Source organism: Heterodontus francisci, unplaced genomic scaffold (genome assembly GCF_036365525.1).
Source record: "Heterodontus francisci isolate sHetFra1 unplaced genomic scaffold, sHetFra1.hap1 HAP1_SCAFFOLD_349, whole genome shotgun sequence".
NCBI lineage: Eukaryota > Metazoa > Chordata > Chondrichthyes > Heterodontiformes > Heterodontidae > Heterodontus > Heterodontus francisci.
Window position 1 is genome coordinate 1,270,001 of NW_027140807.1, and position 120,000 is coordinate 1,390,000.

At 44.6% G+C, this 120,000-nt stretch overlaps 1 protein-coding gene and 1 gene segment (V, D, J or C); both read left to right on the forward strand.

The window, feature by feature from the left end:
- The first annotated feature begins 34,662 nt into the window (after positions 1-34,662).
- Positions 34,663-110,171, forward strand: LOC137361203 (uncharacterized). Its single transcript, XM_068026122.1, has 6 exons — positions 34,663-34,724; positions 34,995-35,395; positions 106,225-106,575; positions 106,896-106,916; positions 108,291-108,397; positions 109,343-110,171. The coding sequence occupies exons 1-6, from the start codon at positions 34,663-34,665 to the stop codon at positions 109,367-109,369; spliced, it is 969 nt and encodes a 322-aa protein (XP_067882223.1). The 3' UTR covers positions 109,370-110,171.
- LOC137361211 (T cell receptor alpha variable 13-1-like) lies at positions 40,725-41,523 on the forward strand. The segment is given in 2 exon segments: positions 40,725-40,773; positions 41,153-41,523. Coding segments are annotated over 2 exon segments (417 nt in total).
- Positions 110,172-120,000: the final 9,829 nt, after the last annotated feature.

Sequence of the window (120,000 nt, forward strand, 5' to 3'; positions counted from 1 at the left end):
ACAAAGTCAGGGAGAGGGAGAATGGGAGGAATGCAGGAGAGATTTAATAACAAAACGGAGTCTGGTGCAAGACAAAAGGGATGTTAATGGGTCAAGTAAAGAACAAAAGATGGGTCTAGAAGAGGCAGAACTGGCAGAAACACTATCATTACCAACAAGCCTCTGTCCAAATAAACCGGAGCAGTGGTTATGATCAGAAATTGTTAAACTCGCTGTTGAGTCCAGAAAGCAGTAAAGTGTCCAATTGAAAGATGAGGTGCTGTTCTTCGAGTTTCTGTTGAGCTTCATTGGAGCAGACTAGGAGGTCGAGGACAGAGAGGTCAGGGTGGGAGTGGGAATGAGAATTAAAAGTGTCCACTAACCGGAATCTCAGGGTCACTCTTGCTGCCTGAATGCAGGATGTTCCACAATGCTGTCACCCTGTTGCTGTATTTGGTCTCTGCAGCTAGTCCCACTCCTCCTGCCCTTTCTAAATAACACTGCACATTTTCCCTTCAGATAATTATCCAAATTTCCTTTTGAAAGCCACGATTGAACCTGCCTCCCCCGCACTCTCAGATAGTGCATTCCAGATCCTAACCATTCACTGTGTCAAAAAGTTTCCTCAGTTCACCTTTGGATCTTTTGCCAATTACCTTCAATAAGTGCCCTCTATTTCTCAATACATCAGCCCATGAAACACAGAGACAGAGAGGGTGAATCAGGGAGACATAGAGAGGAAAAACGCAACGTAAATGAACGGGACAGAGGGAGACAGAGAGAGAAAAATACACACACTCACACACAGTTATAGAGAGAAAGAGATTGAAAGAGTGGGAGACATAAAGCTCGATACATGCAGAGAGAGAGAGAGTGAGGAACAAAGAGTAAGAAAGAGAGAGGAAGGCGGATTGAGATAGATAGAGAGAGAGACATTGGCAACCAACTCCACTCTGACTTGTTTAACTGGGCGTCACCATCTCTGCGTCACTTCCTAATGCTCTCCCTGTTCCTCCCAATGATTTGTAAAGAGTGGGTTGGTTATTGACAACACTCATCACTCCTGCTCTCTCCCCTTTGCTGATTCAGAGGGCAGCTTAAAGTAAAAGATGTATCTGTTACTGACTCTGATCACCCTGTTTCACCGTAAGGCATTTTATTGAAACAACAATTATACTTAACATTTCTTTCGTTTTATTTTTCTTTGATTTTCTCTCTCTCTCTCCTCTTTCTCCCCACTGGACTGAATGTCCCTGTTTATTGATCTCCTCCTCTCCCTGTCTCTTTCCCAGATGTGAACTCACAGACTATCCACCAGACTACCGCCGCTCTCTACAAATTTCCTGGGGAGCAGGTGAAGCTGAAATGCACCGTGCAGGGCAGAAGTAACCCTAACATGTACTGGTACAGACAATACCCGGGAAAGGAGCTGCAGTTTATGTTTTACTCCACGGGTGCCAATCTCGTATCTCCAGAAGAGGTGGATGGTTTTACCGCCGAGAGACCAAGTAACTCGGAGTTCAACCTGGAGTCCTCCAGCGTGCGGGAGAATCACTCGGCCGTGTATTTCTGTGCCTGGAGCCTTCACAGTGACTCAGAGAGATGGAGCAGTTCAACAAAAACCCCAAAGGCAGCAGGAAACACCTGTGGAGGATAAAGGTGCTCGGTGCTGCCGCTTGGTTTGTGTGCAGGGCGATTGTTTTTGTGATGATAAGAAGACAAGTGAGAATAAAAGTGTGATAATAGATGTACAGGCACTGACGAAGAGACAACGAACGGACTTCATCTGTGCGGTGAAACTTTCTATCTCTCTCTGAATGATGAACAAGGATAACACCAGATCTGAGGTTGTAACAATTTAGAAAGATTAACAATAAAACGACTTGAGTTCTTCTGCACTGACACTGAGTTTTCTTCCTCTATAGGGTTAACAGAGGGCGCTCCAGGACCATTAATACACAATGGACGAGAAAACATTTAATCGGAAAACAGAAAGAGGCAGAGGTCATGCAGCCCTCGAGCTTCATACACAGTGACAGGAGAAGGACATTCATCACCTTAAAGAGGGATACGCACACACACACACAACGAGAGAGACAAAGAGAGGGAGACCGAGTGTGTGAGAGAGGGTGAGAACAAGATTGAGAGGAAAACTGACAGAGACAGAGAGACTGAGAGAGAAAGGTTGAGAGAGAGACTGAGACAAAGAGACTGAGACAGAGAGACGGAGACAGAGCGATTGAGACTGAGAGGAGGAGAGAGAGGAGAGGGAGGAGGACAGAGAGGGGGGCCAGGAAAGAACCAGAGAGAAAACAAAAAAAAAAGACAGAGGAAGAGACTGAAACAGATTGGGAAACAGACACACACATACACACACACACACAAAGACTGAGACAGGGACAGAAAGACAGAGAGCAGTAAAACAGAGGGGGACAGTGATCTAAAGACAGAGCGAGTGAAACATACACGCACACACATGCACTGCTATGTATCCGTGTCTATTCATCTTCCAGCTCATTGAATAAGAATATCCCTTGATCTCAGGATAGTAACTGTCAGGAAAGAATAACAATAAAAGGAGTGGGGCTGTTATAGACTGACACTGTGTATATTTTCACCACAGGGATAGCTGAGGACGCTCTAGGACCATGTGATGAACAATGGCTTTGAGAAGGAGTTCATAGGATAACTCAAACAGTGGGAGATCATACAGTCCTCCAGGTTGATATACATGACCAGGAGAAGGACAATCACCTCCTCAGAGAGAGAGAGAAAGAAAGAGAGAGAGACTGAGAGAGAAATTGGGACATTGACAACTCGATTCTCATTTGTTGATGTGGGAAATGAACGTCACCATCTCTGCATCACTTCCTAATGCTCTCCCTGTTCCTCCCAATGATTTGTAAAGAGAGGGTTGGTTATTGACAGCACTCATCACTCCTGCTCTCTCCCCTTTGCTGATTAAGAGGGCAGCTTAAAGTAAAAGATGTATCTGTTACTGACTCTGATCACCCTGTTTCACCGTAAGGGATTTTATTGAAACAATAATTCTACTTAACATTTCTTTAGGTTATGTTTGTACTTCTTTCTCTCTTTCTCTCTCCCACTGTACTGAAATTCCCTGTTTACTGATCTCCTCCTCTCCCTGTCTCTTTCCCAGATGTGAACTCACAGACTATCCACCAACTCCCGCCGTTGTCTCCAAATTTCCTGGGGAGCAGATGAAGCTGAAATGCACCGTGGATGGCACCAGTAACCCTTACATGTACTGGTACAGACAATACCCGGGGAAGGAGCCGCAGCTGATGATTTACTCCCTAACTGCACAAAGGGTGAACTCAGAGGGGACACTGGATGGTTTCACCGTCGAGAGACCGACTGACTCCGAGTTCAAACTGGAGTCCTCCAGCCTGTAGGAGAATCACTCGGCCGTGTATTTCTGTGCCTGGAGTCTTCACAGTAACTCAGAAAGGTGGAGCAGTTCAACAAAAACCCCAAAGGCAGCAGGAAACACCTGTGGAGGGTAAAACCGTTCGGTGCCTCGACCTCCTGTTCCCTTATGCAGAGTGAAAGTATTACAATAAAAAGTGTTGAGACATGATTGTAGTGACACTCTAGATTTACAGGTACTGCGATTAATAAAGATGTCACGAGATCTCAGAATGTAATTATCAGGAATCAATGACAATAATCTGGGTTTTTATGCACTGACACAGTGTTTACCTTCTCCACAGGGACAGCAGAGGGGGATCCAGGACCATGGAACGGACAATGGCTTTGAGAAGGATTTAGTGAGAAAACTGAAAGAGCAGGAGATCTTGCAGATCCAGCTTGATCCACATCAACAGGACAAGGACACCACTTTGTTAGAGAGAGTAAGAGTTTGTGTGTGTGTGACAGAGAGATCTAGTGAGAGAGAGGAAAAACGACAGATAGAATTAAAGAGACTGAGACAGATAGGGAGACAGAGATAGAGACAAAGACAGCGAGGCAGCAAGAGAGACATAATGAGAGTGAGAGAGAGAGGGACAGAGAGAGAAGGAGAGAAAGAGAGACTGAGATAAAGAGCCTGAGACAGATAGGGAGGCAGAGCTAGAGAGAGACAGAGAAAGAACTAATGAGACAGTACGAGTAAGAGAGAGGGAGAGTCAGAGAGAAGGAGAGAGTGGGAGACATAACCCCAGACACATGAGGAGAGAGCGAGACAGACAGAGTGAGAGCAAGAGAACGGAAGGTGAACTGAGATAGAGAGAGAGAGAGAGAGAGAGAGAGAGAGAGAGAGAGAGAGAGAGAGAGAGAGAGAGAGAGAGAGAGAGAGAGAGAGAGAGAGAGAGAGAGAGAGAGAGAGAGAGAGAGAGAGAGAGAGAGAGAGAGAGAGGAGATTGGCAACCAATTTGATTGTGATTTGTTGACCTGGGGGAATGGGCGTCTCCAACATTGTATCACTTCCTAATGCTCTTCATGTTCCTCCCCATGATTTGTAAAGAGTGTATTTGGACCCTCACAAGACTCTAGGCTCCGGCTTTCACTCCTGTGTCCATTAAGAGAACATGTTGTAGTGAAAGATGTATCAGTTACTGGGTCTGATAATCCTGTTTCATTGTAAGTGAGTGTGAAATACAAAGATTATCGTTAATAACTTTCCTCTCCTCTCCCTGTCTTCCTTTCATTCCCAGAAATTCCCTGTTTACTGATCTCCTCCTCTCTCCATCTCTCTCCCAGATGTGAACTCACAGACTATCCACCAGATTCCCGCCACTGTCTCCAGATTTCCCGTGAAAGGAGTGGGACTGATGTGCACTGTGAAGTAGCATCTCCATGTACTGGTAGCATCTCCATGTACTGGTACAGACAATACCCGGGGAAGGAGCCGCTGTTGATGTTTTACTCCAGTATTGCTAACTATGTGGATCCAGAGGGAACGGTGGACGGTTTTACCGCAGAGAAACTGAATAAGTACGAGTTCAAACTGGAGTCCTCCAGCCTGCGGGAGAATCACTCGGCCGTGTATTTCTGTGCCTGGAGTCTTCACAGTGAGAGATGGAGCAGTTCAACAAAAGCGCCAAAGGCAGCAGGAAACACCTGTTTCAGATAAAACCAGGCGGTGCTGCGTCCTGTTTGGTGTTTTTGGCATTGGAAAAGTGTTTTTCACAAGAAGACAGGGCGGATTTAAACAGAAGGTGAGAGGTTAGATACAGAAGCACAGGGGAATTGTGAAATGGACTTTCCAGGAATGATATCAGAACAAAGATAGTTTGAACATCTTTGCTCCAGAGAGGAGAAGACTGAAGGGTGAAAATTCAGAGTTCTTAGAAAGATTATGAAAGGGTTTAATGTGTGAAGTGAAGATCAGATAGGTAGGTAGATAGGTCGATAGATAGCTGGTAGGCAGACAGACACTGTTGTGTTTTATTCACTGACAGTGTTGTCTTTCTCCAAAGGGACAGCAGAGGGCGGTGTCGGACCGTGAAAAGGATCAGATTATTGATGATGTTTCAACAGGGACTTTGAAACTTCTCTATGAACCTCTCCTGATAATTATAGAAATACATCCCGGTTACAGTCTGGTGAACTGAACACAAGGAACTGCAGATGCTGGATGGTTTAGGCTCTGGGTGCTCTGTCACTATATTGGTGCTCATTGCGTTTCTGGTTTACAAATAAATAAGGATGGAAATACTAATCAGGTCAGACAGCCTCTGTGGAGGAGGAAAAATTAACATATCAGGTCCTAGATCATTCAGCAGAACTGGAAGGATTTAGAGGTCTATCAACTTTTAAGCAGCACAAAGCCAAGGAGAGGGAGAATGGGAGGAATGCAGGAGAGATTTAATAACAAAACTGAGGCTGGTGCAAGACAAAGGGGATGTTAATCGGTCAAGTAAAGAACAAAAGATGGGTCTAGAGGAGGTGGAAATGGCAGAAACACAATTATTACCAACAAACCTCTGTCCAAATAAACCGGAGCAGTGGTTATGATCAGAAATTGTTAAACTCACTGTTGAGTTCAGAAAGCTGTAAAATGTCCAATTGAAAGATTAGGTGCTGTTCTTCGAGTTTCTGTTGAGCTTCATTGGAGCAGAGTAGGAGGTCGAGGACAGAGAGGTCAGGGTGGGAGTGGGAATGAGAATTAAAAGTGTCCACTAACCGGGACCTCAGGGTCACACTTGCAGCCTGAATGCAGGGTGTTCCACAATGCTGTCACCCTGTCGCTGTATTTGGTCTCTGCAGCTAGTCCCACTCCTCCTGCCCTTTCAACGTAACACTGCACATTTTCCCTTCAGATAATTATCAAATTTCCTTTTGAAAGCCACGATTGAATCTGCGTCCCCCGCACTCTCACGTAGTGCATTCCAGATCCTCACCACTAACTGCGTCAAAACGTTTCCTCAGTTCACCTTTGGATCTTTTGCCAATTACCTTCAATAAGTGCCCTCTATTTCTCAATACATCAGCCCATGAAACACAGAGGCAGAGAGGGTGAATCAGGGAGTCATAGAGAGGAAAAACTCAACGTAAATGAACGGGACAGAGGGAGACAGAGAGAGAAAAATACACACACACACACAGATATAGAGAGAAAGAGATTGAAAGAGTGGGAGACATAAAGCTCGATACATGCAGAGAGAGAGAGAGTGAGGAACAAAGAGTAAGAAAGAGAGAGGAAGGCGGATTGAGATAGAGAGAGAGACATTGACAACCTACTCCACTCTGACATGTTTACCTGGGCGTCACCATCTGTGCATCACTTCCTACTGCTCTTCCTGTTCCTCCCAATGATTTGTAAAGAGTGGGTTGGCTATTGACAACACTCATCACTCCATCTCTCTCCCCTTTGCTGATTCAGAGGGCAGCTTAAAGTAAAAGATGTATCTGTTACTGACTCTGATCACCCTGTTTCACCGTAAGGCATTTTATTGAAACAATAATTCTCCTTAACATTTCTTTCGTTTTATTTTTCTTTAATTTTCTCTCTCTCTCCTCTTTCTCCCCACTGGACTGAATGTCGCTATTTCTTGATCTCCTCCTCTCCCTGTCTCTTTCCTAGATGTGAACTCACAGACTATCCACCAGACTCCCGCCGCTGTCTCCAAATTTTCTGGTGAGCAGGTGAAGCTGAAATGCACCGTGCAGGGCACAAGTAACCCTGACATGTTTTGGTACAGACAATACCCGGGGAAGAAGCCGCAGCTGATGTTTTACTCCCGAAGTGTACAAAGCGTGAACTCAGAGGGGACGGTGGAGGGTTTCACCGCCGAGAGACCGAGTAACTCCGAGTTCCACCTCGAGTCCTCCAGCCTGCGGGAGAATCACTCGGCAGTGTATTTCTGTGCCTGGAGTCTTCACAGTGACTCAGAGAGATGGAGCAGTTCAACAAAAAGCCCAAAGGCAGCAGGAAACACCTGTTTCAGATAAAACCAGGCGGTTCTGCGTCCTGTTGGGTGATTTCATCATTGGGAACATGTTCTTCACAGAAGACAGTGCAGATTTAAAGAGAAAGTGAGAGGTTAGATTTCGAAGCACCGGGGAATTGCGAATTCGACTTTACAGGAACACAGAGTTTAAAGCGAACATGATAGTTTGAATATCGGGTTATCTTTGCTCCAGAAAAGAGAAGACTGAAGGGTAAACCTTCAGCGGTCTCAGAGAGCTTCTTAAAGATTCTAATATGTGAAGTGAAGTTCAGAAACAACAGCGAGAGAGACAGAGATTGATAGAGCGATCGAGAGAGAGAGATACAGAGAGAGATAAAGAGAGAGACAAAGATATATATATATATCGAGAGAGAAAGAGAGAGATAGATAAATAGATGGATAGATAGATAGATAGATAGATAGATAGATAGATAGATAGATAGAGAGAGAGAGATAGAGAGAGAGAGAGAGAGAGAAATAGATTGATGGATAAATAGATACATAGATAGATAGAGAGGCATTGAGAGATAGATAGAGAGAGAGAGATAAAGAGAGAGAAAGAGAGACGGATAGAGAGAAAGAGAGAAATAAATAGAGATGGATAGATAGATAGATAGAGAGAGACATAGAGAGATTGATAGATAGAGAGATAGATAGAGAGAGAGGGAGAAAGAGAGACACGGATAGAGAGAGGGAGAGAGAGAGACAGAGACAGAGAGAGAGAGATAAAGAGAGTTAGAGAGAGAGATAGAGAGAGGGAGAAAGATAGAGAGAGATGGATGGATTGATGAATGGATATTGAAGGTGTGGTTTTATGTCACTGTGTTTTCTTTCTCCAAAGGGACAGTAGAGTGCGCTGTTGGACCATTATAAACATCAGAGTCTGGAAGACACTTCAACAGTGACCTGGGAACACAAGGAGTTCATTCATCACCTCGAAAACATTCCGACCTTCACTGAGATCATGAAATAAAGACAAGAAATCCTGGAACCACTCAGCGGGTCTGGCAGCATCTGTGGAAAGAGAAGCAGAGTTAACGTTTCGGGTCAGTGACCCTTCTTTCGGGTCAGTAATCCTTTATTTCACTGAGATCATGACTGATCGATAACTTCCCATCGCTCTCTCTCTCCAACCCTCTCTCTCCCTCTCTCCAAGCCTCTCTTTCTCCATCCCTCTCTCTCCCTCTCTCTCTATCCCTCTCGCTCCCACTCTCCATCCTCTCTCTTCCTGTCTCCATCTCTCTCTCTCCCTCTCCCTCTCCATCCTTCTCTCACCCTCACTCCATCCCTCTCTCTCCATCCCTCTCCATCCCTCTCTCTCCTGCACTCTCCATCCCTCTCTTTGCTCCTCTCCATCCCTTTCTCTTCCTATCTCCATTCCTTTCTCTCCCTCTCTCCCCATCCATCTCTGCCTCTCTCTCCATCACTCTCTCTCCCTCTCTCTCCAACCCTCTCTTTCACTCTCGCTACCAAGCTGGTGTAAAATGAGAGAATGCCAATTAACATCCCTGTCTTTCACAGGGCAGTGACTGTCTCTCTATCTCGCTCGTTATTTTTCTACCTACATGACTTTCCCTCGATCTCCCTATATCTCTACCTCTCTCTATAGCTGTCTGTCAACCTGACTGACTCACTATCTATCTATCTCTCTACCTGATTATCTAGCTCTCTGTCTCTGTATGTATCAAACTCTATCTTTAGGTGATTACAGTTTGTATGAACTTATTAAACATGTTGCAGTAATGTAATAAATGACCGTCTTTTCATAGATTTTCTATATATTGACCAGTAGAAGATGTGGTTTGTCATCAATTATCTATCAAAATCCTCTATGATCTTCAATATCTGTATCACAACTACCATTAACCTTCGCTGCTCTAAGGAGAGAAACCCCCAGCTTCTCCAGTCTCTCCACAGTAACTGAAGTCCCTCATCCCTGGTAACAGATGGTTAATCTCTTTCTAACCTTCACTACACAGAGGTGAACAACTCCCCAATTCACAGGAACTAACTCAGCTCAGAACCATTAACCATCTGAGCGCTGTTTCAAACTGTTCAAAGGTGAGACCCCTCTCCAGATACCTTCATCTCTGGGACACCTGCCTCCTGACAGCGAGTTCATAAGCTGCTGAAACCTGTTTAGCCACTTTCATCTCAGATTCCAGTCACATTTGATGTGTTTTTCAAAGAAATTAGCAGTTCAGACCAGTGAACAATTTAACCCTTTAACTCCCATTCACCACGGAGGTTCGGCAGCAGAGCAGTTATGTTACTGGACTCGTAATCCAGAGGCATGGACTAATGATCTCCAGACTTGAGTTCAATTCCCACTGGGGCAGAAATGCAATTTAAATTCAATTAATTAAATAAATAAAAATCTATCAGAGACACTATGAGTAATCATGAACATGGAGTGTCGTAAAAACCCAACGTCTTCATTGATTACCGTCAGGGAAGGAAATCTGCCATTCTTACCCGGTCTGGCCTATATCTGATTGCAGACCCACAGCAATGTAGTTGACTACTAACTGCCCTCTGATATGGCCTAGCAGGTATTCCCGAAGATGGTTCACTACCACCTTCTCAGAGGCAATAAGGGATGGGCACACTCTCTGGGTATAGAGGGTTGTTTCCCTGAATTCTACTCTATCAAAGCGCTTTCTGACATGTGAACATCTCCATTCAATCTCCCCCTATCCTCCTGTGTTGTATCATTCTACAACATTGCTAACCAATGTAATGGGGTGGAGCAGAGTGTCGCAGTAAGTGACTGCCAATAACAATGACAACCGGATGCTGGGTATTTATTTGGATACAATATAGAAGCCGCCTGCAAGTGTGTTGTTGAAAACTCCACACGTTCACACTTCGAGTTAGTATCGAATGAAGAAATCATGTTGCATGAAGTTCTCAGTCTAATCTTGATGGCTGCATTCTTCCCACGTAAGTCAAAGTCAGAAACTGTGTCGAATAATGTATTGTAAAGTCAGCGGTGATTCTGTTCCATAACACTGCTGTGTCAGAGTCTCACTCCAGAACACTTGAGCTCAAAGTCAAAACTAACACCCCAGGTGTCAGGGCTGAGGGAGTGCTGGACTATCGCAGAGGCAGTACTGCGGGTGTGCTGCACTGTCGCAGAGGCAGTACTGAGGGAGTGCTGCACTGTCGCAGAGGCAGTACTGAGGGAGTGCAGCACTGTCACAGAGGCAGTACTGAGGGAGTGCTGCACTGTTGCAGAGGCAGTACTGAGGGAGTGCCGCACTGTCGCAGAGGCAGTACTGAGGGAGTAACTACATTGGTTGCAAGGCCGTTTCTGATGCCCTGAGGTCCTGAACAGCGATATATTAATGTAAGCCCTCTCTTTCTTGTAATGCAGCCCCTGCTCCAATCCATTATTGACTGAAATAATAATCTAATCGATGTTCCGTCCCACAGGAATACTCTCCTCCTATGTGGAACAGACACCCTCTATCCTATCGCTTTCCGCAGGAGAGTCGACAACACTCAGATGCACGCTGAAGAATACTGCCTATCTTACAATGTACTGGTACAGACAACAACCAGACAGGGCACTGGAAGCTCTGTTCTATTCTGCTGGAACAGGGTCTGTCACCAATTACACGTCCGAGTCATTTAAGGCAGACAGAGCCAGCAATACACTGTTTACTTTGGCACTGAGAGACGCCGCTCCATCTCACACCGCTGTCTATTTCTGCGCTTGTAGTATCACACAGTGTCTGAGAAAGCGGATCAGCAGCTGCAAAAACCTGCAGCGGATGAACGGGAGTTCAGTGCTCATCTTCAACTGGCAGGGGGCAGCAGTAGATTGAAGCTGATTGTTCATATCTATCTGTCCACCTGATTGTTTATCTCTCTGTCTCTCTATCTATCTATCTCTTTACCTGGTTATCTATCTCTCTGTCTCTCTATCTATCTAACTCTATCTTTAGGTAATTACAGTTTGTATGAACTAATTAAACATACTGCAGTAATGTAATGAATGACCATCTTTTCATCGATTTTCTATATAAAGACCAGTAGAAGATGTGATTTGTCATCAATTATCTATCAAAATCCTCTATGATCTTCAATATCTGTATCACATCTACCATTACCCTTCTCTGCTCTAAGGGCAGAAACCCCCAGCTTCTCCAGTCTCTCCACAGTAACTGAAGTCCCTCATCCCTGATACCAGTCTGGTTAATCTCCCTCTAACCTTCACAAAACAGAGGCGAACAACCCCCTCATACACAGGAACTAACTCAGCGCAGAACCATTAACCATCTGAGCGCTGTTTCACACTGTTCAAAGTGAGACCCCTCTCCAGATAACTTCATCTCTGGGACACCTGCCTCCTGACAGCGAGTTCAGAAGCTGCTGAAAACTCTTTACCCACTTTCACCTCAGACTCGAGTCACATTTAATGTGTTCTTCAAAGAAACTAGCAGTTCAGACCAGTGAACAATTTAACCATTTAACTCCCATTCACCACGGAGGTTCGGCAGCAGGGCAGTAATGTTACTGGGCTAGTAATCCAGAGGCCTGGACTAATGATCCCCAGACTTGAGTTCAATTCCCACCGGGGCAGAAATGCAATTTAAATTCAATTAATTAAATAAATAAAAATTTGTCATGGAAAGTATGAGTAATCCTGAACATGGAGTGTCTTAAAAACCCAACGCATTCATTGATGACCTTCAGGGAAGGAAATCTGCCATTCTTACCCGGTCTGGCCTATATGTGACTGCAGACCCACAGCAATGTGGTTGACTACTAACTGCCCTCTGATATGGCCCAGCAGGTATTCCCGAAGATGATTCACCATCACCTTCTCAGGGGCAATAAGGGATGGGCACACTCTCTGGGTAGAGAGGGTTGCTTCCCTGAATTCTACTCTATCAAATCCCTTTCTGAAATGTGAACACCTCTATTCAATCTCCCCCTATCCTCCTGTGTTGTATCATTCAACAACATTGCTATACAATGTAATGGGGTGGAGCAGAATGTGCAGTAAGTGACTGCCAATCACAATGACAACCGGATGCTGGGTATTTAATTGGATACAATATAGAAACCGCCTGCAAGTGTGTTGTTGAAAACTCCACACGTTCACACATCGAGTTAGTATCGAATGAAGAAATCATGTTGCATGAAGTTCTCAGTCTAATCTTGATGGCTGCACTCTTCCCACGTAAGTCAAAGTCCGAAACTGTGTCGAATAATGTATTGTAATGTCAGTGGTGATCCTGTTCCATCACACTGCTGTGTCAGAGTCTCACTCCAGAACACTTGAGCTCAAAGTCAAAAGTAATACCCCAGGTGTCAGGGCTGTGGGAGTGCTGGACTGTCACAGAGGCAGTACTGAGGGTGTGCTGCACTGTCGCAGAGGCAGTACTGAGGGAGTGCTGCACGTCGCAGAGGCAGTACTGAGGGAGTGCTGCACTGTTGCAGAGGCAGTACTGAGGGAGTGCCGCACTTTCGCAGAGGCAGTAATGAGGGAGTAACTACATTGGTTGCAAAGCCGTTTCTGATGCCCTGAGGTCCTGAACGGCGATATATTAATGTAAGCCCTCTCTTTCTTGTAATGCAGCCCCTGCTCCAATCCATTATTGACTGAAATAATAATCTAATCGATGTTCCGTCCCACAGGAATACTCTCCTCCTATGTGGAACAGTCGCCCTCGATCCTATCGATTTCCGCAGGAGAGTCGACAACACTCAGATGCACGCTGAAGAATACTGGCTATCCTGCAATGTACTGGTACAGACAACAACCAGACAGGGCACTGGAAGCTCTGTTCTATTCTGCTGGAACAGGGTCTGTCACCAATTACACGTCCGAGTCATTTAAGGCAGACAGAGCCAGCAATACACTGTTTACTTTGGCACTGAGAGACGCCGCTCCATCTCACACCGCTGTCTATTTCTGCGCTTGTAGTATCGCACAGTGTTTGAGAAAGCGGATCAGCAGCTGCAAAAACCTGCAGCGGATGAACGGGAGTTCAGTGCTCAACTTCAACTGGCAGGGGGCAGCAGTAGATTGAAGCTTATTGTTCAAATCTATCTGTCCACCTGATTGTTTATCTCTCTGTCTCTCTATCTATCTATCTCTCTACCTGGTTATCTATCTCTCTGTCTCTCCAGCTATCTAACTATCTTTAGGTAATTACAGTTTGTTTGAACTAATTAAACAGACTGCAGTAATGTAATGAATGACCATCTTTTCATAGATTTTCTATATCTTGACCAGTAGAAGATGTGGTTTATCATCAATTATCTATCAAAATCCTCTATGATCTTCAATATCTGTATCACATCTAATTAACCTTCTCTGCTCTAAGGGCAGAAACCCCCAGCTTCTCCAGTCTCTCCACAGTAACTGAAGTCCCTCATCCCTGATACCAGTCTGGTTAATCTCCCTCTAAACTTCACTACACAGAGGCGAACAACCCCCTCATGCACAGAAACTAACTCAGCGCAGAACCATTAACCATCTGAGCGCTGTTTCACAGTGTTCAAAGTGAGACCCCTCTCCAGTTCAGAAGCTGCTGAAAACTCTTTACCCACTTTCATCTTAGACTCGAGTCACATTTGATGTGTTCTTCAAAGAAACTAGCAGTTCAGACCAGTGAACAATTTAACCCTTTAACCGCCATTCAGCAAGGAGGCACGGTAGCAGAACAGTTATGTTACTGGACTAGTAATCCAGAGGCCTGGACTAATGATCCCCAGACATGAGTTCAATTCTCACCAGGGCAGAAATTGAATTTAAATTTAATTAAGTAAATAAATAAAATCTGTAATGGAAAGTAAGAGCAATTCTGAACATGGAGTATCGTAAAAACCTAACGTATTCATTGATGACCTTCAGGGAAGGAAATCTGCCATTCTTACCCGGTCTGGCCTATATGTGACTGCAGACCCACAGCAATGTGGTTTACTACTAACTGCCCTCTGATATGGCCCAGCAGGTAATTCCGAAGATGGTTCACCACCACCTTCTCGGGGCAATAAGGGATGGGCACACTCTCTGGGTATAGAGGGTTGCTTCCCTGAATTCTACTCGATCAAAGCGCTTTCTGAAATGTGAACACCTCTATTCAATCTCCCCCTATCCTCCTGTGTTGCATCATTCTACAACATTGCTACACAATGTAATGGGGTGGAGCAGAGTGTCGCAGTAAGTGACTGCCAATCACAATGACAACCGGATGCTGGGTATTTAATTGGATACAATATAGAAACCGCCTGCAAGTGTGTTGTTGAAAACTCCACACGTTCACACATCGAGTTAGTATCGAATGAAGAAATCATGTTGCATGAAGTTCTCTGTCTAATCTTGATGGCTGCATTCTTCCCACGTAAGTCAAAGTCAGAAACTGTGTCGAATAATGTATTGTAATGTTAGCGGTGATTCTGTCCAGAACACTCCTGTGTCAGAGTCTCACTCCAGAACACTTCAGCTCAAAATCAAGGCTGAAAGCCCCGGGTGTCTCGACTGAGGGAGTGCTGCACTGTCGCAGAGGCAGTACTGAGGGAGTGCTGCAATGTAGCACCGGCAGTACTGAGGGAGTGCTGAACTGTCGCAGAGGCTGTACTGAGGGCGTGCTGCACTGTCGCAGAGGCAGTACTGATTGAGTAACTACATTGGTTGCAAAGCACTTTCTGAGGTCCTGAACGGCGCTATGTTAATGTAAGCCCTTTCTTTCTTGCAATGCAGTCCCTCCTCTAATCCGCTATTGGCTGAAATAATAATTTAATCGATGTTCCATTCCACAGGAATACTCGCCTCTTATGTGGAACAGTTTCCCTCGATCCTATCGATTGCAGCAGGAGAGTCGACAACACTCAGATGCACGCTGACCAATACTGGCTGGACCTTAATGTACTGGTACAGACAACAACCAGACAGGGCACTGGAATCTCTGTTCTATTCTGCTACAGAAGTGACTGTTATCAATTACAGGTCCGAGTCATTTCAGGCAGTCAGATTCAGCGATACACTGTTTACTTTGGCACTGAGAAACGCTGCTACATCTCACACCGCTGTCTATTTCTGCGCTTGTCGTATCGCAGTGTTTGAGAAAGCGGATCTGCAGCTGCATCAACCTGCAGCAGATGAACAGGATTTCAGTGCTCATCATCCACCGGCAGGTGGCATCAGTGGTTTGAGTCTCACTGCTCATTTTCCACCAGCAGGGGGCAGCAGTAGATTGAATGCCAGTGCTCATCTTCCACCAGCAGGGGGCAGCAGTAGATTGAATGTCAGAGATCATAACTATCTGTCTCCCTGCCTGTCTGCCTCTCTTTCTATCTATCTCTCTACCTGGTTATCTATCTCTCTGTCTCTCTATCTATCTATCTCTCTACCTGGTTACCTATCTGTCTGTCTCTGTAACTATCTAACTATATCTTAAGGTGATTACAGATTGTATGAACTAATTAAACATACTGCAGTGATGTAATGACTGACCATCTTTACATAGATTTTCTATATATTGGCCAGTAGATGATGTGATGTGTTATCAATTATCTATCAAAATCCTCTATGATCTTCAATATCTGTATCATATCTACCATTAACCTTCTCTGCTCCAAGGAGAAAAACCCCCAGCTTCTCCAGTCTCTCCACAGTAACTGAAGTCCTTCATCCCTGATACCAGTCTTGTTAATCTCCCTCTAACCTTCACTGCACAGAGGTGAACAACTCCCCAATGCACAGAAACTAACTCAGCTCAGAACCCTGAACCATGTGAGCACTGTATTACACTGTTCAAAGGCGAAACCCCTCTGCAGGTAACTTCATCTCTGGGACACCTGCCTCCTGACAGCGAGTTCAGAAGCTGCTGAAAACTCTTTACCCACTTTCACCTCAGACTCGAGTCACATTTAATGTGTTCTTCAAAGAAACTAGCAGTTCAGACCAGTGAGCAATTTAACCATTTAACTCCCATTCACCACGGAGGTTTGGCAGCAGGGCAGTTATGTGACTGGGCTAGTAATCCAGAGGCCTGGACTAATGATCCCCAGACTTGAGTTCAATTCCCACCGGGGCAGAAAAGCAATTTAAATTCAATTAATTAAATAAATAAAAATTTGTCATGGAAAGTATGAGTAATCCTGAACATGGAGTGTCTTAAAAACCCAACGTCTTCATTGATTACCTTCAGGGAAGGAAATCCGCCATTCCTACCTGGTCTGGCCTATATGTGACTGCAGACCCACAGCAATGTGGTTGACTGTTAACTGCCCTCTGATATGGCCCAGCAGGTATTCCCGAAGATGGTTCACCATCACCTTCTCAGGGGCAATAAGGGATGGGCACACTCTCTGGGTATAGAGGGTAGTTTCCCTGAATTCTACTCTATCAAATCCCTTTCTGAAATGTGAACACCTCTATTCAATCTCCCCCTATCCTCCTGTGTTGTATCATTCTACAACATTGCTACACAATGTAATGGGGTGGAGCAGAGTGTCGCAGTAAGTGACTGCCAATAACAATGACAACCGGATGCTGGGTATTTAATTGGATACAATATAGAAACCGCCTGCAAGTGTGTTGTTGAAAACGCCACACGTTCACACATCGAGTTAGTATCGAATGAAGAAATCATGTTGCATGAAGTTCTCAGTCTAATCTTGATGGCTGCACTCTTCCCACGTAAGTCAAAGTCAGAAACAGTGTCGAATAATGTATTGTAATGTCAGCGGTGATCCTGTTCCATCACACTGCTGTGTCAGAGTCTCACTCCAGAACACTTGAGCTCAAAGTCAAAACTAATACCCCAGGTGTCAGGGCTGTGGGAGTGCTGGACTGTCACAGAGGCAGTACTGAGGGTGTGCTGCACTGTCGCAGAGGCAGTACTGAGGGAGTGCTGCACTGTCGCAGAGGCAGTACTGAGGGAGTGCTGCACTGTTGCAGAGGCAGTACTGAGGGAGTGCCGCACTTTCGCAGAGGCAGTACTGAGGGAGTAACTACATTGGTTGCAAAGCCGTTTCTGATGCCCTGAGGTCCTGAACGGCGATATATTAATGTAAGCCCTCTCTTTCTTGTAATGCAGCCCCTGCTCCAATCCATTATTGACTGAAATAATAATCTAATCGATGTTCCGTCCCACAGGAACACTCTCCTCCTATGTGGAACAGTCGCCCTCTATCCTATCGATTTCCGCAGGAGAGTCGACAACACTCATATGCACGCTGAAGAATACTGGCTATCCTGCAATGTACTGGTACAGACAACAACCAGACAGGGCACTGGAAGCTCTGTTCTATTCTGTTGGAACAGGGACTGTCACCAATTACACGTCCGAGTCATTTAAGGCAGACAGAGCCAGCGATACACTGTTTACTTTGGCACTGAGAGACGCCGCTCCATCTCACACCGCTGTCTATTTCTGCGCTTGTAGTATCGCACAGTGTTTGAGAAAGCGGATCAGCAGCTGCAAAAACCTGCAGCGGATGAACGGGAGTTCAGTGCTCAACTTCAACTGGCAGGGGGCAGCAGTAGATTGAAGCTTATTGTTCATATCTATCTGTCCACCTGATTGTTTATCTCTCTGTCTCTCTATCTATCTATCTCTTTACCTGGTTATCTATCTCTCTGTCTCTCTATCTATCTAACTCTATCTTTAGGTAATTACAGTTTGTATGAACTAATTAAACAGACTGCAGTAATGTAATGAATGACCATCTTTTCATAGATTTTCTATATCTTGACCAGTAGAAGATGTGGTTAGTCATCAATTATCTATCAAAATCCTCTATGATCTTCAATATCTGTATCACATCTACCATTAACCTTCTCTGCTCCAAGGGCAGAAACCCCCAGCTTCTCCAGTCTCTCCACAGTAACTGAAGTCCCTCATCCCTGATACCAGTCTGGTTAATCTCCCTCTAAACTTCACTACACAGAGGCGAACAACCCCCTCATGCACAGGAACTAACTCAGCGCAGAACCATTAACCATCTGAGCGCTGTTTCACACTGTTCAAAGTGAGACCCCTCTCCAGATACCTTCATCTCTGGGACACCTGCCTCCTGACAGCGAGTTCAGAAGCTGCTGAAAACTCTTTACCCACTTTCATCTTAGACTCGAGTCACATTTGATGTGTTCTTCAAAGAAACTAGCAGTTCAGACCAGTGAACACTTTAACCCTTTAACTCCCATTCACCACGGAGGTTCGGCAGCAGGGCAGTTATGTTACTGGGCTAGTAATCCAGAGGCCTGGACTAATGATCCCCAGACTTGAGTTCAATTCCCACCGGGGCAGAAATGCAATTTAAATTCAATTAATTAAATAAATAAAAATCTAGAATGGAAAGTATGAGTAATCCTGAACATGGAGTGTCTTAAAAACCCAACGTCTTCATTGATTACCTTCAGGGAAGGAAATCCGCCATTCCTACCAGGTCTGGCCTATATGTGACTGCAGACCCACAGCAATGTGGTTGACTGTTAACTACCCTCTGATATGGCCCAGCAGGTATTCCCGAAGATGGTTCACCATCACCTTCTCAGGGGCAATAAGGGATGGGCACACTCTCTGGGTATAGAGGGTAGTTTCCCTGAATTCTACTCTATCAAATCCCTTTCTGAAATGTGAACACCTCTATTCAATCTCCCCCTATCCTCCTGTGTTGTATCATTCTACAACATTGCTATACAATGTAATGGGGTGGAGCAGAGTGTGCAGTAAATGACTGCCAATCACAATGACAACCGGATGCTGGGTATTTAATTGGATACAATATAGAAACCGCCTGCAAGTGTGTTGTTGAAAACGCCACACGTTCACACATCGAGTTAGTATCGAATGAAGAAATCATGTTGCATGAAGTTCTCAGTCTAATCTTGATGGCTGCACTCTTCCCACGTAAGTCAAAGTCAGAAACTGTGTCGAATAATGTATTGTAATGTCAGCGGTGATCCTGTTCCATCACACTGCTGTGTCAGAGTCTCACTCCAGAACACTTGAGCTCAAAGTCAAAACTAATACCCCAGGTGTCAGGGCTGTGGGAGTGCTGGACTGACGCAGAGGCAGTACTGAGGGTGTGCTGCACTGTCGCAGAGGCTGTACTGAGGGAGTGCTGCACTGTCGCAGAGGCAGTACTGAGGGAGTGCTGCACTGTTGCAGAGGCAGTACTGAGGGAGTGCCGCACTTTCGCAGAGGCAGTAATGAGGGAGTAACTACATTGGTTGCAAAGCCGTTTCTGATGCCCTGAGGTCCTGAACGGCGATATATTAATGTAAGCCCTCTCTTTCTTGTAATGCAGCCCCTGCTCCAATCCATTATTGACTGAAATAATAATCTAATCGATGTTCCGTCCCACAGGAATACTCTCCTCCTATGTGGAACAGTCGCCCTCTATCCTATCGATTTCTGCAGGAGAGTCGACAACACTCAGATGCACGCTGAAGAATACTGGCTATCCTGCAATGTACTGGTACAGACAACAGCCAGACAGGGCACTGGAAGCTCTGTTCTATTCTGTTGGAACAGGGTCTGTCACCAATTACACGTCCGAGTCATTTAAGGCAGACAGAGCCAGCGATACACTGTTTACTTTGGCACTGAGAGACGCCGCTCCATCTCACACCGCTGTCTATTTCTGCGCTTGTAGTATCGCACAGTGTTTGAGAAAGCGGATCAGCAGCTGCAAAAACCTGCAGCAGATGAACGGGAGTTCAGTGCTCAACTTCAACTGGCAGGGGGCAGCAGTAGATTGAAGCTTTCTGTTCATATCTATCTGTCCACCTGATTGTTTATCTCTCTGTCTCTCTATCTATCTATCTCTCTACCTGGTTATCTATCTCTCTGTCTCTCTATCTATCTATCTCTTTACCTGGTTATCTATCTCTCTGTCTCTCTATCTATTTAACTCTATCTTTAGGTAATTACAGTTTGTATGAACTAATTAAACAGACTGCAGTAATGTAATGAATGACTATCTTTTCATAGATTTTCTATATATTGGCCAGTAGATGATGTGATGTGTTATCAATTATCTATCAAAATCCTCTATGATCTTCAATATCTGTATCATATCTACCATTAACCTTCTCTGCTCCAAGGAGAAAAACCCCCAGCTTCTCCAGTCTCTCCACAGTAACTGAAGTCCTTCATTGATTACCCAACGTCTTCATTGATTACCTTCAGGGAAGGAAATCTGCCATTCTTACCCTGTCTGGCCTATATCTGATTGCAGACCCACAGCAATGTAGTTGACTACTAACTGCCCTCTGATATGGCCTAGCAGGTATTCCCGAAGATGGTTCACGACCACCTTCTCAGAGGCAATAAGGGATGGGCACACTCTCTGGGTATAGAGTGTTGCTTCCCTGAATTCTACTCCATCAAAGCCCTTTCTGAAATGTATTCAATCTCCCCCTATCCTCCTAAGTTGTATCATTCTGCAACATTGCTATACAATGTAATGGGGTGGAGCAGAGTGTCGCAGTAAGTGACTGCCAATAACAATGACAACCGGATGCTGGGTATTTAATTGGATACAATATAGAAACCGCCTGCAAGTGTGTTGTTGAAAACTCCACACGTTCACACATCGAGTTGGTATCGAATGAAGAAATCATGTTGCATGAAGTTCTCTGTCTAACCTTGATGGCTGCATTCTTCCCACGTAAGTCAAAGTCAGAAACTGTGTGGAATAATGTACTGTAATGTTAGCGGTGATTCTGTCTGGAACACGCCTGTGTTAGAGTCTCACTCCAGAACACTTCAGCTCAAAATCAAGGCTGAACACCCCGGGTGTCATGACTGAGGGAGTGTTGCACTGTCACAGAGGCAGTACTGAGGTAGTGCTGCACTGTCGCACAGGCAGTACTGAGGGAGTGCTGCACTGTCGCAGAGGCAGTACTGATTGAGTAACTACATTGATTGCAAAGCCCTTTCTGAGGTCCTGAACGGCGCTATGTTAATGTAAGTCCTTTTTTCTTGCAATGCAGTCCCTCCTCTAATCCGCTATTGACTGAAATAATAATTTAATCGATGTTCCATTCCACAGGAATACTCGCCTCTTGTGTGGAACAGTCTCCCTCGATCCTATCGATTGCAGCAGGAGAGTCGACAACACTCAGATTCACGCTGACCAATACTGGCTGGACCTTAATGTACTGGTACAGTCAACAACCAGACAGGGAACTGGAATCTCTGTTCTATTCTGCTACAGAAGTGACTGTTACCAATTACACGTCCGAGTCATTTATGGCAGTCAGATTCAGCGATACACTGTTTACTTTGGCACTGAGAAACGCTGCTACATCTCACACCGCTGTCTATTTTTGCACTTGCAGTATCGCACAGTATTTGAGAAAGCGGATCCGCAGCTGCATCAACCTGCAGCAGATGAACGGGATTTCAGTGCTCATCATCCACCGGCAGGTGGCAGCAGTGGTTTGAGTCTCACTACTCATTTTCCACCAGCAGGGGGCAGCAGTAGATTGAGTGTCAGTGCTCATCTTCCACCAGCAGGGGGCAGCAGTAGATTGAATGTCAGAGTTCAAAACTGTCTGTCAACCTGCCTGTCTGTCTCTCTATCTATCTATCTCTCTACCTGGTTATCTATCTCTCTGTCTCTCTATCTAGCTACCTCTCTACCTGGTTACCTATCTCTCTGTCTCTGTAACTATCTAACTATATCTTTAGGTGATTACAGTTTGTATGAACTAATTAAACATACTGCAGTAATGTAATGAATGACCATCTTTGCATAGATTTTCTATATATTGACCAGTAGATGATGTGATGTGTTATCAATTATCTATCAAAATCCTCTATGATCTTCAATAACTGTATCATATCTACCATTAACCTTCTCTGCTCCAAGGAGAGAAACCCCCAGCTTCTCCAGTCTCTCCACAGTAACTGAAGTCCCTCATCCCTGGTACCAGTCTTGTTAATCTCCCTCTAACCTTCACTAAACAGAGGTGAACAACTCCCCAATGCACAGAAACTAACTCAGCTCAGAACCCTGAACCATCTGAGCGCTGTTTCACACTGTTCAAAGGCGAAACCCCTCTCCAGATAACTTCATCTCTGGGGCACCTGCCTCCTGACAGCGAGTTCAGAAGCTGCTGAAAACTCTTTACCCACTTTCACCTCAGACTCGAGTCACATTTAATGTGTTCTTCAAAGAAACTAGCAGTTCAGACCAGTGAACAATTTAACCATTGAACTCCCATTCACCACGGAGGTTTGGCAGCAGGGCAGTTATGTGACTGGGCTAGTAATCCAGAGGCCTGGACTAATGATCCCCAGACTTGAGTTCAATTTCCACCGGGGCAGAAATGCAATTTAAATTCAATTAATTAAATAAATAAAAATTTGTCATGGAAAGTATGAGTAATCCTGAACATGGAGTGACTTAAAAACCCAACGTCTTCATTGATTACCTTCAGGGAAGGAAATCCGCCATTCCTACCCGGTCTGGCCCATATGTGACTGCAGACCCACAGCAATGTGGTTGACTATTAACTGCCCAGCAGGTATTCCCGAAGATGGTTCACCATCACCTTCTCAGAGGCAATAAGGGATGGGCACATTCTCTGGGTGTAGAGGGTTGCTTCCCTGAATTCTACTCGATCAAATCCCTTTCTGAAATGTGAACACCTCTATTCAATCTCCCCCTATCCTCCTGTGTAGTATCATTCAACAACATTGCTATGCAAAGTAATGGGGTGGAGCAGAGTGTGCAGTAAGTGACTGTCAATCACAATAACAACCGGATGCTGGGTATTTAATTGAACACAGTATAGAAACAACCTGCAAGTGTGTTGTTGAAAACTCCACACGTTCACACATCGAGTTAGTATCGAATGAAGAAATCATGTTGCTTGAAGTTCTGTCTCTAATCTTGATGGCTGCACCTTTCCCACGTAAGTCAAAGTCTCAAACTGTAGAATAATGTATTGTCATGTCAGCGGTGATTCTGTTCCGTAACACTCCTGTGTCTGAGTCTCACTACAGAACATTGAGCTCAAAGTCAAGGCTAACACCCCAGGTGTCAGGACTGAGGGAGTGTTGCGCTGTCACAGAGGCAGTACTGAGGGAGTGCTGCACTGTCGCAGCGGCAGTACTGAGGGTGTGCTGCACTGTCGCAGCGGCAGTCCTGAGGGAGTGCTGCACTGTCGCAGAGACAGTACTGAGGGAGTAACTACATTGGTTGCAAAGCCCTTTATGATGTCCTGAGGTCCTGAACGGCGCTATATTAATGTAAGCCCTTTCTTTATTGCAATGCAGCTCCTGCTCCAATCCATTATTGACAGAAATAATAATCTAATCGATGTTCCATTCCACAGGAATACTCTCCTCCTATGTGGAACAGTCGCCCTCGATCCTATCTATTGCTGCAGGAGAGTCGACAACACTCAGATGCACGCTGATTAATACTGGCTACACAAGAATGTACTGGTACAGACAACAACCAGACAGGGCACTGGAAGCTCTGTTCTTTTCTGCTGCAGAAGGGTCTGTTACCAATTACACGTCCGAGTCATTTAAGGCAGACAGAGCCAGCAATACACTGTTTACTTTGGCACTGAGAGACGCCACTCCATCTCACACTGCTGTCTATTTCTGCGCTTGCAGTATCGCACAGTGTTTGAGAAAGCGGATTCGCAGCTGCAAAAACCTGCAGTGGATGAACGGGAGTTCAGTGCTCATCTTCCACCGACAGGGGGCAGCAGTAGATTGAATCTCTGTGCTCATCCTCCCCCGGCAGGGGGCAGCAGAGAATGAATCTCAGTGCTCATTTGTCGCCAGCAGGTGGCAGCAGTAGATTGAATATCAGTGCTCATTTGTCGCCAGCAGGTGGAAGCAGTAGATTGAATCTCAGTGCTCATTTTCCGCCAGCAGGTGGCAGCAGTAGATTTGAGCCACCCTGATGGTTATGGGCCCAGTAATGAGCACAGACCAAGCTGTCGAATAGATCAGCAGCCCAGTGTGACCCATATATTGTTGAACCTACTTCCCTTGGGCCAGTGTTGCAGGAAATGATTGCCAGGACTCCCAGCTGACTATTTGTGCATCAACATCGGCCTGTTTTTCTTAATTCGTTCATGAGATGTGGGCCTCGCCGGCTAGGCCAGCATTTATTGCCCATTCCTAATAGCCCTTGAACTGGATGACTTGCTAGGTCATTGCAGAGGGCTTTTAAGAGTCAACCACAATGTGTGGATCTGGAGTCACAAGTAGGCCAGACCAGGTGAAGGAGGCAGATTTCCATCCCTAATGGACATCAGTGAACTAAATGGATTGCTGCAATTTCATGATCTGTATTGGTGGGATTCACACTCACGTTACAAAAACACTAGCTGAGGCTGTGGATGAGGAGTCTAGTTAAATTAGCAACACACGAATACATCCTCCACAGGAGCAGATCATTTGGAATCCAGATGTCTATCATTGGGAATCTACATGTGGCTAATTTGGGAATGCCGATGAGGTTCATTTGGAATCTGGATATGAACAGTTGGAGATTTCTAATCAATAAGTTAGGAACTGAACAACAGACACCCTTGTTGAGGATGTTAACAATACTTAATCCAGTCACTCAGCCATCATAAGCAACCACGTCCATTCTGATTGGTTGGGTGGTGGAAGGGGGCGTGTCCAACACTGCATCACTTCTTCATGCCCTTCATGTCTTACTCAATGATTTGTCAGGAGCGGATTGGTTAGTCACAGAACTGATCTCCTCTGTTCCACTGCCTTTGCTGTTTGACAGGGCAGTGTCAAGTGGGAGATGTATCTGTTCCTGGCTCTGATAATCCTGGCACACCGTAAGTGCCAAATACAAAGATTATCATTCAGAACCTTCCTCTCCTCTCCCTGTCTTTCTTTCATTCCCAGAAATTCCCTGTTTACTGATCTCCTCCTCTCTCCATCTCTCTCCCAGATGTGAACTCACAGACTATCCACCAGATTCCCGCCGCTGTCTCCAGATTTCCCGGGAAAGGAGTGGAACTGATGCGCACTGTGGAGGGGAGCAGCAGTAACCTCAACATGTACTGGTACAGACAATACCCGGGGAACGAGCCGCTGTTGATGTTTTACTCCAATACTGCTAACTATGTGGATCCAGAGGGGACGGTGGATGGTTTCACCGCCGAGTGACAGACTGATTCCCAGTTCAACCTGGAGTCCTCCAGCCTTCGGGAGAATCACTCGGCCGTGTATTTCTGTGCCTGGAGTCTTCAGACTGACTCAGAGAGATGGTGCAGTTCAACAAAAACCCCAAAGGCAGCAGGAAATACCTGTTTCGGATAAAATCAGGCGGTGCTGCATCCTGTTGGGTGTTTTTATCATTGGGAACATGTTTTTCACAAGAAGACAGGCGGATTTCAATAGAAAGTAACAGGTTAGATATGGAAACACAGGAGAATTGTGAAATCGACTTCACAGGAATGATATCAGAACACAGAGGTTAAAGTTATCAAGATAGTTTGAACATCGGGGGATCTTTGCTCCAGAAAGGAGAAACTGAAGGGTAAACATTCAGCGTTCTTAGAGAGATTATTAAAGATTTTAATATGTGAAATGAAGATCAGATAAATACAGATAGATAGAGAGATCGATAGATAGAGAGATAGATACATACGTTGTCGTTTTATGTCACTGTGTTTTTTTTCTCCAAAGGGACAGCGGAGTGCGCTGTAGGACCATGATAAACATCAGAGTCTGGAACACACTTTAACAGTGACCTGGGAACACAAGGAGAACATTCATCACCTCGGAAACACACCGCCCTTCAAGGAGATCATGACTGATCAATAACTTCCTGTCGCTCCCTCTCTCCATCCCTCTCTCTCACTCTCTCCATCTCTCTCTCTCCCTCTCTCCAACAGTCTCCCTCCATTCCTCTCTCTCCCTCCCTCTCTTTCCCTCTCCCTCCATCCCTCTACCTCATTCAAGTTACCAAGCTGGTGTAAAATGAGAGAATGCCAATTAACATCCCTGTCTTTTACAGGGGCAGTGACTGTCTCTCTGTCTGGCTCGTTATTTCTCTACCTCTCTGAATTTCCCTCTATCTCTCTATTTCTCAATCTCTCTCTATATCTATCTGTCTACCTGACTGTCTCTCTATCCAGCTTGCTATTTCTCTACCTATCTGACTTTCCCTCGATCTACCTCTCTATCTCTGTATCTACCTGTCTACCTGACTGTCTCTCTATCTATCCATCTCTCTAACTGGTTATCTATCTCTCTGTCTCTCTATCTATATATCTCTCTAACTGGTTATCTATCACTCTGTCTCTCGATCTATCTATCTCTTACCTGGTTATCTATTTCTCTGTCTCTCTATCTATATATCTCTCTACCTGGTTACCTATCTCTCTGTCTCTCTATCTATATATCTCTCTAACTGGTTATCTATCTCTCTGTCTCTCTATCTATATATCTCGCTAACTGGTTATCTATCTCTCTGTCTCTCTATCTGTATATCTTTCTAACTGGTTATCTATCACTCTGTCTCTCTATCTATCTATCTCTATACCTGGTTATCTATCTCTCTGTCTCTCTATCTGTCTAACTCTATATTTAGGTGCTTACAGTTTGTATGACCTAATTAAACATGTTGCAGTAAGGTAATGAATTACCACCTTTTCATAGATTTTCGATATATTGACCAGTTGATGATGTGGTTTGTCATCAATTATCTATCAAAATCCTCTATGATCTTCAATATCTGTATCTCATCTACCATTAACCTTCTCTGCTCGAAGGAGAGAAACCCTCAGCTTCTCCAGTCTCTCCACAGTAACTGAAGTCCCTCATCCCTGATACCAGTCTGGTTAATCTCTCTCTAACCTTCACTACACAGAGGCGAACAACTCCCCAATGTACAGGAACTGACTCAGCTCAGAACCCTTAACCATCTGAGCACTGTTTCACATTGTTCACAGACGAGACCCCTCTCCAGATACATTCATCTCTGGGACACCTGCCTCCTAACAGCGAATTCAGAAGCTGCTGAAAACTGTTTACCCACTTTCATCTCAGACTCGAGTCACATTTAATGTGTTCTTCAAAGAAACGAGCAGTTCAGACCAGTGAACAATTTAACCCTTTAACTCCCATTCAGCATGGTGGTACGGTCGCAGAGCACTTATGTTACTGGACCCGTAATCCGGAGGCCTGGAATAATGATCCCCAGACATGAGTTCAATTCCCACCAGGGCAAAATGGAAATTAAATTCAATTAATTAAATAAATAAATAATTTGTCATGGAAAGTATGAGCAATCCTGAACATGGAGTGTTGTAAAAACCCAATGATGACCTTCATGGAACGAAATAGAGTCTTCGAGTTATACAGCACAGAAACAGGCCCTTCGGCCCATCGTGTCTCTGCTGGCCATCAAGCACCTAACTATTTTAATCCCATTTTCCAGCTCTTGGCCCGTAGTCTTGTATGCTATGGTGTTTCACGTGCTGATCTGAATACTTCTTAAATGTTGTGAGGGTTCCTGCCTCTATCACCTCTTCATGCAGTCCGTTTCAGAGTTCAGCCACCCTCTGGGTGAAAACGTTTTTCCTCAAATCCCCTCTAAACCTCCTGCCCCTTACGTTAAATCTATGTCGCCTGGTTATTGACCCCTCCACTAAAGGAAAACGTTTCTTCCTTTCTAACCTATCAATGCCCTTCATAATTTGTTCACTTCACTCAGGTCACCCCTCAGCCTTCTCTGCTCTGAGGAAAACAACCACAGACTTTTCAGTCTCTCTTCATAGCTGAAATGCTCCATCCCAGGCAACATCCTGGTGAATCTCCTCTGCACCCAAAGATAGTGAACATTTACTCTTGTAACATCTCAGCTTTTCTGAAATGACCCTCCCGGCAATGCACACATCCCATCACTGAATACATTCAGATACAATTGGAAGTGAATAAGCTTGATAATGATGATAGAGTGAGCATCTCTTTATGGTGATGAGGCTGCTGAGGGTGAGGCTGACACAGATACTGGCGGTCGGGACGAGGGTGATAATGTGGCCTCAGATGGTAATGATGAGTGTGAGGATGGTGTCAGGATGAATGTGGCTATGATCAGGGGAGTATTGAACGTATTGATGATCCCAACACACCCACCCATTTAATCACCTCTCCACCACAGAAGATAGTTTACATCACATTTACTCCCTTCCTTTCTGCAACTTTCAAAGACATGAAACAGAACTGCAGGCCCAGAAACCGATGAGCTGGGGCTCAAACATTGGTCCCTCCCCAGAAATGACGAGTCCTCGGTGAGCCCATGAGCAAAGATAGAAAGCTTGGCTCCGCCTAGGAAAATGTTGAAGATGATGGAGAGAGAAGCTGCAAATTCCAGTCAGTGCCCAGAACTTTGAGATACTCTACAATAAAAGTTCTCAGTCATTTCATATAAAACCACACGGATCCTTCACCCTCCAGAGATGGCTGTGTCTCAGCTCTGGGTTGTGTTGTTGGTGTTAACGGGTAAGGAGGTGTCTGAAATTTGAGGTTACAATGAAGTACATGTGTCTGCTTCTCAGTCTCTGTCTGTCTTTGTCTCTCTCCTTCTCACTCTGTAGTTCTTTCTCTGTCTCTCATTCACTCTCGCTCTGCCTCTCTGCCTCCATCTGGTCCCCACCGCTCTCTCTCTCTCTCTCTCTCTCTGTCTGTCTGCCCACTTCTACCTCTTCTTGTTGATAACGATGTAGACAGTTTCCCTGTGCTAATCTCTCTCTTTCTCTCTCTCTCCCTCCCTCTCTGTTTTACAGATGTGGGGGCCATGTTGATCCAACAGACTCCCTCTTCCATATCCCATTCCCCAGGCTCTCCAGTCAGGATCCAGTGTATTTATAGTGAAGCAACAGCTAGCTCTGTTTTCTACTGGTACCGATGGCATCTGGACCGTGAGCCCGAGAACCTTTTCTATTCCTACGCTGCTGGAACGGTCAACCCTTCCGGTGAGGTGGACGGTTTCACCGCCAGGAGACCTGACAACACCCATTTTTACCTGGAGTCCTCCAGCCTGTGGGTGAATCAATCAGCCGTGTATTACTGTACCTGGAGTCTGCACAGTGACTCAGAAAGACGCCGGAGTTCAGCAAAAACTCCAAACACTGACAGAGCTCACTTGTGGGAGATAGGCCTGTCTATCTGGGCTGTCATTCTATCACTCTGTCTATCTGTCAGTTTCTATGTCTACTGTTGAATGAACTGGCTCTTTGACAGAGTTGTCTAACTGGTTCCCATTCACTGACTAGTTCTCCATTGCACTAATAAATCTCCCCTTCATCTACTTCTCCAATTGACATCTGGAAGTTACTATTGGATGGTCTTCCACCGCCCTTTCAGTCAGTGTCCTCCACATGATAACAATTCACTGAGGAGAAAGATTCCACTCATCTCCCAATCTGGTTCCTTTCCCAATTACCTTCAATTCTTGGTCCCTGGTTTATCGACCCTCCTGACAGTAGATACTACCCTCTGGATACAGTTTCTCTGTCAAGATACTTCTGACCACGTCTTTCAAATCTCCCCTTACCCTCATTACTCTAATGGACACAAGTCCATACAAATAGGAAATGGTTGAACGTGGAAGCTTTAATCATGTCTCTGATGATTCATACAGTGCAAAGGCGAGAAACCTCTCCAGATCCGTCTCTGACTGGAACGCTTGTCTCCAGACGGCGGCTTCAGCATCTGTTCAAAACTGTTAACCCACTTGTCTCTCAGTCTCTCGGTGTCTTTTGAAGAATTTTCACAATGACTGGAGTTCAGTGCGGTGAAGAACTTAACCCTTTAGCTCCCGTTTAGCACAAGTGGGCAGGGGTGGGTGGGGAATGAAACTGTCTTGGATCTGAAACAAGGCAGCAGTTTTCTTGGTCTTCTTGGATCGCAGAATCATGCAGGACAAATCCAGGCCATTCAGCCCATCGATCCAGGCCTGGCTGTTCGAAAGAGCGACCTCCTCCCATCTCTCTTCATCTTACCCTATCAACAGATTCTTCTATTCCTTTCTCACTCATGTATTTATTGAGCTCCTCCCTTAACAGCATCGTCTCTATTCGACCTCAACCCATTCCAGTTGGTCGCTATTTCCACTTTCTCACCACTCCCTGGGTTAAAGAACCTCCTGCTGAATTCCCAATTGGATTTATTATGGACTACCTTACATTTATGATCCCTCGTTTTCATCCTCCCTGTCCAATTGTTCCCACTCCCTGTTCTTTCTGAATAACCCTGCACTTGATCTTGCAGCTTGTCTGTCTCCTTCCCTACATTACAACAGTGACTGCACTTCAAAATGTATTTGACTGGTTGAGGCTTGAGTGAAGCAGAGAGCTGTCGGGCCGAATGGCGCGGAAGAGTGCATTAACTTCCATCTGGTTCTATGCCACAAGCGCCAATGCGAGTCGTGTACGAGAATATAACCAATGACTGATACAATTTTAGAGCCTGAGACTGAAACGCCTGCAGAATCGGTGCTTGCAGTTGCACCTGGAGCCACTAGGTGCCAGTGTTACTCCATTGTCGCCGCTGCCCAGAACATGCTCAGACAGAGTGAGCTTCACCCACAGCAGCTCAACAGGTCAACTTGGAAGCTTCTGAAATGTTTCACTTCTCAACTATTTCACACAAAATATTCTGGCAATGTCAAACAAATCAATGATTTGATATCAGGTAGATGAGCTTTAAATCTGATCCTTTTGGGGGCATTAAGTGACATTAATATCAGTCCAACCTTGAAATAGTTGCACCCAGATGCCAGTTTGCAGATTTCCAGTTTCTATTTTACAATTACATAGTCCCAGGAGTTTATAGGAAACTAGGAGAGAGCCTGAATGTCCATCCTGACTTTCGCACAACTCCCACATCTATCGTGCCAAGTGTAAAGTAGCATTTTGCCCCCCATGCTCCCTGTCTCCAGGTGGAATAACGGGAGATCTGGTGCTCACTTCATGTGATCAAGTGAGAGACAGTTTTCAGAACAGAAGGCTTCACACTGACATGTTGTGATATCCTCACCCCGCCGGTCGAGGGGCTGTATTAATCAGGTCTGTTCATTGAGGTGGTGAAACTCAGTATGTTGAGGTTTTCAGAGCGGGTTTGCTTTTGCAGAATGGTGCAAAACAATAAATTAACCAGGAAGCCGGAAAGAGTTCCCCTTCTTAGGCAGTTCCCCCGGGATTGAGGATGACTTGCTTCCACTCCGGTTCAATGGGTTCTGAGATGGCTGATGAGTCCAGTGTATGATCTGCAGACTCTGTCACATGAGGTGCAGGTGGTGCTTGTAGGATCAGGTAGGTGAGTAGTTTGCAGGTTTGTGCGCTCCCTCCGATGCCTCGGCCTTACCTCTGCATGTTCCTTAAGTTCCTCGAGGTGTCCAATGCCTTCCCGTTTGTCCTTTCTCCATCTGGGATGTTCAGGAGCCAGGGTCTCCAAGGAGTCGACGCGGATGTTGCATCTCTCCAGGGATCCTGTGAGGACATCTCTAAAGCGTTTCCGCTGTCCTCCTGGGAGTCTCCTGACACGGCTAAGTTCTGAGTAGAACTGCTGCTTTGGGGAGTCTGGTGGCAGGAACGTGAATGGCATGACCCAGCCAGTGGAGCTGGTGTTGGGTGATTCGCGCCCTGACACTAGACAGATTGGTTTGGGAGAGCACGATGCTGTTGGACTACCTGTCTTGCCACTGGATTTGGAGGTTAATGCGGAGGCACCTCTGGTGTTACTTCTCCTGTGCCTTGAGGTGTCTACTGCAGGATCTCCAAGGTAAGGTCAATGTGGAGGAATATTTATGTAAAGTGACTGATGGGACAAAGCAGTTCAGAGTTATCCACTGTCTAGACAAAGAACCACACACAGACTGACCTCAAACTCACGGAATTTTTCCAAGAACTCAAAGAGCAGGGCCTCATCCACAGTTTTATCTTCATGTACCTGGGTTCCAAAATTGGAATTTGCACATGTTTGGCCTCCAACCTCCTTGGTTAAAACACACTGGGTGCACTGTGAAAATTTCAGGTCTCCTCATACCTTGGTTCGACTTCATTTGGAGAACTGTGCACTGTACCGTTCTCATTATACATTGGTTAGATCACAACTGGAGCACTATGCACAGTTCTGGCATCTATATACATTGGTTAGACCACATTTAGATCACGGTATAAATATACATAGCAGTAAAGATCGAACAGGCTGGAGTTCTTCTCTAGAAATGAGGGGTGCCCAGATAAGAAGTCTTTAATATTATTAATAGGTTTGATAGGATAGACGTAGAGAAGATATTTTCACTTGAGGCTAAAGACCAGAATTATAAGGCATAAGATACTCACTAAAAATCCAAACGTGAATTCAGGACAAACTTCATTCCCCAGAGATTAGTGAGAATGGGGAACTCACCACCACAGGCAGTGGTGGAGGTAAATAGTATTCAGTGGGATACTAGTAGACATACGAGGCAGAAAGGATTGACAGGAGATGCTGAGAAGATGAGATAAAGAGGGATGAAAGGATGTATCTGTGGAACATCAACACCTGTATAGATCCGTTCACCTGATGCTGTGTTCTATATTGTCTGCAGTTCTATATAGTCAACGTCAGTATCTGAAAGAGGGGAGAAAGTTGGAAAGCCGATCTGGAACTTCCCAAGGAGTTCTACAGCCAATGAAGTGCTTCTGTTGAATTACAGGCATGTTGGTCTTAGTTTCATGGGGGATGGGAGTACAAGAATAAGGAAGTCGTATTACACTTGTATTGGGTCTTGGAGAGAACACACCTGGAGTACTGTGTGCACATATTTGGACAGGGATCCGAATGATCGGGCTGCAGATGTCAATGAAACAGAACTGCAGTTCCAGAAAGCGATTACCAGGAGTCTACCCCGGAAATGAAAGAAAACTGGGTCCCGCCTATCTGAATGATAAAGTGATGGAGAGGAAAGCTGTGAATTTCAGTCAGTGCCCAGAACTTTGAGATACTCTACAATAAAAGTGCTCAGTCACTTCATATAAAACCACACGGATCCTTTACCCTCCAGAGATGGCTGTCTCTCAGCTCTGGGTTGTGTTGTTGGTGTTAACGGGTAAGGAGGTGTCTGAACTGTGAGGTTACAATGATGTACATGTGTCTCTGCTTCTCAGTCTCTGTCTGTCTTTGTCTCTCTCCTTCTCCCTCTATATTTCTTTCTCTGTCTCTCATTCTCTCTCTCTCTCTCTCTGCCTTTATCTCTGCCTCTCTGCCTCTAACTTGTCCCCAGCGCGCTCTCTCTCTCTCTGCCCACTTCTACCTCTTCTTGTTTGTAACGATATAGACAATGTCCCTGGGTAAATCTCTTTCTCTCTCTCTCTGTATTACAGATGTGGGGGCCGTGTTGATCCAACAGACTCCTGCTTCCATATCCCATTCCCCAGGCTCTCCAGTCAGTATCCAGTGCGTTTACACAAAGGCAGATGCTGGCTCCTATTTCTACTGGTACCGGTGGCATCCGGACCGTGATCCAGAGAACCTTTTCTATTCCAACCTCGCTGGAACGGTCATTCCCTCCGGTGAGGTGGACGGTTTCACTGCCAGAAAGCCCGACAACACCCATTTTTACCTGGAGTCCTCCAGCCTGTGGGCGAATCAATCAGCCGTGTATTACTGTGCCTGGAGTCTGCACAGTGACTCAGAAAGGCGCCGGAGTTCAGCAAAAACTCTAAAGGAGGAGGAAAGCACTTGTGGGAGATAAACCTGTCTGTCTATCTCTGTGTCTTTCTGTCTCTCTGACTATCTGCGATTTTCTGTGTCTCTTTGTGCGTCTCTGCATCTATCCATCTATCTATCTATCTATCTATCTATCTATCTATCTATCTATCTATCTATCTATCTATCTATCTATCGAACTATCTATCTATCTATCCATCTATCTATCTATCTATCTATCTATCTATCTATCTATCTATCTATCTATCTATCTATCTATCTATCTATCGATCTATCTATCTATCTGTCGATCTGTCTGTCTCTCTGTCCAGTTTTGGTTATATTGCACCATTTATCTATCTATTTACCTTGATCATATATATATATTTGCCATCGATTTATCTACCTGTCTCTCACCTCTCTAAATATGCATCCACCATATATCTGACGTTTACCATTTATCTAACACCATTATTCACACCATACCAGTTTAATTATTGATATATCATGAATTGTATTTTGCTGATAGTTTCATCTTCTTGCTCTCCTTCGACTCAGAGTACATCAATACATTATGAATTATTAACAATGCTGCAGCAATGTGCTCAGATCCTTCTCGTTCAGGCAGCCTCTACCTGTCAAGAACAGATTCCGAGGTGGGGTAAATGGGTTCATGGTCCTGTTGAATGAGCTGTCGGTGGTTTATGACAAGAGTTACACATAGCTCCCTCTTGTACATGTCCCCAGTGATTCATACAATGCAAAAGTGAGACACCTCCCCAGATAGGTCTCTTACTGGAACACCTGCCTCTTGACGGTGGTTTGAGCATCTGTTCAAAACAGTTAACCCACTTCTTCATGACACTGTCGCTTTTCAAAGTATCTAAGATTTCACCCCAATGTAAAACATAACCCTTGAATTGTTGTTTAGCACAGGGAAAATAAATTTTGATCTGCCTAATACAAACAAGCAACTTGATGCGTCTTATATATTTATAGAATCATACAGCACAGGCAAAGGCCATTCAGCCTATCGAGCCTGGCCCGTCTGTTCGAAAGAGCTACCCTATGCAACACCAATCAGACACAAGCAACGAGAGCCAGATACAGACGGGAAGCAGTTCCTTATTCAAGCTCCTTCCGACCAGGGGGTGTTATTATTCTGTCATACCAGAAGTGAGGGGTCAGAAGGAAACCCTGATTCCAGTGCTGTCATTTCCGCTCTCTGCTTTATCTTCAGCCGCCTGATATTGATTCATGAACAGATTCAGCCCCCAGTCTGCAGGATGCAGTTAGTCAAACTCTTCCTAATCGTCTGTTCTCTTCTTCCATGTAGGTATTCATTGTTCATAAAGATACCTCTGCTAAAATACATGCTGTGTTTTCATTCACTACTAACTTCTATCAAACTAGATTGATAAAACATCATTGCAGTCGATTTTCTGTCATTTCTTAAAATACATACTTTACTTTCACTGTAAATAATATTTACTTAATGAAATTGTTGACTGAATGAAAGTTACTTATATATTCGTGACGCTACTACAGCTATCTTTAACCGATAAGTTTGCCCTCATTCTGGGTTAATTTGTCTCTCTCATATCACTTGCTCCATTATTTTTCAGTCACGATATCTATCTGTTTATTATCTATATATCTACAAATATATCATTTAACTATTTATTGTCTGCCTATATAGTTATCTAGTATTATCTACTTATCTGTTTGGATAGTTATAGTTGGTTATCATATGTCACAATATGTTCCAAACTTTTTTAACTATTCTCCTTATTTCTCAAGGCAAAACTTTAGCAGAGGTGATACACCAGTGGCCAACTCTGGTGGCAGTGAAGGGAGGCGAACCAGCAGAATTAAACTGTTACCAGAATGACAGTAGTAAGAGCATTATGATGTGGTATCGGCAGTATGCCGGGCAGGGGCTTACCCTAATGGGCTATTCTTACACTGGAAGCTCACCCACGTACGAAGGAAAATTTGAAGAGGAGGTGAAGATTTTAAGGCCCGAGGACAAACGATGCAGCCTGAGGGTCCTCAAGGTTAAGGCTGCGGATGCGGCGGTGTATTACTGTGCAGCCAGTGAGCACAGCGCTGCAGACTGCCTTAGTGCCAGTACAAAAACCAACAGGGTGAACAAAACAACTGACTGACATACAGGAGCAGTGACAATGGTTAATGTCTCTCCCTGCCTCACCGGCCGTTTTCCAAGCTGGTGATTCCCGGATTCCAGAACCTTCATCAAGGGCTGAATGACAGGGAATGACAGAAGGTATGAGGAAGAGAGAGAAGGAAAGAAAGAGATGTGCCTCAGATCCCCTGCAAAATTTCAAAGTCCTCGTCTACACTGTTTAATTTCTGGCACTGAGTATGTTAAAACTGAGTCACAGTCACTTCCTATACTTGATTAATTAGAAGTTTAATTAATGATCTAAATAAGACAGATAGTTTACATCGCCATTGTGAAGTGATGGATAGAGTAGCAATCATCTACAAGGCACAAGGTAGGAGTGTGATGGAATACTGTCCACCTGCCTGGATGGATGCAGCTCCAACAACACTCAGGAAGCTCAACACCATCCAGGACAAAGCAGCCCGGTTGTTCAGTACCCCATCTACCACCTTCAACACTCACTCCCTTCACCACAGTGGCAGCAGTGTGTTCCATCTACAAGATGCACTACAGCAACGCATCGAGTGTCCTTAGACAGCACCTTCCAAGCCCACCAACTCTACCACCAGATGGACAAGGGCAGTAGACTCATGGGAACACCACCACCTGCAAGTTCCCCTCCAAGCAACACACCATCCTGACTTGGAACTATATCGCCGTTTCTTCACTGTCACTGGGTAAAAATCATGGAACTCCCTTCCTAACAGCACTGTGGGTGTACCTACCCTACATGGACTGCAGTGTTTCAAGAAAGCAGCTCATCACCACCTTCTCAAGGGCAAACAATTGCTGGTCTTGCGAAAGAAATTCACGTCCCATGAACGAATAAGAAAAAACAATTATATCAGGTCTTCCAGGACTTCAAGACGCCCCAAAACAGTTAACAGCCAATTAAGAACTGGAAAATGATAGTCAGATCCTCTGCAACTTCTTCTCTTGCTTTGATTTTTTAAAATTCATTCTGGGGAGCTGGGTCCCTCTGAGAAGGCCAGTAGTTATTCAACATCACTCATTGCCCTGGAGAAGGTGTGTGTTGCCTTGTAGATAACTGAAGGGTTTGCTAGGTAATTTCAGATAGCAGTGTACTTAAAACACGGAAGCCAACTGGTGTACAGTACCATGCCATAGGCAGCATAGACAGGCAGATAGATAGCTAGGAAGGCAGACAGGCAGACATTAGATAGATAGATAGATAGATAGATAGATAGATAGATAGATAGATAGATAGATAGATAGATAGATAGATAGACAGACAGACAGTCAGGCAGATAGATAGATAGAAATACAGATGTGTAGACAGATTGATAGATAGACAGACAGATAGGTAGACAGATAGATGGACAAATAGTCAAATAGATTGTTAGACAGACAGATATGCAGATAGGTCGATATGAAGACAGACAGACAAAAGATAGGTAGATATGAAGACAGACAGATGGATTCATACAGATAGAAAGACAAATTGACACAGATAGACAGACAGACACACAGCCATGCAGCTGGATAGATAGAGATAAAGATAGACAGATAGCTACAGAGATAGATAGATAGCTATATAGATAAACAGACAGAGATCTTTTTCTCCCTTTCTCCATCTATCTCTATCACTGCCTCTCTTTTACTCTATCTGTTTTTCACCATATCATCCTCTCTGATTCTGTCTCGCACTATGTCTCTCGCTCATTCCTTGGCACTTTCACACACACTCTATCACTCCAATAGAATCATAGAAAGTTTAAGGAACAGCAAGAGGCCACTTGGCCCATCGTGTCGGTGGCGGCCGAAAAACAATCCACCTATTCATATCACACCTTCCAGCATTTGGTCCATAGCCCTGCAGATTACGGCACTTGAGGTGCATATCCAGACTCCTTTGAATGAGTTGAGAGTGTCTGCCTCAACTACCCTTTCAGGCTTTGAGTACCTGACACCCACTACCCTCTAAGGCTTTCCTTATCTCCCCTCTAATTCTTCTACCAATCACATTATATCTCTTCCCCCTCGTCACTGATCTCTCTGCCAAGATGAATAGACCCTTCACCTCCACTCTATCCAGGCCCCTTCAATATTTTGCACATTTCAAACAGACCTCCCCTCAGCTTTCTCTGTTCCAAGGAGAACAACCCCAGCCTATCCAATCTTTCCGCATAGCTCCATTTTCCAGTTCTGGCAACATCCTCGTAAATCCCCTCTGTACCCTCTCTAGTGCAATTACATTCTTTCTGCAATGAGGTGACCAGAACTGCACACAGTACTCAAGTTGTGGCCCAACCAATGAGTGATACAGTTCCAGCATAACCTCCCTGCTCTTGTATTCTGTACCTCAGCTAATAAAGGAACGGATTCCATATGCCTTCTTAACCACCTTATCGACCTGTCCTGCTACCTTCAGTGATCTGTAGACATTCACTCCAAGGTCCCTCACTTCCTCTGCACTTCTCAGTATTTTCCCATTAATCGTGTATTCCTTTGCCTTGTTTGACCACCCCAAATGCATCACCTCACACCTCTCCAAGTTGGATTCCATTTGCCACTCTTCTGCCCATCTGACAAGACCATCAATATCTTCCTGCAGCCTACACCAATCCTCCATGCGATCTACCACACGGCTAATCCTTGTGTTGTCCACATACATTTGGATTATGCCCCCCTACATTTACATCCAAATCGTTAATAAATACCACAAAAAGCAGGGAACCCAATACTGAGCCCTGTGCAACGCCACTGCAAACAGCCCTCCAGTCGCTAAAACAACCATCAACAATTACCCTTTGTTTCCTGCCACTGAGCCAATTTTGTATCCACCTTGCTGCATTTCCCTGGATCCCATGGGATTTTGTTTTTTTTAACCAGTCTGCCATGTGCAGCCTTTTCAAAAGCCTTGCTAAAATCCAGGTAGACCACGTCAACTGCACTACCCTCATCTATCTTCCTTGTTACTTCTTCAAAAAATTCGATCGAATTGATCAAACAAGTTCATCCCTTAACAAATCTATGCTGACTATCCTGGATTAATCTGTGCCTTTCTAAGTGACAGTTTATCCTGTTTCCCAGAATAGATTGCAATAATTTGCTCACTACTGAGGTCAGACTGACTGGCCTGTAATTAGTCAGTCTATCCTTCTCTCCCTTTTTAGACGGAGACACAACGTTAACAATTCTCCAATCCTCCGGCACCACACCTGTAATCAGTGAGGACTGCAAAAAGATGGTCAGACCCTCTGCTATTTCTTCTCTTGCTTCTTTTTGCAGCCGAGGATTCATTTCATCCTGCCCTGGTGATTTATCAACTTTCAAGGATGCTAATCCCATTAATGTTTCCTCCCTCAGCTTCGCTCCCTTAAATCCAGAGCAACCAGCAGAAAGTGTCTTAGATCCGCCGCAAACATGCCATTCAATTTCATCGACGTTTGCTATTTTCCTTCTGTCGCTGAGTATGTTTAAATTCTGTCACAATCACTGTTTTACAATTGATCAACTGATTAATGATCTCAACAAGACTGTGCGGTGGTGACTTGTGAAATCAGCAATCAATTATTGAATATAAGACAGTGAACTCATTAATCTGCTCCCTTTTTTGGCAACAAAAGTGTTAAGAATATACTGTTAACCATATAACATCTACACCCACTTTTACTCATGTAGATTTCACTATTCTGCTTTACATCTGTACAGATACTGGGAGGAAATTAGGACAAAGACTGAATTTGTATCGTTAATTCCGTGGGTAATAATCCTCTGCAGGAGAGGATGAAACACTGAGAAGGAGGATGAATTTCAGGAAGTGACTTGAAGAAGCCCACAGCATGGGTTTCACTGGGAAAGGAACAAACACAGCTTGTTGCAGTTGCGCCATGCTGCCACTGGTCGGCGCAGTGGCTCCACTATATTTCGCGCCACCACAGGCTTTGGCGCCGCTGATCAATGAGTCAATTCCTCTGCTTCGGCAATCTTTTCACTTTAAAGGCTAAACGCAGTTAGATTTCCACTTTACAGTGATGTTACATGAGCCGCCGCCGCTGCCATCGAACTATCCACCTTCTCTTCCTCCACTACTGATTTTAATTTGCAAAAGGATGTTAATAATCCCCTGTTGTGCGCCATAAGCTCTGGAGTCACTCAAAGCAGCTATCGTTGCACCGCCCCTTGTTTTTTTCACCTACCCTCTCCAACACCTCGCTACCTTCAAAATTTCCCTCGATTCAGCATGAAAGCAAGCTCACAAAGGGAAGAGAGTGAAGATATTGGCAGCAGAGTAGAAAGTGGGGTGGACGGAGGGAAATGGAGAGAAGAAACAAGTGGAAAGGGGCGGAAGGAAGCGAACAAAAGAATGGGAGACAACTTAAAGGTAGGGGCGGGGATCATTGCCTTGAGATAACTTCCTCTGATGACGATCCGCTCTGCCTACACCTCATCTCTCTCCCTCCCTTAAAACCCAGAGTAACCAGCAGAAGGTCTCTCAGATCCACAGCAAACATGTCTTTCAGTTTCATCGTCTTTGCTATTTCCCTTCTGGCGCTGAGTAGGTTAACACTCTGTCCCAATCACTCTTCTACATTTGATCAACTGAAAGGGATGATTAATGATCTCAATAAAACTGAGCGGCGGTGACCTGTGAAATCAGTAATCGATTATTTCATATCAGACATTGTACTCATTAATCTGTCCCCTAGTTTGGGAAGACAAGTGTTATTAATATGATGTTAACTCTTTAATGTTTGCACCCACTTGCAAGCTTGTGGATTCCACAATTCTATTTTACATTTGTAAAGATCCAGGTACTTGCAGGAATTTAGGACACAGACCGAATTTCCGTCGTTAATTCGGTGCAACACCGACGTCCATCGTCTCAATTGTAACTCCATCGATACTAGTTCATTCCCTCTAATTTCTCTTTCTAGGTGTTTGCCGGGGTGATGTGATACATCAATGGCCTCAGTCACTGGCTGTTAAACAACCAGGATCAGTGGAAATGAACTGTCTGCAGAAAGGAAAGATTCGCAACTACATGTACTGGTATCGTCAGTCCCCCGGCAGAGGATTCCTGTTAATCGGGTTTAACTTTCTAAGCAATGATCCTCAGTATGAAGATGGATTTAAGAGCGGATTTGCAATCACGAGGACTCTGGAAAATAAGAAATCCACTCTGACGATCGAGAGTGTGAACGCCACGGACGAGGCGGTGTATTTCTGTGCAGCTGCTGATGGGACACAGCGGTTCAGAGTCATTGGCTGCCTTGACAAAAACCCTCACATGTCTCCCTTCAAATAGATGCATTTAACCCAGCATTCGGTGAAGAGCAGCCCTGGGTGATCGGATGCGGATCTGCATCTGTTCAGTGCCCGTCCGAGTCGCAGAAAGCCCATGTTCTAACTCCCCGCAACCTCCAGACAGACAACACACACTGTCTGTGCCCACACCTGTATAATGGTTCATCGAACGGCTCTTCAACACGTACCTCGGTTACACCACACCTGGAGCACTGTGCACAATTCTCAGCTCTATATACTTTGTTTAGACGACACCTGAAGTGCTGAGGACAATGCTGAGGGTGACCTGTTAGAGGTGCTCAAGATTATGAAGGAATATGATAGGGTAGAGGTAGAGAAGATGCCTGCACTTGTAGGGAAGGTCATGAATACATCATACTCACTAATAACTCCAAGAAATGAATTTACACAGAGTGGTGAGAATGTGGAATTCACTAGCACACAGAAATAAATGATGTGTATAACCAGATATATGTAAATGGATGCTGGATAAAAACATTAGGGAGCAGGAAATAGCACCTCATACTGATAGGGCTGGATGAAGAAATTGTTTACGTTCTTTCATCAGATGTGGGAATAAAATGTGAGAATAAGCTAACCAGCAATATAAACACAGATGGTGGGAGCTTTTACATAAAAAGTAAGAGAGTAGCTAAAGTTGATGTTGGCGCCTTAGAGGTAAAGACAGGAGAAATTATCATGGGGAATAGGGGAATAGGGGAATTGAACTAATATTTTGTGTCTTTCTTCACAGTTGAAGACACAGGTTCCATACCAGAAATAGGAAGTTATCTGGGGGCTAAAAAGAGTGAGGCAATTAAGGATTTTCATATCAATTGAGAAAAAGTCTTCGAGAAATTTGAGGGATTAAAATGCGACAAGTCCCCTGGAGCAGATGGATTACATCCCAGGGTTCTAAAAGAGATAGCTGCAGAGATAGTGGAGGCACTGGCTATGATTTTCCAGAATTCCTTAGATTCAGGAATGGTGCCATCGGATTGAACGCTGACAAATGTTACACGGCTTTTCAAAAAAGGAGGTAATGAGAAATCTCAGGACAGGGGATCAATCATTCCGAACTGAGATGAGGAGAAATTGCTTCACTCAAAGCGTTGTGAACCTTTGGAATTCTCTACCCTAGAGTGTTGTGGATGCTCCTTCATTGAATACATTTAAGGCTGGGATTTCTGATCCCTCAGGAAATCAAGGGATATGGGGAGTAGGCAGGAAAGTGGAATTGAAGCCCAAGATCAGCCATGATTATTGAATGATGGAGCAAGCTCAATGGGATATATGGTCTACACCTGCTCCTATTTCTTGTGTTCTGTGGGTCTGGAGTCACATGTAGACCAGACCAGGTAAGGACGGCGGATTTCCTTCACTAAAAGACATGAGTGAGCCAGCTGGGTGACAGGGCCCCTTAACTGAGACTAGCTTTCAATTGCAGATTTTCTGATGAAATAATTATATTTCTTCATTAATTGAATTTAAATTCCACCATCTGACCTCATGGGATTCGAACACATGTCCCCTGGAGATTCACTCCATCCTCTGGATTATCAGCTCAGTGACATGCCAACTACACCACCACCTGCTCCAGCCTAGTCTGGAACATGGTCCCATCGGGACGAATAGCCTGAATTTGTGCTGCATATTCTATCTAATTCGATGTCACCAGCTTCACCAGCCGAAGCAATGGATAAAAATGGGAAGACGGAGCAATTTCAAAGCATGTCTTCATAATGCCTATTTTATCAATTGCACTGTGCAAAGCTCAGGTGCCTGTAGTTACACATTACAGCCACGAGATGGGGATGGAGCTCCACCGCAGCCTGAGTCCCACTCGCTTCTGCAAAGACTGAGCGAGCAATGCAGCAGTGACTTGACCAATCTACCGAATAGTCAATTCCACTAACTCTGAAACAGATTCAAATCATAATCATTCCACACAAAATAGACAACTGGATTTTCCCAAGTCTGCTCGTTCATAGTGACTGGTTTGACCAACACTTGTGATATACTGAAACAGATGATCTGAAGGACGTAAAGAGGGGAAGCAAAGTGAGAAAACAGTGAAAGAAAAATGAAGAAGGAGGCATTTTATATAAAAAACACATATTCAGGGATGCGCACATCACTGACAAGGCCAGAATTCATTGCCTATGCAGAATTTCCCTTAACTGAATGACTTGCTAGTCCATTTCAGAGGCAGTTAACAGTGAACTACATTGCTATCAGGTGATGCATTTTGGCAGAAGGGAGACAGAGAGGAAATACTGACTTAATGACATAGGCCTAAAGAGTGTTCAAGGACAGAGGGACCTGGGGGTTAATGTGCATAGATCTTTGAAGGTGGCAGGACATATTGAGAGAGAGGTTCACAAAGCTTATGGGATCTTGGGATTCATGAATAGAGGTATAAAGTACAAAAGCAGGGAGGTTATGCTCAACATATATGAGGTTCTGGTTAGGCCCCAACTTGAGTACTGAGCCCGGTTCTGGTCACCACACTTGAGGAAGGATGTAGGGTCCTTGAGAGGGTGCAGAGGAGATTTACTGGAATGGTTCAAGGGATGAGAGAGTTTCGCTGCATGGTTAGGTTGGTGAAGCTGGGGTTGTTCTCCTTGGAGCAAAAGAGATTGAGGGGAGATTTGGTAGAAGTGTACAAAATGAAGAGAGGTTTAGATAAAGTAGACAAAGAAAAACTGTTCCCATTAGCTGATTGTACAAAGAATAGGGGACGAAGTGGATAGGAATAAAACAGAGAATAAAAGCTGTGATAAACTGAAATCTGGTAGGGAATTCACTAGAATTCTTTACCCAAAATACAGAATTCACTGTCAGCAGAAACTGCTGAGACAAAGACTGGAAAAGGAAGAGGCCATTCAGCCCCTCAAATCTGTACCACCATTCAATGAGATCATGGCTGATCTGTGATCTAACTCCATATTCCCGCCTTTGCCCCATATCCCTGAATATATTTTGGATCACAAAAACCTATCCATCTCCGATTTCAAATTAACAATTGATTCAGCATCAATTTCCGTTAGCAGAAGAGAGTTCAAACCTCTCCACCCATTGTGTGTAAAAGTGTTTCCTAATTTCACTCCTGAAAGGTCTGGCTCTAATTTTTAGTCTTTGCCTCTTAGTCCTAGATTCCCAAACCAGCGGTAATAGTTTCTCTCTATCTACTCCCAAAGACTAAATAAATACAACTTCAAACTGGAGACCTCCAGCCTGCGGGAGAATCACTCGGCCGTGTATTTCTGTGCCTGGAGAGATCACAGTGACTCAGAGAGATGGAGCCGTTCAACAACAACACCAAAGGCAGCAGGAAACACCTGTGGAGGATACTGTTCCCTCATGCAGAGTGACAGTGCTTATTGCAATAAAAAGAGTTGAGTTATGATTATAGTGACACAGTAGATTTACAGGTACTGCCGAGGGTGCAAAGAAAGATTAATAAATATGTCACGAGATTTCAGAATGTAATTATCAGGAATCAATGACAATAATCCGGGTTTTTATGCACTGACCCTGTTTGTACCTTCTCCACAGGGACAGCAGAGGGGGATCCAGGACCATGGAATGGACAATGGCTTTGTGAAGGATTTAGTGAGAAAACTAATAGAGCAGGAGATCATGCAGATCCAGCTTGATATACATGAACAGGACAAGGACACCCACTTCATTAGAGAGAGAAAGAGTGTGTGTGTGAGAGAGAGAGAGAGAGCTAGTGAGAGAGAGGAAAAACGACAGACAGTGTTAAAGAGACTGAGACAGAGAGAGAGACAGAGCTGGAGGCAAAGACAGCGAGACAGCAAGAGACACATAATGAGAGACAGAGAGAGAGAGACAGAGAGAGAGAGACAGAGAGAAAGAGAGACTGAGATAAAGAGCCTGCGGCAGATAGGGAAATAGATCTAGAGAGAGCCAGAGAAAGAACTAAAGAGATAGTAAGAGTAAGAGAGAAGGAGAGTCAGAGAGAATGAGAGAGTGGGAGACATGACCCGAGATACATGAGGAGAGAGGGAGAGTCAGAGAGAGAAAGTGAGTGAAGATAGACTGAGATAGAGAGGGAGAGAGAGTCTGAGAAAGGAAGAGAGTGGGAGACATAACCCCAGACACATGAGGAGAGAGAGAGAGAGAGACAGAGAGAGAGCGCAAGAGAGCGGAAGGTAAACTGAGATAGAGAGAGAGAGAGACAGAGAGAGAGAAGGAGATTGGCAACCAATTCAATTCTGATTTGTTGACCTGGGGGAATGGGCGTCACCAACATTGTATCACTTCCTAATGCTCTTCATGTTTCTCCGAATGAATTATAAAGAGTGGATTTGGACCCTCACAAGACTCTAAGCTCCTGCTCTCACTCCTGTGTCTATTAAGAGAACATATTGTAGTGAAAGATGCATCAGTTACTGTGTCTGATAATCCTGTTTCATTGTAAGTGAGTGTAAAATGCAAAGATTATCGTTAATAACTTTCCTCTCCTCTCCCTGTCTCCCTTTCATTCCCAGAAGTTTCCTGTTTACTGATCTCCTCCTCTCTCCATCTCTCTCCCAGATGTGAACTCACAGACTATCCACCAGATTCCAGCCGCTGTCTCCAGATTGCGTGGAGAGGCAGTGGAACTGAGGTGCACTGTGGAGGGCACCAGTACTGCTAGAATGTACTGGTACAGACAATACCCGGGGAAGGAGCCACTGTTGATGTTTTATTCCAATACTGCTAACTATGTGGATCCAGAGGGGATGGTGGACGGTTTCACAGCCGAGAGACCGACTGACTACCAGTTCAACCTGGAGTCCTCCAGCCTGCAGGAGAATCACTCTGCGGTGTATTTCTGTGCCTGGAGTCCTAACAGTGACTCAGAGAGATGGAGCAGTTCAATAAAAACCCCAAAGGCAACAGGAAACACCTGTTTCAGATAAAACCAGGCGGTGCTGCACCCTGTTGGGTGTTTTTATCAATGGGAACATGTTTTTCACAAGAAGACAGAGCGGATTGAAATAGAAAGAAATTAGATTCAGAGACAGTGGAAAATTGTGAGATACAATTTAGAGGAATGATACCGGTACTGAGAAGTCATAACGATCAAGGAAGTCTGAACAGGCTGGGGGATCGTTTCACCAGAAACGAGAAGACTTCAGGATGAAACTTTAGAGTTCATAGAGAGATTATGAAAGGGTTTCATGAGTGAAGAGCAGATTAGATAGATAGATAGATAGATAGATAGATAGATAGATAGATAGATAGATAGATAGATAGGTAGATAGATAGATCGATGGATAGATAGATAGGTAGATGGATAGATAGATAGATAAATAGATAGATAGATAGATAGATAGATAGATAGATAGGTAGATGGATAGATCGATGGATAGATAGATAGGTAGATGGATAGATAGATAGATAGATAGATAGATAGATAGATAGATAGATAGATAGATCGATAGATAGATAAATAGATAGATAGATAGATAGATAGGTAGATGGATAGATCGATGGATAGATAGATAGGTAGATGGATAGATAGATAGATAGATAGATAGATAGATAGATAGATAGATAGATAGATAGATAGATAGGTAGATGGATAGATCGATGGATAGATAGATAGGTAGATGGATAGATAGATAGATAGATAGATAGATAGATAGATAGATAGATAGATAGATAGATAGATAGATAGATAGATAGATAGATAGATAGATAGATAGATAGATAGATAGATAGGCATGCAGGCAGGCAGGCAGGCAGACAAGTAGGTCGATCGGAACAGAGACAGATAGGTAAATAGATATACAGACACTGTTGTGTTTTATTCGCTGACAATGTTGTCTTTCTCCACAGCAACAGCAGAGGCCGGTGTTGGACCGTGATAAGTATCAGATTATTGATGATGTTTCAATAGGTACTTTGAAACGTGTCTATGAACCTCTCCTGATAATTAAATAACTACATCCCTGTTACAGACTGGTGAACTGAACACAAGATACCGCAGATGCTGGATGGTTTAGGTTCTTGGGGCTCTGTCGCTATATTGGTGCTCATTGCGTTTCTGGGTTATAAATAAATAAGGATGGAAATACTAATCAGGTCAGACAGCCTCTGTGGAGGGGGAAAAATTAACATATCAGGTCCTAGATCATTCAGCAGAACTGGAAGGATTTAGAGGTCTATCAACTTTTAAGCAGCACAAAGCCAGGGAGAGGGAGAATCGGAGGAATGCTGGAGAGATTTAATAACAAAACTAAGGCTGGTGCAAGACAAAGGGGAAGTTAATGGGTCAAGTAAAGAACAAGAGATGGGTCTAGTGGAGATGGAAATGGCAGAAACACAATCATTACCAACAAACCTCTGCCCATATAAACCGGAGCAGTGGTTATGATCAGAAATTGTTTAACTCACTGTTGAGCCCAGAAAGCTGTCAAGAATCCAATTGAAAGATGAGGTGCTTTTCTTCGAGTTTCTGTTGAGCTTCACTGGAGCAGAGAAGGAGGTCGAGGACAGAGAGGTGGGAGTGGGAATGAGAATTAAAAGTATCCGCTAACTAGAATCTCAGGGTCACACTTGCAGCCTGAATGCAGGATGTTCCACAATGCTGTTAGCCTGTTGCTGTATTTGTTCTCTGCAGCTAGTCCCACTCCCCCTGCCCTTTCTACATAACACTGCACATTTTCCTTACGCATAATTATTCAAAATTCCTTTTGAAAGCGACGATTGAAACTGCCTCCCCGCACTCTCAGGTCGTGCATTCCAGATCCTAACCATTCACTGTGTCAAAACGTTTCCTCAGTTCACCTTTGGATCTTCTGCCAATTACCATCAATAAGTGACCTCTGGTTCTCAATCAATCCGGTGATGAAACATAGAGACAGAGAAGGTGAATCAGGGAGACGTCGTGAGGAAAAGCTCAGTGGAAATGAACGGGACAGAGGGAGACAGAGACAGAAAGATGCACACACACACAAACACACACAGATACAGAGAGAGAAAGAGAGTGAAAGAGTTGTAGACATAAAGCTGGATGTATGCAAATAGAGAGAGAGAGAGAGACATTGTCAACCTACTCCACTCTGACTTGTTTACCTGGGCGTCACCAGCTCTGCATCACTTCCTAATGCTCTCCCTGTTCCTCCCAATGATTTGTAAAGAGTGGGTTGGTTATTGACAACACTCATCACTCCTGCTCTCTCCCCTTTGCTGATTCAGAGGGCAGCTTAAAGTAAAAGATGTATCTGTTACTGACTCTGATCACCCTGTTTCACCGTAAGGCATTTTATTGAAACAATAATTCTACTTAACATTTCTTTTGGTGATGTTTTTATTTATTTATTTCTCTCTTTCTCTCTCCCACTGGACTGAAGTTCCCTGTTTACTGATCTCCTCCTCTCCCTGTCTCTTTCCCAGATGTGAACTCACAGACTATCCACCAGACTCCCGCCGCTGTCTCCAAATATTCTGAGGAGCAGGTGAAGCTGAAATGCACCGTGCAGGGCAGCAGTAACCCTGACATGTTCTGATACAGACAATACCCGGGGAAGGAGCCACAGTTTATGTTTTACTCCAAAGGTACTGATCACATAAATCTGGAGAAGGCGGTGGACGGTTTCACCGCCGAGAGACCGACCAGCTCCCAGTTCAATCTGGAGCCCTCCAGCCTGCGGGAGAATCACACGGCCGTGTATTTCTGTGCCTGGAGAGATCACAGTGACTCAGAGAGTTGGAGCAGTTCAACAAAAACCTCAAAGGCAGCAGGAAACACCTGTGGAGGGTAAAACTGCCCGGAGCCTCGAATTTCTTTCGTTTTGCAGAGCGAAAGTGTTTATGATAACAAGAAGAGATGGGTCAGAGTGGTAGTGAGAGATTAGATATACAGGTAGTAGAGAATTTGCTAAGAACAATTGACAAGGATAACACGAGATCTGAGGTTCTAACTATCAGGAAAGATCAACTATAAAACGACTTGAGTTCTTCTGCATTGCCACTGAGTTTTCCTCCTCTGCAGGGTTAACAAAGGGTGCTCTCGGACCATGCATGCACAATGGCCTGGCAAACATTTAATAGGAAAACAGAAAGAGGCAGAGATCATACAGCCCTCGAGCTTCATACACATTGACAGGAGAAGCACATTCATCACCTTAGAGAGGGATACACACACACTCAACGAGAGAGACAAAGAGAGGGAGACCGAATGTGTGAGAGAGGGATAGAACAAGATTGAGAGGAAAACTGACAGAGACAGAGAGACTGAGACAGAGAGACAGAGACTGAGACAGATAGACTGAGACAAAGAGACAGAGAGACTGAGACTGAGACAGAGAGAGGCTGAGAGAGACTGAGAGAGACTGAGAGAGAGACTGAGAAAGAGAGATTGAGACATAGAGGAGAAGAGAGAGGAGAGCGAGGAGGACAGAGAGGGGGAACAAGAAAGAGCGAGAGGGAAAACAAAAAACACAGAGGAAGAGACTGAGACAGAGACACTGAGACAGAGAGACAGTGAGAGAGACAGAGAGAGAGACTGAGAGACAGAGAGTGAGAGAGGGACAGAGAGAGAGAGAGCGATAGAGAGACTGAGAGAGAGAGACTGAGAGAGAGAGACTGAGAGAGAGACAGAGAGAAAGCGACTGAGGGAAAGCGACTGAGACAGAGAGACAGACAGAGGAGAGAGAGGAGGACAGAGAGGTGGAAGAAGGAAGTGCGAGAGAAAAGCAAAAAAAACACAGAGGAAGAGAGTGAGACAGATTGGGAGACAGACACACACACACAGAATGAGACAGGGAGAGAAAGACAGCAAGCAGTAAAACAGAGGGAGACAGTGAACTAAAGACAGAGCGAGTGAAAAACACACGCACACACATGCACAGCTTTGTATCCGTGCCCATTCATCTTCCAGCTCATTGAATAAGAATATCCCGTGATCTCAGGATTGTAACTATCAGGAATGAATAACAATAAAAGGACTGGGGCTGTTATAGACTGACACTGTTTATGTTTTCACCACAGGGACAGCTGAGGACGCTCCAGGACCATGTGATGTACAATGGCTTTTGAGAAGGAGTTCACAGGAAAACTGAAACAGTGAGAGAACATACAGTCCTCCAGATTGATATACATGACCAGGAGAAGGAAATCCACATCCTTAGAGAGCGAGAAGAGAGAGAGAGAGACACACACAGCGAGAGAGACAGAGAGACAAACAAAGAGAGAGAGAGAGACCTAATGTGTGTGTATCTGTGAGAGAGAGAGACTGAAATAAACAGACTGAGACATATAGGGAGGCACAGAAGAGAGACAGAGAGGAAGAAGGGAGCATCTCAAGTAAAGGACAGGGAGAGACAGAGAGAGAGAGAGAGAAAGTGGGACATTGGCAACCAACTCGATTCTCATTTGTTGATGTGGGAAATGAACGTCACCATCTCTGCATCACTTCCTAATGCTCTCCCTGTTCCTCCCAATGATTTGTAAAGAGTGGGTTGGTTATTGACAACACTCATCACTCCTGCTCTCTCCCCTTTGCAGATTCAGAAGGCAGCTTAAAGTAAAAGATGTATCTGTTACTGACTCTGATCACCCTGTTTCACCGTAAGGAATTTTATTGAAACAATAATTCTACTTAACATTTCTTTAGGATATGGTTTTATTTATTTCGTTCTCTCCTTCTCTCTCTTTCTCTCTCCCCACTGGACTGAATTTCCCTGTTTATTGATCTCCTCCTCTCCCTGTCTCTTTCCCAGATGTGAACTCTCAGACTATCCACCAGACTCCCGCCTCTGTCTCCAAATTTTCTGAGGAGCAGGTGAAGCTGAAATGCACCGTGGATGGCACCAGGAACCCTTACATGTACTGGTACAGACAATACCCGGGGAAGGAGCCACAGCTGATGTTTTACTCCCTAACTGCACAAAGGGTGAACTCAGAGGGGACGGTGGAGGGTTTCACCGCCGAGAGACCGACTGACTCCGAGTTCAACCTGCAGTCCTCCAGCCTGCGGGAGAATCACTCGGCCGTGTATTTCTGTGCCTGGAGAGATCACAGTGACTCAGAGAGATGGAGCAGTTCAACAAAAACCCTAAAGGCAGCAGGAAACACCTGTGGAGGGTAAAACCGTTTGGTGCCTCTACCTGTTGTTTCCTTATTCAGAGTGACAGTGTTTGTTACAATAAAAAGAGTTGAGTTATGATTGTAGTGACACACTAGATTTACAGGTACTGCCGAGGGTGCAATGAACGATTAATGAGGATGTCACGAGATCTCAGAATGTAACTATCAGGAATCAATGACAATAATCTGGGTTTTTATGCACTGACCCTGTGTTTACCTTCTCCACAGGGACAGCAGAGGGGGATCCAGGACCATGGACCAGACAATGGCTTTGAGAAGGATTTAGTGAGAAAACTAAGAGAGCAGGAGATCATGTCGATCCAGCTTAATATACATCAACAGGACAAGGACACCCACTACTTTAGAGAGAGAAAGAGAGTGTATGTGTGTGAAAGAGAGAGCGAGGTCCAGTGAGAGAGAGGAAAAACGACAGACAGAGTGAAAGTGACTGAGACAGAGAGGGAGACGGAAATCGAGGCAAAGACAGTGAGACAGCAAGAGACACATAATGAGAGAGAGAGACACTGAGAGAGAGACGGAGAGAAAGAGAGACTGAGATAAAGAGCCTGCGATGGATAGGGAGACAGAGCTCGAGAGAGACAGAGACAGGGAAATAACTAAAGAGATAACAAGAGTATGAGAGAGGGAGAGTCAGAGAGAAGGAGAGAATGGGAGACATAACCTTAGATACATGAGGAGAGAGGGAGAGTCAGAGAGAGAAAATGAGTGAAGACAGACTGAGATAGAGAGGGAGAGAGAGTCTGAGAAAGGAAGAGAGTGGGAGACATAACCCGAGACACATGAGGTGAGAGAGAGAGAGAGACAGCGAGAGAGTGCAAGAGAGCGGAAGGTAAACTGAGATAGAGATAGATAGAGAGAGAGAGAGAGAGAGAGAGAGAGAGAGAGAGAGAGAAGCAGATTGGCAGCCAATTCAATTCTGATTTGTTGACCTGGGGGAATGGGCGTCTCCAACATTGTATCACTTCCTAATGCTCTTCATGTTCCTCCCAATGATTTGTAAAGAGTTGATTTGGACCCTCACAAGAGTCTAAGCTCCTGCTCTCACTCCTGTGTCTATTAAGAGAACAAGTTGAAGTGAAAGATGTATCAGTTACTGTGTCTGATAATCCTGTTTCATTGTAAGTGAGCATGAAATGCAAAGATTATCGTTAATAACCTTCCTCTCCTCTCCCTGTCTCCCTTTCATTCCCAGATGTTCCCTGTTTACTGATCACCTACTCTCTCCATCTCTCTCCCAGATGTGAACTCACAGACTATCCTCCAGACTCCCGCTGCTGTCTCCAGATTTCCCGGGAAAGGAGTGGAACTGAGGTGCACAGTGGAGGGGAGCAGCAGTAACATCTACATGTACTGGTACAGACAAGAGCCAGGGAAGGAGCCGCTGTTGATGTTTTACTCCAATACTGCTAATTATGTGGATCCAGAGGGGACGGTGGACGGTTTTACCGCCAAGAAACTGAATAAGTACGAGTTCAAACTGGAGTCCTCCAGCCTGCGGGAGAATCACTCGGCCGTGTATTTCTGTGCCTGGAGTCTTCACAGTGACTCAGAGAGATGGAGCAGTTCAACAAAAACCCCAAAGGCAGCAGGAAACACCTGTTTCAGATAAAACCAGGCGGTGCTGCTTCCTGTTGGTTGTTTTTTTTTATCATTGGGAACATTTTTCTCACAAGAAGACAGTGCGGATTTAAATAGAAAGTGACAGGTTAGATATAGAAGCACAGGGGAATTGTGGAATAGACTGTACAGGAATGATATCAGAACACAGAGGTTAAAGTTATCAAGAAAGTTTGAACATCGGGGATCAGAAACTGAAGGGTAAACATTTAACGGTCTTAGAGAGATTATTACAGATTTTAATATGTGAAATGAAGATCAGATAAACACAGTTAGATAGAGAGAGAGATAGATAGAGAGAGAGAGAGAGAGAGAGAGAGAGAGAGATACATCCGTTGTCGTTGGATGTCACGGTGTTTTCTTTCTCCAAAGGGACAGCAGAGTGCGCTGTTGGACCATGATAAACATCAGAGTCTGGAACACACTTTAACAGATACCTGGGAACACAAGGAGAACATTCATCACCTCGGAAACACTCCGCCCTTCAATGAGATCATGACTGATCAGTAACGTCCTGTCGCTCCCTCTCTCCATCCCTCTCTCTCCCTCTCTCCATCCCTCTCTCTCCATCCCTCTCTCTCCCTCTCTCTCCCTCTCTCCATCCCTCTCCCTCCAAACCTCTCCCTCTCTCTAGCCCTCACTACACGGTGGCAAACAACCCCACAATGTATAGGAACTAACTCAGCTCGGAACCCTTAACCATCTGAGCGCTGTTTCACACTGTTCAAAAGTGAGACCCCTCTCCAGATACCTTCATCTCCGGGACTGGGACGTCTGCCTCCTGACGGCGAGTTCAGAAGCTGCTGAAAACTCTTTACCCACTTCCATCTCGGACTCGAGTCACATTTGATGTGTTCTTCAAAGAAACTAGCAGTTCAGACCAGTAAACAATTTAACCCCTTAACTCTCATTCACCACGGAGGTACGGTAGCAGAGCAGTTATGTTTCTGGACTAGTAATCCAGAGGCCTGGACTAATGATCCCCAGATATGAGTTCAATTCTCAGCAGGGGCACAAATGGAATTTAAATTCAATTAAATAAATAAAAATCTATCAGAGAAAGCATGAGTAATCCTGAACATGAAGTGTCGTAAAAACCCAATGTGTTCACTGATGACATTCAGGGAAGGAAATCTGCCGTCCTTACCCGGTCTGGCCTATATGTGACTGCAGACCCACAGCAATGTGGTTGACTGTTAACTGCCCTCTGATATGGCCCAGCAGGTATTCCCGAAGATGGTTCACCATCACCTTCTCAGAGGCAATAAAGGATGGGCACACTCTCTGGGTATAGAGGGTTGTTTCCCTGAATTCTACTCTATCAAATCCCTTTCTGAAATGTGAACACCTCTATTCAATCTCCCCCTATCCTCCTGTGTTGTATCATTCAACAACATTGCTATGTAAAGTAATGGGGTGGAGCAGAGTGTGCAGTAAGTGACTGCCAATCACAATGACAACCGGATGCTGGGTATTTAATTGGACACAATATAGAAACCGACTGCAAGTGTGTTGTTGAAAACTCCACACGTTCACACATCGAGTTAGTATCGAATGAAGAAATCATGTTGCTTGAAGTTCTCAGTCTAATCTTGATGGCTGCACTCTTCCCACGTAAGTCAAAGTCTGAAACTGTAGAATAATGTATTGCAATGTCAGCTGTGATTCTGTTCCATAACACTCCTGTGTCTGAGTCTCACTCCAGAACTCTTGAGCTCAAAGTCAAGGCTAACACCCCAGGTGTCAGGACTGAGGGAGTGCAGCACTGTCACAGAGGCAGTACTGAGGGGGTGCTGCACTGTCGCAGCGGCAGTACTGAGGGAGTGCTGCACTGTCGCAGAGGCAGTACTGAGGGAGTAACTACATTGGTTGCAAAGCCCTTTCTGATGTCCTGAGGTCCTGAGCGGCGCTACATTAATGCAAGGCCTTGCTATCTTGCAATGCAGTCCCTTCTCCAATCCATTATTGACTGAAATAATAATCTAATCGATGTTCCGTCCCACAGGAATACTCGCCTCCTATGTGGAACAGTCACCCTCGATCCTATCGATTGCAGCAGGAGAGTCGACAACACTCAGATGCACGCTGACCAATACTGCCTATTCCTATATGTACAGGCACAGACAACAACCAGACAGGGCACTGGAAGCTCTGTTCTATTCTGCTACAGAAGGGTCTGTTACCAATTACACGTCCGAGTCATTTAAGGCAGTCAGAGCCAGCGATACACTGTTTACTTTGGCACTGAGAGACGCCGCTCCATCTCACACCGCTGTCTATTTCTGCGCTTGCAGTATCGCACAGTGTTTGAGAAAGCGGATCCGCAGCAGCAAAAACCTGCAGCGGATGAACGGGAGTTCAGTGCTCATCTTCCACCGGCAGGGGGCAGCAGCAGATTGTATCTCAATGCTCATTTTCCACCAGCAGGGGGCAGCAGTAGATTGAATCTCAGTTATCATCTTCCAACGGCAGAGGGGCAGCAGTAGATTGAATCTCAGTTATCATCTTCCACCGGCAGGGGCAGCAGTAGATTGAATCTCAGTGCTCATCATCCACTGGCAGGGGGCAGCAGTAGATTGAATCTCAGTGCTCATCTTCCCCCTGCAGGGGGCAGCAGTGGATTGAATCTCAGTGCTCAACTTCCACCGGCAGGAGGCAGCAGTAGATTGAATCTCAGTGCTCATCCTCCACCGGCAGGGAGCAGCAGTTGATTGAATCTCAGTGCTCATCTTCCACCGGCAGGGGGCAGTAGTAGATTGAATCTCAGTGCTCATCTTCCACCGGCAGGGGGCAGCAGTAGATTGAATCTCAGTGCTCATCTTCCACCGGCAGGGGGCAGCAGTAGACTGACTGCTCATTTTCTGCAACCAGTTCATGGAATCATCTTGGATAACAGAACAGAAGGAGACCATTCGGCCCATCTCCCCCGTACTGGCTTCTTTGAAAGAACTGTCCAGTTTATGCTCTTCCCCCCTGCTACTTCCCCATAGCCATGCACATTGATTCCATTCACGTGTGCAATCCATTGCCTTTTGAATGTTCATGTTCAAGGTGCTTCCAACACCCTTTCAGACAGTGCTAGCCACATCATAACAACTCGCTGCTTAAACAAATCATCACATCTCCCCCCTCCCCCCACTTATTCATCTGCCAGTTACATTTAATCAATGTCTCCTGGTTGCCTTCTGCCGAAAGAAGCAGCTTCTGTTCATTTATAGTTTTAAAATAATTATTTATTGAGATGTGAGCATCGCTGACCAGTCCAACATTTGCTATCCATCCCAAATTGCCCTTGAGAAGGTGGTGGTGAGCTGCCTTCTTGAACCACTGCAGTCCATGTGGGGTAGGTCCACCCACGGTCCTGTTAGGAATGGAGTTCCAGGATTTTGACCCAGCGACAGTGAAGGAACGGCGATATAGTTCCAAGTCAGGATGGCATGTGGCTTGAAGGAGAACCTGCAGTTGGTGATGTTCCCGTGCATCTGCTGTCCTTGTCCTTCTAGGTGTTGGAGGTCGTGGTTTTGGAAGGTGTTGTCGAAGGAGCCTTGGTGCATTGCTGCAGTGCATTTTCTATATAGTACACACTGCTGCCACTGTGCATCGGTGGTGGAGGGGTGAAAGTTTGTGAATGGGGTGCCAATCAAGCGGGCTGTTTTGTCCTGGATGGTATCGAGCTTCTTCAGTGTTGTTGGAGCCACACTCTAGTGGAGAGTATTCCAACACACTCCTGACTTGTACCTTATAGATGGTGGACAGGCTTTGGGGAGTCAGGAGGTGAGGTACTCAAGACTCAACGTGCGCTGCCTGAGTGGGTAGAACTGTCCTCTCTGAGTTAGAAGGACCCACTCCACAGACTGGAGCCAAGAAAAAGGCTGACACTTTAGTGCCAAAAAACTGCAGGTAAGTCAAAACAAATCCACCGAGCAAAAATGTCGTACCGAAATGCATGTTTCATACTATTTTCCCTGATTAAGCAGAATTAACGCACACAATTTTGAATGCAACACAAACGCAACAAATTGATGCTAAACCCTTTATAAAAAGCCTGTTTTGGCTTCAACCGGTGTGCTACGTCCACTTCTGTACATGACATTGTTGGGAGGATGCAGAGGGTGCAAAGGAGATTTACAAGGAGGTGACCGGGCGTGAGGGATTTCAGCTATGTGGAGATGTGGGAGAAGCTGTTCATTGTAACACACAAGGTTCCAAAAAGCCCCAGAACCCTATCCAGAAGGTTAGGGGTGCGATGCTGGACCACACCACTGCTCATTCAATCCACACACATTGGAATGTTTCCCATTCCATCCATGGTCTCCTCACTTCATGTCAAGTGCATCTATGGAATAGTTAACTTGTCACCCCACTCCTGGTCTAACCTTTAACATTTCCATTGTTACCGAGTCCTGATGGATATTTAAGAAAGAAAGTGAACATTTACTCTTGTAACATCTCAGCTTTTCTGAAATGACCCTCCCAGCAATGCACACATCCCATCACTGAATACATTCAGATACAATTGGAAGTGAACAAGCTTGATAATGATGGTAGAGTGAGCATCTTTTCATGGTTATGAGGCTGCTGAGGGTGAGGCTGACACAGATGCTGGCGGTCGGGAGGAGGGTGACAATGTGGCCTCAGATGGTAATGATGAGTGTGAGGATGGTGTCAGGATGAATGTGGTTATGATCAGGGGAGTATTGAAGGTATTGATGATCCCAACACACCCGCTCATTTAATCACCTCTCCACCACAGAAGATAGTTTACATCACATTTACTCCCTTCCTTTCAGCAACTTTCAAAGACATGAAACAGAACTGCAGGCCCAGAAACCGATGAGCTGAGGGTCAAACATTGGTCCCTCCCCAGAAATGACGAGTCCTCGGTGAGCCCATGAGCAAAGAAAGAAAGCTTGGCTCCGCATAGGCAAGTGTTGAAGATGATGGAGACGGAAGCTATAAATTCCAGTCAGTACCCAGAACTTTGGGGTACTCGACAATACAAGTGCTCAGTCATTTCATATAAAACCACACGGATCCTTCACCCTCCAGAGATGGCTGTGTCTCAGCTCTGGGTTGTGTTGTTGGTGTTAACGGGTAAGGAGGTGCCTGAACTGTGAGGTTACAATGATGTACATGTGTCTCTGCTTCTCAGTCTCTGGCTGTCTTTGTCTCTCTCCTTCTCCCTCCATATTTCGTTCTCTGTCTCTCATCTCTCTCTCTCTGCCTCTCTGCCTCTAACTGGTCCCCACCGCTCTCTCTATCTCTGTCTGTCTGCCCACTTCTACCTCTTCTTGTTGGTAACGATATGGACATTGTCCCTGGGTTTATCTCTCTATTTCTCTCTCTCTCTCTCTCCCTCTCTGTTTTACAGATGTGGGGGCTGTGTTGATCCAACAGACTCCCGCTTCCATATCCCATTCCCCAGGCTCTCCAGTCAGGATCCAATGTATTTACACAGAAGCAACAGCAGGCTCCTATTTCTACTGGTACCGATGGCATCTGGACCGTGAGCCTCAGGACCTTTTCTATTCCAGCTACGCCGGAACGGTCAACCCCTCAGGTGAGGTGGACGGTTTCACCGCCAGGAGACCCGAAAACACCCATTTTTACCTGGAGTCCTCCAGCCTGTGGGTGAATCAATCAGCCGTGTATTACTGTGCCTGGAGTCAGCACAGTGATTCAGAAAGGCGCCGGAGTTCAGCAAAAACTCTAGACATTGTCAGAGCTCACTTGTGGGAGATAGACCTGTCTACCTGGGGTGTCATTCTAACACTCTGACGATCTGTCAGTTTCTATGTCTACTGTTGAATGAACTGGCTCTTTGACAGAGTTGTCTGACCAGTTCCCATTCACTGACCAGTTCTCCATTACATTAAGAAATCTCCCCTTCATCTACTTCTCCAATTGACATCTGGAAGTTACGATTGGATGGTCTTCCACCGCCCTTTCAGTCAGTGTCCTCCACATGATAACAATTCACGGAGGAGAAAGATTCCACTCATCTCCCACTCTGGTTCCTTTCCCAATTACCTTCAATTTTTGGTCCCTGGTTTATCGACCCTCCTGACAGTAGATACGACCCTCTGGATACAGTTTCTCTATCAAGACACTTCTGACAACATCTTTAAAATCTCCCCTTACCCTCATTACTCTAATGGACACAAGTCTATACAAATAGGAAATGGTTGATCTTGGAACCTTTAATCATGTCTCTGATGATTCATACAGTGCAAAGGCGAGAAACCTCTCCAGATCCGTCTCTGACTGGAACACCTGCCTCCAGACGGCGGCTTCAGCATCTGTTCAAAACTGTTAACCCACTTGTCTCTCAGTCTCTCGGTGTCTTTTGAAGAATTTTCACAATGACTGGAGTTCAGTGTGGTGAAGAAGTTAACCCTTTAGCTCCCGTTTAGTACAAGTGGGGGAAGGGGGGGGGGGAGGTGTGGGTGGGGAATGAAACTGTCTTGGCCCTGAAACAAGGCAGCAGGTTGATGGGTCTTATTGGATCATAGAATAATGCAGGACAAATCCAGGCCATTCAGCCCATCGATCCTGGCCTGGCTGTTCGAAAGAGCGACCTCCTCCCATCTCTCTTCATCCTACCCTATCAACAGATTCTCCTATTCCTTTCTCACTCATGTATTTATTGAGCTCCCCCCTTAACAGTATTGTCTCTATTCGACCTCAACCCATTCCAGTTGGTCGCGAATTCCACATTCTGACCGCTCCCTGGGTTAAAGAACCTCCTTCTGAATTCCCAATTGGATTTATTAAGGACAACCTTACATTTATGATCCCTCGTTTTCATCTTCCCTGTCCAATTACTCCCACTCCCTGTTCTTTCTGAATATCCCTGCACTTGATCTTGCAGCTTGTCTGCCTCCTTCCCGACAGTACAACAGTGACTGCACTTCAAAATGTATTTGACTGGTTGCGGCTTGAGTGAAGCAGAGAGCTGTCTGGCCGAATGGCGCGGAAGAGTGCATTAACTTCCATCTGGTTCTATGCCACAAGCGCAAACGGGAGTCGAGTAGGATGACAAAGCCAATGACTGATACAATTTTAGAGTCTGACACTGAAACGCCTGCAGAATCGGTGCTTGCAGTTGCACGTGAAGCCACTAGGTGCCAGTGTTACTCTAGTGTCGCCGCTGCCCAGAACATGCTCAGACAGAGTGAGCTTTACCCACAGCAGCTCAACAGGTCAACTTGGCTGCTTCTGAAATGTTTCACTTCTCAACTATTTCACACAAAATATTCTGGCAATGTCAAACAAATCAATGATTTGATATCAGGTAGATGATCTTTAAATCTGATCCTTTTGGGGTCATTAAGTGACATTAATATCAGTCCAACCTTGAAATAGTTGCAGCCAGATGCCAGTTTGTAGATTTCCAGTTTCTATTTTACAATTACATAGTCCCAGGTGTTTGTAGGAAACTAGGAGAGAGCCTGAATGTCCATCCTGACTTTAGCACAACTCCCACATGTATCGTGCCAAGTGTAAAGTAACATTTGCCCCCCATGTTCCCTGTTTCCTGGTGGAAAACGGGAGATCTGGTGCTCACTTCATGTGATCAAGTGAGGGACAGTTTTCAGAACAGAAGGCTTCACACTGACATGTTGTGATATCCTCACCCTGCCGGTGGAAGGGCTGTATTAATCAGGTCTGTTCATTGAGGAGGTGAAACTCAGTATGTTGAGGTTTTAAGAGCGGATTTGCTTTTGCAGAACATTGCAAAACATTAAATTAACACAGAAGCTGGAGAGAGTTCACCTTCTTAGGCAGTTCCCCGGGGTTGAGGATGACTTGCTTCCACTCCGGTTCAATGGGTTCTGAGATGGCTGATGAGTCCAGTGTATGATCTGCAGACTCTGTCACATGAGGTGCAGGTGGTGCTTGTAGGATCAGGTAGGTGAGTAGTTTGCAGGTTTGTGCGCTCCCTCCGATGCCTCGGCCTTACCTCTGCATGTTCCTGAAGTTCCTCGAGGTGTCCAATGCCTTCCCGTATGTCCTTTCTCCAACTGGGATGTTCAGGAGCCATGTTCTCCCAGGAGTCAATGCGGATGTTTCATCTCTCCAGGGATGCTGTGAGGACATCTCTAAAACGTTTCCGCTGTCCTCCTGGGAGTCTCCTGACACGGCTAAGTTCTGAGTAGAACTGCTTCTTTGGGGAGTCTGGTGGCAGGAATGTGAATGACATGTCCCAGCCAGTGGAGCTGGTTTTGGGTGACTCGAACCCTGACACTAGACAGATTGGTTTGGGAGAGGACGATGCTGTTGGACTACCTGTTTTGCCACTGGATTTGGAGGTTAATGCGGAGGCACCTCTGGTGTTACTTCTCTTGTGCTTTGAGGTGTCGACTGTAGGTTCTCCAAGGTAAGGTAAATGTGGAGGTGCATTTATTTACAGTGACTGACAGGACAAAGCAGTTCAGAGTTATCCACTGTCTAGACAAAGAACCACATACAGACTAACATCAAACTCACGTAATTTTTCCACGAACTCAAAGAGCAGGGCCTGATCCACAGTTTTATCATCATGTACCTGGGTTCCAAAATTGGAATTTGCACATGTTTGGCCTCCAACCTCCTTGGTTAAAACACACTGGGTGCACTGTGAACATTTCAGGACTCCTCATTCCTTGGTTAGACTTCATTTGGAGAACTGTGCACTGTTCCATTCTCATTATACATTGGTTAGATCACAACTGGAGCACTGAGCACAGTTCTGGCGTCTATATACATTGGTTAGACCACATTTAGATCACGGTATAATTATACATAACAGTAGAGATCGAACAGGCAGGGGTCCTTCTCTAGAAATGAGGGGTGCCCAGATAAGAAGTCTTTAATATTATTAATAGGTTTGATAGGATAGTCGTAGAGAAGATATTTTCACTTGAGGCCCAAGACCAGAACTATAAGGTATAAAATACTCAGTACAAATCCAGACGTGAATTCAGGACAAACTTCATTACCCAGAGATTGGTGAGAATGGTGAACGAACCACCATAGGCAGTGGTGGAGGCAAATAGTATTCAGTGGGATACTAGTAGACATACGAGGCAGAAAGGATTGACAGGAGATGCTGAGAAGATGAGATAAAGAGGGATGAAAGGATGTATCTGTGGAACATCAACACCTGTATAGATCCGTTCACCTGATGCTGTGTTCTATATTGTCTGCAATTCTATATAGTCAACGTCAGTATCTGAAAGAGGGAAGAAAGTTGGAAAGCCGATCTGGAACTTCCCAAGGAGTTCTACAGCCAATGAAGTGCTTCTGTTGAATTTCAGGCATGTTGGTCTTTATTGCAAGGGGGATGGGAGTACAAGAATAAGGAAGTCGTATTACACTTGTATTGGGTCTTGGTGAGAACACACCTGGAGTACTAGGTGCACATATTTGGAGAGAGCTCCGAATGATCGGGCTGCAGATGTCAATGACACAGAACTGCAGTTCCAGAAAGCGATTACCAGGAGTCTAACATTGGTCCCTCCCCGGAAATGAAAGAAAACTGGGTCCCGCCTATCCGAATGATAAAGTGATGGAGAAGGAAGCTGTGAATTTCAGTCAGTGCCCAGAACTTTGAGATACTCGACAATAAAAGTGCTCAGTCATTTCATATAAAACCACACGGATCCTTCACCCTCCAGAGATGTCTTTGTCTCAGCTCTGGGTTGTGTTGTTGGTGTTAACGGGTAAGGAGGTGTCTGAACTGTGAGGTGACAATGATGTACATGTGTCTCTGCTTCTCAGTCTCTGTCTGTCTTTGTCTCTCTCCTTCTCCCTCTATAATTCTTTCTCTGTCTCTCATTCTCTCTCTATCTCTCTCTCTGCCTTTATCTCTGCCTCCAACTGGTCCCCACCTCTCTCTTTATCTCTCTGTCTGCCCGCCTCTACCTCTTCTTGTTGATATCTTTATTGACATTGTCCTTGGGTTTATCTCCCTCGTTCCCTCTCTGTTTTACAGAAGTGGGGGCCGTGTTGATCCAACAGACTCCTGCTTCCATATCCCATTCCCCAGGATCTCCAGTCAGGATCCAGTGTATTTACACTGAAGCAACTGCTACGTCCTATTTCTACTGGTACCGGTGGCATCCGGACCGTGAGCCCGAGAATCTTTTCTATTCCTACCCCGCCGGAACGGTCAACCCCTCCGGTGAGGTGGACGGTTTCACCGCTAGGATACCCGACAACACCCATTTTTACCTGGAGTCCTCCAGCCTGTTGGCGAATCAATCAGCAGTGTATTACTGTGCCTGGAGTCAGCACAGTGACTCAGAAAGGCGCCGGAGTTCAGCAAAAACTCTAAACATTGACAGAACTCACTTATGGGAGATAGACCTGTCTATCTGGGGTGTCATTCTATCACTCTGACTATCTGTCAGTTTCTATGTCTGCTGTTGAATGAACTGGCTCTTTGACAGAGTTGTCTAACTAGTTCCCATTCACTGACTAGTTCTCCATTGCACTAATAAATCTCCCCTTCATCTACTTCTCCAATTGACATCTGGAAGTTACTATTGGATGGTCTTCCACCGCCCTTTCAGTCAGTGCCCTCCACATGATAACAATTCACTGAGGAGAAAGATTCCACTCATCTCCCACTCTGGTTCCTTTCCCAATTACCTTCAATTCTTGGTCCCTGGTTTATCGACCCTCCTGACAGTAGATACAACCATCTGGATACAGTTTCTCTATCAAGACACATCTGACCACATCTTTCAAATCTCCCCTTACCCTCATTACTCTAATGGACACAAGTCCATACAAATAGGAAATGGTTGATCTTGGAACCTTTAATCATGTCTCTGATGATTCATACAGTGCAAAGGCGAGACACCTCTCCAGATCCGTCTCTGACTGGAACACCTGCCTCCAGACGGCGGCTTCAGCATCTGTTCAAAACTGTTAACCCATTTGTCTCTCAGTCTCTCGGGGTCTTTTGAAGAATTTTCACAGTGACTGGAGTTCAGTGCGGTGAAGAACTTAACCCTTTAACTCCCGTTTAGCACAAGGGGGGAAATGAAACTGGCTTGGCCCTGAAACAAGGCAGCAGGTTGACGGGTCTTATTGGATCATAGAATCATGCAGGATAGATCCAGGCCATTCAGCCCAACGATCCTGGCCTGGCTGTTCGAAAGAGCGACCTCCTCCCATCTCTCTCTATCTTGCACCATCAGCAGATTCTTCTATTCCTTTCTCACTCATGTATTTAATCAGCTCCCCCCTTAACTGCATCGTCTCTATTCGATCTCAACCCATTCCATTTGGTCGTCAATTCTACATTCTCAACGTTCCCTGGGTTAAAGAACCTCCTCCTGAATTCCGAATTGGATTTATTAAGGACTACCTTACATTTATGATCCCTGGTTTTCACCCTCCCTGTCCAATTACTCCCACTCCCTTTTCTTTATGAATAACGCTGCACTTGATCTTGCAGCTTGTCTGCCTCCTTACCGACATGACAACAGTGCACTTCAATATGTATTTGACTGGCTGAGGCTTGAGTGAAGCAGGGAGCTGTCAGGCCGAATGGCGCGGATCTGTGCACTAACTTCCATCTAGTTCTGTGCCACAAGCGCCAAAACGAGTCGAGTAGGAGAAGATAACTAATGACTGAAACAGGTTCAGGGTCTGACACTGAAACGCCTGCAGAATCGGTGCTTGCAGTTGCAGCTGGAGCCACTAGGTGCCAGTGTTACTCCACTGCAGCCGCTGCCGAGAACATGCTCAGACAGAGTGAGCTTTCCCCACAGCAGCTCCACAGGTCAACTTGGCTGCTTCTGAAATTTTTCACTTCTCACCTATTTCACACAATATATTCCGGCAATGCGAAAAAAAAACTCAATGATTTGATATCCCGTAGATGAGCCTTTAATATGATTGTTTAGGGGGCATTAAGTGACATTTATATCATTCCAAACTTGAAATATTTGCACCCAGATGCCAGTTTGTAGATTTCCAGGTTCTATTTTGCAATTACATTGGCCCAGGTGTTTGTAGGAAACTAGGAGAGAGCCTGAATTTCCATCGTGACTTTAGCACAACTCCCACATCTATCGTGCCAAGTCTAAAGGAACATTCCCCCCGCCCCCCACTCCCGTGCTCCCTGTTTCCAGGTGGAATAACGGGAGATCTGGTGCTCACTTCATGTGATCAAGTGAGAGACAGTTTTCAGAACAGAAGGCTTCACACTGACATGTTGTGATATCCTCACTGCGCTGGTGAAGGGGCTGTATTAATCAGGTCTGTTCATTGAGGAGGTGAAACTCAGTATGTTGAGGTTTTCAGAGCGGGTTTGGACGGATGATTTCCTTCCCGAAAAGACATGAGTGAGCCAGCTGGGTGTCAGGACACCTGAACTGAGACTAGTTTTCAATTGCAGATTTTCTGATGAAATAATTGCATTTATTCATTAATTGAATTTAAATTCCACCATCTGACCTGGTGGGATTCTAACGCATGTCCCCTGGAGATTCATCCCCGCTTCTGGTACACCAGCTCAGTGACATGACAACGACATCACCATCTGCCCCAGGCTAGTCTGGAACGTGGGGCCATCGGGCCGAATAGCCTGAATCTGTGCTGCAATTTCTATCTAATTCGATGTCACTAGCGTCACCAGCTGAAGCAATGGATAAAAAATGGGAAGACGGAGCAATTTCAAAGCATGTCTTCATAATGCCTATTTTATCAATTGCACTTTGCAAATCTCAGGTGCCTGTAGTTACACATTACAGCCACGAGATGGGGATGGAGCTCCACCGCAGCCTGAGTCCCACTTGCTTCTGGAGAGACTGAGCGAGCAATGCAGCAGTGACTTGACCCATCTACCTAATAGTCAATTCCACTAACTCTGAAACAGATTAAAATCATAACCATTCCACACAAAATGGACAACTGGATTTCCCCAAGTCTGCTCGTTCATAGTGACTGGTTTGACCAACACTTGTGATATACTAAAACAGATGATCTGAAGGAAGTAAAGAGGGGAAGCAAAGTCAGAAAACAGTGAAAGAAAAATGGAGAAGGAGGAATTTTATATAAAGAAGCACATATTCAGGGATGTGCACATCACTGACAAGGTCAGAATTCATTACCTATGCCGAATTGCACTGAACTGAATGACTTGCCAGCCCATTTCAGAGGCAGTTAACAGTGAACTACATTGCTATCAGGTGATTCATTTTGGCAGAAGGGAGACAGAGAGGAAATACAGACTTAATGACACAGGCCTGAAGAGTGTTCAAGGACAGAGGGACCTGGGGGTTAATGTGCATAGATCTTTGAAGGTGGCAGGACATATGGAGAGAGAGGTTCACAAAGCTTATGGGATCTCGAGATTTATAAATAGAGGTGTAGAGTTCAAAAGCAGAGAGATTGAGCGAAACATTTATAAGGCTCTTGTTCGGCCCCAACTTGAGTATTGAGTCCAGTTCTGGTCACTACACTTGAGGAAGGTTGTAGGGTCCTTGAGAGGGTGTAAAGGAGATGGACTGGGATGGTTCCAGGGATGAGAGATTTTAGCTACATGATTAGGTTGTTGAAGCTGGGGTTGTTCTCCTTGGAGCAAAGGAAATTGAGGGGAGATTTGATAGAAGTGTACAAAATGAAGAGAGGTTTAGGTAAAGTAGACAATGAAAAGCTGTTCCCATGAGCTGATGGTTACAAATATTGTCCAGGTCTTGCTGCATGCAGGTATGGACTGCTTCACTATTTGTGAAGTTGCGAATGGTGCTGAATGGCTCGGGGACACAGATGTACGGTTTTGGGCAAGAGATACAGGGGCGAAGTGAGGAATATGTTGTTTACGCAGCGAGGTGTAATGACCTGGAACTCACTGCCTACCAGGGTGGTGGAATCAGAGAGAATGAATGATTTCAATATGAAAATAGATAGGAACTTAGAGAGAAATAAACTTGCTTGAGGAATGGGACAAACTGGATTGCTGTACAGAGAGCCCGCATAGACTCGAAGGGCCGAACAGGCTCCTTCTCTGCTGTTCTGCCCCCGTACCCCGCCCCCAACAAGAGGAAGCAGTTTATCTCTATCTACCCTGTCAACCCATTCAATCATTTTAAACACCTCAGTCAGATCACCGTTTAATCTTCTCCACCTGAGGGAATAAAGAACAAGCAATGTAAACATGTTGGGTGTTGCATTTCCTTCACACTTGATTGACTGATCAAAGATATTTTCAGATTCTCCGACCACAGGAAATCGATCAAAGAATCAGAGACTGGTTACAGTATAGAAGGAGGCCATTCGGCCCATCGAGTCCATGCCAGCTCTCTGCAAGATCAACCCAGCTAGTGCAACTCCTCCTATCTCCCCTGTTCATTCAATTTGTCGCCTTAACCACCTGTAAATTCCTCTGCACTGTTTGCTTTGCATGCTGTTGTGGAAGGACTTTGTCAGCACAATACAGCAACAGAATCGCATTGTACAGAGAGACACAGAGACAGGAAAGGCACCGTCAGGATGTGTGGTTATCAGAGTGCAGCTGCAAATGTTTAAACATGTTCACGGATGCAGCAAGAAAGATAAACAGCCTGTTCTGTGGGTTTACCCGACACACATTTTTATTTTTCCACTCCTAGGGCTGAGGCAAAACAGTAGGTTAAAGGGTAAGGTAGCAAAGTGTTATGTTACTGGGCTAGTAATCTAAAGGCCTGGGCTAATAACCTGGAGATGTGAATTCAAATCCCAGCATGCTAGATTATTTCTATTCCCTTCATTAGATAAAGCTGGAATTGATGAAAAGCTGCTCTCAGTCACGGTGAACATTAACCTACTGCATTGGACTAAAACCTCATCTGTCACAGAGAGAAGGAAACCTGCCATCCTTATCCGGTCTGGCTGAAGAGGTGACTCCAGTCCCACAACAATATGGTTGATTCTTGAAGGGCCTTCTGAATTGGCCGGGCAAGAATGTCGCTCGTACAAAAGCTGTGATGGGCACAGACAGCAATGGGGGTGGGCTCATCGCCGCCTTCTCAAGGACAGTGAGGTGGTGGGCACTGAATGCTGCACATCACAGGCGCAACCACATCCTGTGACTGAAAGCAGATAGAGAGATTGAGAAATATAATAGAATAGAGTCCTGAACACGGGTGTTTTTACACTGCGTGGCCTGTCCTCACCCCCCGACACATCATCTGGTCTGTTTCAATCTTTCCCCTCACTGCTCTGTAGCTAACCCCAGCCTCCTCCATTCACACGATACATGCACAGTTACTTGGCATCCAGCATCCCTTATTTACATTCCCCAGTAACCCTCCATCCTAAACTCCCACAAAATGCTTATGTGCCTGCTGTGTTATTTCTACCAGCTTCACCAATCCCTTTCCACTCTCAATATGTTGGGGGTTTTCACCTGCTGAGGTTGTTGTTGAATTTTTTGGTGTTTTTCTCCGACTGAAATTGTTGTTGTATTTGTTGGTGCCTTCTTCTGATTGAAGTTGTTGTTGAAATTGTTGCTGTTTTTCACCTGTTGAGGTTGTTGTTGAATTTGTTGGTGTTTATCTCCTGCTGAAGTTGTTGTTCAATTTGTTGCTGTTTTTCACCTGCTGAAGTTGTTGTTGCATTTGATGGTGTTTTTCACCTGTTGAGGTTGTTGTTGAATTTTGTGGTGATTTTTCCTGCTGAAGCTGTTGAATTTGTTGGTGTTTTTCATCTGTTGAGGTTGTTGTTGAATTTGTTGGTGTTTTCCTCCTGCTGAAATTGTTGATTTTGTTTCCTGCTAATGTCGTTGAATTTATTGGTGGTTTTCACCTGCTGAGGCTTCTGTTGAATTAGTTGGTGTTTATCACCTGTTGAAGTTGTTGTTGAATGTTTTGGTGTTTTTCCCTGCTGAGGTTGTTGTTGAGTTTGTTGGTGTTTTTCACCTGGTGAGGTTGTTGTTGAATTTGTTGGTGTTTTTCTCCTGTTGAAATTGTTGTTGAAATTGTTGATTTATTTTCCTGCTAATGTTGTTGAATTTATTGGTGTTTTTCACCTGCTGAGGCTTTTGTTGATTTTTTTGGTGTTTTTCTCATGAGCTGATGGTACAAGGATTAGGGGACACTGGTTCTTTTGCCCATGATCTCAAATCTGTGCCCCTCTGGTTACCGACCCTCCTGTCACTGCAAACAGTGTCTCATTACTTACCCTATCAAAACCCCTCATGGTTGTGAACACCTCTATTGAATCTCCTCTTAACCTTCTCTGTGAAGAGGAAGACAGTCCTAACTCTTCCAAACTCTCCAAATAATCTACACCTCCACACATTGCACCCTTCAGGAGATTCCCGAACCTCTGGAATTGCTTGCACATTGCAAGTCATTGCTGTACATTCAATATTCTTCACAACTAAGGAGGAACAATGTGCTTTGCATTGATAAACAAGAGGTTCTGTTGGACGGTCATGCAGTGACGGCATCTCCGCACTGCAACACCAGAGGAGGCGCAGAGGGAGGGAGAGAGGGCTGCAGAGTGTGACAAGGGGGCTGAGATAGGAGGCTTCAAATCCCCACATCATGTTGTGTACTGTTTACCTACACCTGCTGTTTCTGCTGCTCCCAGGTTACTGCTCCGATTTGGAGGTTAATTCGGGCCCCGGTTAATCAGCTTTGAACATCAGCAACTCTTGTTGATATGAAAAGGTTCCAATCAGTTAAATCCTTCAGAGCTTTGGTTTTGCTATTGATTTCGAGCAGATTCAGTTCTGTTCAGCGGACACCGAGCCTCCAGACATTCTCTGGTTCTTTGATGAATCATCTTCAATCCGTGTCCCATGTTTACTGACCCTTCTACCACTGCAAACAGATTCTCCTTATTTACTCTATCAAAACCCTTCCTGATTTTGAACCTCTCTATCAAATCTCCAATTAACCTTCTCTGCTCTAAGGAAAACAGTCCCAGTTTCTCCATTACTAGTACAGCTGTCCTATGATGGGGAAGGTTTATATAGAGAGGTCTGACTTAACTATCCACTCACTGGCCACCTGAAATGCTGATTGGTGAAATTAGTTCTCCCCCGGGAGTTTCTACAGTCTCTTCACATCACATATCTCTCTATAAAGTACACATTTGTCAACCGTTTCAATCTTTCTGAACATCCCCAAACCCTGCAATAGATGGGACTTTGCAAGTCAATCCTGTGTCATTCTAATTCTTACATTCAGACATTGGAAAGGAGGATCTGATTTGCTTGGATTCACAAGGGTCGTTCTATTGGTTGCCCTTGCAATAACGTCACTTGCACCCTAGATGACAAAGACATGTGCAGGACCAATAGGACTGCAGTGTGTGTGAAAGCCGGACAAATCTGGAAGGTTGAGAGCACGGTTCACATTCCTGCATCATGCTGTGTACTGTTTACCTCCATCTACTGTTTCTGCTGCTCCCAGGTTACTGCTCCTACTTTTAGGGAAATCCGGGCCCGGATTAATCTGCTCCTGGGCAACATCAATTCTCGTTGTTGCAGAAAGTCTTCAAACAGTTCGATCACTTGGAGGATTCTTCACTGTTTGAAGCAGTGAATTGTTCTGCTCTGAAATACATTGTCTGAAAGCCGGGTGGATGCAATTGCAACCTTTTCTTTTAAAAAAAAAGGGAGACCTGGATAAATTCCTGAATGGGCAATATTTGCAGGACTCTGGGTAAAGAGCAGGGGAGTTGGAATATTTGGAAAGGTTCTTCAAAGAGCTAGCACAGGCGCGATTGGCCGAAGGGCTTCCTGCTGAGCTGTATCATTCTCTGGCTCTGGAAATGCCTTTCTTTTGGGTCCTAATTGTTTCTTACTCTGTTCAATAATAAATGTAACTTGCCTTGTTCGCCCTGCCCATTACCTGAAGGTTGGCCAGTCCTAGGCAGCTGATTTTGGGCACATTGCCCACAATGTCAATGAGCTGACCCAGTCAGTGTCGCTGGACTGGCGGACGGTGCAAGGACATTGCAATAGAGCTAGTGTTGGCGGCGGGGAATGTGGGCAAGCTGGCTGACTTTTGTCCTCCCCAGCAATGGGCACTGAGGCCAAGTGCAGCGATTTGGGCGCAGCTGCAGGTGTGCCCAGCGGATACTGAGCCTCCAGAGATGACCGGTCTGTATGTTGGCTCAGATCGACTGTGGTGTGCGTCGCAATTTTAAACATTAAGTATCTCTCTGTCCTTACTGTGCCTGTTTAAATGTTTGATCCGATCTGTTTCTCATGTTTCTCCACAGCCCGGTCCAGGAGTGCCCTCCTTACTCAGTGGGGGAACCGGTTGATGGTCGCAGAGGGGACAACTGCGGAAATGCACTGTTTCCAGAATGACACCAGCGAGAGTTACATGTACTGGTATCGCCAGCAGAGCGGAGCAGGGTTGCAGCTCATAGTGAACTCGATTGGTACATCTGATCCCAGGCCTGAAGAGGGTTTCAAGGAGAGATTTAAAATCACCAGACCCGATTTTAAATCCTGCAGCCTGAAAATACTGAGGGTGGAGCAGACTGACAGGGCGGTGTATTACTGCGCTGCTCGTGATCACAGTGATTCAAACAGGTGCAGGGCTGGGTCAAAAACATACCACCCTCTTATACTGTGAGCTGTTAGAGAGGAAAATTCAAGTAGGGAAACATGGAAACACAGAAAATAGGAGCAGGAGAATTCCACAGGTTCACCACCCTCTGAGTGAAGACATTTCTCCTCATCTCTGCTGTAAATGACATACCCTGTATTCTGAGACTGTGACCCCTGGTTCTGGACTCCCCAGCCATCGGGAACATCCTTCCTGCTTCTTGCCTGAATAGTCCTGTTAGAATGTTAGACGTTTCTACGAGATTCCCTCTCATTCTTTTAAACTCTAGTTAATATAGGCCTAGTCGGCCCAATCTCTCCTCATACGTCAATCCTGCCATCCCAGGAATCAGCCTAGTAAATCTTATTTGTACTCCCTCCATGGCAAGAACATCCTTTCTCAGATAATGAGACCAAAACTGCACACAATACTCCAGATCTGATCTCACCAAGGCTCTGTATAACTGCAGTAAGACATCCTTGCTCCTGTACTCAAATCCTCCTGCAACGAAGGCCAACATACCATTCTCCTTCCTAATTGCTTTCTGCACCTGAATGCTTGCTTTCAGCAACTGGGGTACAAGGATCCCCAGGTCTCACTGAACCTCCCCTTTCCCAGTCGATCACCATTCAGATAATCATTTGCCTTTCTGTTTTTACAGCCAAAGTGGATAACCTCACATTTATCCACATTATACTGCATCTACCATGCATTTGCCCACTCACCCAACTTGTCCAAATCTTATTGGAGTCTTTTTGCATCCTCCTCACAGCTCACATTACCCCCAGCTTTGTGTCATCTGCAAACTTGGAAATGTTACATTTAGTTCCCTCACCCAAGTCATTAATATATATTGTGAATAGCTGGGGCCCAAGCACTGATCCCTGTGATATCCCACTGGTCACTGTCTGCTTCCTGGAAAAAAGACCCGTTTATTCCTACTCTCTGTTTCATGTCTGTCAACCAATTTTCAATCCATGCCAGTATATTGCCCCCAATCCCATGTGCTTTAATTTTGCACGCTTACCTCTTATGTGGGACCTTATTAAAAGCTTTTTGAAAATCCAAATACACCAGATCCACTGGTTCTCCCTTATCTATTCTACGTGTTAAGTCCTCAAACAACTGCAGTAGATTTGTTCAGCATGATTTCCCTTTCGCAAACCCATGCTGACTTGGTCCAATCCTGTTTATACTTTCCAGGAGAGATCATAAAGTCAACCGTTCATGGATGGAGCTTTGAGAAGTTTTCCAAACCCAGCAGAGTGTGGGATATTCCAATAGATTCTAAGTGCTCCCTGAGTGACAGTTCAATATCCAAAGACTCATTTCAGTACTTTCCAAAGCAGAGGAAATAATCTGCAGATAAGTTGAAAATCATAGAGGGCAGAGGAGGCTATTCGGCCCATTGTTCCTGTGCCAACATTTTGAAAGATCTACTTGTTTCATCCCACTCTACACTCTATCCTCAATGGGTGGCAGATATTTCCTGTTCAAATATACATCCCAATCTCTTTTGAAAGTGACTGTTGAATCTGCTTCCTCCATCCTTTCAGGCAGTGCATTCCTGATCAGAATAACTCACCAAGTTAAAGAAAAAACTCCTAATCTTCCCTCTTCCTCTTTTGTGAATCCTTTAATTCTTGTCCTCTCTTTACCGACCCTTCTGCCACTGCAAACAGTTTCTCCTTATTTACTCTGTCTAAACCCTTCCTGATTTTGAACCTCACTATCAAATCTCCTCCTAACCATCTCTGCTCTCCGGAGAACAGTCCCAGTTTCTGCATTACTAAAAGTGCTGTCCTGTGATTGGAAATCTTTATCAGGGGACGCCTTGTTTGACTGTCTGCTCACTGCGCTCCTGAGATACCGAGCGGTGAAATGAGGTCTCCCCCAGGAGTTTCGACAATCACTTCAGGTGAGATATATCTCTATAAAGCACATCTAGAGTCATACAGTTACACAGCACAGAAGCAGGCCATTCTGCCCATCCTGTCTGTGCTGGCCATAAAGGACCTGACTATATTAATCAAATTTTGCAGCACGTGGCCCGTAGCGTTGTATGCTATGGCGTTACAAGTTCTCATCTAAATACTTCTGAAATGTTGTGAGGGTTCCTGCCTCTCCCACCTCTTCAGGCAGTGTGTTCTAGATTCCAACCACCCTCTGTGTGAAGCATTTTTTCATGAAATCCCCTCTAAACCTCCTGCTTCTTACCTTAAATCTATGCCACCTGGTTATTGACCCCTCCAAGAACGGGATAAATGCCTTCCTAACTAACCTATCAGGACCCCGCATAATTTCAAAAAAGACAATAATGTAACCCCTCAGAATGCTCTGCTCTGAGGAAAACGACCATAGTGTTTTCAGTCTCTCTTCACAGCTGAAATGCTCCATCCCAGGCAACATCCTGGTGAATCTCCTCTGCACCCTCTCCAGTGCAATCACATCCTTCCTATAGTGTGGTGCCCAGAACTGTACACATTACTCCAGATGTGGCCTAACTAGTGTTTTATACAGCTCCATCATAACCTCCCTGTTCTTATATTCTATACCTCGGTTGATAAAGGCAAGTATCGCATATACCTTCCTAACCACCTTATCTACCTGTGCTGCTGCCTTCAGTGATCTATGGACAAGTACACCAAGATCCCTCTGACACCCTGTACTTCCTCGGGTCCTACCATCCATTGGATATTCCCTTGCCTTGTTAGTCCTCCCAAAATGCATTACCTCACAATTCCCAGGATTAAACTCCATTTGCCACTGCTCTGCCCATCCTACCAGCCCATCTATACTGTCCTGTAATCTAAGGCTTTCCTCCTCACTGTTTGCGACACCACCAATTTTTGTGTCATCTGCGAACTTACGTAACATACCTCCTATATTCACACTTCATTCATTAATGTACACCACAAACAGCAAGGGTCCCAGCACTGATCCCTGTGGTACACCACTGTTCACAGGATTCCACTCAGAAAAAAAACCCTCGACCATCACCCTCTGCCTCCTGCGAAGAAACCAATTTTGAATCCATTTTCCCAAACTGCCCTGGATCCCATGGGCTCTGACCTTCCTAACCAATCTCCCATGCGGGACTTTATCAAAAGCCATGTAGACTATATCAACTGCTTGACCCTTATCTATACATCTAGTCACCGCCACGAAAAATTCAATCAAGTTGGTATATATGTCAACCATTCCAATCGTTATGCATATTCCCAAACCCTGCAATAGATGGGACTTTGCAAGTCAATCCTGTGTAATTCTATTTTTCACACCCACACATCGGAAAGAAACATCTGCTTTGTTGGATACACAAGGAAGGTTCTATTCGTTGCCCTTGCAATGACGTCACTTCCGCACTGCATCACAAAAGCAGGCTGTGCACCAATAGGACTGCAGTGTGTGAGAGCGGGACGAAGCTGGAAGGTTGAAAGAAGGGTTCACATTCCTGCATCATGCTGTGTACTGTTTACCTCCATCTACTGTTTCTGCTGCTCCCAGGTTACTGCTCCTACTTGGAGGGAAATTCAGGCCCCAGTTAATCAGCTTTGAGACACAATTCCTGTTGATATCGAAGGGCTCCAATCAGTTAGAGATTTACTGGTTTGGTTTTACTGTTGAGGACAAGTGTCGTTATTTAGCACCGCTGCAGTTGTGCCCAGCGATTCTGGGAATCAGCACATGACCCCTGTGCTGGGGCGGCAGCGAGCTGATCGACTGTGGTGTGCATCGTGAGCTTTACCATTAAATCTCTCTCTCTCTCCTTATTGTGTCTGTTCTCTTTGACCCGATCTGTTTCTTATGTTCCTCCACAGCCCGGTCCAGGAGCGCTCTCGTTACCCAGTGGGGGAACCGGCTGACGGTCGCAGAGGGGAAAACGGTGGAAATGCACTGTTTCCAGAATGACACCAGCGACAGTTACATGTACTGGTATCGCCAGCAGAGCGGAGCAGGGTTACTGCTCATAGTGACCTCGATTGGCACCTCTGATTCCAGCCCTGAAGAGGGTTTCAAGGAGAGATTTAAGGTCACCAGACCCGATCTTAAAACCTGCAGCCTGAAAATACTGAGGGTGGATCAGACTGACAGGGCGGTGTATTACTGTGCTGCTAGTGATCACAGTGATTCAAACAGGTGCAGGGCTGGGTCAAAAACATACCACCCTCTTATACTGTGAGTGTTCGAGAGGAAAACTCAAGTAAGCAGAGTTCATAAAGACAGCTGTTCATTGATGAAACTTTGCAGAGTTTTCCATCAACTTTCAGAGTGTAGATATTTCCTGTTCAAATATATTTCCCAATCTCCTTTCTAAGTTACTGTTGAATCTGCTTGCTCCATCCTTTCAGGCATCGCATTCCTGATCAGAATAACTCAACAAGTTAAAAGAAAAATCTCTTCGTCTGTGCTGGTGTTGTCTGTGTGAGTCTGCATCTGTATCTTACAGCTTGCAAGCAGCTCTTAAAGTGATAAATAGATGGCTTGGTTCTGCTGAAAGATAGAGCTATCAAAGTCCCGATGGATAGATACATCTTATTATCTTAGAATATCACCCTGTACCATTTAAACTGAACATTGTTGTGTTTATCACAAATTTTACCCAACCTTGATCATCAGGTTAGCAATCAAGTTACTGCCACTTATCATCGATATTCCTAATCACAGAATCAGAAAATTGGAACAGTACACAAGAAGGCAATTCGACCCATTGTGTCTGAACCGGCCCTCCGAATGAGCAATTCATTCAGTTCCATTCCCTCGCCTTCTACCCGTAACCCTGCACATTCTTCCTTTTCATAATTCCATTTTGAATGCCCCGATTGCACCTGCCTGCACCATACTCTCTGAGCCTGCACTCCAGACATTAACCATTCGCTTTGTGAAACAATGTTTTCCTCATGTCACTTTTACTTCTGTTTCCAATTAGTTTAAATGTGTGCCCTCTCATTCTCCATCCTTTCACGAGTGGGAGCAGTTTCTCTCTATCTGTTCTGTCCCGACACCTCATGATTTTGAATCCCTCTATCAAATCACCTCTCAGCCTTCTCTTCTCCAAGGAAAACAATCCCAACTTCTCCAAACTATCATCATAACAGAGGTCCCTCACCCGTGGAACCATTCTCCTGAATCTTTTCCTCACTCTCTCCAATGCTTTCATTTCTTTCCTCAAGTGCAGCTCCCAGAACTGGACACAATACTCCGGCTGAAGTCGAACTAGTGTCTTGTACAAGTGCAACTTACTTCCATGCTCTTGTACTCTCAGCCTCTTTTAATAAAGCCCAGGATACTGTATGCTTTATTAACTGCTCTCTCAACCTGTCCAGCGCCAACCATGAATAATGCTTGTGGTTAATCTGCGTATCAGTATCTTTTTATTGACAAACCGCTAACTTATCCATCTCATTTTCAGAAATTATATTCCGATATCCCTCGGTAGAGCAATCCCCACCTTCCTGGAATGCACTGTCTCATAACTGCATTCAATTCACGTACTTTGGTCTAACGAAGGCGCAGCAGGAACTCCCAGGCGCTGGGGCCGGTCTTTCAGCTGAAACTTGGTCCAACTGGGGGACGGTCCATCAAGTTGAATGAGGCTGTCACTGGTGTCACAGTGAATCTGAAGAATAAGGTTTATCTGGCATCTCTCAGCTCTGTACTCTCTGAATTAAACTGTGTTGGGTTCCAGCACTAAGCTAAACAGGCAGGCTTCGGAATGCAGGATTTGCTAGATGCCAAAAAAAAACCAGGACACCTCGTTCAACTTCTGGTATCCTTGTAGACCAATAATGTAGTTGTTGATGATGGTAGCCTTTGTAACAGTAGTTGTATTCCAGCAATGATGCTCAGCATAAAGCTGCTGGATTGGCGGAAAGAGCCACCTGGTTCAGTGATATCCTTTGGGGAAGGAATTTTGCCTCCCTCACCCAGTCTGGACACTCAGTAACTCCAGACCCCGGCAGCAATGCTGTTCACCCTTCACTGCCCTGAGGAATGGGCCTAGTCAGCCACGCAGTTGCATTCAAGAAGAAGGGGCGGCACAGTGGCGCAGTGGTTAGCACCGCAGCCTCACAGCTCCAGGGACCCGGGTTCGATTCCAGGTACTGCCTGTGTGGAGTTTGCAAGTTCTCCCTGTGTCTGCGTGGGTTTTCTCCGGGTGCTCCGGTTTCCTCCCACAAGCCAAAAGACTTGCAGGTTGATAGGTAAATTGGCCATTATAAATTGTCACTAGTGGTGGTAGGGAAATATAGGGACAGGTGGGGATGTTTGGTAGCAATATGGGATTAGTGTAGGATTAGTATAAATGGGTGGTTGATGTTCGGCACAGACTCGGTGGGCCGAAGGGCCTGTTTCAGTGCTGTATCTCTAATCAAGTCTGCTCAAGAGCGGTTAGACTTGGAAATAAACGTAGCCCTCGCCAGCCCACATCCCGTAACAGAACAGAAATAAACCAATTGCGGTTACTTGATCTACAACAGGGCCCAGGCATGAGGTGTGGAAAGCACCAAAATGTCAGGCCCAAAGTCCCTGTTCCTCCCAAGCAGGCAACTCTTGTCACATGTCATGTCTCAACTTAATCCCAAAATGTTCCTCACTGAAGGAAATCTATCAAATCTGGATATGGATGGATCAATACCACGAGGCAAACACAGTCTTAGGGCCCCTATTGAATAAAGAATGACCGGTGTCTCATTGACATACTTCCACATGTCATGTTAAACCTCTTCAACACTGACCTGTTGAGATGATAACCAGCCTGCTCTTGACAGAATTCCCTGGTGTACCGGGAGGAATTTGTCCCAGGGCAGTTCCAACTCCAACACAGCCATATAAGTAGGGTTTGCTTGACTGGAACCCGGTCTGCAGTGAGAATGCACCCATAGAGATAACAGATAAGGTTCACCGTCTCCCAATAGCTTGGTTGTCATGCTTCATATGCCAAAGGGTGGAGAATAGTTTTACTTTTATTGAATAAAGGCAATGATGTCAAGTTGTTCCTTTCTGATCTGTACACATTATAGCATCACAGAAAGATTCAACACAAAGGAGATCATCCCGTCTCTGCTTGCTTTTGTGAAAAATCTATCCAGTTAGTCCCACTCTCCTGCCCTTTTGCCCTAGCCCTGGAAATCTTCTGCTCCAAGGATCTATCCAATTCCCTTTTGAAAGCGGAATCCCATTCCACTGCCGTTTCAGGCGATGCGTTCAAGATCGATAATACCCGTCCCACTCAGAATCTTTCTCCTCGTCCCGCTTCTGGTTCTTTTGCCACTGACCCTAAATCAGCGCCTCCCTGGTTAGCGACCTTCCTGCCTCAGAAAACAGCTTCTCCCTGTTCAATTTATCAAAATCCTTCCTGATTTCCAACACCACCTTCCGCTGGGTCCCTTAACCTTCTCTGCTCTGATTATAATTCTTTCCGATCGCCTGGAAATTGCACTGAAATCGACAAACTTCCCTTATCAAGATCTGGTTTGGCCTGTAACTGGCTTCAGGGTTTGCCATGACGTGACTTCATGGTCAAGTGAAACACGGGTTAGACCGGAAGAGAAAGATAATATTTTAGACCGTATGTGCTGTGATGACACAATGATCTGACACTGCAAACGCGCAGGAACCACTTACATCAGAACATTAGAAAATAGGAGCAGGAGTAAGCCATTCGGCCCGCCGTGTCTGCTCCTCCACATAATGAAGATCTTGAGGATCTGCTACCTTCACTCCACTTTCCCGCCATATTCCTACATCCCTGGATTCCCTTGGTGCCTAAAATCTATGGATCTCATGTCTTCAATTTTCTCAATGACTGAGAATTCCACAGCTCTCTGAATTCCAAAGAGTCATAACCCTCTGAGTGAAGACATTCCTCCTCATCTAAGTGTTGTAGATGGACCCCTTATCCTGAAGCTTCTTCCCCTTATTTCTAGGTTCTCCAGCCAGGGGGGAAGCAGCCTCTCAGTGTGTACCCTGTCAAACACTCTCATAATTTTGTACGTTTCAAATGGATCACCTCTGATTCTTCCAGAGAATAACAGCCCATTCGACTCAATTTCTCCTCATTGGGCAGCCTTCTCCTCCTTGGAACCAATTGAGTGAACCTTCGTTGCAACCTCCTCTAAGGCAAATACATGCTTCCGTAGATAAGGAGAGCAACACTCGACACAACACTATATTTGTTTTGTTACCAAAGTCCCAACTAGCTGCAGAAAGATTTCCTTACTCTTATGTTTCAAACGCCTTACAATAAAAGCTAACATGTTACTCGCCTTCCTAATTCCTTGTTGTACATTGATGTAAAATTGCTCTCATTCATATACACGGGTCCCTCTTGCAATATCAATAATGGGAAGAATGTTGTTATTGAAATTACTCACCCTGTTGCTCGACCACTTTTACTACAGACCCAGATATTTTCAGATTGGACTGGAGTTCCCGAAATCTACAACATTCCGTCATTTCTTTTCTTTAGCTTTTATGAAGTGGAAGACTTTTAATGGGCTCCTGACGGTCAGATGTCCTCCAGCCTTTACGGATTCGAGATGCTGTGCACATTTCCAACCTCCATTATGCCAGTGGAGTCGAAAGTGAGTTCCTTAGCTGATGTGTTCTCTGAGGATTGAAGCAAAATTGCAGGGACGCAGATCAGAAGTCTTTTCCACGTGCCAACAAGATAGTAACCCTGTACTTGCAGGGTCCAAGATCGAGCAGCGTTATAAAACTCCCGGTCGGCACCCTGTCTCGAAATTTCAATGTGAGGTGAATGCACATAACCAGGAATGAATTCCAACTGATGCATCTTGGATCCAATACTGGTAGCGGAGGGGTGAGTTTCGCTCCACTTGTCACCATCTGGTCATCTTTGCACATGGCAATAAATAATCCTACATCTCACTGGAAGTAGGTAGCATTGATCACACTCCGGCTGCGACTCGGTAACGCCAGAAGAATGATCCAAATGGTGAATGGTGATGAAAATTATTCAGACTTCATCGTATTCCCTCTGCGGCCGCCAGAGGGCGCGATCACTCGCTGAATGGAAATTCATTGTCTGACATCTGCTCGAATTCCATTTGCAGCCACGAGATCTGCAGAGTACTGCGCCATCTCCTGGTGGAAACCGAGAATGACCAGATAATCTGTTTTAGTAAAGTTGGTTCAGGGATGTCTATTGCCCCAGATAACCCTCGAGAATGCCCCTGTTATTCTCCGAAATAGTGGCTATGAGATCCTTCCCATCTGCAGTCGGGACCTCGTTTTAACATCTCAGCCAAAATAAAGAGAGTACCTCGGTGCTACACCTCCACACGGTGCAGCACTTCCTCTGTCCTGCACTGGGGGTGTCAGCCTCGTTTTTATGCTTAAATCTCGGTCCGGGGACTTAAACCCACAAACCTCTGACTCAGTGCCGAGGTGCTCCCCACTAAACCACTTCTGATATTTAAAGACACATCAGAGGAAGTGGTCAGTCATACAAGATGCTTTGAGGTTCTCCCATCTGTGGAGATGATGAATACTGCACGGCCTTTTGAAACAACCAGCACTCTGTGGACTAATCAGGAAACCAAGAGTCGGATACACATATCTTGATGAGGTAACAGAGAGGGTTAATGAGGGTAATGCGGCTGATGTGGTGTACATGAACTTCAAAAAAAGCGTTTCAAAAAGTACTACATAACAGGCTTGTCAGCAAAGTTAAAGCCCATGGAATAAAAGGGGCATTAGCAACATGGATACAAAGCAACATGGAACAGAGTAGTGGTAAACAGTTGGTGTTCAGTCTGAAAGAAGGTATATAGTGGGGTTCTCCAGGGACCACTGCTTGTCTTGATCGATATTAATAACCTAGACTTGTGTGTGCAGGGCACAATTGCAAACTTTGCAGTTTTGTGAACCGTGAGGAGGATGGTGATAGATTTTAAGAGGACGTTACATCAAGCGACAGCATACAAGTGCTGAAAACTAGAGCAACAGGACGCGAAATCCCGATCGTGACAAATTCGAATCAAATTTTCTGTGACGAGTTTAATTCGTGTCCCCCCGTGGAAGAAACGTAAATCAAAACTGCCGACAGAATCCGTTTCTGGAAGACATGTTCCAAGTCATAAGCCTCCTGTTCACAGGTCAGCACGAGCGTGTAATTAAACAGCTGCAGTTTGCATTTAAATAGCGACTTCACCGTCCCGAGATAAACGGCCCGAACAGCGTAAATCTGCCAACTATTTGACACAGGGTTACAGCTGAAATTGTTAGGAGGTGTGGGCCAAAGCCGGGCAGGTTTGGAGGAGAGAGATGTGGAGGGGGTTTGGGAGGGAATGGCAGAGCTGAGGTCGCTGTCAGAGGAAGGAACGGCCGAGAAATGAAGAAGTGATCAGGATTAGTGGAGCAATAGCGCCACTTACCGCCCATCGATCGCCAATGCAGCCAACTTCGTCAATTCAGTACTGAGGGAGTGCTGCACTGTTGGAGGGTCAGTACTGAGGGAGTGCTGCACTGTCAGAGGGTCAGTACTGAGGGAGTGCTGCACTGTTGGAGGGTCAGTACTGAGTGAGTGCTGCACTGTCAGAGTGTCAGTACTGAGGGAGTGCCGCACCATCAGATGGTCAGCACTGAGGGAGTGCTGCACTGTCAGAGGGTCAGTACTGAGGGAGTGCTGCACAGTCAGAGTGTCAGTACTGAGCGAGTGCTGCACTGTCCGAGGGTCAGTACTGAGGGAGTGCTGCACTGTCAGAGGGTTAGTACTGAGGGAGTGCTGCACTGTCAGAGGGTCAATACTGAGGGAGCACTGCACTGTCAGAGTGTCTGTACTGAGGGAGTGCTGCACTGTCAGAGTGTCAGTACTGAGGGAGTGCCGCACCGTCAGATGGTCAGCACTGAGGGAGTGCTGCACTGTCAGAGGGTCAGTACTGAGGGTGCACTGCACTGTCAGAGGGTCAGTACTGAGGGAGTGCTGCTCTGTCAGAGTGTCAGTACTGAGGGAGTGCTGCACTCTAAGAGGGTCAGTACTGAGGGAGTGCTGCACTGTCAGAGTGTCCGTACTGAGGGAGTGCTGCACTGTCAGAGGGTCAGTACTGAGGGAGTGCCGCACTGTCAGAGGGTCAGTAGTGAGGGAGTGCTGTACTGTCAGAGTGTCAGTACTGAGGAATTGCTGCACTGTCCGAGGGTCAGTACTGAGGGAGTGCTGTACTCTCAAAGGATCAGTACTGTGGGATTGCTGCACTTTCAGAGGGTCAGTACAGAGGGAGTGCTGAATTTGCACCTGAGATTTTAAATCAGCGGCTGGTCTGCCTTCTCAGGTGAGACGCACTACATCACTTGGACTGTGTCCTGAGGTAAATCGCAAAGAAACAGGCCATTCGGCCCAACACATTCATGCTGCCGTTCATCCTCCACACGAGCTTCCTCGCTCCCGTCTTCATCTCACCCCATCAGTAGATCCTTCCAAATCTGCCCCACCCCCATTTGTTTATCCAGATTCCCTCTTGAATACATCTCCGCTATTCGCCTTATCCCACTCCCTACATCCTCCCACTCTCTGGGTAAAGAAGTTTCTCCTGAATTCCCGATTTTATTTATTAGTGACTATCTTTCTATTGATGGTTCGGAGTTCCTGACTCCCCCACAAGTGAAAACATCTTTTGCACGTCTACCCTATCAAAAACTCTTTCATAATCTTAAATCCATCCATCAGATCACCCCCTCAGCCTTCTCTTTACAGCCCTTCCTGATCATTATAACCTCTCAGTTCTGATATCATCCTTGTCATTCCTTTTTTGCCCCTTCTCCTGTATCTCTATATCTCTTTAAAATGAATACCAGAACTGGGAAAAGTGCTCTAACTGTGGTCTAAGGAAGATTCTATACAAGTTTAACATGACTTCTCATCGCTCTATCATGTCCAGGGAACTTTTAGAAGCAGCAATGGATTCCTACTTTGTGCCATGTTTGCAAAAGGACAAAGGGAAATGTACTTACTTTGCTGACTCCATAATCGCCTTTCTTTGAAAATGTTTTGTGTCCATATCCCAATCCTTCATTCAACGTCCGCCTTTATCGTTAGAAATTTTTTGAACCTCTTCAACCCAGAACCTCGCGTTACCTTCATCTGAAGAGCAAGCAGCATCAGAACTGAACAAAAGAGTAAAACCCTCAATGTTAGAGTTGAGGACCAGGTGCATGGGCGATGGCTGTTGGTGTGCAGACAGATCAGCTGAAATGATAACAGCACCGCAACAGAACACCTGGGAACTTGCACATCACTGGTTTGGCAGACCTGGGACTCTCTGAGTGATAGGTGAAGAGATTGCAGTGTACACGATTTACTGTATACATTAAGTGTGTTCCCGTAGCTGGTGCTTCCTGAGATCCTGCAGGTTGTGGAGGGACAATGCAGGTAAAGAAAAGGGTAAGGAACGGAGGCAGGGATTGGGATAAGGGGTGAATTGAGAGGGACAGAAAGAAAATAAGAGAGAAAGAAAGAAAGTGAGAAAGAAAGAAAGAAAGAAAGAAAGAAAGAAAGAAAGAAAGAAAGAAAGAAAGAAAGAAAGAAAGAAAGAAAGAAAGAAAGAAAGAAAGGAAGGAAGGCTCGAGAGTGGCTGAATGGCCTCCTCCTGTTCCGGTGTAACAGATTCAAGAGGGGCTGAATGTCCTCCTCCTGTTCCTGTGTAACAGGCTCGAGAGGGGCTGAATGTCCTCCTTCTTTTCCTGTGTAACACAATGGAGAGGGGCTGAATGTCCTCCTCCTGTTCCTGTGTAACAGACTGGAGAGGGGCTGAATGTCCTCCTCCTGTTCCTGTGTAACAGACTGGAGAGGGGCTGAATGTCCTCCTCCTGTTCCTGTGTAACAGGCTCGAGTGGGGTTGAATGTCCTCCTCCTGTTCCTGTGTGGCAGACTGGAGAGGGGCTGAATGTCCTCCTCCTGTTCCTGTGTAGCAGGCTGGAGAAGGGCTGAATATCCACCTTCTGTTCCTGTGTAACAGGCTCGAGAGGGGCTGAATGTCCTCCTCCTGTTCCTGTGTAACAGGCTCGAGAGGGGCTGAATGTCCTCCTTCTGTTCCTGTGTAACACACTGGAGAGGGGCTGAATGTCCTCCTCCTGTTCCTGTGTAACAGACTGGAGAGGGGTTGAATGTCCTCCTCCTGTTCCTGTGTAACAGACTGGAGAGGGGCTGAATGTCCTCCTCCTGTTCCTGTGTAACTGGCTCGAGAGGGGCTGAATGTCCTCCTCCTGTTCCTGTGTGGCAGACTGGAGAGGTGCTGAATGTCCTCCTCCTGTTCATGTGTAACAGACTGCATTGGGGCTGAATGTCCCCCTCCTGTTCCTTTGTAGCAGGCTCGAGAGGGGCTGAATGTCCTCCTTCTGTTACTGTGTAACACACTGGAGAGGGGCTGAATGTCCTCCTCCTGTTCCTGTGTAACAGACTGGAGAGGGGTTGAATGTCCTCCTCCTGTTCCTGTGTAACAGACTGGAGAGGGGCTGAATGTCCTCCTCCTGTTCCTGTGTAACTGGCTCGAGAGGGGCTGAATGTCCTCCTCCTGTTCCTGTGTAACAGGCTCGAGAGGGGCTGAATGTCCTCCTTCTGTTCCTGTGTAACACACTGGAGAGGGGCTGAATGTCCTCCTCCTGTTCCTGTGTAACAGACTGGAGAGGGGTTGAATGTCCTCCTCCTGTTCCTGTGTAACAGACTGGAGAGGGGCTGAATGTCCTCCTCCTGTTCCTGTGTAACTGGCTCGAGAGGGGCTGAATGTCCTCCTCCTGTTCCTGTGTGGCAGACTGGAGAGGTGCTGAATGTCCTCCTCCTGTTCATGTGTAACAGACTGCATTGGGGCTGAATGTCCCCCTCCTGTTCCTTTGTAGCAGGCTCGAGAGGGGCTGAATGTCCTCCTTCTGTTACTGTGTAACACACTGGAGAGGGGCTGAATGTCCTCCTCCTGTTCCTGTGTAACAGACTGGAGAGGGGTTGAATGTCCTCCTCCTGTTCCTGTGTAACAGACTGGAGAGGGGTTGAATGTCCTCCTCCTGTTCATGTGAAACAGATTTGAGAGGGGCTGAATGCCCTTTAATTGTGCTACAAAGGTCTAACTAAATTTCAGCAGCTCAATCTCAACTGCCGTCACCAGGTGAAAGCCTCGGGAGCCGTTTAAGCGGCGGGGACTTGTAAATTTCGCGTTCCTCTTTTTTGTATGAGTGTCTATCACTGTGGGGACAACAGGGACACGGTGATAAAATCCAATGCAACCTCCGTACAAAAACCTCGCTCTACACACCTGGTGGAGGATCAGCAGAAGAGCAGTGACAACAGAGTAAAGGAGTCAACATGGCCCAGGATTATGGCGGGAACTGGGCCCTTTTCATCTTAAAGATGTCTCAGAATGGTCCAGCCTTATAAGTTAGAATATTCCTCTGGAAAAGAGAATAACTGTGTGTCATTTGTGTGGAAACTGGTAACTCTTTAACCTTTAAACCCCACCCTGGTGTCCTGGGACCAATATTGATCCCTCAACCAACATCACAAACAATGATCTGCTCATTAATCTCACTATTGTTTGATGGGACTTTCTTGGTACAATATCAGTTGCTGTGTCTCCCTGTGGTGACCACTTCATAAACAAACTGCTTCATTGGCTGTAAGCTGCTTTGTACGTCCTGATAATCTTGACCAGTGCTTCCGAAATGCTGAGCAGGTCAGTTTTAGCAATCAGTTTCCGACCGGGTTGATGTAACGAGATCTGCTGACGTGCTAACAACGCACCACTCAACTTCGGGACCGGCACCAAACTGACGGTGTTAGGTAAGAAAAAGGGACGTTTTTTTCCCACTCCCTTCATGTCCAGCTGTTTGCATTCCAAGCTTGTTCTGCCACAACCCTCCGCGGGCGGTTTAAAAAGTCAGGCTGATGACACTGGCCCTTCTTTCTGGTTTGCAAAGACCAGTCCAATATGACCCTCGTCTGTAAACCACCCCGTCCTGTCTCGTTCAGTTACAAGGGGAACATCTCCCGGGTCTGTTCATGACTGAGTTTAGAGCATCGTGCAGCAGAGATAGCTTACTTTGGCGATGGGACCAAGTTGACAGTGTTGGGTAAGGCGACTATGTATTTCTGTTCCTCCAATCGATCAGAATCTATGTTCAGTTAAAAAAGCACCAGGAGTAATGTTCAGATATTAGATACATTAAAGGGTTAACTCATGAGGACTGGTTACTCAGACGAAGCTGACAGTCCCTCGAATATAGAATTTTAAGGGCTGATATCATGGAGGGGTTTGAGGTGTTGGATAGATAGAGAGAGAAACTGCTTCCTCAGGTTGCGGGGAGTCCAGAACAGTTTAAATTATTGCCATTCAGGGATGATATCAGGAAGCACTTCTTCATGCAAAGGTTAGTGGAAATGATGGATTCCACCCCGACCCCATAAAAAACAATCAGTTGAGACTGAGGGTCAATTGATAAATACAAATCCAAGATTGATAGAGCTGTGTAAAACAAAAGTATTGAGGGTTACAGAACCAAGGCGGATTGATGGAGTTAAGATTCAGATCAACCTTGATCGAACTGATCAAAGGGCTGAACGGTCACCTTCTGTCCCCATGTTCCACCGACCTTTACGGTCATTGACATAATAGGAACTTCAATGGAACAGACTTAACAGTCGAGAGGGATTGAAGGGGATTTTGTGACAGCCCCATACCAGTGTGCTCCAATTACGAAGCATATTTCGGAGATGGGACCAAACTGGTGGTTTTAGGTGAGTGAATGCATTCCTAACACTGGAAAAGTTGATTCAATTTGGGAATTCACGTGAGGTGGTCGAGGGGGTGAAAATATAGAAATTTGGTGAATTAATTTCAATTCTTCAGCTTACAAGGGGAGACCTACAACTGCCGAATTCGTTTCACTGCAGGGAAGGGTTTTGAGTAGATACATAAGGGAGGGTCGCGAAAATAAACAGAACAAACAGTAATGTAGATACAAATAGAATGATTGCGCTTGTGAGAGCAAAACAAGAGGACACAGACATAGAACGAAAAATGTCAGATTGCATCGTTCAGTATGCAGTTCTGGTCTGCATATTATAAAATAAATGATGTAGAGGCTCTGGATGAGGTAAAACAAAACAGATTAACAGCTGTGCTGCCCAAACTGGGACGTTGGAACGATTGGAGAAGGTCGGACAGACTGGGACTCCGTTCTCGAGAGCAGTAAAGTTTAAGGGGTGACCTGGTAGAGTTCTGTACGATTTTGAAAGGGGTTTCGATAGGGTAGACACACCGAAGTTTTTTCCACTTGTGGGGAGACCAGAACGGGGAGAGCATAAATGTCAGACACTCAGTAATAAATTCAAAAGGGAATTCAGGAGAAATTTCTTTACCCAGACAGTGGTGCGAATGTGGAACTCACTACCACAAGGAGTGGGTTTAAAAAAGTAGATTGGATAAAAAAAATTGGATTAAATGAAGGGGATGAGGGGAGTCTCAAGTGGAGTGTAAACACTGGTATGGAGCAGATGGGCTGAATGGCCTGTTTGTGTGTTGTAAATTCTATGTAATTCTATATATTCCCTCTTGGCCTCGTGCGGCAATGGATGAAACTGTTTTGAGACACACTATTTTCAAGTTACTAATCGAACTGGTGAGCTATCCATATCCAGTGGACAATGAGGTGTCAAGGGCCCCATGACCTTTCCTCATTCACCAGGATAATACCGGAATCAAAATAATTTAATTTATGACGATGTGTTGTTTAAAGTAGGGTTGCAGTAAATTGAGAATTGGAGATTCAGGAGTGATCCAATTGATGTGTTTAAGATAATGATAGGATCTGATATTTCCTCTGGTGTGACGGGTCCAGAACAAGAGAGCAAAACCTTAAACTGATAGCTTGACCATTCAGGAGTGATGTCAAGAAGGACCTGTTTACAAAATGCCCTGTGGAATCCAGAAATCTCTCCCACAGAAAGCTGAGGGAGTCAGTCGAAAATTTCAAATGTGTGGTTGATGATTTTTTGATCGGCAAAGATGCTAAAGGTTATGGAACCAAGAGGGCAGGTCGAAGGCGTTAAGGTACAATTGATTTATAATCTAATTAAATGTCGGAATAAGCACGAAGGGCTGAATGGTCTACTCCTGTTCCCCAGTTGCTATGTTCCTTTGGACAAAATTTCCTTATACTTGTCGGTTCTCCCTTATTATGAGGGGCTCCTTCGGAAAAGGACTCAAAGACAGGAGATGTTTTAATACATGAGTTTATCATTGTGCTCTGGTGACATTTATTATTTCGGAGCTGGGACTAAACTCACTGTTTTAGGTAAGATTATGTTTGCACATGTAGATATTTATATATGTAAACATCTCTTTTCATCTGTAAGTCTTTCTATTTCTTTATCTATCAATGTACCTATCTATTTGTTGGTCTGTGGATCCATCTGTCTGTCTGTTTGTCCATCTACTTATCTATTTGTCTGTCCATACATCTGTCTACCCATCGTTGTATTTTGGTATTGTTGTTTAGTGCAGTGCGGGCGGGTATACCAACCTGCTACATTTTGGGGACGGGTCCAAGTTGACGATTTTGGGTGAGTTCAGTTTCTTTGTTTTCAATGAAGCAAGGGTCACCTGTAAACATCTTGCAAGAAGGATTGAATGAATAATTGGGAGGGACTTAGAGAAAATCTCCTATTGTCAGGACTGCCACGGTGGATAACTGACTAACAGGTCCATATTTAGACGGGGCAGACAGTCTTGGGAATTCTGAGAGTTATAACTGCAAACTGCCTGGTTAGTCCACGAGTTTACATTAACTTACAGTAAGCTTGCGTTAACCAGAGGCCACTATCAAATATTAAGGAATGGGGCAGTGAATTTCTTTTCTTCCAGAAGAGAGTTGGGGAATGTTTTTGTGATGTGAGGTGATGATGTGGGAGCAGGGAGTATTCAGCCTTGTGTATTTTGGAGATGGCTCTAAATTAACAGTCCTGGGTAAGTGAGATGTTCGTCAAAATATGTCTCTTACTAGCATTGCAAACGTCGACTAGTTTAGTCTCTTCAATTTAAAGAAAGGAGAGAGAATGTGAAAACAGGCAAAAGAGTAAGCATTGCATTGAAGAAGCAAGAATTTAAATAGCTAAATGTAGGAGATTGGAGGAGGGCTGGTGAGAGAGGAATTTACAACCAGAGATCATGGCTGATCTGATGTTGGCCTCGATCCCTCTTTCCTACCTGTTCTCCATAATCCTTGGCTCTGCTCTCTATCTCAGTTTGAATGCATTCACGGACTCAGCCTCCACAGCGCTGTGGAGTAGGGAATTCCAAAGATTCACGACTCCCTGATCGAAGAAATTCCTCCTCCACTCCGTCCTAAATGAGCGACCCCTCATTCTGAAACTGCGCCCTTTAATTCTACAGGGGAACATCCTCTCAGCATTTACCCTGTCAAGCGCCCTCTGAATCTTAGAATTTCCCAGACCATCATCCCCCATTCTTCTTCACTCCAGATGGAGAGCAAACATCAGACAAAACTGGAGGGAGATGGGAAATTAGATTTAAAACAGTGAAAAAGAGACAGAGACAAGGAGATCAATTGTAACAGAATATAAGATAAAGAGCAATAGGGTGGAATAATGAATATAACACAAGGCAAAATGTTCCAACTATGTTCATTAACTATTGTGTATCGAGTTAAAGAAACGCGAGTTCTGATACAAAAGTGTAACATTGCGTCAGGCAACGATGGTTATACTTTTGGGGGTAATTCAAAACTCATGGTTTTAGGTAAGTGAGATAGAATCGAATTAGCTCTTTAAAGGAAAGTGGAATCAGAGGGATGTCTAGTTGAAATTTAAAATTATTCAAACCTAGTTGTGGATATGAGGACCTTATATATAAACATACACCTTGTATTTGTGTTCCGGCTTCATGCATTACTTCCGAGCCCCATATGGAATATTTCCTGAAACAAACTAGAGACGTATTGTGCATGTGGAAATCGACATGTGATAAGTACCTTGGATATCAGAGGTTGAATGGCCTAATCCAGTCCCTAATGTAGCTAAATCGGCGTAATGCGAGTTGATGATAGGAGTGAGGTACAGGGACAAATACGTGACAATCAAGAAGTTTAGAATAAAGAGTTGAGGAAGCTGGAAAGTACCTTCGTTAAAGAAGGATTGACGAGGAGTTGAGCAAGGGAGTTAAGCTGAACCTCGATGAATCGCTGGTTAGGTCCCAGCTGGAGAATTGTGGGTGTCACATGTTAGGATGGATGTCAAGGCCTTAGAGTGGTTGCACGAATGATTTATTCGACTGGTTCCAGCGATGAGGGTCTTCAGTTGCGTCTAGAGACTAGAGCAGAGAAAGTTTAGGGGGGATTTGACAGAGGTGTCCAAAGCAATGAAGGCTTTGGACACAGTACATGCTCAGAAACAATTTCCAATGCTCGAAGCGTTGGTAAACAAAGGGCACAGAGTTAAGGTAATTGACAAAATAAACAGGGGTGATATGAAGAATAAAACAATTATGCGGTGTGTTGTTATCTGGAATGCGCTGCCTGAAAGGGTGGTGCAAACAGACTCAATAGTAACTTTCAAAAGGGGGACTGGACAATTACTTGAAGGGGAAATTATTTCTACTGGTGGATGGGTCAATAAACAAAGGTCAGATATTTAAAATCATTGACAAAAGATCTACAATCGAGATCATTAAAGGGCTGATATAATCGAGGAGCTTGAGGTGTTGGATAGATAGAGAGAAACTGCTTCTTCAGGTTGGGGGGAGTCCAGAACGATTTAAATTCGAGCCGTTCAGGGGTGATATCAGGAACTCTCCCCGCACCCCCCACAACAAAATAATATACTGTTGAGGCTGGGCGTCGATTGATAAGTTCAAATTCAAGATTGTTAGATTTTTGTTAAACAGAAGTATTGACAGTTACAGAACCAAGGTGGGATGATAGAGTTAAGATTCAGAACAACCCTGATCTAACTGCATGGTGGAACAGGCTCGAAGGGCTGAACGGCCACCTCCTGTCCACATGTTCCTACGCCCTTTACGGGCCATTGAAACAGTCAGAACTTCAATGGAATAGACTTAACAATCTAGACTGGAGGGGGATTTTGCGACAGCCCCATACCATTGTGTAATGCGAGAGAAGCATATTTCGGAGATGGGACCAAACTGGTGGTTTTAGGTGAGTGAATGCCTTCCTAACACTGGAAAAGTTGATTCAATTCGGGAATTCACGTGGGGTGGTCGTGGGAGTGAATATTTAGGAATTCGGTGAATTAATTTCGACTCTTGGGCTTAAAAAGGGAGACCTACAACTGCTGAATTCATTTGGAAAGGAGTTTGAGTGGGGACATAAGGGAGGGTCTCTAAAATAAACAGTACAAACAGCAATGTAGTTCCAAATGAGAACAGAACAAGAGGACACAGACACAGAACGAAAACTGTCAGATTCAATTCTTCAGTATGCCGTTATGGACTGCATATGATTAAAAAGCAGAGGCTCTGGATAGAGCAAAACAAAACATATTTACAAGTGTGCTCCCAAAATTGAGAGGATATAACCACAGGTCAAGAATGAAGAGGCTGGTGCTGTTTTCTCCAGAAAAGAGAAGGCAGAGGGGATAACCTGATCGAGGTCTTTAAGATTATGACAGAGGCAAGATGATTCCACTTGTTGAGGAGACCAGAACCAGGGGACCATCAATATAAGACAGTCACTAATAAATCAAATATGGAATTCAGGAGAAGCCTTTTCAACCAGAGAGTGGCGAGAATGTGGAACTCACTACCACAGGGAGTGGGCTGAGGCGAATAGCAGAGATGTATTTAAGAGGGAAGCTGGATAAACATATGGGGGAGAAAGGAATAAAATGACCTTTTAAAAGGATGGGGTGAGATGAAGAGGGTGTGAGAAGGATCATGTGGAGCATTTAATCGGCTAGGACGTAGTGGGCTGAATGGTCTGGTTCGCTGCTGAATCTTCGATGTTATTTGATGTATTCCCCATTATCCTGAAGCGTTTGAATGGATGAGAAGTATCAAAGGGGATTTTTTTGTTTGTGAATGGACACTGGGTGTTGAATGCACATTGAACGGCCTGGGGAACGTGAGCTGAAAGTCCAGGGCAGATTGCGAATGATCTTTCCTCATTTACCAGAATGATGCCGGGATTAAATTATGGGGGCAGGTTGCTTGGAGATGTTGAGCATTGGAGATTAAGGATTGATCCAACTGATGTGTTTAAGATAATGAGAGGATTCGATAGGGCAGATAGAGCTGCAATTTACGCGGGTGTCAGAGCCCAGAGCAAGGGTGAGGGTGGAGGGGAGCATTAGCTTAACATTAAAGCTTGGCCGTTCAGGGGTGATGCCAGAAAGGACATAACTGAACAAACGGTGATGGAAATCTGGGCCTCTCTCCGCTATGAAACTGCTGAGGCCACAGGGTCAATTGTCACTTCCCAATCTGAGAATGATAGAGCGTTGTTAGGAAAAGGGTCTGGAACACAAACAGGCTAATGGGGTTACAATACAGATGATTCATGACCTCACTGAATGTCAGAACAAGCTCGACGGGCTGAATGGCCTACTCCAGCTACAGTATTTCTATGTTCCTTTGTGCCAATACTCCTGTAGGTTCTTTCTAGTTGTGAAAGGCTCCTTCAGGACAAGAATCAGAGAGAGGTGAGAGGTTTTGATGCAGGGATTTAGCTTTGTGCTCTTCTGATATTTACTACTTCGGAGCTGGTACCAAGTTAACTGTTTTAGGTACGTTAGCATCTATATAAACATCTATTGTTCCATCATCCACAATGTATCGGTCTGTGTATCCATCTTTATGTTTATCGATCTACGTAGCTACTTTTCTGTCGGTGTATCGGTCTATCCAAAGGTGTGTTTTGGTAATGTTGTTCAGCATAGTGCAGGCGGGAGCGACCAGCCTTTACATTTTGGAGAAGGTTCGGCTCTAACAGTATTGGGTGAGTTAGACCTTCATTCAATGAAGCCAGGGATGCTGGGTTCATCTTGTCTGTGCAGGCTGGTGGTCATCTGATGTACTGGCTCTCTGCTCCTTTTCTCCAGCAGGAGAGAGGAGCATGAATGTGGAGCAGTGTCTATGAGGAGGCTTCCCCTTGCCTTCCCCAGACACGGTGAGAAATGAACCCGTTCTGTAAGCATTGTTCTAACTGGCACGTTCGCCACCTGAGCTATCTGGTCCCCAACTTGTGTGTACAAGTTAATTAATAATTATGAACAACTCCATGTAAAATCTTCCAGTATTATAAGCACTGTATCTGTGGACATCTAACATATTCACAGATGGATGGATAGACGGTACTGTGAATGTTGCTGGCTTTAATGGTCAGGCCCCCTCTCCCCCACCTCCCCACCCGGTTATTTTATGCGTGTACTTTGTTGTATGGTCAGCTCATGTTAGTCAAAGGGCAATATCAAATATTAATGAGATGGACACTGAAAACTGGCAGGGCGCTATTGAGGAATGTTTTCGTGTGGTCACATGATGATGTGGGTGCAGGAAATACCCAGCTATCATATTTTGGAGACGGCACTAAGTTAACACTCCTGGGTGAGTGAGATATTTGTTGAAACATATCAGTGGTCTCAGTAATTATTAAAACTGTCGGCCAGTTTGTCCCCATCAGTTTGAAGAAAGGGGAGAGACCATAAACTTTAGAAAAAAACAAAGAGTAACGAAGCAACAGTTAAAACAACTAAACATAGGGCAATGGCGAGGTGGAAATGGAGGAAGGTTAGGGAGGCAAACCTTATCTACAGAGAGACAGATTGGGAGCAAAATGCAGGGAAAAGGGGACGGAAAATTAGAGAGACAAAGATGGGAGAGGTCGAGACAAAGACAAAAGAAATAACAAAAAGAGGTAAAGAGGGAAAGGGCGGGGTAACAAATGCAACCCAATACAAAACGATGCAACTGCGCTTAATTAACCGGCGTGTAGAGAGTTAAAGATTCCCTAGCTTTGTTACAACTGTGTAACATTGTGTCAGGGAACAATGACTATACATTTGGCGATGGCACAAACCTCGTGGTTTTAGGTAACTGATTAACGTGGCGTCAGTGAGAATCATTCCGCACGGTCTGATATGGTATAGTCTGATTGAAATTTACAAGATTAATATATGAAGATAACACTAATCATATTGCCTATTCAGGTGACATCCGTTTCTTAACAATGACCGATTGTGTGTGTGGAAATCAACAAGTGATAGCTGTCTGGGAAATCAGACTCTGAATGGCCTACCCCTGTCCCGAATGTTACTCTATTGGTTTAATGCGAGGAGTGAGATAGAGAGTGAGCTTGGTCAAAAAAAGGGTCAAGATGTTTGAAGTGACCAGTTGATGATGCTGGAACGCACCATTATTGGTTAAGAATTCACGAGGTGTTGAGTGAGGAAGTGAGGATTAACATTTACAAATCACTGGTAAGGTCCCAGCTGGAGTATTGTGTTCAGTCCTGGGTACCACACTTTATGACGGTTGTCGAGGCCTTAGATTGGGAGCAGAAATGATTCACCAGAATTGTACCAGAGATGAGGGACCTCAGATAGTTGGAGAGACTGGAGAACAGAAAAGGTTAAATGGAGATTGAATAGAGGTGTTCAAATTAGTGAAGGTTTTGGATAGAATTAATAATCAGAAACAGTCTCCATTGGTAGATGGGTCGGTAACCAGAGGACACAGGTTTTGAGGCAATTGACATAAAGGACCAGTGGCGGGATGAAGAGACATTCTCCCACAGAGGTAGTTACTGGATCGGGAAGGCATATCTGAACTGGTGGTGGAAGTTGGTTCAGTAGAAACTTTCAAAATGGAAATTGATAGATACTCGAAGGGAAATATACAGGACGATGGTAAAACCTTTCATAAAGCCAGCAGAGGTCCTATGGGCCGAATGGTCTCCCCTTCAGTGATGGATATTTCTGATTCTATGACCTTGCTCGTGAGCCACAAATGTAAATTAGGAGATATATAAACTAAGGAGATGTGATCTACAAACGCTTTCGAGGACAGGGTCCAAGTGTGATATAGACAAGACCTGCACCTCGCCTTGTGAGGTTTTGTTACAAGGGTCTCTCACTGTGTTCTGGCAATCAATATTACTTCGGAAGCGGTACCAAGTTAGTTGTGACAGGTGAGTCCAGGAATGTTAGGCCAATTCTGAGAATGCATGTTGTCTGAAATGGTCGGAAAGATGTTTAAGGCTCCGGGTTCATTGGTGAAAGACATTTTTCCAATGCATTTAAGATACAAACAGAGACAGAGAGAGAGAGAAGGAGAAAGACTGATTCTTGAACTGGATATGTGTTTAAAGAAGGGAAAATTTCTCCCATTTAGCTTACTATGGACAAACAAACAAGAGCTGTATTATTCACTCAAATATTCGGCAACTTTTCAGGGACCAGTCTAGTTTAGTAACAGGGCTGAAACACTGTGTTCTGGAAGCTACGACTATTTCTTTGGTGACGGGACAAAACTGACTGTGTTGGGTGAGTTGGACGTTCTTTGAAAAACAATGATTGCAGCTCACGCTGTTTCTGAGTTTCAGTTTGCAACTGAAATGTTGCATTGACAAGTAACAAAAAAATTTCAGGCAGCATTTCCAATGTGCATAAAAGCCAGAATACATGGAAAATACTAAGATGCACAGGGAAAGACATTTTTTTAATTCGTTCGTGGCATGTGGACCAGAATTTATTGCCCATCCCTAATTGCCCTCTGAGTGGTTTGCGAGCTCATTTTTTTTCATCAGATATGGGCGTCGCTGGCAAGGCCAAGATTTGTTGGCCAACCCTAATTGCTCTTGGACTGGGTGGTTTGATGTTTCAGAAGGCAGTTGCGAGTCAACTGAAGTCTGAAGTCACTTCTCTGACAACAGGCGGGATTTTCTGACAATTGACGATAGTTTCATGCAGTTAAACCAGACTTTCATTTATCAGTTGAAGTTTAATTCCTCTAGCTACCCTCGGGATTTGAACCAGAACATTACTAGCACAGTAACATTATCACTTTGCAACCATCGCCCCTGCACTCAATGGGGTGTAGGTCTTTCCGCAGTCCTGTCAGGGAGGCAGTAGCAGATTTATTAACCGTTTTCTCAGAGGGCAGATTATTTGTTTCCAAAAAATGCTGTCATCGTTCTTCCCCCAGAATGAGTGAAATAAAACATCATAATTACATTTAATTATATAGAATTTACAGTGTGTAAGCAAACCAGTGGTGAAACTGCACACGAGCCTCCTCTCACCCTTACTTCATCTAATCTTCTATTCCTTTCTCTCCCATGTCTTTTTCCAACTCACTCCTTGAAAGCATCTCCACAATTCACCTCAACCCATTCCCTGTGGTAGTGCATTCCACATTATTACCACTATCTGAGTAACGAACTTCCCTTTCTATTCCTCACAATGATTTTCTAATTAACATTATAATGCCCTTAACATAAAGAGTCAAATCTCCAGTGCATTCTGTGTGAGGTTTTGCATCAGTGCACCAGCTTCATTGCTCTTCGACCTGTAGTTATACTATTGTCATGTAACATTGTGTACAGGAAATACTCCGTATTACTTCAGTGACGGGACAAAATTGATTGTTTTAGGTGAGCACAGAACAGAAGCTTTTGTTGTTTTCGTTAATGAGGATATTTGAGATTCTCAGACGAAATTAGATGCTCTAAAATACATCATGTTCTCGGTCACAGAATCACCTCGCCGATTTATATTGGCAGCCGGACCTGCAATATCTTGGTTTAAGTGCTTTCACATTTGTTTTCAACTCAACCCAAGGCCTCGCTGTCTCCCTGTCCCGTCCTCCGGCCCCTACAAACCTCCCTATCCCTGTAACCGCCTCCAGCCTCTATAACTCTCCGTATCCCTGCAACATCCTCCAATCCCGACAAATCTCGCTGTCTCTGTAACCTCCACCAGGCCCTATAACTAACCTTTTGTTCTCCTGACCAATATCTAGGGTGCATTGCCGCTGTCTTTACATCACACATTCATAGTATGTAAATCTACAATTTGAGTACATCATTTCGAAGACGGTGCATTTTAGCATTTCTAACTAGATGGGAGTTTTAACACTGACAGGCATCACTGTGCTCAAATAACTACGATTATACTTTTGGCGATGGGACCAAGTTAGTAGTTTTCGGTAGGTGAACGGTTTCAGCATTGTATTCATTTTACAGTTTAATTGCTATTATGTTGCCTCCAATGGGGAGTGGAGAGGGTTTAGTTAATGATTTGACCCAATCTCCAGCCTGCCTTTAAAAGAGATTAATTTGCTTCTCTTTTAGAGTAACACTATTGTTAAATTGTTCCATTCACTATCCACTGGGATAGTCAAACTTGATAAAGCCATTTGTTGGTCTATTGTTATATTCTGTGATTGCCCACAACTCTCCATTATTCTAGTTATCAATGGGAATATCAAGAATCTCATTGTAGCTTTTTATGTGAAACTAAAGCCGTACTGGGATGTCGAACATCAGATATTTTGATGGAAAACCCTCTGATTTCACCTCTCGCAGAGGAATCCGTAGTAAAAGTACATGATAATAATTGATTGTAAAAGATCTCTGGAACTCCCTCTTCAACAAAAAGCTGTGAATCCTGGAGGGCGATTAGACCTGACAAAATTGAGATGGAAATAACTTTGTTTGGGGAGGTTATCGAGGGATATCGAGATCAGATTGGTAAATGAAGTGAGGTACAGATCAGCCTTTGAATAGAGGAGCAGGATAGAGGGGCTGAATGGCCGCCTCCTTGTGCAATAGGTTGTCTGGAGGGTAATAGTTTTGTAATGGGAGTGTAACACTGTGTTATGGAAAGACCGAACCATTATATTTTGGCCAAGGGACCAAGCTCACAGTTTTGGGTATGTAAATGTTAAAGGCTTTGTTTGTCTAACTAGTCCTTGAAGCGGCCAACACTCCCAGCTTATACACACTACTGAGTCAGCGGCGCTTGAGATGGCTTGGCCATGTGAGCCGCATGGAAGATGGCAGGATCCCCAAAGACACATTGTACAGCGAGATCGCCACTGGTATCAGACCCACTGGCTGTCCATGTCTCCGCTATAAAGACGTCTGCAAACGCGACATGAAATCGTGTGACATTGAAAACAAGTCGTGGGAGTCAGTTGCCAGCGTTCGCCAGAGCTGGCGGGCAGCCATAAAGACAGGGCTAAATTGTGGCGAGTCGAAGAGACTTAGTAGTTGGCAGGAAAAAAGACAGAGGCGCAAGGGGAGAGACAACTGTGCAACAGCCCCGACAAACAAATTTCTCTGCAGCACCTGTGGAAGAGCCTGTCACTCCAGAATTGGCTTTTATAGCCACTCCAGGCGCTGCTTCACAAACCACTGACCACCTCCAGGCGCGTATCCATTGTCTCTCGAGATAAGTAGGCCCAAAAGAAAGAAAAGAAAGAAGAAGGGATAGTCTATCATCATATTCTGTAGTTTCCCATTACTGTCCAGTTTTCGAATTATCAACCAGCACATCGACAATCTTATTATCCTTTCAAAAATATAGAAAATGCTGTGTGACATTAAACCGACAGAGAAGTGCATTGGGTTGTCTAACGTAGAATGTTATGGTGGAAATGCCTTCTTGTGATTGGCTGAATTGTTTTGGAATTGGGAGACATTCCTCAGGCTCTTTTCTCAGGAGGGTTATTGGGTGGAGTAGAATCCAGGATAGACATGGCTGTAAAGACATGACCCTAATACTTTTGTCAATCCATACTTTATGGGCTTGCAGCCAAAATTAAGTCAACAATTCTGAGCTGTTGCCGCATAAAATTGTTAACCTCACACTAATTAATAAAAATGACCTCTTCGATTTTGTTTTAGAAGATTGTGCTTTGCCTTCATCCGTATAAAATTCAATCCCATTCTTAAACAGAGTTTGTTCAGCTTGTTATGATTAACGTCCTGAAGCAGTGATCTTCTGGAATGAATGCTCACTGTTGATAATGGGACAGACTTCTAAAAAAAACAGTTGATGGAAATAATTAGACAAATATGCATGTTGGACACAAGAATACCACTCGGCCCATCTCACTAGAGTCGGCTGTTGGAAAAAGCTCTCCAATTCGCCCAACTCACCCCTTTTCTTTCTATACAGCCCTGCAATTTTCGCCTTTTTGAACTATGCTCCAATTCTTTTTTGAAGTTCAATATGCAATCAGTATCTATCACATTTTCAGGTAATGCATTCCATATCACAACAAGTCGTTGTGTAAAGAAATGGCCCCTCAATAAACATCTGGATCTTTTGCCAATTGCCTTAAATCTATGTTCTCTGGTTGTGAAATCTCCGGCCAGTGGAATCAGTCTCCCCCTACTGACTCTAACAAAGCCCTTCGTGGCTTTGAAATCAACTACTAAATCTCTCCTTCACCTTCTCTGGGAGAACAATCCCACCTTCTCCAGTCTGTCCACATAACTGAGTCCCTCATTTCTAGGACCATTCCAGTAAATCTCTCTCTGCACGCTCTCCAAGACCTTGACATCCTTCCAAAAGTGTGGTGCCCTGAATTGGGCACGAGACTCCAGCTCAGGCGTAACTGAGGGCCCTGGTAGTTTTACAACTGGCCTGTGACATTGTGTTCAGCTGGGACCTCGATCTCTTAATTTGGCTCTGGGATTACGTTCTAGGTAGGTAAACAAGAATAGATCTCAATATTCAAATTTAATTCGTTCTAAGTGTTCATTCATTGCTTCGTAATTCTGCCAAAACTCACAAACCTGGCCACGTACTGGAAAACTTGAGAAAATTTGTATCCCAAGATGCACAATTTTGCAAAGACAACGTTACCAGACTTCTCTGTGTCTACCCTCTGGAACCCCCCAACCCTTTCATAATCTTAGACGCCTCTTTCAGGTCACCTCTAAGCCTTCTCTTATCTATCATAAAGGCTATTCAGTTTTTCTTGATAGGTAAATATGTATGAAGACGAGAACTGTGCACAGTGATCCAAGTGTGGTCTAACCGAGGGATATGGAGACCAGAACTGTGCACAGAGCTCCAAGAACGTCTAAGCAAATTTTACCATAATTTCTCTGCTTTAAAATGGAATGGTGGAGAAAAGGACAGACAAATCTACACATTGCAATTGGTTGAATTATAATTGTTCCAAGGTGTCAGAGCATTCGATGAAGTATCGTGTAATCATTGGTCCCCAGCAGTTTTAATACTGCTTTGTAACACTGTGTTCTGGAAACAGCACACCTCTCCGCTTTGGCGATGGGACAAGATTAACAGTTCTGGGTATGTAAAACCGAGCGATGTGTCCCCCCAGTGGTCAATGTAAAAGCATTAATCTTCACCAATGTAAAAGCAGAGAGGCAAGGCTCAACTAGTAGTGATTATCTTAAAGGCTGAACTCAGGAAGGGCCACTGTCGAGTTTATAACAGATGCAAACCCGAGTCAACGATTTTGAAAGGACTCCAATCAAACACAAGAAGCCACAAAGGACCATTCATCCCTTGAGCCTCTTCCACCATTCACTTAAATCATGGCTGAGTTTTATCTTAGCTCCAGCTACCGTCTTTGGTCCCATAACCTTTAACACACTGACCCAACAAAAATGATTGAATGTAATAAACAAAGACTAGATCTAGTCAAGGTTGTAGAAGATTAGATACTAAATGGCAAACTCACCTAGTCTTCCTTCAAGAAAATAACTAAATTGAGTGCATAAGGAATTGACTTACATTTATGCTGAAACACTATTTCAAATCAGAATTCAAAGTGAGAGGTACGTGGCAATGTCCAAACAGTTTAACAATTTCACTACTTGCTTTCTTGGCATACTAAATAAATATAGGGAACAAGCTACTGCATTGGCAGTCTACGGGAACTGTTAGGCAATCCTAGTTTTCTGATAGGAATGTAGCATTGTGGATGTAACTACTAACTTTCATTTTGGCCCCGGTTCCAAATTAACAGTGTTGGGTAAGTTTTAAAAAATATAACGTTTTGAGTGCGTCAATTAAGTTAGTTGTATATTTACCCATGGCATTGCACTCCAGTACATAACTGCACAGTGCTGTATGTCTGACCCTGCTACCCAGATTTCCCTCGTTGCCCCACTTATTACCAAATTATCGTAATAATTATTATATTTATTTCGCAATATTTCAGCAAGATGTATTCTGAAAACAAGTAGGATAAAGCAGAGAAGATTAAGTGGTGGTGGGAGGATTGATACCAGGGAGAAAGGATTTCAGCTTTGCAGAGAGACTGGAAAAGCTGAATATTGTTCTCCTTGGAGCAGAGAAGGTTAAAGAAGATTTGCCAGTGTGGTACCAGGGATGAATGACTTCAATTGTGTGGAGATACTGGAGAAACTGGGGTTGTTCTCCTCAGAGAAGAGAAGGTTAAGGTGGGAATTAATATCATATTCAAAATGTCCAAAATCATATGTTTTGTAATAGAGTAAATAAGAATAACTCATTTCTGCTGGGAGAAGGGTCGGTAAGCAAAGAGAACAGATTTGTGATTGGCAAAAGAAACAAAGAGGGAGATGAGTATTTGCTTTTATACAGCCAGTTGTTGTGATGTGGAATGCACTGCCTGAAAATAGCTCAAACAATGCATTTGATGCATACTTGAAGGCTAACAAATGTAGGGTTATGGTGAAACAGCAAGAAGCTCTGGGTGTTCGCAGAAGATTGAGCAACCTGAAGGCTTAATTCTAATTGGTATCCTCTGATGCAGTGCGACATAGTACTTGTCTGCATCTTTAATATTGACTAATATCCAATAATAACAGCAAACAAAGCACAGGAGTTCCTTTGCAGGGGATTGGCTAGCATTCCAAAGCACAGAAGTTACATGAAACTTATATAGAACTTTGGTTAGATCGTTGCAATTACAATGAATTTCGATGTAAAATCCCCAGCGCCAACTCCATCCATCTAGAGGGGAGAGACACTCTTGTTAGTTTTAGTGTAGGGTTGCAGCATGGTGCTTCAGGATATGAACAGTATTCTGGAGGGGGCACGAAGCTAAGCGTTTCAGGTGAGTAGCTGACAGTACAAGAGGTCTCAGTTAATGATGGATGGACCAAGGTCTGCTGTTGTTATACGGATGCAGTTCTCTAATTGTGGGGAGGGATTTTAGCAGATGAACACGAGGATTCATTTCACGTGTAGGGGACATTTACGCGGGATTAGTGCATTGTTCTGTCAGTGAGGCGGTGGCTCCTTATTTCTGTAACTTCCTCTGGACCTAAAAGAAACCATGATGATTTCTCTGTGCTCCTCCAATTCTGGCCTCTTGTGCATCCTCCCCTCCCTCGAACCCACCATTGGCGGCTGTGCCTTCAGCTGCCTGAGCCCTAAACCCTGGAATTCCCTCCTTAAACACCTCTGCTTCTCTCCCTCTCTCCTTCTTTAAGAAGCATCTTAGAACCTACTTCTTTGACAGGTCACCTGTCCCTAATATCTACTTCGATAACTCGGGATCAAGTTGTTGTCTGAGTTGCTCTTATATTGAGATTTTTCACTGCATCAACGGTGCTAGATAAATGCAATTTTTTTTGTTATTAATCACCAGGTAGGCCTCGCCTGGAGTATTGTGACCAATTCGTGTCTAACACACTTTGGGAAGGATGTCAAGGCCATAGAGAGGGTGCAGAAGATGTTTACTAGAATGGTACCAGACATGGGAAGGTTTCACTTGTGTGTCGAAATGGGAGAAGCTGGGATTGTTCTCCTTAGAGCAGAGAAGGCGAAGGGGAGATCAGTGTTGTTTTATTAAACTTATTCTTAAAATAAAGACACATTCGCAAGTAACCAGGAAAAGCAGACAAAATATAAAGGGAAAATTAATTGAAGACAAACAACAGCGACGCGAATCCCAGAGGGAGGAAGTCCCAATAAAAGTACAATTGTTAAGACCAAAATTAAACTTGCGTTCAGCCCCTTTGCAAACAGGCAGATTTTGGACAGCAACGTGCGCAAGGCACTTTCGTGTATTGCAGCAAAGGTACCAAACTAACGAGTGCTAGGTAAAGACGCACCATTGTCAAACTACATCTGTCAATTGCAGCTCAACTGGTTGAGAAAGAGACCAGTTCTCAAAATACAGCTTGGGTTTAAGTATTTCAGTGAAGTTACACAGTGGTGACACTCTTACCTCCGAGTCAAAAAAAAAAGCGAATTCCACATTCTCACTATTCTCTGGGTGAAGAGGAGTCTCCTGAAATCTCCATTGGTTCAATATTCAGAACAAAAATGTAACAAAATTAGGCATCAGTCATTATGTTAATGATTGTATCATTTTAATATTCATGGCATTCTCACAGAGTCTTGACTGTAAACCCAAACCTGTTCAGGTATTTCTTTCGCAATATTACGCTCATAGAGCTTTAGAGTTAAAGAACTGACTGTGCAGTGTAGTCACTGTTGTAATGTAGGGAAAGATTTCAGCCAAAATGCGCACAGCAAGATCCCACAAGCATCATTGCACTAAATGACCAGATAACCGGAAATGGTGGATGTGAAGTGTTGAATGACGGATAAATATTGGCTCGGACACACTCCCCTTATTTTCTTTGAGCCAATACATTGTTTCTCAAACGGTACAATTTTAAATTGGGTGCAGGGACAGAGAAACCAGGGGGATGTATGTTCATAAATCTATGAAGGTGGCAGGGCAGGTTCAAAAGGCTATCAAAAGGCACACTGAATCCTTTTGGCTCTGTAAACAGAGGCACAGAGGGCAAAAGCAAAGCTGTTATCATGAACATTTATAAAACACTGTTTAGGCCTCAGTAGCAGCATTGTGTTCCATTTTGGTGCCACCCTTTGGAAAACAGGTTAAGTCCCTGAGAAAGCAGAGTAGATTGACTGGAATGGTTCCAGGGTTGAGGCACTTCAGAAATCGTGAAGAGATTGTAGAAGCTGGGATTGTTCTCCTCAGAGCAGAGAAGGTACAGGGAAAATTTGAATCGAGGTGCTGAAGCTCAGGAAAGCGTTCGATAGAGTTAAAAGGGAGAAACCTTTTTTTCCAGTGGTAGGAGGTTCGGTAACCAGAAGGACACAGATTTAAGGTCGTTGGCAAAAAAAGGGGGGGATGAGGAAATATTTTGTTTAAACAGCGAGTTGTTGTGATTTGGAATGTAATGCCTGACATGGTGCTGAAAGCAGATTCAATAGTAGCTTCACTTCAAAAGTAGCTTTCAAAAGGGAAATAGAGAGAGTTTGAAGGTACATAGTTTACTGGGTTATGTGAGAAGAACAGGGTGGGGAGTAGGATTAATTGGCTAGTTCTACCAAAGAGCTGGAATTCACACAACAGGCCGAATGGTCCCCTCCTTTCATGTGTGAGTTTATGGTAGCACTAATTATTAAATATTACATTTGGGGGAAGAGACAAGAGTAGGATTAGAATCATAATACAGCACAGAGGGGGGCCATTCAGCCCATCGAGTCCATGCCAGCTCTCTGTCTGGCAATCCAATCAGTCCCACTCCCTCGCTCTATCCCTGTGGCCCTGCAAGTTAATTTGCCTCAAGTGTCCATCCAATTTCCTTCTGAAATCATTCATTGTCTCCGCTTCCACCACCCTTGTAGGCAGCGAGTTCCAGGTCATTACCACACGTGGCATAAAAATGTCCCCCCTCACACCCCCCCTGCATCTTTTGCACAGCACCAGAAATCTGTCTCTCCTGGTCCTTGTACCAACAACTAATGGGTGAAGTTTTTCTTTGTCTACCTTATCTAAATCCGTCATAATCTTGTACGCTGCCATCAAATCTCCCCTCAATCTCCTTTGCTCCAAGCAGAACAATCCCAGCTTCTCCAACCTAACCTTGTAGCTAAAATCCTTCATCCCTGGAACCATTCTGTTAAATATCCTCTGAACCCTTTCAAGGACACTCACAACCTTCCTCAAATGTGGTGGTCAGAACTGGCTGCAAAACTCTAGTTGTGGCCTAACCAGAGCTTTAGAAATGTTCCCCATAACTTCCCTGATAGGAAAGGGCTCTAGATAATGGGACAAGGTGAGTGATAGCCTGGTTATTGAGAACAGGCTGGCCCAGAGTTCAGGGTAACACTTTTCAGATAGACAGGAGAACCTCTTTCATAGTGAGACAGACTTGTACTTCACTCAATGACTAAGAGGTTCAGATGATCAGTTTCTGCCACTTTGGGTTAAAATGTACAAAAGCCGGTATAGGTTGCAAACTGATTCTATGTTTGATGACTGATCGGTGTTCGAGAAACAGAGAGGTTTATTCTGGAGTTGGCACAAAATTAACTGCTCTGGCTAGAATTGAAAGGTTGATATTGTTTGGTGGTTTAAAATTCTCAAGACGGGTTTCATACTCATCCATATTGTCTTCATTTACTTTTCCTGCAGGCGAAAACGATACGATTAGGCCTGCCAAAGTTACTGTCTTTGAGCCCTCTCCCGAAGAGATTAGAGAAAAGAAAAAAGCCACTGTGGTCTGCCTCGTCAGCGACTTCTACCCCGACAACATCAAGATCCACTGGCTTGTCGATGGCAAGGAGAAAGATGCCAATGACACGAACATTCACACTGATCTCAATGCCATCCTATCAAAAGAAAATACATCTTACAGCATCAGCAGCCGGCTGAGATTCGACGCCCTAGATTGGGCTCGGTCCAAGAACGTTGAGTGCAGAGTAGATCTCTACACTAACGAATCAGTGCCTGCAACAAGCAGTTCAACATTAGCTGTCAAAGCAGGTAGGCACACTAGTGAGACCAATACCATTTTATTTCAGCTTCAAAGAAATCAGAAAGTTGCATTTATATAGTACCTGTGCTCTTATGAAAGTACGAATAAGCAAGTAGATGTATCAGTAAGTCAATAAATAATTAAATAATTCATGAAATAGAACAATATTGTAGTGTAAAGGGGAAGATATGGTTAAACACTCAATTAAAATGACTCTCAATATATTAGAGTACAGTGCGGGACTCAATTGTGATAATCTACATTTACACAGTGATTTCATAAAATATTCTGATGCTGAATGTTTATTGATTTTTCTTTCTTTTCCCAGAAATGTGCGGTATAAGTAAAGGTGAATATCTATCTGCTTCTATCTGTATCTGGTCTCCACACTTTGTAAAGGAGGTGAGGGTCCTTGAGAGGGTGCAGAGGAGATTTACCACAATGGTTCCAGAGATGAGGAATTTTAGCTACAAAGTTACATTGGAGAACCTGGGTTGTTCTCCTTGGAGAAAAGGAGATTGAGGGGCTATTTGACAGAGTTGTACAAGATTATGACAGGTTTACAATAGGTAGACAAAGAAAAGTTGTCCCCATGAGTTGCTGGCATAAGGACTGGGGGGGTGGGGGGGTCACAGTTTTCAGGCTTTGGGTAAAAGATGCAGTGGGGGGGGGGGGGATGTGAGGAAGAAGTGTTTTATGCAGTGAGTGGTAATGACCTGGAAGTCACTGTCTACGAGGGTGGTGGAAATGGAGATAATGAATGATTTCATAAGGAAACTGGACGGACTGTTGAGGGTAATTAAATTGCAGGGCAATGGAGATGGAAGGGGAGAGCTGGACTGATTGGATTGCTCTATAGAGATCCTGCATGGACTCGATGGGCCGAATGACCTCTTTCTGTGCTGTAATGACTCCATGACTCAAAAAATATTCACCAATAATTCTGGAATTATTACTGTGTCAGACATTTCATGTATATACTCATTTCAACATTTCCAAGCTGTAGTTTTACAGTTATACATACTATCATGCACAACGAGTTTATGAGAAAACTCCTCTGGGAGGGAAAGGCCGTTGGAATTTCGAGACCAGCCTAGTCGAATGATATAACCTCACGGTCCTCTTGGGTTCACGACCTCAGGGAAATATGTTGCCCTGTGATGAGGGAGAGGGGACGCCTGGGGATGGGAGGGGAGGGAGCTGTGTACACCTGTCTTAAAACTTACAATTCCTTGGGAGTTCATAGTGTGAATCTGGCGTGGAGATAAGAGGGACAGTTCCACTTCCCAGAGGTTAAATTAGTTTAACACATCATCTCAAAGAAGGTTCCTCCAAAGTTGCAGTGCAGCACACACGCTGTCCACTGGCACTGGGAGAGTCAGTCTGGATTATGGGGTTCATGTCTTTGGACTGGGGCATGAACCCACAATCGTACGACTCAGACAGGAGAGCGTTACCCACTCAGCTAGAGCTGATACATACGTGAGCCATAGCTGACACATAAGTTACAGCGGCCCCAATTCAGATCGGCCATATTGCTGAACTCCATTTGTAGTAAGGAATACCCCAAGGCTCCTTGCGTCAAAGGGAGATCAGTTCTGCTTTCGCAGCTCGACCCTTACATTGGGCTCCTTCACTGACACACATTACATTTTCACGCAGTAGCATTTCTTGCCTTGAGAGAACAGAGATTGCAACATTTTCTGTTACATTTGTTTTACAGAGGCGAAAATCCAAAGCATGGCAACAGCAAAACTGACATACCTGATCCTCATCTGCAAAAGCATCTTTTATGCAATTTTCATCTCAACAATTGCTTGGAAAACTAAGGTAAGATTAAAATTACTGAAGTTCTTAACATAGGTATTGTAATGGTGAAACTGGGTAAAGAAGTTTCTCCTGAATTCCAGACTGAAATTACGAGTGACTATCCGATATTCACGAGCCCTAGTTTTGCATTCCTGTTGCACGCAGATGGAATACACCAATTCACTTTCCATTCATTCCTGCGCCCACAACACTAACCAACCAATTTAATCCAGTTGAATACAATTGTCAATGTTCTGGAATTTCCCTTGGAAAATAATTGAACTTATTGTGGTTTTACAAGACTTTATATGCAAGGTTAGGAATGCATGAGCAGGAAAGAGCATGTGCATGGTTCGTCTCGATTATTCATGCACATGATGATCTGGTCAGGACAGTGATGTCGAGTCATTGGAGAGGGTGAAGGGGCGATTTACTTGAACGGTATCAGGGTTGAGGGACCTCAGTGATGTGAGGAGAATACGGAAGTTGGGATTGTTCTCCTTGGATCAGGGAAGGTGAAGGAGAGATTTAATAGAGGTGTGCAAAATGATGAAGGGTTTGGATAGGACAACGAATGGGGTAACAGCTTGAAAGAGGCAGCAGGATTGCCCAACCAAGGACACAGCTGTAAGGTGATTAGCCAAGGGAGCAGAGGGGCAGGTGAGAAATATATTTTGAGCCAGCGAGTTGTTGTGGTTGAGAATGCACTGGCTGAAAGGGCGGTGGAAGCTGATTTAGTAGTAACTTTCAAGAGGGAATTGGATGAATACTTGTTTGAGGGGGTGGAGGTAGTTGGGGAGGGAATAGTCTCAGGGCTATAGGGGAAAGAACTGTGAAATGGGACTAATTGGACAGCTCTTTCAAAATGCCAGTATCGGCACGCGGGACGAATGGCCTCCTTCTGTTCTGTATCAGTCCATAATTCCATGACGATAATAACGCCCTCTTTTTTTTATCATATACCAGACGTCTTACAGCAAAAGGTTTGACTGATCGTCGCAAATTAATGAACTCAAAAGATGGATAAGCAGCAGAACACACGAGGGAGCAAGGGGAGTGAAAATACGATTATTGTGAATATCTCGGGGGTGAATTTCGTCTAAACCACTCCCGCTGTACTCGCGTAACTTTGGCGGACAACCCTAAATACCCATCACCACTGCGGGAAACGAACAGAGGAAATTTTAAGCCCCAGTCTGTCTTTTCCACTAGAATAAGTCCTTTCATATTCTCGTCAATGTATTAAATTCCTGTTGTCTCAGTAGGTGAAGCTTTGAGAAACGTGCAAACTTTTTTTCCAGTTTATTTTGTCTGTTTATTAATTGTTAGTCTGTGTTGTCTGAAGCGTTATAAAGAAACATACAACCTTACAGGACGAAAGGAGGCCACTTGGCCCATCGTGCAAGTGCTAGCTCTTTGAAAAAGCCAGTTGTTAATGCCAAGGCGATCAATTCCAGCTTTGCTGATCTCTCCATGAAACTTAAGTCCCTCATTCCGTGCAATTCTAGTAAAGCTGTGTATAATATTAAGCAGTAGGAAACAAATTGTAACTTCAAGTTCTGTTTAGTGCGTCTATTAATGTTTTTTTACCTTTTCTGTTAATGCAGAAATGTTATTACTATTTGTATCAGACACCTCATCGATTGCAGATGGAAAATGCGCTCATAATTGTCCATTATTTGTCGTGGGGTTCTCAGTGGATCCAGTATCGACAGCTCGCTTGTGATCATCTACATTTTTTATTCTTTTCTTGTTCACTGGTTAAGAAATAAATAGAATATTTCGACAAAGAAAACCGTTTCTCTCCACTATTATTTCAGTTTTACCCCACGCGCTTGGCACAACATTTCCAAACAACATTAAAATATGCAGGTAGATATTAGATGAATTTTATTGGGTAACGGGATCAAGGGATATTGAGCAAAGATGGGGAAATAGGGTTGGTGTGCAGATCTTCCATGATCTAATTGAATGGCGGAACATGTGCCGGGGTTTAATTGGCTCCTCACACTATGCCTATGTAATAGGCTCGAGGGGCTGAATTGGACTCCTCCTGTTGCAATGCAACAGGCTCTCCTGGTTTGAATGACCTCCTCCACCCAATTCTATGCAACAGGCGTGAGAGGGCAGAATCGCTTCCTCGCTCTACGTGGCAGCTTCGAGTGGGCTAAATAGTCTCCTATTTCCCTGTTGCTATGTGTAACCCATCCCTGACAGCCACTGAGAAGGTGGCGATGAACTACTTTCCTGAATACAAAAGAATGTCTTTCGAGGCCATTTCAGAGAGCGGTTATGAGTCAACCACATTGCTGTGGGTCTGGAGTTGCATGCAGGCCAGGCCGGGTAACGGCTGCAGATTTCTGTCCCTAAAGAACATGAGTTAACCAGATGGAGTTTGATACAAATCTCTCGCAGTTTCAAGGTCGCCATTGCTGATGTTAGCTATTTATTGCACATTTTGAGCTAATTAGCAGAATTGAAATTCCCCAGCTACCATGATGGGATTTGAACTCTTATCTTGACATTATGAGCCCAGACCATTCCTACCACAATGCTGTCCTTCCACGCAATTTCACCGATGAGTGCTTTACCAGACTGTTCTAGATTTGGGCAATTTCATCCCCGGCTTTGGCACCCAGGACGCTGCACCCCTCCTTTGTAAATGGTTTGCTCTGAGCGGGCAATGGCGCTCACAGTCGCCAAGGGATTGTCCACGTGGGAGATGGGTAATGACAGGTGGTTGCTGTCTCCCTTCTGCCCTATGGGGTTACTGAGCGATACTGTTGGGGAGGGATCGAGCCAGTCACCTCTGTGTTTAACTGCACCAGACCCAGGCTGTGTTCAAAGAAACCTCGGAACAAGAGGGGGGCCATTTTGATCCTCGCATCTGTTCTGCCATTCAGTGAGACCTTGTCTGAACTGCACCCCAGCTCCATAGAGATTTCAGCACAGAAACAGACCATTCAGCCCGTCTGGTCCATGCCAGTGTTTCAGCTCCACATGAGCCTCCTCCCACCCACGCTTCATCTCACCCCAGCACATCTCCTTCCATTCCGTTCTCTTTCAAGTGCTTTCCCAACTTCCCCTTAAAGGCATCGATGCTATTCTTCTTAAAGTGGTAGCGAGTTCCACGTTCCCACCACTCTCTGGGTAAAGAAGTCTCTCCTGATTGGATTCAATAGTGATGTGTCTTATATTTATGGCCCCATCTCCCCTATCAAACCCCTTCGTAAGCCTAAAGACGTCTATCAGGTCACCCCTCAGCTTTCTTCATTCAACAGAAAAGTGTCCCAGCCTGTTCATTCTTTCCTGATGGCTAACAGTGCACACTGACCTGCATCTCAGGAAGATGAACACTTTCTCACTGGCTACAGACATTGAAAGATACCTTCATTATCAGGCTGATTGATGTACGTAGATATCAAGTCAATCTTTAAACCAGCTTTAGAAGGCTACAAGCGTTGCATTTTTGGTAATCGGAAACTCTTTTTTGTCAGCTCTATCTACCCACTATTCTAGCTCCTGGTCTCTCTATCTCACCAGTTCTCTGTCTCTATACGTCCCCTGCCTTTCACTATGCCCTGCATCTTTCTCTCCTTTTCTATTCCCCACTATCATTCTCCCTCTCTCTTTCTATTTTTCTCTCCCTGTATCTTTCATTTATCCCTTCTTTCTCTCTGTATCTCTTATACAGCCATTCCCCTACCTCTTTTCCTTTCTATCTCATTTCTTCCTCTTTCTGTGCGCTGCCTGCTTAATTCCCCATCACTCACCATGTTTGTCTCTCTCTCTCCCCTCCCCCTCTCTCTCTATCACCTCGCTTACCGTTTTCCAAGTTGCTGACTCCTCAGTATTTTTCATTGTCTGCCTTTCTGTCTCTCTGTAACCCTCTCTCTCTCTCTCTCTCGCTGCCTGTCTTTCACTCCATATTCTATCCTGTCTGTCTATTTGTCTCTCTCCATCCCTTCCCTTCTCTTTCCCTCTGTCTTTCTCTCTCTCCATCCCTTCCCCTCTCTTTCCCTCTGTCTTTCTCTCTCTCCATATCTTGCCCCCTCTGTTTGTTTATCTCTCTCTCTCGCTCCCTTGCCCCCTCTTCCCCTCACCCTCTCTCTCTCTTTGTCTCTCTCCCCAGCTCTCCCTAGCTCTTTCTCTCACACACACAATCTGGTCTCGAATCACATCCCTTCCCCTTTTTTACCAGTACTTGCTCACTCCCCGTTCCAATTCTCCACATATAAAAAAAAAAACCCTAAATGCAAAATTTCAGCAGTAACACTGGAAAATATCAATGAGACAGAGCAGAGTCGGCCAAACGTTCACTGAAATCTTACATACTGTATGGGGGTAAAGATTTGGCTTGTTAAAGTGATTGTCTGCTTGAGTGAACCGGAGCGATAATGAGCTGTGACTTTAAAATTCGGTTACAGTGTCATTTCCTCCGGAAAATATTAACTCAAAACAAGACTGGAGCTGGAAAATAACATTGTGCAGCTGCACGGAAAGATATCAAACGGAGGCCGTGGGATGTGAACTTTCAAATGGTGCAGCTCAGCTTTCTGCATGCAGGCGCGCTGCACGGTTTGTAAAGTAGGTCATTGCGCCCGAGTTTCACCCTGTGGTTTAACGGAAAGTGCCACCTGTTATTGTTGCTGTGCTCTCCGCTCAGAGGCTGGCAGATTGAGCCCATGTTTGTCTCATTTCCTACTGGGTGAGACGCTGTCTCTGGGCCCCGTGCACCTGCCCCCTCCATGCAGAGGAAATGTGGCTGCTGGGTCAGTGCAGCAAAGTCTGTGATGCCTATTGCAGCTGAATTTCCTTCTTCAGCATTTTTATATCATTCATTTAGTTATGCTTTCAGTCTTTAGTTCCTTATTTTAATTATCTTTCTTCCTCCCCATCATTCTTTTATCCTTTCTTTAATTCTTCTCTTCCATCAATTTTTTTATTTCATCCAATCAAACTTTCTGTTATTGTATCGACCAATTTTCTATCTTTTGTCATTCCTTTCAATCTACTCCTCTCCTTCATTGTTTATCTTTCTTTCTCTCTATCTCTCTTCCTCTCTGTCTTTCTTTCTTGTTCTGATTTCTTCTCTCCATTTTCTTTCCCTTCTCTTTTTCTTTCTCTACTTTCTCATTCCTTCCCGCCCCCTTTTTCCTAAACTCTTCTCCTTCCTTGGATTTCTCTTGCAGTTCTTCTCTCTTTTCTCGTCACGTTCTTTCAATCTCTTTTTTCCCCCTTTTTCACCCAAACAAACTTTCTTTTTTCCTGCCCCCTGTCCTTCCTCCATCCTGTCTTTCTCACTTGAGCTCAGGATGATGGAATTGGATGAAATGTTGATCTCTGCTGCCACCTGCTGTCTGTGATCTTATATGCAGGTCCTGTCAATGAGAGTCCAATGTCAATCTGGTGGACAGAAAAATAGATAGATAGATGGATAGACGGATAGAGAGTTAGATGGATAGATAGACAAGGATTGACTGATAGGTAGAAAGGGATTGATAGATAGATATAAATATAGAAAGCTATTGATAGATATAAAGAGAGTTGTATGGAGACATCAATTGATAAAGTGGTAGATAGATAGATACTAATAGAGAGATAGGGCGTTAGATAGAAAGATCGATCTCTAGAGACATATAAAGGCATATCATATCAGATCATATAGACCTATATAGACATATAGGAGATATAGATGGACAGAAAAGTCAATAGATAGAGATATCAATAGATAGAGAGGGAGATACAGGGAGAGAAATCGAGATGAAGAGATAGATGGATATAACGAAATAGATGGATAGAGGTAGCAATAGATAGACAGAGTGATGGGTAAATAGTTAGTTAAAGAAAGTTATGAATAAATGGATAGATGAACTGTTGGAATAAATGGATAGGTAGATAGTTGGATATAAAGAAAGAAAGTGATGGATGGAGAGAGCAATAGATAGATAGAGTGATATGTGGGTAGATAATGATCGAGAACTAAATACAAAGATCGAGCAATGCAGGTATAGATATATATATAGGCATATAAGATAGATAGAGATACAGTTGGATAAAGGGATCAATAGATAGAGAAATAGATAGACAGATTGATAGAGAGATGACTAGACAGATAGATAAATAACTGGATAGAGAGAGTGAAAGAAATGAATTGGGAGTTCTACAGGTGGTTTAGAGAATAGATAGACAGAGGGATCAACAGATAGATTTGTAGATAAATATTGATGGATAAAGATTCTATATAAAGAGTGAAATAGGTAGACAGACAGATAATTAGATAGCCATAGACAGACAGATAGGGAGGGAGACAGATAGATAGATAGACAGACAGACAGATAGATAGATAGACAGATAGATAGACAGACAGACAGATAGATAGATAGACAGACAGATAGACAGGCAGATAGATAGATAGATAGATAGATAGATAGATAGATAGATAGATAGATAGATAGATAGATAGATAGATAGATAGATAGATTCAGAGAAACAGAGAGACAGAGAGAGAGAGAAAGAGAGATGGTGCAATAGACATTCTGATAATGAACAGAGGTGTAATGAAAAACAATACCGTGATGTGGGGGTAAATGCTACTCTGGCACATGCATTTATAGTTTAACTGCTTGTCTTAAAGATAAAGTGTTGTTCTTCTAAAGGAATCACTACCACACCATTCGTGCAAAATTTTATTGACCTTACAAACACTAATCTGCACACAGGAAACAGATTTCCACGTCCCTTTGTGTGAAGAAATGCTTCCTGACATCACTCCTGAATAGCCTGGCTCGATGTTTGGGTTTAAACCAACTTGTTCTGCCCCCGTGCCCCGCCCCCAACAACAGGATATAGTTTATCTCTATCTATTCTATCAACACATTCAGTCATTTTAAACACCTCAGTCAGATCACCGTTTAATCTTCTATACCTGAGGGAATAAAGAGTCAGCAATGTAAACATGTTGGGTGTTGCATTTCCTTCACACTTGATTGACTGATCAAATATATTTTCAGATTCTCCGACCACAGGGAATCTATCATAGAATCAGAGACTGGTTACAGTACAGAAGGAGGCCATTTGGCCCATCGAGTCAATTCCAGCTCTCTGCAAGATCAACCCAGCTAGTGCAACTCCTCCTATCTCCCCTGTTAATTCAATTCGTCGCCCTAACTACCTGCAAATTCCTCTGTACTGCTTTCTTTCCATGTTTTTTTGTGGAAAGACTTTGTCAGAACAACACAGCAGCAGAATCGAATTATACAGAGAGACACAGAGACAGGAAACACGCAGTCAGGATGTGCGGTTATCAGAGTGCAGCTGCAAACGTTTAAACAGCTTAAGAAAGAAAAACAGGCTGGTGTGTGGGTTTAACAGTGAGTGAATCACACGTAGAAACCCGCCCACATTTGTATTTTCCACTCCTAGGGCTGAGGCTCAAAAGAAGGTTGAAGTGTAAGGTAGCAAAGTGTTACGTTACTGGGCTAGTAATCTAAAGGCCTGGGCTAATAACTTGGTGACGTGAATTCGAATCCCAGCAAGGTGGATAATGTACGTTCACTTAGTTAGATAAACATTCACTCCCTCCACCACCGACACACAGTGACAGCAGTGTGTACCATCTACAAGATGCACTGTAGCAATGCACAAAGTCTCCTTAGACAGCACCTTCCAAACTCGCGACCTCTACCAACTAGAATGACAAGGGCAGCAGATGCATCGGGACACCACCACCTGCAAGCTCCCCTCCAAGTCACACACCATCCTGACTTGGAACTATATCGCCATTCCTTCACTGTCGCTGGGTCAAAATCCTGGAACTCCCTTCCTAACAGCACTGTGGATGTAACTACCACACATGGACTGCAGTGGTTCAAGAAGGCAGCTCACCACCACCTTCTCAAGGGCAATTAGAGATGGGCAATAAATGCTGGCCTGGCCAGCGACGCCCACATCCTATGAACGAATTTAAAAAATGATAAAAAGCTGGTCTCAGTCATGGTGAGCATAAAACTACTGGATTGCCTGAAAAACCCATCTCTCACTGAGAGAAGGAAATCTGTCATCTTTAACTGGCCTGGCCTAAAAGGTGACTCCATTCCTGCAACAATGTGGCTGACTCTGAAATGACTGGGCAAGCCAGTCGGTCATACAAAAAGCTGTGCTGGGCACCCACCCAGCATCCCTTATTAACATTCCCTATTGACCCTCCATCCTAAACTCCTCCAAAATACTGATGTGCCCGCCGTGTTATTTCCTCCCATCCTCAGGAGCCCCTTTCGACTCTGTTCCTGCTGTGTGTTTGTCATGTTGTTTTCAGCTCAGTATCTGTTTTGTATTTTCTCCTGCGAGCTGGCGAACTGCAATGCCTGGTGAAATGTTGTGTAAAGGTGCGAAAAGCAGAGTTAAAACCACAGCGTATCATTTCCACAGATCTTTTTATTAGCCTGCTTGATGTCACAAGAGAGAGAAGGGTGCTTCATGAAGAAGCTCAACTTAAAGAAATGAAGCTCAGTGTGCAAACGGTTCAAAGATGGACAGGAGACATCTCAACTAGTTAAAGTAGATTAACCAGCTCAGCTAACCAGCTGACAAGTGGTTAAATGAATTGAATAGCAATTGAGACATAAATTTTAATTATGTTGTAATCCAATTCCTCTGAAAGACCTAATGGGTTTTGCCAGATGCCGAACTGTTACTAACCAATAGAAAATGACAACATATCAATGATAGGGATATGACCTAATAGCCTCCTCCTCCTTTCCCATATTTCTGAAGGATATGTTGTGACGAGTGCCCTGTTGCAGAGTTTTTGGCCACGGCTTAGTTAATCGAAACTTTTCATCAACTTTCCTGAAATCTGGAAGGCGATAAAAAGGAAGGAAAAAGATTGAGTCAGTCATGGAATATTTCTTCTACAATGCCCTGGGAAGGATCTCGAGTCAGTGGAAACACATTTCATGGCATTTAACAAGAACCAGAGGGAAGGGTGAGTTCTTTTTAAAACTCAGAGCGTTGTTGTCATCTGGAAAGCAGTGCCTGAAAAAGCGGACAATTGGATTAAGACTTGAAAGGGTAAATTTTGCAAGGTGATGAGGAAAGGGTAGGGGAGTAGGGCTCTCTCTCTCTCCCATACATGCTTCTCTCTCTCTCTCTTTCTCTCTCTGTCTCTCTTTTTCTCTCTTTTTGTCTATGTGTTTCTCTCTCTGTCTGTGTCTCTGTCTCACTCTGTCTCTCCCTTGCACTCTCCTCTCTCTCTCTCGCCTTCTGTCCCTCCAACTCTCACTGTCTCTCCCGTATGTTCTCTCTGTCTATTTCTCTCTCTTAGGTTCTCCCTCTGACTCTTCCTGTCTCCCTCTCTCTGTGTCTCTGTGTCTGTCTATCTCTCCCTTAAACGCTCCTCTCTCTCTCTCTCTCTTCCTCTCTCTATCTGCCTCAATCTTCAAAGAACAAGGAACAAAGAACAGTACAGCACAGGAACAGGCCATTCGGCCCTCTAAGCTTGCGTCGATCTTGATGCCTGCCTAAATAAAAACGTTCTGCACTTCCGGGGACCGTATCCCTCTATTCCCTTCCTATTCATATATTTGTCAAGATGCCTCTTAAACGTCGCTATCGTACCTGCTTCCACGACCTCCCCTGGCATCAAGTTCCAGGCACTCACCACCCTCTGCGTAAAGAGCTTGCCTCGCACATCCCCTCTAAACTTTGGCCTTCTCACCTTAAACCTATGTCCCCCAGTAACTGACTCTTCCATCCTGGGAAAAAGCTTCTGACGATCCACTCTGTCCATGCCACTTATAACTTTGTAAACCTCTATCATGTCGCCCCTCCACCTCCGTCGTTCCAGTGAAAACAATCCGAGTTTATCCAACCTCTCCTCATAGCTAATGCCCTCCAGATCAGGCAACATCCTGGTAAACCTCCTCTGTACCCTCTCCAAAGCCTCCCCGTCCTTCTGGTAGTGTGGCGACCAGAATTGCAAGCAATAATCTAAGTGTGGCCTAACTAAGGTTCTGTACAGCAGCAGCATGACTTGCCAATTTTTATGCTCTATGCCCCGACCGATGAAGGCAAGCATGTCGTGTGCCTTCTTGACTATCTTTTCCACCTGCGTTGCCACTTTCAGTGACACTTCCTTTCTCACTCTGTCTCTCTTTCATTACCCCAAACTCTTTCTCTCTTTATATATGTAATACAGACACACTCTCTCACTCTCTGTTTATCCCTCGGATGTCAATTTCACTTTGTTTCTGTCGATATGCCCTTCTCTCTCATTTTATCTCCCCTGACTCTCTCTCTCTATATCTGTCACTCTCTATATTTATCTATTTCTCTCTCTCTCTATCTCTCACTCTCTCACACACAAACACAATTTATCTCAAGCTATCCCTTTCTCTTACTCTCTCCAACTCTCTCAGCATTTCCCTCACTGGTTCTGTCACTCTATCTCTTTGTCTCTCTTTCTGTCTCTCTCTCTCTGTTTTTTTCTTTCTCGCTCTCTGTCCCTCCCCCCCCCCACCTTCACATTCTCTCTATTACTCTCTAGTTACGTCTCTCTCTTTCTCCTTCTCTATCGCTCACTCTGTCCTCATGTGAGAGGGTGGGGGAGATTCAGGACCCCTTGGTGCAGGATCTAGATGGATTTCAGTCGACACAGTGGTGCTAATAGACAGTCTGGTTTCACTGTCGAATCACATGCACAATGACATGGACTGGGTTCAGTGATTCACCCTATTTATTTATTTTTATTATTTATTTAGAGATACAGCACCAAAACAGTCCCTTCGGCCCACCGAGTCTGTGCCGACCAACAACCACCCACTTATAATAACCCTCCAGTAATCCCATATTCCCTATCACCTCCCTACATGAGGAGCAATTTACAACGGCCATTTTACCTATCACCTGCAAGTCTTTGGATGTGGGAGGAAACCGGAGCACCCGGCGAAATCCCACGCAGACACAGGGAGAACTTGCAAACTCCACACAGGCAGTGCGGGGAATGTGCATCACTGATGCCTGAAAACCTGGAGAGGATTGAAGTTTACAGAATAGAGAAGGGGGTCCGTTTTACACGTCAGCAAAATGTCCTAGTAATTCTCATACCTTCCCCTTGAGCAGCACGATGGTGATCTTTGCCATATACAGGAAGCTCTTGGAGATGAGTGAAGTGAAAGTAGCTCTTGCCACAATCTGTTGCCTCTGTATCCGCTCCACTGAAAGACAGACAAGAAAGACCATCGTCACTGGCCCTAAAATCCAACTTAATCATTATGTACATTCCGTAAGTGTGTGTATGTGCATGAGAGAGCGAGAGTGTGAGAGAGAGAGAGACAAAGACAGATCATAGCAAACTGATAAAATATTGAATGTTCTCACCATTCCCTTCACAGAGGCCTGCAAGAAATCAAAAAGAGGAAAAAACTTCAATTATTTGTGCATAAATCGCAGTTTTCATATCACAGCAAGAACATAAATCAGGGGGAAATTCTCTGCACAGAGATTGGTGCATTGCATCCAGGTTTCTGTCTCTGTCTCTCTTTCTCTCCCTGTCTCTCTCTCTCTGTCTCTCTCTCTCTGTCTCTCTTTCTCTCTCTCTGCGTGTCTCTCTGCCTCCCTCTGTC

What these genes read in the sequence shown, in the direction of transcription:
- LOC137361203 (XM_068026122.1), top strand. Translation starts at nt 34,663, where the DNA reads ATGTGCTCAGATCCTTCTCGTTCAGGCAGCCTCTACCTGTCAAGAACA. An exon ending in AACATTAGCTGTCAAAGCAG is followed by an intron (nt 106,576 to 106,895) that starts GTAGGCACACTA and finishes TTCTTTTCCCAG; the next exon opens with AAATGTGCGGTATAAGTAAA. An exon ending in AATGTGCGGTATAAGTAAAG is followed by an intron (nt 106,917 to 108,290) that starts GTGAATATCTAT and finishes TTTGTTTTACAG; the next exon opens with AGGCGAAAATCCAAAGCATG.